Source organism: Homo sapiens, chromosome 2 (assembly GCF_000001405.40).
Source record: "Homo sapiens chromosome 2, GRCh38.p14 Primary Assembly".
Lineage (NCBI taxonomy): Eukaryota > Metazoa > Chordata > Mammalia > Primates > Hominidae > Homo > Homo sapiens.
The window spans coordinates 234344472-234488326 of NC_000002.12; the positions used below are offsets into that span (position 1 = coordinate 234344472).

Genomic DNA, 143855 nt, shown 5'->3' on the forward strand with positions numbered 1-143855 from the left:
GCAAAGTACCCCAAACAGGGTGGCTTAAGGTAACACATTGATAGTCTCACAGTTATGGAGTTCACAAGTCCAAAACAGAGGTGTGGGCAGGACCACGCTGTCTTCGAAGGCTCTACAGAGGATCCTTCCGGGCCTCTTCCAGCTTCTCATATTCATCGGCCATCCTTGGCATTCCTTGCTTGGTGACAGTGTCACTCCAGTCTCTTCCTCCATCATCACAGGCATTCTCCCATGTCTCGTCACATCATCTCCCCTCTGTACATGTCTCTGTGTCTCTTATCCTCTTCTTAGGGGACGCCAATCATATTGGATTAGAGCCCACCCTAATGAACTCATCTTAACCACATCTGCCAAGACCCTATTTCCAAATAAAGTCACATTCACAAGTAGTGGGGCTTAAGACTTCAACAAATCTTTTGGGGGGACCCATTTCAAACCATAACAGGGATGGATGGTGTGTCAGAAAATTTCCTGGCCAGGCACGGTGGCTCATGCCTGTAATCCCAGCACTTTGGGAGGCTGAGGTGGGATGATCACGAGGTCAAGAGACCGAGACCATCCTGGCTAACATGGTAAAACTCCGTCTCTACTAAAAATACAAAAATTAGCTGGGCGTGGTGGCGCATGCCTGTAGTCCCAGCTACTCAGGAGGCTGAGGCAGGAGAATCGCTTGAACCCAGGAGGTGGAGGTTGCAGTGAGCCCAGATGGTGCCACTGCACTCCAGCCTGGGTGACAGAGTGAGACTCCATCTCAAGAAAGAAAGAGAAAGAGAGAGGAAGGAAGGAAGGAAGGAAGGAAGGAAGGAAGGAAGGAAGGAAGGAAGGAAGAAAATTTCCCCTGTTTTTCACTTTGAAGGGTTATATTACCAGTTAGTATTTGGTATTAGAGAAACATGGATTGAGAACCTAGATCTGCCCTAATATGGAGCAACTTAATCTCTCTGAGTTAGTTTTCTAATCCATAAAATAGGTATAATATAAAATACTAAATTCTAAAAGTGTTTTGAATTCTGTATGAGCCAGTGTGTGCCACATGGTACTCAGTAAGTGGTGTCTATGTAAAGAACATTTTCTGGGATGCAGGCACTCCTAAACTTGGCTTCCCTTCTTTCTCCATGAACTCAAAATCCATCTCCCTTGTTTCATTGTTTTATTGTTTGGTTTTTTTCTATTTTAATCATTTTAATCATAATCCTTGGCTCATGATACAGCACTATTAATTCATTATATCTTTTACTTTGTTTTTTTATTTGCATGTATGCTCTAAATGAACACATATGAACTCATCATCCAATCCAAGAACTAGATCATCAGTTGTGAATTTCACCTAGCAACAGGCTTCACCCATAGCTCACCCTCCCACAAGTTCCATCCAGAACTTCATATTGATCATACTTTTTCTTTGGCACCCTAGATAACATGTGAGTCCTTTGGATGGACTTCTCATTCACCTCCCTTCTACAGACCCTGTTCCTACAGACCCTTCTGAGTGGGTCACAGACTTTGTGACCCATCCACCGGCACCATTGCTAAGAACCAACAGCAATTCCTAATCAAAGTCCCAGTCTGATTTCTTCTCCTGGGAGTTTAGAATTTGTCTCCTGGGGCTCTGAGTAATCACTGCAGGGCATGTGAACTGACAGGCCGTGAAAAGCTGCACCTGGGTGGTCACATTTCTGCTGTGCACAAGCGGGGAAGAAAGATCTATTCCTTGTGGAGAATGAGAAACAAAGAAGATGGGGACGCAGCAAAATCGGGGAAGAGGGAGCAGATGGCTCCCCAGACAGAGCTGGAGAGAATGGCCTCTTGGTCCCTGGTTGCTTCCTAAATCTGGATTCTAGGTTGTCCCGTGGCTGGGCCATCTGTCCTTCCACTGAGTTCTGGAGGTGCTGGTGTTGTTTGCTGAAGCTTCCCTGAGTGGGCTGCTCTATCTGACAATCAAATGGTCAGAGAACACAACCACACTCGCATGGCACAAAGCCATATCTGTATCTCATATTCAAGCACTGGTTGACCAATGAATCTTTGGCTTTTCTGAATCTTATGTCTCTATGCATCTTGTGTCTCTGAGCTAAAATGATTGAGACAGAGGCAGTGTGGAGTGGAAGAGCTAGCTATCTGACCTGTCCCCTGCCATTCATGAGCTCTTTCTGTTCTAAGAATTTATCTGCTTTTTCAGCCGGGTGCGGTGGCTCACGCCTGTAATCCCAGCACTTAGGGAGACTGAGGCGGGTGGATCACGAGTTCAAGAGATCGAGACCATCCTGGCCAACATGGTGAAACCCTGTCTCTACTAAAAATACAAAAAATTAGCTGGGTGTGGTGGCGGGGACCTGTAGTCCCAGCTACTCGGGAGGCTGAAGCAGGAGAATCACTTGAACCCGGGAGGCAGAGGTTGCAGTGAGCTGAGATGGTGCCACTGCACTCCAGCCTGGTGACAGACTCTGTCTCAAAAAAAAAAAAAAAGAATTTTCTTTTTCTTTCCTTGATATTATTGCCCAAAATAGAAGTAGTGACCTTGAACTCCTTACCACTAAAAGAAGAGAAGTACTATTAAATTCAACCAGAAGGGTATTGTGTAGCAAAGACAAATAAGTATATGTCAACCCCAGGCTAAGCAGTCCCATGGCTACAACACCAGCCACCAGAGCTACATCAGGAGACCCAAATGCTAATTTCTCTTCTTGTACATCTGACGTGAGACCTTCTGACTACAACTAGCAAGACTAGCTACATAATTTGCAGGGTCCAGTGGAAAGCAAAAAGGCAAGGTCCTTTGTTCAAAAAGTATTAAGAATTTTAGAAAGGTAACAGCAGAATATTAAACCAAATGCAGGGCCCTTCTATGCTTAGGGCCCTGTGGGGCTGCACTGGTCCCACACCAGTGAAGCTGGTCATGACAACCAGAGGAGGGGTGCATGGTTCTCTGCTGGCCAGAAGACACAGCCATCTTAGTCACCTGCAAAGAAAATATTTTCTGAGCCTTGCAGTATAGTTTCTGTACCACCTGGGAGCTCCCATTCGACCTGTGTTGAATAAATGAATTGCCTGTGGCATGAGCTAACGGCTGATATGGGAATGCAAGATAATTGTTTCTCCAAACACCAACATGAAGAAAGGAGTGGTAAAGCCAGCAATTAATATTATGGGGATTCAAGACAGCATCAATAAATAGGCCAAGTCTGGAATTGGCTGCTACCTGGTCTTGGAAAAAGACAAGCAAAAATGATGCTTTAAAATGCATCAAAGACAGAGGAAGAATGGTCCTAAAGGTTGGACTTAAATGCCCATCGGGCCCTGGGGAAGTGATCATAAGTCAAGAAATAACAGGAGATAGAAAACTGTTCCGCTGCCATTGTGCTCCTTGGACTCTTTGCCTCTGATTCAGACCAACTGTTAAAACATCTCTGGGTTTACTCCAAAGCTGCTGGGTCAGAAACATGATTGACAGAGCCCTGGAATCTGCATTTTTTAACAAGGCTTCCAGGTGATTCTTGCTCACAATAAAGTGTAAGACCCACCGGTATCAGGGACTGTAAATCCCCAGCCTTATGTTTTCAGGAGACTATTTCTCCCCAACATGTTCAAAATATTATTCACTTCTGCAAAGATGAGGATTCAACTGCCCCGGTGGGCACAAAGAAGAAGAACGTTGGGCAGCGCGTGAGGCGAGGAGGATTGAGGGAGCTAAATATGGGCTGAAACAACCCTCAGGAGTGTCTCAGCTGCCTCGTGGCTTCCCAAAATCTTTTCCTGATGGCGCAGGCATGACTTGGAATACTTCTCCACTTTGCTGTGAAAGTTAGAGAAACACTTGTTGCAACCACAAGAATATTTACTGGAAGCAGGAAGTCATGTTCAGCCATCTGCTAACCAATGCTGACTTACTTCCTCTGACCCTAAGTTACTTATCCAACCCAGGGGCTTGTGTGAACCAGACACTTTCTGAGGTCCGTGTCTATCATCTGAACATGGTCAGAGCCGTGAGATCAAGTACAAAGAACACTAAGCAAGACCTTAGAAGACCTAGACTCAGTTAAGCTCCAGTTCCAGTTAGCTCTTGGATTTTGAGGAAGTTCCTTGACTCACCTGAGCTTCTTATTTATTGCTTTGGAAATTTTGAAATGGGGGATACTAAACCTATCACCAAGAGATTTTGTGAGAATTAAGTGAGAAAGTGTGAGTGAAAATACCTTGAAACATTTATATCAACAAAATGTCAGTCCTGGTTCCATGATTGTGACAATGCACGACAGGCCTCTTTGGTTGCATTCTTGAGTGTATCTTTCATAGTCCAAGAGGTGATATTCCTGGATAAAAAGTGTTATTCCCAAAAGTGGAATTTTGGGGTTGAGAGAATGTGAACATTTTTTAAGGCCCATGATACATCTTGTCAAATTACCCTCACAAAAGTTGTTCAAATTTGACTCCAACTAGCATTGTATGTGAGTACTAGTTCCCACCACACTGGTTAACGTTGAGCATTACCTTTTATTTTCATGTTTCCAAATCTGGTCTTGTTTAAGTTAGTATTTCTTAAATCTCTAATGATAGCATTAAAAATAACATCTATTTATAATGCATTTGCATCTCTCAATAAATGTGACCTGCTGCCTTACTGTTGTTTCTTTTTTCTTTTCTTTTCTTTCTTTCTTTTTTTTTTTTTTTGAGATGAAGTCTCGCTCTGTCACCCAAGCTGGAGTACGATGGCGTGATCTCGGCTCACTGCAACCTCTGCCTTCTAGGTTCAAGCAATTCTCTTGCCTCAGCCTCCTGAGTAGCTGGGATTACAGGTGTGTGCCACCAGACCCAGCTAATTTTTTGTATTTTTAGTAGAGACGGGGTTTCACCATGCTGGCCAGGCTGGTCTCGAACTCCTGACCTCATGATCCACCAGCCTCAGCCTCCCAAAGTGCTGGGATTACAGGCATGAGCCAACACTCCCGGCCTGCTTCTTTTTTCTAATTTTCTATCAGCATAGCCAGTATTTTTCTGAGTTGCTACTTCACTCATCATTCTTTATGACATTTCTTGACACATTAAAAAAAAACTTTTAATTTTATGGTAGTCAAAACATTTTAAGCATTGGATATGAGACAGCTAATATTGTTAATATAAATACATTCTTTACCACACTTACAGGATGGATTTTTCTACCCTTTCTCCAGCCCCCACACATACTTTATGTTTTATTTTTTAAGATGGGGACTTGCTCTGTTGCCCGGGCTGCAGGGCAGTGTTGTGATCATAGCTCACTGCATCCTCAAACTCCTGGGCTCAAGTGATCCTCCCACCTTAGCCTCCCAAAATGTTGAGATTACAGGTGTGAGCTACTGTACCCAGCCCACACACTTTAAAAGTGTACTTTGGAACAGTTTATATTGCACAGATATTGCAGACTTTTCAGATTTTAAAACAATAATCATAGATTGAACTACCAGGCCTTAGATTCTTATGTGGAAATAATTTAAACAAGTTTCTCATAGATGTTACTTTATAGATTTTTTTTCTTGTTAACTTCATTTTGATAAATGTTATTTTCCATCCCATAAAGGCTTTTAAATTTGAAGAAATATTTTAATTTTATCTTCTCTGCATATTATTCCCACATTTTTCTTCTTAATTTTGTATACTTATGTTTTATCTTTTTATAATATTTTCACATTGTATATCTATTCTCATTTCTTCAAAAAGAAATATTGGTAATGTTTTAGGTGTTGAGGATACCCGGGGGAAAATAGGATAGGATTCCTGCCTTCATGATGCAGATATAGCCTAGCACTGTCTATTCTGTTAAATGTTTCTCAAAGAAAGATTCACTTGTAAAAAGTTTTCCCAAATTTATTAATATGTACATTTGCCTTAATTATTTTCTTTCTACTATTTACTATTTTCCCATATTTGTTTTCTTTTCTTTCTTTTTTTTTTTTTGAGACAGGGTCTCACTCTGTTGCCCAGGCCAGAGTGCAGTGGTGCTATCATAGCTCACTGCAGCCTTTATTTCCCAGGCTCAGGTGATCCTCCCACCTCACCCTCTCGGGCATTACATCCTTCTTGGGATTACAGATGTGCACCACAACACCCAGCTAATTTTTTTTTATATTTTTAGTAGAGACAGGGTTTTGCCATGTTGCCCAGGCTGGTCTTGAACTCCTGGACTCAAGCAATCCACCTGCCTCTGTCTCCCAAAGTGCTGAAATTACAGGCATGAGCCACAGCACCCAACTGTTTTCTTGAATTTTTCCCTAACACATTTTCCTGAATGCTTAACTGTCTTTATTTTAACTTTTTCTTAGTTAATAATATAAGAATTTAAGGCCATGAATTTGATTCTAAAAGTAACATTAGTTTCAACCTAACCTAGTTTCAAAGTTTTTATTTGCAGCATTCTCATTTTTTTAAATTACACATTTAACTTTTTTGATTCTAAAAATATTAATTACTATATTTGTAAATTCTTGCATTGCTTTCGTGCCTAGAAAGTTTTTCTTAACTGAAGATAAAGACAATATTACAGTTTTTAATTTTTATTTATTTATTTATTTTTGAGACACAGTCTTGCCCTGTCACCCAGGCTGGAGTGCAGTGGCACGATCTTGGCTCACTACAACCTCCACCTCCTGGGTTCAAGCAATTCTCCTGCCTCAGCCTCTCAAGTAGCTGGGGTTACAGGCACTCGCCACCACGCCTGGCTAATTTTTATATTTTTGGTAGAGACGGGGTTTCACCATGTTGGCCAGACTGGTCTCAAACTCCTGACCTCGTGATCTGCCCACCTCGGCCTCCCAAAGTGCTGGGATTACAGGCGTGAGCCACCGTGCCCAGCCTAATTATTATTTTTTAAACTCTAAAATTAGAGGTACTCTAGTTTAGCTACTCTAAATAGACTTTTTTTGCAGACTTTTCAAATTTTAAAATAATAATCATAAGTTGAACTACCTGGTCTTAGAATCTTATGTGGAAGTTACGTGTTACTTTAATCAAAATTTATTTTAGACTACATCAAGTGAGGTTTTTTATGTAGCAAATCTTGCTTTCAATACTATTTATTAAATGAATTTTCCTTTCTCACTATTTTATGATATCACTGCTTTCAGGTTAATTTCTTATATACTTTTGGCCCATGAGGGAGCAGTGTCCATTATTTAGATATGTTTATTTATTTTTTAGTTAGTACAGGTTTATAATATTTCTTAAGGGCTTCATTATTACTTATCTTTAGTAGAAATTGTTAGCTCTTCCACTCATTTTTTTCAGATTACCTCAATACAGAAAAAGAAATTGTGGGTGAAAGAGTACCTAGGTGCCAAGGCAAGAGATTGAAAGCACAAACTGTTTCAGTATAATAAAGAAAATAAAATAGTTAGAATAAGAATAGTCATAATACAAATTAGATGCAGAGATGATCATGGACAATTATCAATCATTATTATAAACATTATTAATCATTAGCTTTTAATATTACTCTTTGTTGCATTACTAACATAACCTAGGAATAACCGGCGGGTATAGGGTCAGGTGCTGAAGGGACATTGTGAGAAGTGACCCAGAAGGCAAGAGGTGAGCCCTCTGTCACGCCCACATAAGGGCCACTTGAGGGCTCCTTGGTCAAGGGGTAACGCCAGTGTCTGGGACGGCACCCGTTACTTAGCAGACCGCGAAAGGGAGTCTCCTTTCCTTGGAGGAGTCAGGGAACACTCTGCTCCACCAGCTTCTTGTGGAAGGCTGGATATTATCCAGGCCTGCCCGCAGTCATCCGGAGGCCTAAACCCCTCCCTGTGGTGCTGTGCTTCAGTGGTCACCCTCCTTGTCCTCTTTCATGCTCCGCCCGTACTTCTGGTCCCTCTTTGAAGTTCACAGTAGATAGTGGTAGAAGAAATAGTGAAAGTCTTAAAGTCTTTGGTCTTTCTTATAAGTGCAGAGAAGAGAACGCTGATGTATGCTGCCTTCTCTCTCTGCTTCGGCTACCTAAAAGGGAAGGGCCTCCTGTCCTGTAATCACGTGACTTGCTTCACCTTGTCAGTCATTTAGAAGATTCACCCTCCTTACCCTGTCCCCTTGTCTTGTATGCAATAAATATCAGTGAGCCCATCCATTCGGGACCACTACCAGTCTTCCGCATCTTGATGGTAGTAGTCCTCCAGGCCCAGCTCTTTTCTCTTTATCTCTTTGTCTTGTGTCTTTATTTATAACAATCTCTCGTCTCCACACACGGGGAGAACACCTGCTAAGCCCCATAGGGCTGGACCCTACAAAAAATATAATAGCAAGTTATTGGACTTAAATTGAAACTGTAGTTAATTGGACATAAAAATAACATTTACAACCCTGATGCGTTTTGCTACTCAGGAATATTACGAGTTTCTCCAAGTCTTTTCAGTTATTTAACTTAGGTGCCTTTTATCATTTTATTGTTCATTTGTTCCTCAAATGAGTTCTTACATTTTGGGCTAAGTTTATTCCCAGATAGATGTGATATATAGTTGTTCATATATACATAATACACACGATTGCACATACATATGCACATATGTGCACACATGCATACATACAGTAGGGCTTTCTCCTGCTGGGTATTGTCATTAGTAAGAAGGTTAACAATTTGTTCACATTTATTTCGTTGCATCTCATAAACTACTGAGTTCTGTTTTCCGTTATAATTCTAATTTTAGTTGATTATCTTGGGATTTCTAGGTAGACAGTTAAATAATCATCTGACAATTAGCATTTCTCTCCTTTTGAAACTATTTCTGTCACATGTCTTATTGCATTGGCTGCAATTTCTAGAATGATGTTAAAGAGGCATAGTGATGAAGTTCATGCCCTTATCTTTAATGAATCTTCCTGGAGCATTTCAGCTTTGAGCATGACACTAATCATTGCTTTGAGATTAAGTATCCTTTAGAGAAAGTAGCCTTTCTGCCATACAGTAAATTATTATTGCATATTTAGGGCATGTCAGTTCTTGAATTCCCACTATGTGGTGGCATTATAATGTTAGAGAAAAGAACATGGGCTCTGCCAAATGAAGTTATTTGCCTATTTTCAAGCTAAACTAATACTCTCATCTCCTAGAAAAATGAGGTTGACACTTTTCTTTTTTCCTCCAAGTTCAAATTAAACCTGCAGCAATTCTGCCTTCAGTAAAGCTGTCTTAATTTTATTTACCAAATTTGTCATGTAATCATCCCTATTTATCTTTCATTGACCAGGATTCTGAGTTTTCCAAATCATTGCCTACATAGAGGAAAAAAGTCGAAAATAGTAAAAGAAAATGGGAGAACACAAGGTGTTCCTGTTTACTCCCATCGAGGCCTTCTCCTCTGGCCTCCTTGGACTCCCCCAAGTCTCTTCCTGTTGCGGCTGGAAGGGTCTTGTTTACCGAGTTCTGAGGAGTGGCCACTCTCCTCCCTGGGGTTTGATGGCACCTGTATCACCGCATCTGGTTTCCTGAGCCTCAATGCAGTAGAATTTGGAAGATCACAATGTTAATTTTTTCCTTCAATGAGATTTGCCATTTATTGAAAAGGAAGCTTTCTCCCCCATGGTAATACAATTTTTTTTTTTTTTGTAATTTGTAGATGACAAATACAAATCTGGACGATACACAATAGCTCGTTTCTTCATTATGTGTTCTCTGGAGAGGCAATTATTTTGTCAGTGGCATATATGAATTTTTTTAACTTTTAGTATTTTTTTATGTGCAACAGCTGCTGGCAGAGTTTTGGACAGCCATCTACCATCCTACTGCACTGACAGTGGGATCTGTGTTCTTTCCCACCTTCTCCCTTCCAGAGGCCGTCGGCCGTAAGAGCCAGAGGGGACTTTTGGAGTTATGTAATGCAACATTTCCCAGAATCTGTTCGGGACACACTAATTTTTAAAGATGAGCTTTGACAAAGGGGTCTAGTGATCTAGCCCACAGATTTGCAATCAATAAAGAGAAATCCTGCAAAAAAAGATGTGTGTTTCACTTTGTCTAACCCAGAGTTTTCCAAACATTATCACATAACATCTTCCCTTGCCTACAGTGATATCAGATCTCCAAAACACTTTAAAAACATGCTGCCCTTACCCACTTCTCAAAGAAAAGTCCCACTATTCGGGTGCCTGTAATCCCAGCTACTCAGGAGGCTGAAACAGGAGAATTGCTTGAACCTGGGAGGCGGAGTTTGCAGTGACCCAAGATCCTGCCATTGCACTCCAGCCCGGGCAACAAGAGCGAAACTCCGTCTCAAAAACAACAACAACAACAAAAAACAAATAAATTCTCTAGTACTTAAGCCTGAGAATTCTGGGCTAATATAAAATCCTTGCACAAACAAAATCATCAAATTTGGTGAAAATGTTGGGAGTGCATATAATCATTTGGTTTGTTGCATAAAATTATGTTAAGGACACAAGAAAGAAGTTAATTATAAAATTATATGTTAGCATAGAAATATAAAGAAAAATAAATTGAACATTTGGTGAGGCCTTAAAAAAAAAAGTCCCACCATTTCCCTTATGAGTGGTGAATTAAAAATGATATCAAAACATCCTGTTGATCCCTTAGTTATTTATAATTGTGACGAAGTTTATGGTGCAATCTACATGCAAATATGGCCCCATAATATCTACTTAGGTGTGTCTCTTTCCTTAGCGTGAGCTCAGCCAGTATCTGCTTTTGCTATTTTCATCAACCATGAATCTTTCCAGTGAGCTTTGAATCCTCATGCTCACGGACACCTGGCTGTGCTGTGCGCACCCCAGCTGACTCGAGACAGCCTGGGGCCGGCTGGCGGCTGTTACTGTGGAGGTTGTTCTGGCGAGGCAAGGAGGATTTCCACCTGGATGAGCTGCAGGCTCATGGGGGTTATTAGTGCACAGTGACTCTGAGGCTGACATCCCAGTCATGGACCTGTGTGGACCAATTCCATCCTCTCCTTCCCAAGCCCGAGGCTGAATGCTTGACCTCAGCTAGCTGGGCTGTCAAAGTGCTTGGAAGAACTTTTCCAGCAAGGATGAAAGGGTTGAGCATCTCTTTATCTTCCCTGGTTGCATCACTTATTCACCAGGGCAAGGTTTCCCAGAAAGCTGCAGTGGGTTAGGGGTCGAGAGCAAAGTACTCAGCCCACATAGAGTTAGCAGCTGCCTGTGGCTGGTGACAGCGGTCCCTCAGGATTCTGAACGTCTCTAACTGTATCAGGTAATCTGGTTCAGTGCCCCTGGCTGCTGCTTTCCAGGGTGCTCAGGTTAAATGCAGATTTCTACAGATTTCCTGAATGTGCAGGGGTGTGTCCTGGGAATCGCCTTCTAAACAAGCCCCCAGGTGATTTTTTTTGCCCATGGAAGTATGAGATGGTTTGTTACCAGAGGTACAAACCATCTTTTTCTTTACCAAGTCTCTAAATGCAAGTGTCAGATAACATCTGACACTTAATGTAAGACCAACTGTTCTTTTTTTCTTTCCTCCCTTCCTCCCTTTTTTTTTTTTCAACTGCTTCTTCATGAGCAGTCACTGTCTACTCACCACCTCCATCCTGTCTTGATGATTTAGGACTCTGGTCACCTCTGCTTCTGCTCCCAAGAAAAACCCTTCAGCTTTGAAGTACTAGGAACAAACAAAACAAAAAAAGTACTTAAAAGAAACTGTGACAGAGAGGCAAGCAAGCCCTCCCTTACCCATTAATAACGGCCACTGCATCCTCCAAACAAGGCCCCCAAACAGCAACCACAAAACAAAGAGTGCACCAGGCTCTGCCCCCGGCCTCTGGTAAAGGTCTGACAACCAAAGACACCAACGGAAAGTCTGACAACCAGAGTCTTGGCTCCTCTGGTTGAGTTCACGGGACAGGCAAATTCCCAATATTCTACGATGCTATGATACAGGGCTGTCGCCATGCAATGCAATCCTGAGTTATTTGGGGGGTGGCATAAAGAGCAGAATTAATCAAACAGCATCACATTAAATCCCTGCTTCCTAAGTGAAAATGTAGGAAGGATCATTTCATTCATTCATAAATTATACTTACAAAAGGACCTCCAGAAAAACAAACTTCTTTATGCATAAACTTATTGACGAACTTGGTTCATGACAGCTTTCTTAAAAAGCATGAGCGTAAATAGACTTGGAAATGCATACGAATAACAAGTATTTGTTGAGCACTTACAATATGCCATACATATAATCTATATGTACCATCTATATAATTGTTCATATTTATTAAATACTTATTATGGGCCAGGCACTATGTAAAAGAGTTTACAAGATTTATTCTACTTAATCCTTTCAACAACCAGAGGAGATACTAGTATAAAAGGATGCCCATTTTATAGTTGAGAAGATTGAGGCTTACAGTGTTTTAAGGTCATAGATTTATAAGCTTCTGTGTCAGAAATAAAAACCAAGCCTGTTTGAGTATAGGTTTCATTTGCTTAATCTCTGCACTCTACCATTTACTATAACTTAGCCAGTACTTATTTTCATAGCTGAGATATTCCGTGGTCATGGAAAGGTGAGATTAAATCACAGTTGGTGGTTCTCTACAAAGCTGACACATGCAAGCAATTCAACGTGGAGACTGTTCTCAGTGCTCAGTGAGGCTGGATGTTCTGGTCTCCAGAAGGGCTGTGGAGACACAGCATCCTTTTTGTCCATAAGAAAACTGGCTCCCACCTGAGGGTGAGGACTCCAGAAAGGAGCCCAGGAACTGGCTTCCAGTGCACAAAGCAGGTGCCCTGGGAGGGCTGCCTTTCTGAGGATTTTTTTTTTTTAAATAAAATCCATCCCCATTTTCAATTTTTTTCTTCTCATTTCAAAGAGAACCCCCAATAACAATGACTTTCAAATGCAAGTGGCACCGCCTACTGCACAATTGTCCTCTAGACCCTGCCGTCTGCCCTCTGAAGTAGGCGTGAGTGAGCTCCTCTTTCCACCACTGCAGGAACAGGTGGAAGGAGAGGGGATCTCGGCTTCCAATTGTTGTTCGTGATGCCGGTGGCCCTCAGCCTCATATTTCTGGCCATCCTGGTGTGGTCCTCATGCATCCAGTTAACCTAGGTGAAGGGTGGACTTAGAATGAGAGAGCAGGAAGAAGAGCAGCATGAGCAGAATTTCTCACCATGGTCTCCCTTCAGCGGCAAACGGAGCCTTCGTGGGGGCACTTTACCAAAGAAATGAGGTTGACACACAGCCTAGGCCACCTCCAGCCTGAGCAATGGTGTTTCTTTCTATCTAATTTGCAGGGGCTCCCCTGTGTCACGACAGAGAGAAGATGCCCCCCACACACTGGCACAACCGGCCAGACTTGGGATCAGACCCAGGTCAAGCAGAGCCTCAGGAAAGGGACCTGAGAGAGGCCAGCTCCCTGGGGGTTTGTCTAAACAATACCCAGAGGAACAGGCCATACTGGAAGTTAAGAGCCCAAAGGCTTTTTGATGCCACAGGATGATATCTCCCTTCCCTTTCCTTCCCTTCCCTTCCCTTCCCTTCCCTTCCCTTCCCTTCCTTTCCCTTCCGTTTCCTCCCCTTCCATCCCATCCCCTCCCCTCCCCTCCCTCCCTCCCTCCCCTCCCCTCCCCTCCCCTCCCCTCCCCTTCTCTTCTTCCCTTCCTTTCCCAACAGAGTCAGTCTGTCACCAAGGCTGCAGTGGAGCAGTGCAATCTTGGCTCACTGCGACCTCTAACTTCCAGGCTCAAGTAATCCTCTTGCCTCAGCCTCCTGAGTAGCTGAGACTACAGGTGTGCCACTTTTTTTTCTAACTTTTATTTTAGGTTCAGGAGTACATGCACAGGTTTGTTATGTAAGTAAACTTGCATCACAGGGGTTCGTTGTACAGATTATTTCATCACCCAGGTACTAGGCCTAGTACCCGATAGATATTTTTTCTGATCCTCTCCTTCCTCCAACCTCCCACCCTCAAGTAGGCCCTAGTGTCTGTTTTTCCCCTCTTTGTGTCCATGTGTTTTCATCATTTAGCTCCCACTTAAGTAAGAACATGAAGTATTTGGTTTTCTGTTCTTGGGTTAGTTTGTTAAGGATAATGGCCTCCAGCTCCATCCATGCTCCTGCAAAGGACATGATCTCTTTCTTTTTTATGACTGCATAGCATTCCATGGTGTGTATATGTACCATATTTTCTTTATCGAATCTGCCATTGATGGGCATTTAGGTTGATTCCATGTCTTTGCTATTGTGAATAGTGCTGCAATGAACATACATGTACATGTGTCTTTATGGTAGAATGATTTATATTCCTTTGGGTATATGCCCAGTAATGGGATTGCTGGGTTAAATGGTAGCTCTTTTTTTCACTCTTTGAGGAATTGCCACACTGCTCTCCACAATGGCTGAACTAATTTACACTCCCACCAACAGCATATAAGGGTTTCCTTTTCTCTGCAACGTCACCAGTATCTGTTATTTTTTGACTTTTTAGTAATAGCCATTCTGACTGGTGTGAGATGATATCTCATTATGGTTCTGATTTGCATTTCCCTAATGATATGTGATATGGAGCTTTTTTTCATATGCTTGTTGGCTGCAGATATGTATGTCTTCTTTTGAAAATGTCTGTTCATGTCTTTTGCCCACTTTTGAAGGGTTTTTTTTTTCTTGTAAATTTGTTTTTTTCTTACAGATGCTGGATATTAGACCTTTTTCAGGTATACAGTTTGTAAGTATTTTCTCCCATTCTGTAGGTTGTCTGTTTACTCTGCTGATAGTTTCTTTTGCTGTGCAGAAATTCTTTAATTAGGTCCCATTTGTCAATTTTTGCTTTTGTTGTGATTGCTTTCTAAGTCTTCATCATGAAATCTTTGCCAGCTCCCATGTCCAGAATAGTACTGCCTAGATTGGCGTCCAGGGTTTTTATAGTTTTGCATTTTACATTTAAGTCTTTAATCCATCTTGAGGTGATTTTTGTATATGTTGTAAGGGAGGGGTCCAGTTTCAATCTTCCATATATGGCTAGCCTGTTCTCCCAGCACCATTATTGAATACGGAGTCCTTTCCCTATTCAGGTGCTTGTTTTGTCAGCTTTGCCAAAGATCAGATGGTTGTAGCTGTGTGGCTTTATTTCTGGGCTCATTATTCCATTCCATTGGTCTATGTGTCTGTTTTTGTACCACTACCATGCTGTTTTGGTTACTGTAGCCCTGTGGTATAGTTTGAAGTCAGATAATGTGATGCCTCCAGCTTTGTTTTTTGTTTGTTTTTTGCTTAGCATTGCCTGGGCTATTCCAGCTCTTTTTTGGTTCCATATGAATTTTTAAATAGTTTTTCCTAGTTCTGTGAAGAATGTCATTGGTAGTTTGATAGGAATAGCATTGAATCTGTAATTGCTTTGGGCAGTGTGGCCATTTTAGTGATACTGGTTCTTCTTATCCATGAGCATGGAATGTTTTTCTGTTTGTTTGTACCATTTCTTGATTTATTTGAGCAGTGTTTTGTAATTCCATTGTAGAGGTCTTTCACCTCCCTGGTTAGCTGTATTCCTAGGTAATTTTTTTTTCTTTTTGTAGCAATTGTGAATGGGATTGCATTTCTGATTTGGCTCTTGGCTTGACTGTTGTGGGTATATAGGAATGCTCATGATTTTTGTACATTGATTTTGTATCCTGAGACTTTGCTGAAGTTGTTTATCAGCTGAAGGAGTTTTGGACCCACACTATGGGGTTTTCTGTATAGAATTATGTCATCTGCAAACAGGGGGTTCCTCTCTTCCTATTTGGATGTCCTTTATTTCTTTTTCTTGCCTGATTGCTCTGAACAAGACTTCCAATACTATGCTGAGTAGGAGTAGTAAGAGCAGGCATCCTTGTCTTGTGCTGGTTTTCAAGGAGAATGCTTCCAGCTTTTGCCCATTCAGTACAATGTTGGCTGTGGGTTTTTCATAAATGGCTCATTATTTTGAGGTATGTTCCTTCAAAACTTAGTTTATTGAGAGTTCTTAACAAGAAGAGATGGTGAATTTTATAAAAAGTCTTTTCTGCATCTATTGAGATGATCATGTGGTTTTTGTCTTCAGTTCTGTTTGTGTGATGAGTCACATTTATGGATTTGTGTATGTTGAACCAGGCTTGCATCCCAGGGATAAAGCCTACTTGATCACAGTGGATTAGCTTTTTGATGTGCTGCTTGGTTCAGTTTGCAAGTATTTTGTTGAGGATTTTTTCATCAATGTTCATCAAGGATATTGGCCTGAAGTTTTCTTTTTTTGTTGTATCTCTGCCAGGTTTTGGTATCAGGATGATGCTGGCCTCATGGAATGAGTTGGAGAGGAGTCCCCCCTCCTCAATTCTTTGGAATAGTTTAAGCAGGCATGGTGCCAGCTCTTCTTTGTACCTCTGGTAGAATTCAGCTGTGAATCCATCTGGTCTTGGGCTTTTTTTGGTTGGTAGGCAATTTATTACTGATTCAATTGCAGATCTCACTATTGGTCTGTTCAGGGAAAGATGATACAATTTTTTTAAGTCAGAAAACAAAAGGCAAGTCCAAGAAGGAAGGGAGTTGTATTTCACTATCTGTTATACCAGTTTCTAAATGGATTTTCCTAAAACCACAGAGGCTGTAGGAAAAGGGGCTATGCCTCACATTGCCCTTGGATCATGCTGATGCAAACCTACACAGCTTTCTTTATGGTGGGACTACTAAGAGTTGTTACCATAAACTGTCAACTGCAAAATGAAATTATATTTTGTTTGCAGGATTTTCCAAACTTCTTTGAGCAGAGAAACCTCATGTGTGAGAGATGGGTGGTGGGGGAGTATGGGAGGTGTGAGTGCTTGTGTTTCTGCATGTGTACATGAGGTGTGGGGTATGTGTGGGGGAAGTGGGCTTGTGTATGTGTGTCTGCGTGTGAGTGTAGGAGTAGGTGTGTCCATGTGGGTGTGTGTAGCATCTCCCAGGTGTCCCGCTGGGACATGCTACAATAGAGGTAGCCCATACAAGGCACTAAAGCCAACATGTCAATGACTTGTTCTCTCTGAATCAATATTTCAGCCTCTCTCTTGGCTACTGACTTCACAGTTTACATATCCGAGGTCCGGGAAATGACTCTAGTATCAGAAATAGGTCAGTTTTCATCAAGATTCTAGAAAGCCTCTGGGAAGATGGTAGCTTTGAGCAATTTGTCATGACTCCAATGGGCAGAGCTTGAGAAAGCTCAGCATCCCATGCAGATGCATGTAGTCTGCGTGTGGTGAGAACATCAAAGGGGAGGTCACAAAGAGCTTTTGACTAAGGACCTGTAAACCAAAAAGAAAATGTGAGGGCCCCCAACCATCTGAATGGACTTCCTCCTCTAGGCCAGCGTGCTCTACATTTAACCTGAAAGACTGGTCTGGGCCCTGACAGAAGTGGGGATCAGGCATGCCTCACTATACTTCTCTGGCATTAACATCAACACAGACTTGAATTCTGATAAGAAACATCTACGGTGTGGTGGCTCACGCCTGTAATCCCAGGCTGGTCAGGGGTTCGAGACCAGCCTGCCCAACATGGTGAAACCCCGTCTCTACTAAAAAAATACAAAAAAATTAGCCGGGCGTAGTGGTATGTGCCTGTAGTCCCAGCTAATCAGGAGGCTGAGGCAGGAGAATCGCTTGAATCTGGGAGGCGGAGGTTGCAGTGAGCCGAGATTACACCATAACACTCCAGCCTGGGGGACAAGAGCAAGACTTGGTCTCAAAAAATAAAAATAAAAATAAAAATATATAAATAAATAAATAAATAAATAATCTACCTATGACCTGGAAGCTCTCTCTCCCCCAACCCCTTGGAGTTGTCCTGGCTTTCTGGACCAAACCAATGTATTAATATATCTTAAATGTATTTGATTGACAGGTCACGTCTCTCTAAAATGTATAAAACCAAGCTGCTCCCCGAACACCTGGGGCACATATCCTCAGGGTCTCCTGAGGGCTGTGTCATGGGCCATTGTCGCTCATATTTGACTCAGAATGAATCTCTTCAAATATTCTACAAAGTTGGACTCTTTTCATCACCAGACCCATTGTCTGTGCTTATGTGAGGAAATGCAAGTAGAAATAACTGAATATAGGCTGGGCACGGTGGCTCACGCCTGTAATCCCAGCACTTTGGGAGGCCAAAGTGGGTGGATCACCTTAGGTCAGTTGTTCGAGACCAGCCTGGCCAGCATAGTGAAACCCCCTCTCTACTAAAAATACAAAAATTAGCCGGGTGTGGTGGCAGGTGCCTGTAATCCCAGCTACTTGGGAGGCTGAGGCAGGAGAATCGCTTGAACCCTGGAGGCGGAGGTTGCAGTGAGCTGAAATCACACCATTGCACTCCAGCCTGGGCGACAGAGCAAGACTCTTTCTCAAAAAAAGAAAAAAGAAAGAAAGGACTGAATATTGACGTAGCCAGAGTTTCTTTTCCTACTCTCTTCCTAAACTCAAAAAAAAAAAAATTGTTTTCCTTGAGAGAAGCTTTAAACAAAAATGATGGCTTTGATCCTTCTGTAAAGAATTGTCTTCTCATCCCAGCACATCACGGCCATTCTGCATCCATCCATTCTGCCCTGGGACTCCCTTCCTTTGGATCCACCAGGTGTAAAAGGCACCAAGCTGCCCTGATCTGGCCCGGCTGGTTTCGTTTATTTGTTTGGTGACAAGGTCCATTTACTGCTCTCCCCCCTGCTGACCATCCTAAATCACACTGCCATTCCAACCTGTGGGATGGGAGACTTCAAAGGGCTGGGTCTGAGCCCTGCTTAACATTTGTGAATGCTGAGTCACTAAGACACTTGAAAGGGAATCTCAGCAGGTCCCTTGAGAAATTGCCATTAATTTTGTAGCCAGAAAAGCTTTAGAAATATTTACTGCCCGTCTTCCCTTTTGCTGAGGTTTTTAGCAAACATTAGAAGCAGCACTAATGAGCTCCACAATCCAGCGTCTGAAAAGCTCTCTGCAGTGAATGTTCAACCCCAGAGGTGGGGCAGCAACTCAGAAAAGATCACCATTGAAAAGAATGAATTTGAGCTCTCACAGAGTTGCATGTGAAAAATGACTTATCAGGAAGCACTTCAGGAAACTTGGACAGGCTTAAACTATGAGATCCTCGGTGTGAAATTGTTTTGTGGACAAACAACATAAGTGACAGAGGTTTTCTGCAACACAAAGAACTATTTTTAAACTCTGCTTAAAACAACAACAACAACAAAAAACACCTGAGGGTGATTTTTCCTTTCGGAAGAAAGATACAGCTCCCCATAATTCCTCAAGTCCCAAGCCCCGAGAAGATACAGCTGAGAAGTCCATCCTGGCTGAGCAGGAACCAGCAACCCAGGGCAAAGCAGAAGAGGTATTAGCAGGGCATCTTGGATGAGGAAGGCTGGATTCCACGGGCTGACAACTGTTCTGTTCTTTGAAGTCTCTATTATTGAAAAGTTGATGCTTGAGCAACTGCAGATCACGACCACACTGAGAGTGCTCTGACATTCGCGATAAGACCTGGCTTTTGAGAAGGTCCACGTTCCTCTCACTTGGTCACTTGGGGTGAACCCAGGAGCAATCCCTGTTTATTTACCTTTGTTATATTTTGATGCAAATTCTTGTCGAACTGTGATAAACATCTAGACTAGAAGAGACCCTGACTGCTTCAGGCAAATAGAACCTGTGTCTCCAAGGACTGTGTCCAAAGAGTAGTAGAATAGCACACTAAGTTTGCAGATGACGGGCACCTCTACGGCCATCAGGGAACAGGCCCCAGGGAGGAAAGCATGCTGAGAGCCATTGATTTTTTTCCCACTGGAGGCTGCTGCCTCCTTGGACCTGGAGGCAATCAGAGTCCCTCTTGTAAAGGGAAGTAAAAACTTAAAGTGGCCAAGCATGGGGGCTCATGCCTGTAATCCCAGCACTTTGGGAGGCCAAGGTGGGTGGATCACCTGAGGTCATGAGTTCGAGACCAACCTGGCCAACATGGTGAAACCCCCGTCTCTACTAAAATAATACAAAAATTAGCCGAGTGTGATGGCAGGCGCCTGTAATCCCAGCTACTCGCAAGGCTGAGGCAGGAGAATCACTTGAACCTGGGAGGCGGAGTTTGCAGTGAGCTGAGATTGGGCCACGGCACTCCAGCCTGGGTGACAAAATGAGACTCTGTCTCAAAAACAAACAACAAAACAACAACAACAACAAAACTTAAAGCATTACAGTCAGAGGCGTTGGAATCAGCAACTCCATCTTGAGTAGGGGCTGGGTAAAATAAGGCTGAGACCAGCTGGGCTGCATTACAGGAGATTAGGCATTCTAAGTCACAGGGTGAGATAGGAGGTCAGCACAAGATGCAGGTCCTAAATACCCTGCTGATAAAACAGGTTGCATTAAAGAAGCTGGCCAAAACCTGCCAAAACCGAGATGACCTCTGGTCGTCCTCATTGCTCATTATACACGAATTGTAATGCATTAGCATGCTAAGAGACACTCCCACGGGCGCCATGACAGTTTAGAAACGTCATGGCAACTTCAGGAAGTTACCCTATAAGGTCTAAAAAGGGGAGGAATCCTCAGTTCCGGGAATTGCCCACCTCTTTCCCGGAAAACTCATAAATAATCCACTCCTTATTTAGCATATAATCAACAAATAACCATAAAAATGGCCAACCAGCCCCTCATGCTGCTACTCTGCCTGTGGAGTAGTCATTATTTTATTCCTTTACTTTCCTAATAAACTTTCTTTCAATGTATGGATTCACCTCAAATTCTTTCTTGCGTGAGATCCAAGAACCCTCCCTTGTGGTCTGGATCGGGATCCCCCTTTCCTGTAACATTACTAAAACTGAACAAGACAAGCATTTATACAGTGTTACTTTGTATTTCATTGCTTTTAATTTATTACATTAACCCCATTTCTATGTGCATCTTTAAATATACAGTTTTGTTTTCTAAGAGGCCTTTATGTTGTTAAATAAGTCCTTTAGAGAACATATAAATTATCCACCAAAACAATTCGTCATAAATTTTTGTTATTGTTGTCTTAGCACGGGACTATGGTACATTTGCCCCTGTATCCATGGGGGATTTGTTTCAGGACCCTCCTCCTCCCCGTCCAGATACCAAAATCCACAGATACTCAAGTCCCTGATATTAAATGATGTCGTATTTGCAAATAACTTGCACACATTCTCCTGTACACTCTAAATCATCTCTAGATTACTTATAACACCTAATACAATGGTAATGCTTTGTAAATAGTGGTTTGCTGTATTGTTTAGGAAATAATGACAAGATAAATTCTGTACATTTTCAGAATGGATGCAACTATTTATTGTTACTTTTTAAATATTTGACCTGCTGTTGGTTAAATCCACAGATGCAGAAGCTACAGATACAAAGAGTCAACCATATTTTACTTATTATTATAAAATATAGAAATGTATGCATCAGAAAAAGAATGTCTCCTAATTTTATTCCTCTGAGTTAACCACCTTTAATAATCAATATATGTCATGCTAAAACCATTTCTATGCATATGAAATATTTTGTCAAAATAATCTAAGCAAGGAACTTTAGAACTGACTTCAGATAAATAAAAATAATATGCACATTTGGAAAAAACAGCACAACAAATTAGATCATGCTACATATTCTCATCTGCAATTTACCTTCTTTTAATGATGACATAGTATTTCACTGAATGGATATTTCATAATTGAGCTAATTAATTCCCAACCGATCTAACTGTGGGTTGTTTCCAATTTTTTTTTTTTTGCTATTAAAAGTAATGAGCTTTCTCAAACCAATACCTTTAGATATTTAGGCTATTAATTCCATAGGATAAATTCTGAGGAGCAGAAATTTTGGACCAAATAATATGGACATCTTTCAATTTCAATCACTTTAAATGTTTGATTTTCCTATTGCCTTTTAATGTGCCACTATCCCAATGTGCACCACCAACTCCCTGATAACTTTTACTTCTCTCTCCTGCCAATGCCTTTTAGTCTTTATCACAGAGGGGGGAAAGTAACTAAATGTTGACATTGATTATCTCCTCAGGTGTCGTTATGTTTCTGTCTTACTGCTTTCTCCATAATTTAATTTCCAACATTTCCACCATGATTATGAATTATTTTAGAGTTTACTAGAATGAAGTTTAAGTGCTAAGGTTACTTTCAGAGGTGAGAGAAATTACTTTTGATTACAGATTAGGAAAGATTTAGTAAAGACTGTAACGCAGGAAAATGCCTGACTCCAAATACACGGTAGAGTTTCTGAACAGGCAGGAAGTATAGAAGAGAACAGCTGAGACCCAGAGAAAGAGGCCATGTTAATAATGATAGGGTGCATAGAGATTTCTGCCCAAGGAAGATTAGTAGGGCTGGGCTTTAGGAACACAAACCTTGCAGGAGTGTGTAGAAGAAACAGGGCTGGGGAGAGATCAGCCCTAAAACAATTTCAGGATTCCAGGCAAGAGGTAACGAAGGCTTAAACTAACATAATATAAGGAGCTAGAGAGAGAGAGGAGACAATTACACCTAAAACTGTGGGGGGAGAAATGTGTGAGCTTTGTGGGGCAACATTTTCCCTACATAAGCAAACAGAGCTGCAGGGTCCCCTTGCAGAAGCAGCTGTACTAGATGGAAGCAGGTTTTTCTAGCTCAGCTATTTGTGAAAAGTAAATCTGAGCTTGGAAGGCCTGGAAGCATTGTGCAATTTCTCATTTGAGAGAGGTCATGCTCAGGCTAGCAAAAAGAGGGTAATTTCAACCACAATGAGTGCCTTTTCCCTCCGGAACATTGGGTTTCTCCAAAACATCAAAAAATGCATGTGTGTTAACAGTTTCATTTCTAGATCAATATTTTTCAAGGAGGAAAAGAAATGACAATTTAGAGAAAAACAAAACAGAAGTTGTTGAAACTCTCACCACTGACCCTCCCATTTAATCACCAGAAATGTGGTACCCAAGAGACGGAGCAGCCCTTAAGTTCTCATTCATTTTTTTTGGGGGGGCTGAATGCATTCCCTGTTCATTTCTCAAAAGAGCCACATGAAATAGCCCCGTGAAGTGCTTCATCAGAGGGGACAGCATTTTTTTTTTATTTTTTATTTTTGAGACAGGGTCTCACTCTGTTGCCCAGGCTGGAGTGCAGTGGCATGATCATGGCTTAATGCAGCCTAAACCTCCCAGGCTTAAGTGATCCTCCCACCTCAGCCTTCTGAGTAGCTGGGACTGCAGGCACACACCACCGTGCATGGCTAATTATTGTACTTTTTGTAGATATGGTGTTTTGTCATATTGCCCAGGCTGGTCTCAAACTCTTGGACTCAAGCCATCTTCCCCCCTCAGCCTCCCAAAGGGCTGGGATTACAGGCATGAGCCACTGCACCTGGCCAGGGACAGCATTTTCAAGGTAAGTCTCTGGAAACAGGACAGCCCCCTAAATCACTGCCTTATAACCACAGAAGTTTATTTCTTGCATGCATTACAGGTTGGCAGAAAGTTGGCTGTGGCTCTGCTCCGTGTATTTCCCACAAGCAGATTCCACTGGGGCAGCTGATTTGCGGGGAGTGATGTCCTCATGTCAAAGGAGAAAGCAAGAAAGCAAAACCAAAACAAACCCCAAAATCTGACAATAGCCCTTAATAGTTCAGCTGGGAACTGGCTCCCTGTATGACTTCTGTTCACATTTCAGTGGCCAAAGCAAGTCACTTTCCCAAGCCCCAAGCCTATTCTCAGCAGGATGGTTCATTGACTCCACCCACAAAAGGTACTGTGGCTGTGCTCATGGTGTACTGCACAGGCACCTTACAGGGGGAGGGGGCCAGTAGCTGAGAACAATAATGCATTCTGTGACCAGCCTTGAGGGGCTGGAAATTGAGGCACCAATGCTTTCCCTCTGCCTATTACACCGCACTTCCTCTCAACACCCTACCCAGATCCTGGCCCGTCTGATTGGATCTCTGATTCCAGAGCTGGGACTGTGGTTCTTACCTCTGGCACTTCCTCTCAACACCCCACCCAGATCCTGGCCCATCTGATTGGACCTCTGATTTCAGAGCTGGGCCTGTGTTTCTCACCCCTGGCACTGCCTTTCAACACCCTACCCAGATCCTGGCCTGTCTGACTGGACCTCTGATTCCAGAACTGGGCCTGTGTTTCTTACCTCTAGCTGGATTTCTATTCCACCTTGCAAAGGACCACTTAGTAGCATCAGCCTTCCAGCCCAAAAACATCACCTCTGGATGTACCTCCAAGACCAGAATGACATGCTGGTACAAAAACACAACCTCAAATCCAGTTCAAGCTTAGCACCATTTTTGGATCCATTAAATTAGATGGTTAACTTTCTACTTTCCAGGACCTATGTTCAAATTAGTGTCTCCTTCTAAGATCCTCACCCTTCCCAGCTTCTTCTAATTCTCTGTTGCCCCACTGCAAGGTGCCAACATGCTTTTCAGCCAGTAGAAGAGGCAGGAAAGATCTTTGTTAGTTAGGGCACCTCTGAGTCACTGCATGAAGGGACCTGTGGCTGGGAGGCCCCACCCTCCCTCCTCCTTGCTGGGCCAGCAGGGGCCAGAGCTCATTTCCAATTCTGCCCTGTTTGTGCTTGTTCTTTTTCCATGTAGTATTATCAAGAGCCCGTTTTTATGAGCTGCAACAGTGAGGTCTGTGCAAATAAACTTTCTGAGTAATAATAACTGTCCTAAATCATTTGCTCAGGAACAAACAGTGCTTTGCAACTGGCACAATCAGCTCCTCACATCTGAGTCAGGTTTGTAGCCTGCTTGAAGTGGATGCATGAGAAGGCTGCAGTGCTTTTAAGGGAACTGGAAGTTTCATTCATTGACTTGACAACCAACAAGTAACCAGAGAGAATAAACCAACCAACCAACAACAACAAATAGGATTACTTGCAACAAGGAAAGCAACTTAGACAACCCCAAATTTAAGAAAACAGAGGAAGAAAGGCGCCCACTCCCTCGTCATCTTGGCTATCATTATTTTTTAATTTTGCTCCAATCCCTTTTCATGTAAAATCTAAGAATCGCTGTTACGTAAACTTTGGTATCCAGCTTTTTCTTTTTTTAAAATTAACATCAATAGATTTTCTTCATCATAGTTGCTTTTTGTGGCTGAATAATTTTTCACATACCAAAAGGATTGTACGCATGTTCCATAATTTACTTAGCCAACTCTCTTACTGCTGAACACTTAGGTGATTTTTACTTTATATTTCTGCCATGATAAACAATACTATTATGAACACATTTATATTTTCAAATTTGTACATAATATGAGCTTGTGATTATTTGATTTTTTGGGTTTTTTTAGGCATTAAAGCTAGAATCACAATAGTAGGGGTAGAGAATGATACTACGTATTTACAAAAAACCTAAGAAAAATGATGCTGATTTTCTTGTATCTTCTGGAATCTGTAGAAAAGGCCACCCCTTTAAGAGCTTATGACCTGCTACCTGCAGCTGACAATGGGTGTGCTATGAGAATGAAAGTTGGATGAACGTGTTGTAAGAAGAAAACACATCTTCCCCTTCTACCCACCTTAGGTTCATTGGCTGGGTCCCCTGTAACCAAATGCAGATTAATAAGAGCAAAGTCAGCCGGGCGTGGTGGCTCATGCCTGTAATCCCTGCACTTTGGGAGGCCAAGGCAGGCGGATCACCTGAGGTCAGGAGTTTGAGACCAGCCTGGCCAACATGGTGAAACCCCGTATCTACTAAAAATACAAAAATGAGCTGGGCATGGTGACTTGTGCCTGTAGTCTCAGCTACTTGGAAAGCTTGAACCCAGGAGGTGGAGTTTGCAGTGAGCCAAGATCGTGCCACTGCATTCCAGGCTAGGTGTCACAGTGAGACTCTGTCTCAAAAAAAAAGCCAACAAATTTATTTAATAAGTTTTACATGACACAGAGCCCTCAAATGACATGAAGACCAGAAGAAACAGTTAAACCTGTGTGTTTTTATGCTGTTTGATAAAAGATGAGAAAGCCATGGAAGGATGTGGTAGGTTAAAGGGGATGAGTAAACTGAGGGAAATTTAGCAAGTCCTGTGTGTTCAATTCCTCTCCGTGCCCCTGTGTCTTCAGAAGAGGGGCACCTCTCACATGAGGGTCTTGTGGCCTGCTTCAGGGGAAGGTCAGAGTGCAGGGGAAGGTCAGAGTGCAGGGGAAGGTCAGAGCGCTCTTCTTGCACTTGCCACACCTCAATATATTTTTTTTTTAAGAGACAGGGTTTCACTCTGTTGCCCAGGCTGGAGTGCAGTGGTGCAATCATGGCTCACTGCAGCCTCGAACTCCTGGGCTCAAGTGATCCTCCTGCCTCAGCCTCCCAAGCAGCTGGGACCACAGGTGCATGCCACTATACCCGGGTCATTTTTTTTTTTAACTTTTGGTTGAGACGAGGTTTTGCTATGTTGCCCAGTCTGGTCTCAAATTCCTGGCCTCAAGGGACCCTCCCACCTCTGCCTCCCAAAGTGCTGGGATTATAGGCGTGAGCCATCTCACCAGGCCTATAGTTCTTTGGCTTAAAATACTCAATGTGCTAACATGCTGTACTTTGAGGTAGTGTGCCTTGAATCCCATCAGTGTCCTTCTTATCTCTCATATGCAGGCTTATTTGTAGAATAAATGGATCCTCCCAAGAAGGGTTCATGGAGAAAATTCCCCCTTGGGTGTCAATATCTGAAAAACATGGCCCTGAAGTGCATATTGTGTTTTATTTTACAAACATTATGAATCCTGTAAACTAGTGGTGTGGATGTCTTGGCTTCAGCTAGCAGAGAGCTGGTGCATTTGTGGCTCACTTCTAGCTAATATTTAGGATCATTTGTTATACATTTTTCTGCTAATCATACCTTTAATTTATTTCCAGTATGCTGCTGCTATTTAAAATTATGTTAAAAAGGAATTCTTGGTAATGTAAAAAAAAAAAAAAAAAAAACCTCAGAACACAGTAGTGTATGCTCTATACAAAATGACATTTTTTAAAAAGACAGAAAAGGGCCAGGTGCAGTGTGTCTCACGCCTATAATCCTAGCACCTTGGGAGGCCGAGGTGGGTGAATCACCTGAGGTCAGGAGTTCAAGATCAGCCTGGCCAACAAGGTGAAACCCTGTCTCTACTAAAAATACAAAAATTAGCCAGGCGTGGTGGTGGGTGCCTATAATTCCAGCTACTTGGGAGGCTGAGGCAGGAGAATTGCTTGAACCCTGGCGGCAGAGATTGCAGTGAGCCAAGATCATGCCACTGCACTCTAGCCTGGGCGACAGAGCAAAACTGTGCCTAAAAAAGAAAAAAAGACAGAAAAGAAATACATCTGGAATTAGAAGTGAGTACTGGGGAGCAGGGGGGATTATGGATTATATTTTTCAAGCTAGCTTTTGTGAAGTTTTTAAAACATGAACATGCATTACTTTTATAAGGCTAATGGGAAAAACCATTAGCTTTGGAAACCAAAAAAAAAAAAAAAGAAAGCAAGTGAAGATCCCTCTGTGCACATGGGGCCGGCACCATTTACCTGTAATGGCATCAGGAACATTAGGAAATTGGAAACGGGAGCATCAGCACTTGCACAATTTAATAATTTGCTGATCACTGCCATGCATTAGACTTTAACTATTTTGTCTACAAAGCATGAGCATGCCTTTATGTAGTTAATGCAGCCACATTAAACATTTATATGATGTCTATTTTCCCAGGGCTTGTTTGTTTTCACTTTTTCATATCGGGAGCTGATGCAGCTGCTCTCTGTCTTCTCAGGTGAGGCTCCTGCAGGTGGAGAGGCAAGAAAGCCTCCTCTGTGGCATGCCCGAAGCTGCAGAGAGCTTCTAGGCAGAAAAGTTTGCCTTTTTTTTTTTTTTTTTCCCTCTTTCTCTCCCCTCTGCCCTCCCAGGGCATTTCCTGGGTGTCACGCTCGTGTTTCATTTTGATTGATGCTAATGGCATTTTCAAACTGCAATTTCCCAGGCTTACTTAAAAACCATACTTGGAGATTGTGATAGCAATGTTTCCAATTAACACAACACTCTTCACCCAAGTTTTCAATACTTGGTTAATTCATGGAAAATGAACTCAAAGGATTTAAGAAACTATTTCTCTCCCAAAACAGTTGTGCATTGGAAACACGATCAAGTTCTGAATCTCTAAGCATATCCTGCATGAAAATTAGCTCCATGAAATTAAGCTTCCTTTTTTATTTTTTTGAGACAGGATCTCACTCTGTCACCCAGGTTGGAGTGCAGTGGTGCAATCATGACTCACTGTAGCCTCAAACTCCTGGCCTCAAGCAGTCCTCTTGCCTCAGCCTCCCAAAATGCTAGAATTACAGGCATGAGCCACCACACTCGGCCATAATCCCTTTCTTATGCCTCCTTCTTAGGGTTGCCAGATAAAATATAGGGCATCCAGTTAAATTTAAATTTCAAGTAAACAACAAATAATTTTTTTTTAGTATAATTGTGTCCCAAATACTGTATCATTTTTCTCCCCTAAATGATGAACCTTCCCCTCTGGTTAGAACTGGCCATGTCCAGAAAGGAAAATTTGATCAGTGCCTTATTGCCATAGTGGTGTAGTTGAGATCGGATTTGGCAGTTTAGACAAAATGGCTCATTTGATGCTTTTCTTCAAGGACAAGGTGATTTTTACTCTGTCAAAAACAAATTAAAAAAAAAAAAGTTGGCCTTTGCCAATTCGATCTTTAAACTTGTTGCCATTTTGTTTTTGATTCATGAGTCATGATGTACCCAGCTATGAAACAGAAAAGGTGCTTTGCCCCGTGGGCAGAAGAGTTGGTTTTTGTAAGGCAGCTTGAGCAGGAACAAGGAAATAGCATAAGACAAACCAGAGGTGGGGTGGCATCAGGTCACCTCAGGCTGCCTTCCTCACAAGGATTGAAGCAGAGGGACTTTCTTACCACATAGCTTACAACTGGATCTCCCTTCTGATTTCTCAAATGTCAGATAAACAACGTCGTTTCAGTTTGGTGACATGGAATTTAAGTATGAGTGACTCCATTTTGGAACAACTCTGTGGGGCTGCTTGGAAGCCCCCGGAGAGAAGCCTGAGCTGCATCTCACCGTGTGTTTCATCCATGGCGTGCTCCCAGCTCTAGCGTGCGTGGAGAGAGGTCATGGAGTGTGGTTGCTTTACTTTCTACAAAAGTTCCGAAAGCAGGAGCCCACTGGGTGAGCTGGGGAAGGAACAGAATGGGAGGGGGAGAGAGGAGGAAGTCACTGCAGCTCGTGATCTCACCCCTAAACCTTCTGTTAGTCAAGTTCCTAGCCCCACAAAACGCTTGGTGTGAGTAGATACCTTATGTAACTGGTGAGGTGCCTGGGCTTTTTTATCATTGTGTCTAAGGGATGGAACAGAGGCAGCTCACACAGACTCAGAAGCATTTAGGACAGAAGAGACCACGAGGAGGAGCCCCCTGGGAACTTGCAGGAATGGTGGAAGACTGACAACGTCCCCCTGACATCTAGGTTACAGTTTTAGAGTAGACGGAGCTGTGCATTTGGCAACTAACTGCCTCTATTCAATTCTTGTATCTACTACTACTAGCTGTGTGATCTTACGCAAATAACTTAACCTCTCTGATCCTCAGATTTCACATCTTTAAAAACAGAATATTAACACCTACATCCAGGGTCTCCTTGAGACTTAAATGAGGCATGGAGGTGATGCACCCGGTAGGTAGTAGGAGTCTCCAATAAGTTAGTTGTCTTTTTCTCTTAATTCCACTATTTCTAGGAGGTGAATACACTAGAAAAAAGTTTGTACAGCTGAATAACTAATCATACACAAACAATGTGGTGAACAATTCTTTTCCTACAACTTTCAGGTTACAGAGGAGGGGCGGGGAAAGATGACGTCACAAGAGCAGGGTTAGTTGCACCAGCAAATGAGGCAGGTTTCCGTACCCCTGCAACCCCCGCCTTGCTGCACACGTGCACACACATACACACACGCACACGCTCAAGAATGGGTCCTCCATCCTCCAATGCCAACTTTTATTATAGTTCAGTCATTTGAAATTACTCGTACCAAGTCTTTTCTCCATTTTTGTGCATAATTGAATAATCCAGCTACTTAACAAAGGCCTTCGTGTATCTTTATTCTTCCTCAAACCCTTCAAAAAAATGTATAACTTTTGCCAAAACTTATCCAGAAGTACCAATGTGCTTGCGATTAGGACTTCTTTCCAGTTGAGCTCACTGCCATATCTAAATCTGTGTTAGCTACAGACTCCACACAGAGAGACCCATGAACGAAAACTCAATCTACACCATGGGCATCAGGGCTGCTTTCAAGGGTTTGATTCAACGACAGTCTTAATCGGAGTGCACAACAGCTGGTGTAAATCCAAGCCTTCGCCTTGGCAAGAGAGGAGCTGCTTTCAGAGCAGGCCTGATGGGTGAGGCTGGAGAGGCAGGCTGCCTTTCTGATAGAGCTCATCAGGGACTTCCCATGAGAGCCGCCCGCAGTGCCTCAATGCTGAGATAGAAAAGATGAGTTTAGTGAGAGCTCAGAGTGGTTGTACATAAGCAAAACTGTGATCTCCCAAGAGAAGGGCAGAGATGGCCATGCAGATGGCTGCAGGCACATGCAGATGCCTGTGGCTTTGTCCTCTCCCCTGGAAATGCAGAAGAGAATGGTTCCCTTGTCCTCTGCTCTCTCTCAACCATCCTGCAGGAACTTATAAGAAACACCTTTGTCATCGCCTAAAGGGAGTGAGGAGTGAACTGTAAATCTCAGGTCTGGTGTAACGAGATGATTTTTGCAGTAGGATAGAACATTTTATCAATCCTAAGAGCAACATTCCAGTCTTTTTTCAGATAGGACCACTCCGCTAGCATAGATTTAACCCAGAAATTAGGAACGCAGAGGACTGATTGTATCCCCAGTGGCTCTAGCCAGAAACAATTATCCACTTGGCTCATTAAAACAAGTAACAAATGGCTAATTGTCTCCACAATTTGCCAAGTGCTGGTTCAGTTACTTGTGCCTGTGAACTCAGGAATATGAAGAGAGGCTGGCAAGAATAGAAGAGGAACTAAAATTCTGCCATACATAGATGGGTCCATCATTTTATTTTTTATTCTCTTCCTTAGTGTGGGGAGAGTGGAGCAGGGGGTACAAAAAGAGAAGGATTGAACAGGATGACCCTATGTTACTTTCTGTGTTTCAAGTACTATGATTCATGGTGAAACAAAATGAATAGAATCATACCAGATCTGTGATCAGTTTCAGCAGAATATACATCATCATGAAGTCCCCAGGAGAGGTGAACAAGGAAGGAATGCTCTCCTCACGTTTCTGGAAGTTCCCTGAGGCCCTGCCCAGCTTCTCTTTGGTGATAGGTGAGACCCAGGTGCAGCAGCCCAGCCGTGCTGGGGGGGACTCGGCCTGAGCAGAAGGCAGCAAGAGGAACCTGGGTCCACCCTTCTGTCCTAGTCCATTAGTGCTGTTACAACAACATACCCGAGAATGGATAATTTATAAACAGCAGGAATTTATTTCTTATACTTCTGGAGGCTGAGAAGTCCAAGATCACTGCACCAGCAGATCGGGTGTCTGGTGGGAGGTCTCTGCATCATAGATGGGGCCTTCTACGTGTCCTCTCATGGCAGAAGGGCCAAACAGATGCACCCAAGCCTTTTTATAAGGTCATGAATTCCATTTCTGAAGGCGGAACCCTCCTGACCTAATCACCTCCTAAAGGTCTCACCTCTTAATGCTGTTGCATTGGGGGTTCAGGCTCAACATGAATTTTGGAGGGACACCAACATTCAAATCATAGCACTTTCCTTCTGAAATTATTGGTAGGATGAAGCTCTGGACTTCTGCCTAACACCTCCCTTCTTCCCTTTATTCTTCTGCATTTGCATCTAGCTTGATTTTTTATTTTTCCCAAATTTTCTGAAGATCAGAAAATTGTATCAGTAAATTTCCGGTGATAAAACACCAACAGCCCGTTCTACTCTTGCACAGTCAGGACGGGGTGTGTCTGTGCTGAGGACAACAGGCAGACTCAAGTCCTCTGTCTTCTTCAGAGACACCCTTGAGAGCAAACAAGGAAAATGAAAAGGAAGTTAATAAAAATAAATATTAGGCAAAAGATCATAAAAACTTTAAATGGGAATGAAATAAGAAAGAAAGAGACACAGGGAAGGAGAGAGATGGTGTCTGGGAGATCCTTCTACATGAAAAGTTCCCAGCAGGCAGAGATGACCCTTATTTATTAGGCTGGTGCAAAAGTAATTGTGGTTTTGCCATTAAAAGCTGCAATTACTTTTGCACCAATCTAATACCAGAAGACTCACTCTCTGCTTCTCTCTCTCTTTTTTTAGATGGAGTCTCATTCTGTCACCCAAGCTGGAGTACAGTGGCGCAATCTCAGCTCACTGCAACCTGCTTCTCCCGGGTTCAAGCGATTCTCCTGCCTCAGCCTCCCCAGTACTGGGACTACAGGCGTGCACTACCACGCCTGGCTAATTTTTTGTATTTTTTAGTAGAGACGGGGTTTCACCATGTTGGTCAGGCTGGTCTCGAAGTCCTGACCTCAGGCAATCTGCTTGCCTCACCTCCCAAAGTGCTGGGATTACAGACGTGAGCCACTGTGCCTGGCCCTCCCTGCTCTTCTTGTCCTGCACTGAGCATCTCCCACCTTCTAGCAGATCTGATCGATCAGTTTGTTCCAGTGTACAATGACTGATGAAGGCTGAAATATTAGTCATTTACATTATAAAAATGGATAATTGAAAAATGTGCTGATTATCCCCCCAAAAGCCATCGAAAGTAGCAGGCATTTTAGACAACCCCATTCTTGCTGGTTTCTCAACTTCATTAACCCACGAATGAAGAAAATAACAATATAAATGTTGAATTTGTGCATACGTGTTATTGCTGAATTTTATAAGTCATACTATTCTTTATATTCAGGAGCTATATTGAGCAAAATGCATCATGAGGAATGATTTAATTTGGATGCCTTTGTAAAACTCCATGGGCAAATTATTGCCAACCACAGTCGTCTGAACAATCTTTCTTGCTCTGTTATTTTTCACATTTTTCAAATTTCCATTGGCAACTGAGAAGCCCATTAGGATTATCAGGGCATTTTCCCCTTTTATCAGAGGACTCTTAAAGGATCCTTGAACTCAGGGGGGCATGAACCATTTAGCGTTGGGATGCCAGTGGGGTTTTTTGCTCTGGAAAGGAAATGGCAGGGGTATGGGGAAATGGGCGGTGTGTCAGGAAGCAACGTGTCTTTCAGATGCGGCATGCCTGAGTTTTAGGACAATTATTTAATGTGTTTGAATTTGTGTGTTTTGTGGATGCTGATGCTCAAAATCCACAAAGGCAGAAACCGCAACCCCTCCTAAGCTTTTCTTCCAAGCCATGCCTGACAGCACGCACATTGCCGAGAATGATTACTGAGCTCAGGGTGTGACCTTTTCAGGGGGACCCTCGGTGGGATGCTGCTTGGGAATGCAGCCCTCCCAGGCCACCAGCAAGGGTGACTAATGGGACCAGCTTTTTCAACTTCTTTCCCAAGGGCAACAGAGAAACTCCTGGGTAAGTTTTGATGGGGCAGGATGAGCACAAACCCCTTCCTAGGATCTTTCCCAGAGCTGCACATCTGCTCCTACCCACCACACCAGAATTTCACAACATTTCATTTTTAATTCCACCCATGAGGTCAGCATTCCTAAGTAACAGCTCTTTGGGACATGTGAAAGTGAGAAATCACCCATATTTTCTTAGGAAAAAAACCAAAAACCAAACGGCCATTAACCAGTGGCTCGCGCTGGGACATCTGAGACGTCTGCTTTTTTTTTGCTGAATGCAGCACCTCTCATCTTACCCGGCGCAACACCATCTGCTGCGTTGTGCCCAGAACCTAAAAAGAGCATGTCTTGGCAGAGGAGGGTGTATTTAAAGGCCATCGACAGCAGACCAGCTTCTCATTTTAAAGAAACACAGAGAAAAAGTCCTTCTATCTGAGGCATTCATGAGAGTCGTCGACGGTGAAACAAAAAGCTAGTTAAGAAATTACAAATATTTAGAGTAGGTTACTTTAACTTAAGAGACACAAATATAATTTGTTGGAGATAAAAATCCCTCTTTTGATGTGAGAACCAAGTTCTGTTCTTTGAGTGAGGTCTCCTTGCTGGAATTCTGCATCATCCTTCTTGCAATACTACCTCTTCATTGCATCATCTGATCTTTTCGGATAAGATTTCTTTAATGTAGAGCAAGAACTTAGAAATACACAATGCACTATGTGGGTAAAATCTTTCTTTTTTATTCATAATGTATAAAGTACAACTATATACCAGAACAAAGATAGTAATTTTTTTTTTTTTTTTACTTTAGGTTCTGGGATACATGTGCAGAACCTGCAGGTTTGTTACATAGGTATACATGTGCCTGGGTGGTTTGCTGCACCTATCAACCCGTCATTAAGCCCCACATGCATTAGGTATTTGTCCTAATGCTCTCCCTCCCCTTGTCCCCCACCCCCCGACAGGCCCTGGTGTGTGATGGTCCCCTCCCTGTGTCCATGTGGTCTCACTGTTCAGCTCCCATTTATGAGTGAGAACATGTGGTGTTTGGTTTTCTGTTCTTGTGTTAGTTTGCTGAGAATGATGGCTTCCAGCTTCTTCCATGTTCCCGCAAAGGACATGAACTCATTCTTTTTTATGGTTGCATAGTATTCCATGGTGTATATGTGCCACATTTTTTTTATCTAGTCTATCATTGATGGGCATGTGGGTTGGTTCTAAGTCTTTGCTATTGTAAATAGTGCTGCAGTAAACATATGTGTGCATGTGTCTTTACAGTAGAATGATTTATAATTCTTTGGATATATACCCAGTAATGGGATTGTTGGGTTCTTTTTTTTCACTTTTTTTCTTTTTTCTTTCTTTCTTTTTTTTTTTTTTTTTAGATAAGATCTTGATCTGTCACCCAGGAGGCTGGAGTGGAGTGAAGTAGAAAGATCAAGGCTCACTGCAGCCTTGACCTCCTAGGCTCAATTGATCCTCCCACCTCAGCCTCCTGAACAGCTGGGACTACAGGTGCACACCAACGTGCCCGGCTAGTTTTTGTACTTTTTATAGAGTCGGGATTTTGCCATGTTGCCCAGGCTGGGTTTGAATTCCTGGGCTCAAGCAATCCACCCACCTTGGCCTCCCAAAGTGCTGCGATTACAGGCGTGAGCCACTGCACCTGGCCCAAATCTTTCTAGATGTTTACAATCTCCACCCCACCCCCCAATGTCTTGGCCACAACTTTTTAAAAACATTTTTAAGAGACTCATTCTTAGTCTTTCCAGAGCCTTCATCTTCATTTTCATATAAACGATAGCTCTTTCCTTTTGCACTTACGCTTCATAGAGTCAGCTAGTATTTATTTAAATTACATCACTATAACAACCAATACAACTGGCATAAACGGGCTTGGTGTGGGGGCCAGAGCAACTGCATCTTGGATGCTAATCCACCACGTACTTCTCATTAACCCCAGTTCCAGGAAGGCCTCGGAGATTTCTATGTTATCTACTGTTTTTTACATAAGAACACGTACTTATGGTAAATCCTGCCCTTAAGCAGTTGTCCTACACATTCCTCTGCCTGGGTACATAAGCGGTGGGTCTGGGAGATAATGGTGCGAAGCCATCCACTATCTCATCTTGAGGCCTCCTAGGACATCATGGCTTCTGTTTATAAGTCCCTATAAAATGTTTCTTTCTAAGAAACTGGATTTGTCAGCCTCTTTCTTCGGCCTCTCAGCTTCCTTGGACTTTGGAGGTAGGTTTGCATAGACCTGCTCACTGTCACCTGGGAACCAGCCTGAGTCTTAGGAGGATTTATCAGAGAGCAACCCACTAGCCTCAAAATCTGAGACTGGGCGTGGTGGCTCACGCCTGTAATCCAAGCACTTTGGGAGGCCGAGGCGGGCAGATCACCTGAGGTCAGGAGTTTGAGAACAGCCTGGCCAACACGGTGAAAACCCCATCTCTACTAAAAATACAAAAAAAAAAAAAAAAAATGAGCCGGGCATGGTGGCGGGCACCTGTAATCCCAGCTACTCAGGAGGCTGAGGCAGGAGAATAGCTTGAACCCAGGAGGTGGAGGTTGCAGTGAGCCGAGATCGGACCATTGCACTCCAGCCTGGCCGACAAGAGCAAAACTCCCTCTCTCTGTCTCTCTCTTCCTCTCTCTCTATATATATATATATAAAATATGGCCACACTGAGTCTATTTTGCAGAAGACATGAAGAATATTGGTCAATCCAGCAATGGTGGTTAAGGGAAGGTTGGTTAAGAGGGCTTTAATACACAACAAGGACTTAGAAACACACAAAGCAATATGTGGGTAAAATCTTCCTAGATTTTTACAGTCTCCACTCCACCCTGCAATAACTTGGCAACACCTTCCACACTTGGAAGCCTGAACTGCTTGGGTTCAAATCTCATTTTGCCACTAACAAACTAAGTGAGTTTGAGCAAATTATTCAGGTCTGGTGTTTCCTTATTTTTTCCTTATTTATCACATGGGATAGTAACAGCTTCTAACTTATATGACTGGGTGTGATTAAAGGTACAACCAAACAAATATAAGACTCTCCTCTCTTCTTACCACTTATATTTATAGGATATAGAATCTTCCCAAGAATCAGAGGTGGGTACGATAATATCAATACTTCCATGTCACTACCCCTGGGCTTCACTGGCTGAACTGGGACCTTGGCCTCTCCCAGCAGAGTCTCTTCTAGTTATTGCTGCGAAAGTCCCATGTGTGTCTGAGAACATCTTGGGACTATTCCTGCTTCCCTTTGTTCCTTTTCTCTCTCAGAGGAACCAAAACATTCGGCTCTGGATCTTTGACATGTCAGAACAGCACCTCATTCTGAACAAATCTATGCTGAAAGTTCACCCAGAACCCTGATATATCTCTATTTTTCTCCTTTTCAAAAAGAAAATGAAAACATCTTATAAAATTTTGGAGCCAAATTTTTTTTAGTTAAAAGTATATGTTGGTTCTGACTGCATTAAGTATTATTTTTATCACCATTTAAAATACTTCCTTAGAATCCTAATGCATGGAAATATAGGGATGAATTAATTATTTTCTCTTTTATTCTTTTACTTTCTTTTTTTTTTTGCTATATTAACAGCCTTGCTATTATTCAACACTCTTCTGAAAATCCTAGCCAACTCAATAAGTAACATATAATTACGAAAAAGAAGCCAAAATTATCATTAGTCACAGTTGTGAGGCAATGACAACCAAAAACTATTACAACTAATGAGTACAGCAGGATTGTGTAGAATAAAAATTAAATATAAGTGTATATGTGTATATATGTACATATTTATGTGTGTGTGCATATATACACATACACATATAGTTTTCCTATGTGACAAAAATTACCACCTAAAACATAATATAAAGAGGAATAAAATTGAAACTAACTAAGGCATAACTAAAACAAAATTCTTAGGCCATATTAGAAGAACATAAAACTTTGCCAAGGGATATAAGAAGGAGACTTAGCTATTGCTATAATGAATGTTTCTTTATTATTTTTTTAGAGACAGGGTCTCACTCTGTCGCCCAGGTTGAAATGCACTGGTGCGATAATAGCTCACTACAGCCTTGAACTCCTGAACTCCCAGGTTCAAGCAATCCTTCTGTCTCAGCCTTTTGAGTAGCTGGGACTACATGCATGCACCACCACACCTGGCTAATTTTTAAAACTTTTTTTTATAGATATGGGGGTTTCACTATATTGCCCAGGCTGGTTACAAACTCCTAGGCTCAAGTGATCCTCCCATTTTGGCCTCTGAAAGTGGTTGGATTACAAGCATGAGCCACTGAGCTTAGCCTTATCAGTTTAATATGATTACACTGAAACTATCCCTTTGATTCTTTTTGGAACTTTGAACATAATTTTAAAATTCAACTAGAAAAGTCATTGGGAAAGACTGGACAGGCTGACTCTGAAACCCAAGTCCCCCTGCTGTCCCCACTGCCACTGAGCTGCACTGTGGAGGTGTGTTCTGTTGAAGTAGGTGCAATAACAGCCCAGGGACAGGTAAATAAAATACAACAGAAATCCCCCAAACAGACTCGAGTATCCATCTAGTATTTGATAAAGATGAATTCAAGAACTAAGGTAACATTGGAAGTAAACATGGGTAATTCAGCCATGTGTTCAACTTGACTAGCTGCCATCTTGATTTCTCTAGTGAGATTTTTTTTTGCTGCATTTCACCAGGGGTCTCCTGGTGGTACTCACTCAATGTTTGCAGTATACCATGGTGATTAAGAACTTGGGAGCCTGAGGCCAGGCACGGTGGCTCATGCCTGTTATCCCAACACTGTGGGAGGCCGAGGTGGGCAGATCATCTGAGGTCAGGAGTTCGAGACCAGCCTGGCCAACATGGCGAAACCCCATCTCTACTAAAAATACAAAAATTAGCTGGGCATGGTGGTGGGCACCTGTAATCCCAGCTACTCGGGAGGCTGAAGTAGCAGAATTGCTTGAACCTCAGAGGCAGAGGTTGCAGTGAGTTGAGATTGGGCCACTGCACTCCAGCCTGGATGGCAGAGAGAGACTCTGTCTCAAAAAAAAAAGAAGAAGAAGAAGAAGAACTTGAGAACCTGAAATACTTGGGTTTAAATATCAGTTTGCTGCCATCAAGCTAAGTGACTGAGCAAGTTATTAAGGTCTGGTGTTTCCTTATTTCTCACATGGGATAGTAACAGCTTCTAACTCATACAACTAGGTCTGAACTCATGAACTGTATGAAAATTTTAAAACCAATACTTGTGAAATGCATAGTACTCAATAATTACCATGTAAGAATTACTAAGTGTTTTCATGTCATGATTTCTCTTTTACAAAAATGCAGACTTTACGTAAATTCTCAGAGCGAAATCTCAGTATTCTCAGAACATCTTCTATGGCCCAGTACGTAGGTGCAACCTCTTTTCCTGGACCATACCCTCAATCACATTGCAGGTATAAATTGCCCAGGGGGCAGTTTGAGTCACTTTATTTTAAAATTAGTGCCTGTATATATTTTTTTAAATGTCGATTTCTTCATCAAGTCATTTTTTTGAAAAAGTGGCTATCTTGTGAAAATTGCTACCATAGCAAATATTAATGGTAATTATCCCTGATGTGATTATGTGAGATCCTTACTTTCTTCCTTTATTTTTCTCTAATTTCCCAATATTCTACACTAGAAATGTTTTATTTTAGAGTTAGAAAAAAATATATATTAACAGAAAAACAACAAAGACTTAGGAAGTTTCAACCTATTGGTCTTGGCTGGCTAGGAGTCACTGAGGTTAGAGGCACTTTAACTGCTAACTCAGACTAGCTGATATTTCTTTCTTTCTTATGTTTTAACAAAAATTTAAAAGAAACGGACTCACCAGATGCTCAGACTTAAACTGTGAGAGGCAAAAACACAACAGAATTCCCTAGGGAAACACTGGGTCCCTGAAACCACCATTGCCACATGGCTTACCCTGATAGAGGCAAGTCAGTGTGCAAGGATGAAAGAGCTTGGGTTACGGTTGAGGCTGAGTCCAGGCTGAGCTGGTGATGCCTCAGCGTCCCTTAAGGCAGGACTGGGGCAGGAGTCTAAGAATGAGATTTAGAGGTGTGTTGGGAACAGGCCCCCCAAAATCTGGCCATAAACTGGCCCCAAAACTGGCCATAAACAAAATCTCTGCAGCACTGTGACATGTTCATGACGGCCATGACGCCCATGCTGGAAGGTTGTGGGTTTACCAGAATGAGGGCAAGGAACACCTGGCCCACCCAGGGTGGAAAACTGCTTAAAGGCATTCTTAAGCCACAAACAACAGCATGAGCGATCTGTGCCTTAAGGACATGCCCCTCCTGCAGTTAACTAGCTCAACCTATTCCTGTAATTAGGCCCATCCCTTTGTTTCCCATAAGGGATATTTTTAGTTAATTTAATATCTATAGAAACAATGCTAATGACTGGCTTGCTGTTAATAAATACGTGGGTAAATCTCTGTTCAGGGCTCTCAGCTCTGAAGGCTGTGAGACCCCTGATTTCCCACTTCACGCCTCTATATTTCTGTGTGTGTGCCTTTAATTCCTCTAGCGCAGCTGGGTTAGGGTCTCCCTGACCGAGCTGGTCTCGGCAGAGGTGGGCATAGGAAAACCAGCTCAGATGTCCATTTTGGGATCTCTCCTCATGTCTTTGGAGCTGGCCATTGGGATAGTCCAGGGAGTCCTCCCCAGAAGAATGGCTGGCCCTTTCCTAGTCTCACTGTGCAGACCTCTTGGGAATGTCCTCAGTCTAGTCCAGCGTAACCCCCAGTCAAGAGCTTCAGAGCCTCCTTCTTATGACTTGCGGCATGAATCCTACCTCCAGGAAAGCCTTTCCTCCCTCCAGGAGCCAATTGTGCATGCCATGTTCTGTGGTTATCTCTATCCATGCCTCAGGTCCCTGACATTCAGCCAAAAAGTATCTCCAGCCATGTGCCTTACATGGTTCTGAGCCCTGACTAAGGCAGACCCTGAGAACCAATGGTTGCTGGCAAGAATGGAGATTCATCTACCTTGGCCTCTCAAAGTGCTTAAGAAGAAGGGGAGTGGTGGGTATTTTAAAGATATACTGCCTGGAACCAAGGCAGCTCTAGGGTGGAGCAGCACAAAACATTGTACAACTCAAGAGGACATGATTTCTTCTTTGGTCTGTGGGAATTACACTCCCCTTGTCTGTCAGTTCAGGTCTTCTAAAGAGCAGAAGCCAAGACTAAATTAGACAACTATGTTAGTTTGCTAGGGCTGCCCCAACAAAGTGCTACAGACTGGTTGATTTAAACAACAGCCATGTTAAACAACGTCTCACCGTTCTGGAGGCCAGAAGTCTTAAATCAGGTGTTGGCTCTTTCTGAGGGCTCTCTCCTGTTCTGTGCCTCTCTCCTGGCTTCTCATAGCCTTAGGAGTTCCTTGGCTTGGAGATGACTCTCCCTGTATCTTCACACCATCTTCCCTCTGCACGCATCTGCATCAGTGTCCAAGCATCCTCCTTCTTATTAGGACACCAGTCATACTGGACTAGGGTTCACTCTAATGACCTCATCTTTTTTTTTTTTTTTTTTGAGACAGAGTTTCGCTCTTGTTGCCCAGGCTGGAGTACAATGGCATGATCTCGGCTCACTGTAACCTCTGCCTCCCGGCAGAGTTTCTCCCGGCAAGTGATTCTCCTGTCTCAGCCTCTTGAGTAGCTGGGATTACAGGTGCCTGCCACTATGCCCGGCTAATTTTTGTATTTTTAGTAGAGATGGGGTTTCACCATGTTGGCCAGGCTGGTCTTGAACTCCTGCTCTAAGGGTATCCAAAGTGCTGGGATTACAGGCATGAGCCACCGTGCCCAGTCTGACCTCATCTTAAACTGATCATCTGCAAATGCCCGGTATTAGTCCTGTAGTACCAATTTAGTATATCGGTTTTCATGCTGCTGATAAAGACATACCCAAGACTGGGCAACTTATAAAGAAAAAGAGGTTTAATGGACTCAAAATTCCATGTGGCTGGAGAGGCCTCACAATCACGGTGGAAGGTGAAAGGCACATGGCAGCAGACAAGAGAGAATGAGAGCCAAGTGAAAGAGATTTCCCCTATAAACCCATCAGATCTTGTGAGACTTATTCACTACCATGAGAACAGTATGGGGGGATCTGCCCCCATGATTCAATTACCTCCCACTAGGTCCTTCCAGCAACATGTGGAACTTATGGGGGCTGCAATTCAAGATGAGATTTGGGTGGGGACACAGTCAAACCATATAATACCCTATTTCTAAATAAGGTCACATTCACCAATACTGGGGGTTAGGACTTTGAATTAGTCAGCTTTCTCTAGAGAAACAAAACCAATAGGATATAGGTAGAAAGATCAATCAATAGATAGACAGATAGAGATAAAATAAGGAATTGGCTCACATGATTATGGCGGCTGACAAGTCCCCATATCTGCAGTCAGAAACTTGGAGACCTAGAGGAGCCAACGGTGCAGCTCCAGTTTGAATGCTAGAAGGCTCAAGACCCAGGAGGAGCTTGATGTTGCAGTTTGGGTCTGAAGGCAAGGAAAGAACCAATGTCCCAACGCAAGGCAATCACGAGAAAAGTGTTTCAACTTACTTGAAGGAGGGTTGGCATTTTGGTTCTATTCAGGTCTTCAACTGACTGGAAGAGGCTCACCCACACTGGGGAGGGCCATCTGCTTTCCTGGGTCTCCTGAGTCAAACATGAATCTCATACAGGAACACCCATAATGATGTTTGATCAAATGTCTGGGCATCCGGTGGCCTAGTTAAGTATGAAATTAACCACCACCCTTCAACATCATTTGGGGGGACACAATTCAACCCAAAACAATGTGCTAAAGATTGATTGGGCCAACTGCCTGGGGAGGATGAAAAGAGTGGGGCAGGAGAAGGCAGGGAGAGCCTTCTGGCCTCTAAGCAGGGCTGGCATTAGTGGAAAAAAAGGAAGGAAGGAGGAATGAGTAGGAAGAGCCTGGGACCACAGCACAGCTCTGACAACACATGCCGGGCAGGCCATGGCAGCCCCAGAGCAAAAGTTGGCTCTTCAAGGGCCCTTGGCCTGGGCAGGAGTGGCCGACTGTCATACGCCTGCTGTGCTGGGACCGTGGCTACAGCCAGAGCTGCGTGGTCTCAGCAGGTGCAAGGATGCTGCTGCCAGGGGTCGCCATCCGACTACAGCCCTCATGGCAGGTTCTCTTGAAGGGAGGTCACTTTCCCGGACCTTCAGGGCTCCTGGCTGCCAGCCCCTGGTCACTCCTCCTACTTTAGAGGAGTTCCCAGACCCATGGAAGGCAGGCTTCCTGAAGATTCTGGGAGAATGATAATCTTACATACGTGGAGATTGCTGACAGGAGGAAAAGAACCTGAGTTCTGGAGTCAGACAGCCTGCATCCCAATCTTGACTCCACTGCTTATGAGCTGTGTGTGGCCTTGCTCAAGTCACCAGATTTATTTATTTATTTAAGATGGAGTCTCACTCTGTCGCCCAGACTGGAGTGCAGTGGCGCGATCTCGGCTCACTGCAACCTCCACCTCCCAGGTTCAAGCGATTCTCCTGCCACAGCTACCCAAGTAACTGGGATTACAGGCACATGCCACCATGCCTGGCTAATTTTTGTATTTTTAGTACAGACGGGGTTTTGCCATGTTGGCCAGGCTGGTCTCAAACTCCTGACCTCAGGTGATCCTCCCACCTCAGCCTCCCAGAGTGCTGGGATTACAGGCATGAGCCACTGCACCCAGTCAAGTCACTAAATTTAACAGTGCCTTGGTATCCTCATCTGTGAAAGGGCGACACTAATCAAACCTGTCTCTGAGATTTGTTGGAGAATTAAATAAGGGGAAAGACATGAAGCCCTCAGGACCTAGTGTGGCATAGCCAAACGCTCCATGATGTGGGCTCCATACACACCCTCCTAATACAGTGTTTGTGTAAGTTAGAGTTGCAGCCAAGATTCCCAACTAGAACTATCTCCCTCTCTTCCTTCTCTTAATTGCCTTATAATTTCCATTCTTCCATTTCAAATTCCAACCAGAGAGACACACTGTTTTTGGCCTGCTCCTCTTCTTCTCCTGTGCATAGGTTGTTGGGCCTCTTGGAATGATGACCCCAGTATAAGCAGCTGTGCCAGAGGAGAAAGGGGGCGAGAGGGGCCATGTCATCCACAGGGAGCTACCCCTTCATCTGAGCTGCTGTTTTATGCAGGAGGCACCGCATGCTGGTCGCACCCCTACAGTTCCCCAGATGCTGCTAAGGGATTTTGTTGGCCACCATTGGTCATTGGCCTCACTGGGGACAGACGCCAGTCATTTAACATCAAGTGTGTAGCTTCCCTTATTCCAAACCAGTCTGGCCCTTATGATAGATGCAAATGCTTCCCTGTGAGGAAGGTGGGATGCATACCTGGGGACAGACCCTTCCAGATCAGGTAATTCATCTTACGCAACAAGATCAAGGCGAAGGTTGCCCCTGATACCCTCCCTAGGCTGCCCACTAAACTGATTATGAAGCCAAAACAAACCAGATAAAAAACTCAAACTGCACACAGCCTGAAAACTAGCAATAATGATGAAACAGTTGGTAGAATTTGAAAGATGGTGTATTAGTTTTCACTTGCTATACCAGGTATAAAAAATAAACTAAGCTAAACCCTTCGATCATATGTTCACAGCCAATTAAAGGCTAAAATGTAGACAAGCCCAAGTTATGCAAATGCCAGAGAAAATATCAGAGGAAGAATCTGCTGTCTGGAAGGGAAGCAACGGAATTACGCAATGAAATCACTCAGAAAAAAAATAAGTCATAATTCTTTTGGATTTAAAAAATGGAGCATGGTGCTGGTGCCAAAACAGATATATAGACCAACGGAACAGAACAGAGACCTCAGAAATATCACTACGCTTCTACAACCATCTGATATTTGACAAACCTGACAAAACAAGCAACGGGGAAAGGATTCCCTATTTAATAAATGGTGCTGGGAAAACTGGCTAGCCATCTGCAGAAAACAGAAACCGGACCCCTTCCTTACACCTTCTACAAAAATTAACTCAAGTTGGATTAAAGGCTTAAATGTAAAACCTAAAACCATAAAAACCCTAGAAGAAAACCTAGGCTAGAAGAAAACCTAGGCTAGAAGAAAACCTAGGCTAGAAGAAAACCTAGGCTAGAAGAAAACTTAGGCTAGAAGAAAACCTAGGCTAGAAGAAAACTTAGGCTAGAAGAAAACCTAGGCTAGAAGAAAACCTAGGCTAGAAGAAAACCTAGGCTAGAAGAAAACTTAGGCTAGAAGAAAACCTAGGCTAGAAGAAAACTTAGGCTAGAAGAAAACCTAGGCTAGAAGAAAACTTAGGCTAGAAGAAAACCTAGGCTAGAAGAAAACTTAGGCAGTACCATTAAGGACATAGACATGGGCAAAGACTTCACGACTAAAACACCAAAAACAATTGCAACAGAAGCCGAGATTGACAAATGGGATCTAATTAAACTGCACAGCAAAAGAAACTATCATCAGAGTGAACAGGCAACCTACAGAGTGGGAGAAAATTTTGCAATCTGTCCATCTGACAAATGTCTAATATCCAGAATCTAGAAGTATCTTAAACAAATTTACAAGAAAAAAACAACCCAATCCAAAAGTGGCTGAAGGATATGTATAGACACTTCTCAAAAGAAGACATTGATGCGGCCAACAAACATATGAAAAAAAGCTCATCATCACTGCTCATTAGAGAAATGCAAATCAAAACCACAATGAGTTAGCATCTCACGCCAGTTAGAATGGCAATCATTAAGAAGTCTGGAAACAACAGATGCTGGCGAGGATGTGGAGAAATAGGAATGCTTTTACACTGTTGTGTAAATTAGTCCAACCATTGTGGAAGACAGTGTGGCAATTCCTCAAGGATCTAGAACCAAAATACCATTTGACCCAGCAATCCCATTACCCAAAGGATTGTAAATCATTCTACTATAAAGACACATGCACACATCTGTTTATTGCAGCACTATTTACAATAGCAAAGACTTGGAACCAAGCCAAATGCCCATCAATGATAGACTGGATAAATAAAATGTGGCACATATACACCATGGAATACTATGCAGCCACACAAAAGAATGAGTTCATGTCCTTTGCAGGGACATGGATGAAGGTGGGAGCCATCATTCTTAGCAAACTAACACAGGAACAGAAAACCAAATACCGCATGTTCTCGACTCTAAGTGGGAGTTGAACAACGAGAACACATGAACACAGGGAAGTGAACGTCACACACCGGGGCCTGTCAGGGGTTGCGGGGCAAGGGGAGGGAGAGCATTAGGACAAATACCTAATGCATGCAGGGCTTAAAATCTAGATGACTGGTTGATAGGTGCAGCAAACCACCATGGCACATGTATACCTATGTAACAAACCTGAACGTTCTGCGCGTGTATCCCGAACTTAAAGTAAAAAAAATTAATAAATAAAAATAAGTAAAATAAAATAAAATGAAAAAAATGGGACAAAAGGCAAAAAAAAGATAAGAAGCCAAAACCAAAGATCAAAACTCTTGGAAAAATGCTTACCACAAATAAATGGGGATAAAAGATTAATATTATTCATCTACACCAAGTACTTATAGAAAAACATGTTAATTATAGGCTTGTTAAATATTACAACAATGTAAAACAATTAAAATATCCAATGACAAGAAAATTAAATTTTTCTACGTGTATAAGATGACATGCTGGAGTATAAAGGCTTATGAGGAACATTTAACGACATGTTAAAATTCCCATAATATAATGGTACTACGGTTTGAATGTGTCTCGAAGTTCATGTGTTGGAAACTTAATCCCCAGTGTAATAGTGTTGAGAAGTGTGAGGCCTTTAGGAGGTGTTTAGGTCATGAGGGCTCTGCTTTTATGAATGGATTAAGGTCTTTATTGTGAGAGTGGGTTTGCTATGAAAGTGGGCTTGGCCCTTTCTTGCCCTTCTGCCTGCTGCCATGGGATGATACAGCAAGCAGGCCCTCAGCAAAGGTAGCCACCTTGACCTTGAACTTCTCAGCTCCAGAACTGTAAGAAATAAACCTCTGTTCTTTATAAGTTACCTGATCTTAGGTGTTCTATCCTAGCAGTGCAAAGCAGACTAAGACCAATGGCAACTAGAAAAGGAAGGAGGAATTTATGTACAACACACTCAACTGTGTGTGCATGTATGCCTGTGTGTGTATGTATGTGTGTTTTGTTCATGAGTGTTTGTGTATGTGGTATGTTTGCATGTATGTGGGTGGGTGTGCATGTGTGTACATGTGTATGCACCCGTGTGTGCATGTGAGTGTGTGTGTATGTGTACCTCAGAAAAGCAAAACAAAAAACATCATGAAGAAAATTATTATACCAGAATAATAACAGTGGTTAAGTCTGCGTGATGAGATTATGGAGTGATTTAGTAACTTTATTTTTTACACCTTTTACATTTTCTGCAGTGACAATGTACTAGTGTTATAATCAGAGGGGAAAACTTCATGAAAAGATGTTGATACTGGAAGATAAAAAATATTACAACTCTCAGAGACACGTGGGCAAATAATGCACAAAGAGATAGAGAAAGAACTATTGAAAATCTTCCCCAAACCAAAGAAAAGTAAATCAATACAACTTGGCATGCACGTTTTCTTCCATTGTGTTAGTAAATGTATTCATAAAAGGGGTCTCTAATGCTGCTGTGACTGTATCAAAAGTCACTTTCATTACCTGTCGTGGGCAGAACAGAATCTTTGAAAAATAATTTGGCAATATGCGTCAGGAACCTTAAACACCTTCATGACCTTTCACTTGTGGGAAGCTACCTAAAGAAATAATCTGAGAATCAAATACTGATGTATGCACCAAAATGCAAATCACATCATTATAGAGCAAAAACTTAGGAGTCATACAAATGCCCAGTAACTTTCAAAATAGTTAAATGTTTGTAAAAAAAAACTAAAGTATATTCACCTCCTGAGTATTCTGCAGCCAGTAAAGTTAGGTTGAAGGTCAGTGTTAGTGGCATGGGATATTTATGGATTCGGTTGCATTGTATGAATTTCTTTTTTTTTTCTTTTTTATCCTTTTGTTCTTAAGTAGTGTATCAGCTGGAACCCAGCCTCCCACATAGCTTTGGAAGCCTGCTTTGGGTCTAGGTTATTCTCTTCCTCATTCTCACTTGCGTTGCCCTCCCACAATATTTTGCTTCTGAAGAGTGTCTAGAAAACTGGTAGTGGTTGCACACACACAGAAATCCCAGACTTCTAATTCGGATTGAAAGAAGGAGCTTCAGTGTTTGCTGTGTGTGTTAGTTTCCTATGGATGAGCTGACAAATTACCACAAATCTGATGGCTTAAAATCACACACAGCAGGAAGTGATGGCTCACACCCAGCACTTTGGGATGCTGAGTCAGGAGGATCACTTGGGGCCAGGAGTTCAAGATCAAGCCTGGCAATATAGTGAGACCCTCATCTCTGTAAAAAATACAGGCCAGGCACAGTGACTCGTGCCTGCAATCCCAGCACTTTGTGGGGTTGAGATGGGTGGATCACCTGAGGTCAGGAGTTCGAGACCAACCTGGCCAACATGGTGAAACTCCATCTCTACTAAAAATACAAAAATCAGCCAGGCTTGGTGGCATGTGCCTGTAATCCCACCTACTCATGAGGCTGAGGCGGGAGAATTGCTTGAGCCCTGGAGGTGGAGGTTGCAGTGACCCGAGGTCGCACCAGTGCACTCCAGTCTGGGCAACAGAGCGAGAATCGGTTTCAAAAAAAAAAACAAACAAAAATTAATAGACCTGCTGGTGCACACTTGTAAACCCAGCTGCTCAGGAGACTGAGGCAGAAGGATTACTTAAGCTCAGGAAGTCAGGGCTGCAGTGAGCTATGATCACAGCACTGCACTCCAGCCTGGGAGACAGCACAAGACCCTGTCTCAAATTAATAAATAATATAACAAAATAATTTTAAAAGTTAAAAATTTTTAAAAATACACTTATTCTTCTGTAGTTCTGGAAGAGGTCAGAATCTAAAATCAGTTTCATTAGGCCAAGACCAAGGTGTCAGCGAGGCTGCACTCCCTCTGGAGGCTTTAGGGGAGAATAATTTTCTTGTCTTCTCCAGGTTCTAGAGCTGTGCCCCTCACATTCCTTGGCTCACAGCCCCTTCTTCCAGCTTCAAAGCCAGCAGGGTAACATCTTGCTTCAGCATCCTATTTCCCACTTCTTCTGTGTCAAATTTCCCTCTTCCTCCCTCTTACAAGGTCACGTGTGAATACATTTAGGACCTACCCAGATAATCTTCCCATCAAAAATTCCTGAACTTAATTAGTCACATCTGCAAAGTCTCTTTTGTCACGTAAGGTAACATTCAGAGGTTCTAGGAATAGGACATAGATATCTCTGGGGGCCATTATTCAGTCTACCCCAATGTGGCACATACAAGGGAACCTGCAGCATTTACCTTCTGCTCATGATCTGCAAAGCCTGCTCAGGAAATGTGCCACACCCCTGTGTTCCTGCTGGTATATTATGAATCTAGATAACCCCCTGTTTCAGTCTGTTTTATGATGCTGTATCAGAATAGCCGAGACTGGGTAATTTATAATGAATAGAACTTTACTGGCTCATAGTTCTGGAGGCTGGAAAGTCCAAGATCGAGGTGCCAGCATCTGGCAAGGGCCTTCTTTCTGCAACATCCCATGGTGAAAGGGCAACAGAGAGAGAAGAATTGCATGAATTTCTGTTTTGTCAGTTAAGATGGTCAAATATTGGCAAATTCATATGTTTCATCTTTATACGGTGCAGGTCTCAACAGTTTGTAATATGCATGGAAGGAAATGCATTTGAATATTGACAGTGGTCACTCCTGAGTTGTCTCTGAGTGTTAACATGATAGATGACTTTAATCTTCCTATCTGTGGTTTTTCAGTCTAATCTAACGTTTATAATAAACCGTATGATTTAGTAATCAGAGGAAGAAAAACAAGACCAATGCCTGCCCTCCTCCCAAAAATCTGCTCTTAAAACGAAGAACTGCTTTTTCCTGCCTTTCCCTGAGAATTTTTCAGATATGCAGAAAAGTAGAGAGACTAGTATACTCATCACCTGTAAGTCTTGGTTTAACAATTGTTGACATTTTGCCACTTTTAAAAATCTTTCGTTTCAGCTGAAGTATTTTAAAGTCAGGCATCATGATACTTTACACCTAAATACTTTAGCATGCCTCTTGCAAAGATGCAGACATTTTCTTACATTTCCATGATCTTACCTAACAAAATTATCACTAAAGTTTGTAGATTTAAAATCTTGAAAAATTATCTTCTTGCACTTCTGTAATTTCTAGTATGTTTAACCATCACAACATGATATCACTGCAGTTCCTTTTTTGCTTTCCCTTAATTTTGGAGGTAAAAATTTAAAGTGAAATGGAAGATGGGAGGGAGTTTATTTCTGGCATTGCTCAGTGTGAGCCAACTCTAAAATTCTATCTTAACAGTATGCAGTTCACAAGACACTGAATATGAAGGTCACATTTCTAATGTCACACCATGCAGGAACCCAGGCATCCTGCTGCTTCGTGCCTCAACATCTGCATATAAATATGTTCATTTCAAATTTTGTGGTCTTAAGGACAGAGTGGGGAGCATGAGTACAGGTAGCGGTGGCTTAGCACACAACGAGTGGTAGAGACATGATTTTGTATCCTGTGTTACATCTTGCCAGTGAGGCACAGTTTCTTTCACGGAATAAATACATCCAGTGTTTATTACAAGTAGAAGTAACTTAGAAAGACCCTTGTCTTCTCACACAGCTTAACTATGGCCCAGGAGGCATGATAGGGCTTGCGTTGGGTCAGGGTCTCCTATGTCATCCATTGATTTTTTGGGGTGGAAGAAATGCTCTTTTTTTTTTTTTTTTTGAGACAGAGTCTTGCTCTGTTGCCCAGGCTGGAGTACAATGGTGCGATCTCAGCTCACTACAACCTCCGTCTCCCAGGTTCAAGTGATTCTCATGCCTCAGCCTCCCAAGTAAGTGGGACCACAGCTGTGCACCACCATGCCTGGCTAATTTTTTTTTTTTTTTTTTAGTAGAGACCTGGGTTTCACCCTGTTGGTCAGCTGGTCTCGAACTCCTGACCTCATGTGATCCATCTGCCTCAGCCTCCCAAAGTGCTGGGATTATAGGTGTGAGCCCCCGAGCCCAGCCTTTGGGGTAGAGGGAATGCTCTTTGTGCTAACTTCTTTCTCCTTCAGTGGCCCTTCCAACATTCTATCCAGAGGCTTCTCCTTTCCAGTTAGGGAACCATCTGTCAGTGAAAGATATTTCGCTACCACAAGCTGGGAACCGCTCCCCACTTCTTCATGGAAGCTCTCCAGAAGGACTCTTGAGGAATGAAGAACTGGAACCTGGAGATGGAAGGACTGTGCCTGGTGTTCCCAGGAGCAGCCGATAACATTGCAGATTGTGCAAGTTTGGCCCCTTCGGCCCTCCAGCAGGTTGGCATCCATTGTCTGGTTCATTAGAAGTTGATGCTGGCTTTCCCATTGATGGAGCAGTCCCTACAGGGTAGTCACTCCCTCCTTGGCACGCTGATCTCTGGGGTTGAGGTGGAGGCGCTTCCTCCACTGGATCCAGTAAGTTTTGCACGTGTTTGGGATTTGGGGAAAGACAAGCCTGGTTTGGAGGATGAGGAGGCAGCTCCCTTGGTCCCAGGAGAAAGGAAGCAGCTTTTCTGACAATGCTGGGGGAAGAGGGTCACCTACCACCTCTTGCAGCATGAGCAAAGGGATCTAATCAGGCGGGAGGAGGTTTAGGAAGTAGCTGGACTCAATGAGAGACAGGTGGTAGTGTTTGGGATTCTGAGCTGGCCCCCAGCCAGGGTAAGTGGAGCAGCTGTGCTGTGAGAGATGGGCTGACGTGCACCACAGGGTGCCAGGCCTGTGCAAACCGCCTGTGTGTGCAGAGAGCCTGATTACCTTCAGGGCCTCAAAAGGGCAGAGACACAATTCTGGGCATAAGAACCCATCTGAAATGCCAGGGCAGGAGAAGGTTGCAGCCTGGTGGGCTGGCTGTCACCCAGCCTCACGCCAAGCACAGAGGGTCAGATCATGGCCTCCAGACCTGACATGTGAACTGACAGCTGGAGGAGGCGGACCCCTCTGTAGTCCCTGTCCTGCTGCTGGTGAGAAGGGCTAATGCGTTGGGCTGAGCCTGCCATTTCCAGAACATCTTAATGACCACAGCTGTGCAGCCAGGGATCGCTTTACCACACCAGGTGCTGGAAACACCCAAGACTGGTGCTTCTCAGTGTGATCTCCCTACACCCTGACAGCTCTGTCCTCTGCAGTAAGTGAGACCTTGACTCTATCAGAATAGGGACAGAATTAAACGCATAGTTTCTGGAGCCAAACTGCCTGAGTTTAAGGCCAAACTCCACTCCATACTGGCTGCATGTAAACTGTAGAAAGCTACTGTGTTCGTGATATGTGGCTGCAGAAGAAAATACCTCCTTAGTAAAACATTCAAATAAAACAGAAGAGTTGTTCAGAAGTAACTGGAAACACTGTGGAATGCTACCTCACACATGCTCATCATTTTAGCATAATTTGCTAAAATGGTTTTTAACTCCGAAATATTTACCTCGAAACACACATACACACATAACTAATGGAACATGTTATGGTGCATTGTTAACACATGCTTTCCCCACGCTCAGAATGCCACCAACACGAGCCAGCACCGTGGGCTGCTTGCACACCCTGCCACAGAGCTCCAGCTCACTGCACGGCAGAACCCCTTGGCGACAAGCTCTCAGCTCATTACATTTGTGGTGATTTGTTCCACCAGCAAATGGGAAAGTCATGTCCTCTCTGATGGCCAGGATCAGCACACTAGGTTGGAGCTGGGATGGGTACATGGACCTTCAGTATTTCATTTCCTTCATTATAACTTACTGGGCAATACAAATTTATTTTCTATTATCTAAGATATAGTTTAGTTAACTAATCCGCTCTCAGGCTGGTCTACTAGCACTTCCATTCCTAGGCATATATAGAAAAGTATCCTAAGGGAGTGTAAGGAAAATATACAAATATATAAATATATAAGGTAAATATGCAGAAATCTGTCCTAAAACTCTCTCCATCAGCACTTGCTTTTTGTTTTTTCTTTTTCAGAGATGGGGTCTCACTCTGTCGCCCAGGCTTGAGTGCGGTGGTGCGATCACAGCTCACTGCACTCTTGAACTCCTGGGCTTAAGTGATCCTCCTGCCTCAGCCTCCCAAGTAACTGGAACTACAGGCACACGCCACTATGCCAGGCTAATTTTTTTACAGACGAGGTCTTGTGATGTGGCCCAGGCTGGTCTCAAACTCACAGGTGTGAGCCACCGCACTGGGCTTGGTACTCACTTTTTGAAAAACATTGCTGTGGAGAGCAGCATTTACTCAAAAGAGGGTTTAAGCAGCATAGCACCATGAAGGAGAACATTTCAAGGCAGGAACCTTCCCAGAATCCCCAAAATAATCCCCACTGGCTGACCCCTTGCTCAAGGAAAACCTGCAGTGAGCTTTACAGGATGGATGCTCAATCTCTTAGGTGGGAGCAGAGAGCGGCAGGGCACGAAGCTCTGGTTGCCCCTGAATCGGATGAACTTTGTGAGTGGATGCAGGGTCAGAGAGGGAATGGTGAGGGCTTCGCCATCTCCAAGGGTCTGTGCTCTCCGTTACTCTCAGGGGATCTGACCATCCTGAGAGCTCCAAGGTGGCAGAGGCCCATCTTCCCCATCTCAGTCCACTGTGGGATGCAGCGTCAAGCTCACGGTCGGCAGCAGGAGATGTTGGATGACTTATATTTATTTGGCAAGCGGGGGCCCCAGGAGTTGGGAGCAGCACAGGCCTTCCCTGAGTCTTGCTATGTAAGCATACCCATCCACTGTTGATGTCTTAAAAACTCAGAGGATTTGCTAATGTTCCCTAAGAATCTGCGTGTTATTGGATATGGGTATTTCCCAATTCAGTTAGAGCAAACTCAGTGTTTTTCTAAATAAATGACAAAAGCTGCAATGCTATTTCTTGTTGTTGTTGTTGTTGAGACGGAGCCTCACTCTGTCACCAGGCTGGAGTGCAGTGGCGTGATCTCGGCTCACTTCAACCTCCGCCTCCTGGGTTCAAGTGATTCTCCTCTCTCAGCCTCCTGAGTAGCTGTGACTACAGGCGTGCACTACCATGCCCGGCCAATTTTTGTATTTTTAGTAGAGATGGGGTGGGGTTTCACCATGTTGGCCAGGATGGTCTCGATCTCTTGACCTCGTGATCCGCCCGCCTCGGCCTCCCAAAGTGCTGGGATTACAGACATGAGCCACCACGCCCGGCCAATGCTATTTCTTAATGTTAAACGTGGGTCTGGCAAATGGAGTTTGTATTCTGAAGCATCAAAACATCTGAGAGTTTTAATGGTTTAAAGGAAGAGAGGCACAATATGTTAAATCAGACCATTCCCAAGAAATCTGAGCACATTGGTTCACCACTCACTTCCGGAGTTTCTGCTCTCTCTCTATGGCTGCTCCCTGTGGAATCCGTGGCCAGACCAGCCCTGTCTCATTTCCTAAGTGTTGTCTGCTCAGTCTCCATTCCCACCCTCATCCTTCCACTCTGGGTGCTCTTACTCCTGTGGTGGGGTGCAGGCAGCTGCAGCCCAGGGAGAAGCTGCTCAACAGATTCTCTGGGTTGGCAGCTAGGAGTGCGTGGGCTGCCCCACCCACCCATCAACTGCTGGGCCAGGAGGCCAGGTCTCTAATCACAGCTTGGCCTCACCATCAAAAGGTCAAAAAAGACCCATCCTCTGTCCTTCAAAGTCCCAACTTCAAGTGTAATTACTAGGTGCTTTCCCTGTGGGGGGAAAAAAATGGAAATCCTGCTGCATATCATCAGCATCCTTAAGCAGTCCCAGGGTATAATTTCCTCTGCCTCAGTGCTCCGAGGGTATTGGCAAGGGATTCGGACAGCCAACCTCTACCACAGGCACCAACGCAAGCCTTACAGCTCAGCACCTATACGTCATTTCTTTCTTTTTCTTTTCTTTTCTTTTTTTTTTTTTTTTGAGATGGAGTTTCACTCTTGTTGCCCAGGGCTGGAGTGCAATGGTGCGATCTCGGCTCACTGCAACCTCTGCCTCCCGGGTTCAAGCGATTCTCTTGCCTCAGCCTTCCTGAGTAGCTGGGATTACAGGCATGCGCCATCATGCCCGGCTAATTTTGTATTTTTAGTAGAGACGGGGTTTCTCCATGTTGGTCAGGCTGGTCTCAAACTCCCGACCTCAGATGATCCACCCGCCTTGGCCTCCCAAAGTGCTGGGATTACAGGCATGAGCCACTGTGCCCGGCCCAATACGTCATTTCTATTGCCACTTCCCATGCAACATGCCTGCATCCCGTTAAATTGCACAGGGTGCTACAGCAAACCTGGAGAGAGTCCAGTGACCCAAGGCAGAATGTAAGGCTGGCGTTTGGAGAGCTTGGTCACAAAACATCTGAGGCTTGAATACAATGGTGGGTGGGCTGCATCCTCCTGGGAGCATGGCCACAAACATGCACCTTGGTCAGAGGAACCCCAGGACACCAGGGACCAGTGAGGGAAGAAGATGAATTTGAAAACCGTGGAGACAGTTAAGAGGCACGTGAGCACGAGGGCAGATGGGTGCAGCGGGGTTAGGATCTGCCCCAGATGCAGACTCCAAACCTGCTGTGCTCACAAGCTTGGGCCTTCTCATCTCACCCAGGGTGGGAATGATTGGAACAGCGCCCATCGGGGGTATATCATAGGGGTTGAATAAGACAGTGCGTAGAAAACCCTGCTTAAGGCAGAGCTGGCACCAGGAACCACTCAGGAATGCAACCCTCTGTGAGTCCTAATTTCTGTTTACATCTGGCCTGGCCAAGGGTGCCCCTGAGGTTTCAGTTCTTGAGGCCCAAGTTTTCAGGGGATCTCAGAATGACTGATGTGCTTGGTTAAATGCAGATTCTGGGGTCTAACCACTACCCTCGGCCAGCTAAATTGGAATCTCTGTGGTAAGACAGGAATCTGCATCCCCAAATAACCTCCTAAGAGAATCTGATGAATATTAACATGTGAGAACCTCTGGAAGAATGCAGCATTCCTCTCTCTATTCAAAGCAAAGATGGAAAAATGAATAAGGTTTTTTACATTTCCCTGACACAAAAATGGTGCAGGCATGATAGTCCCAGTGTCCCCAGATAATGTTGGGGCAGCAGAGAGGCACCGGTCAGAGAGGGAGGCAGCCAGAACCCTGGAGTTATTATTCGTATGGGACGCACGTGGTCTGCCCTGTATCAGGGCCCCCTACCTGGACAACTGTCGAGGGTCCTTGATCGTCATCCATCTCAGGGTTAAAACCAAACATTCTCTGAGATGTTTTCCTAAACCCAACTACAGATGACAATAGTAAGAATTAAACTGATAAACTAAGGTGGTTGAGTGTTTCCTGAGATTCAGGACAAGGATTTCGCCTACTTTATCCACTTGATCCTCCCAGTTTTCTTATCCTAGTCTGTAGCTGAAGAACCTGAAGTTCTAACATGCTCCAGGTCACACCAAATATCCACTGATAAATGGAAAATGGTGGTGGGGGGAACTAACCACCAGTGTTCTTGATAACCAAAGTAGCATTCTTCACAGCTTCCAAAGCACTTAGCCACTCCTGCCATGGATAGTTTTCTGTTCGTGTGTCAGTTTGCTAGGGATAACGGCTTCCAGCTCCATCTGTGTTTCTGCAAAGGACATGATCTCATTCTTTTTTATGGCTGCATAGTATTCCAGGCTGTGTATGTACCACATTTTCTTGATCCAGTCTATCATTGTTGGGTATTTAGGTTGATTCCATATCTTTGCGATTGTGAATAGTGCTGCAGTGAACATACACGTGCATGTGCACAAGTACCCCTGAACTTAAAAGTTAAAAAAACAAAAAGAGAGAGAATGGATGAATCAGTGCAGGCCTGTGAGCTATCTTAGGATCTCTCTTGTGGAAAAATAACCTTCCTGTTAGAAAGGAGTCAGGGACGCAGAGTAAAATAGGAGTTAGGGATCCAGGCTCTGAAGGAGGTGTGAATGGGTTCTAATCCCAGGTCTTCTGTTTAATGGCTTAATTGTTGTGTGGCCTTAGGCTGGTTCTAATCCTTCACTTCCTTATCTACGAAATTGGGGAAGACGGAGTAACAAAAATAAAATTATTTGATTTTCTTAGCTTTAAGTGAGATTATGTCAGTCCAGTGCCTAATATATTAGAAAGCACTCTTAAGTCTTGCCTTTCTTTCTGGAGTTAGAGTTAAGAGAAACTGAGCATAAGAAATTTTATGATGTAATTTCTTAGAATAAGTTCATAAAAATGGTCTTCCCAGTGAAAATTACAAGTATCTGTAGCATGCTCTGGCCCACATCCTCAGGCTTTCAACATTCTCAGAATTTAAGATCACTGTGAGTAATCTGATTGCTGAGTGGAAAATGCAGGTGTTTAAATGTGATGACAACCATGCACTCTGTGATCCAAGGCCATCATTAGGGACTGAGCCATCCCCAGGGTGCTTAGGCGGATATTGGGAACTCTTTAGCTTGACATTCCTTCCTTCCTTTTTATGTTTGATAAAGTCCATTTGGAACGTATGTTGAGAGGATGGCACATTTTGCATGCAGAACAATTACAACCAGAAGGCAAACATTTGGGGCCATTTTATTGTTCCAAGAAACACCTCAGTGACTGATTTCATAATGCTGGAACCGAACATTGATAATGTTAAAATTAAAACTACATGTGGAGACTACAGCCAGAGTGGCCTCCTTTTCCTGCCGTAGTTAACTGTTTTCTCATTTTGTAGTTTGCATTCATTGTTTTCTTCGCTAATTTGAAATATACGAAGAACTCACAATTTGGCTTCCAACTGTAGAAAAAAAATCCAATTGAATGCACAAGTATTTATTGGGAAACTAGGGTATGAATAGATGTTTTTCCACATTTCCAGTATGGCACGGCATCAAAGGTGCTCTTTTAAAGGAGTGACTATGGAGTAAAAGTGGTGAAACAATCCCAGGCTTCCCAAGAGGTCATTGATTAAATTTGATTTACTCATAATGAAAGACTCACCCATGGCTGGGCACAGTGGCTCACACTTGTAATCCCAGCACTTTGGGAGGCCAAGGTCAGGAGTTTGAGACCAGTCTGGCCAACATGGTGAAACCTTGTCTCTACTAAAAATACAAAAACTTAGCCGGGCGTGGTGGTGGGCGCCTGTAATCCCAGCTACTAGGGAGGCTGAGGCAGGAGAATTGCTTGAGGTTGCGGTGAGCTGAGATCGCACCATTGCACTCCAGCCTGGGCAACAAGAGCAAAACTCCATCAAAAGAAAGAAAGAGAGAAAGAGAAAGAAAGAAAGAGAAAGAAAGAGAAAGAAAGAAAGGAAGAAAGAAAGAAACAAAGAAGAAAGAAAGAAACGACTCACCCATTTACTTGTCTTCTCCCTTCTTGAGCTAAAAATCTGGGTGTGAGATATGGAGGGGGTGGGGTTACTGAGAGTGCCTAGCCAGGAAGGACAAGGACCATGGAAGACAAGTCCACTGCTGGAGGACTCACTGCAGTCCCCAGGACCTCTTTTTTTTTTTATTATTATACTTTAAGTTTTAGGGTACATGTGCACATTGTGCAGGTTAGTTACATATGTATACATGTGCCATGCTGGTGTGCTGCACCCACTAACTCGTCATCTAGGACCTCTTTAATATGTTATTCAGAGCACGATCCTGTTACTTCCCGGCACCAATCACCTCGTGGCACTCCAGGGCAATGAGAAATAATTGCACGTCCGGGTTCTGCCCACCCCTCTTTCTGTCTGCCTGTCTGTCTCTCAGTGTCTTTCTCTATCTCCCTTTCCACCTCCTTCACTATTCACACTTTCTCTGATGTTTCAAATCCCCAAACTTGCAGAGCTCCTTCCAGCTGTGGGGGCCTCTGCATCTCTCTGGGAAAGTCTGTCTCTGCCTTTTCCATCACAGTGGACCTTGGCCAGAGATGTTGCCCAAGATCTTCTTGGAAGTCCCCAAATGTGCATGCCCATCGTGTCCTTCTGCACGAGCTCCAGAGTGTGAGAGGCCGACTGGAGTCAAGAAAGTCTGAGTTGGCTGGAGGCCGCATTCCCTGTGGTCGACCCAGCTTGCTCACTGCCCAGTGACTGGACCCACGCTGCATCATCACCATATGTGATGCCAGTTAGGTCTGGCTGTCCCTGTCCCAGGGCTGCACATGAGTTCCTCCTTTTCATTCTGGCAGGTTGTCTCCCTGGAGCAGCCTTCTCAGCTGAAGTCTCCCGGCTCCCAGCGGCCATCCCATCACCCTGTCTGCCTGTCTTATAACTGGTCACTGGGTGCCTCTTGCCATCTTCAGGGGGCCAGTGCAGCATAAGGAACAGGCGAGCCAGCTGGCTCAGAGGCATCCTGTCTGAGTGCAAAGCCCAGCTTGCCCTGCTTGCTCGAGATGTGTCTTTAGACAAGCAACTTCACCCTTCCATGCCTCAGTTTCCCTACATGCAACATGGGAGTGATGAGTCACCTCATTTGGGGTTATTGTGAGGATTAGGTGGAATAATACCCAAGAAGCACTGGCCAGAGGGTGAACATCCAAGAATGGGAGTTCAGGAGAATATTCCTTTCTCCCTCCCTTGTGCTGGGGCGCACACACTTCTCTTTCTTCTCTGTTCAGTTCCCTCTCTTTGTGAAGCAATGTGGGATATTGGAATGAGTATAGCTTGGGTCTGATCTATCCAGTTTACTAATGGGTAACTTAATCCTTTCTGGACTTCAGTTTCCTACAATGGGAATAATCCTTCTCTCATAGTTGTTGGGAAAACAGAATGAGGGAACAGTTTTTGAATAGCTCCCATGGCTTTTACTGATTCTTATGTTAAAAGACATGTTCAGTTCAACAAATACCAGTCCTCACCATGGTGTTAATCATGGTAATACCTGACCATGATTAGCACCATTGCACTCCAGCCTGGGCAACAAGAGTGTACAATCAATATGCGCTGGGTAGTACAATCAATTCAGTTGCTCCAGGAAAAATAAAGCCCCACTTTTAAGGTGAAATTAAGTATAATGTTAGGCTTTTTTAAAGCTCTTAAAAACTCTAAATTCCATGTAACATCTCCACAAAAGCCTATTGCTTATTGACTTTTCTTTTTTTTTTTTTTGACATGAAGTCTCACTCTTGTCCCCCAGGCTGGAGTGCAATGGCATGATCTCAGCTCACTGCAACCTCTGCCTCCCAGGTTCAAGCAATTCTTCTTAGCTTCCTGAGTAGCTGGGATTACAGGTGCCTGCCACCATGCCCAGCTAATTTTTGTATTTTTAGTAGAGACGGGGTTTCACCATGTTGGCCAGGCTGGTCTTGAACTCCTGACCTCAGGTGATCTGCCCTCCTTGGCCTCCCAAAGTGCTGGGATTACAGGCGTGAGCCACCGTGCCCGGCCGCCTATTGACTTTTCATTGCATTCTACATTTGGACAGGTTTTATATTGAGTTTCACGGAGGTATGATTATAAAACTGCATCATTACTAGTGATGTCACTGCATTGCTTACTACCTTTCTCATTAAAATGATCTATTATTTGAGATTATATTAGACGAGCCTGTGTGGACCTACACTTCTATGGAAAAGGGGCTTTCTCATTTCCAGATAAATCGATTAACAAATGAACCTTCTGAAAACTTGCTTGTGTAAGGAATTCAAATTAAATTTATTCTGTGAATACCTGTCAATATTTCTAATCAACTGGCTGGCTTGAGGTGATTTCTTATAAGAAAAATAACCAGGGATCATCTTCATAATCACTATGGTAGATTGCAAGAGATGGCATCCGGATGGGGTCTTTGCTATCAGCCTGCGGATGCCCTTCAGCAGCACCTGTCCCATCGCAAGACTTCCGTGAGGCTCCAGGGCTCAGCTCCAAGGAGGGCGGGATCCTTCCTGATACTCAGGCTGAACAGCAATGGAGGCAAAGAAAAATTAAGAGCTTGACCGGAAATAGGGGAATCCCTACACAAAAGAAGGAAGTTTGAACACAATAAGAAATGAAATGAGTTCCACGGAAAGGAAACAGGAGCTCTGCTGTGTTGATATAGAGCCTAGAGAGAGAAAAAAAAAACTGCTCTGGATTTTCCCCCAACAGTAGGAGAAATCTGTGCAACCTCCAGCCAGCTGCAGGTGAGGCTAGTGCCTGTCGTCAGGCTGGGGAATGACCTGAAAGCATGGTCAGTCAGTTCAACGTGAAGCTGATATGCCAGAAGAGCGAGCACCTGGCAGGCCTGAACTTACAGCTCTAAGGTCCAGCTCCACCAAGGACACCTCCGTAAATGGAATGTATGACTCTCATCACAGCCAGACTGACAGTACTTGGAGCCAGACTGACAGTTGTCAGTTGTCAGTCCTGGCTTGACCACTCCCTAGCTCTGTTACCCGGACAAGGTGCTTTCCTTCAAAGCACTAGTTTCCTCTTTCATAGGGTGGGATACTAGAAGTGCCTACTTCATATAGAGTGTACAAAGGATGAATCACAAATGAATATAGCACTTAGTGCTGGGTAAATGTCAGCATGGTTATGATGAGGACTGCTGGTAATACACTCATTCCATTCAGTAATTAGCAGAGGGGCTGGGGCAGAAGGAAGAATAAATAAGGCATAACTCAAAGACCTTACAGTCTGGCCAAAACAAGAGTCCCCTTCCTATGATGAGTGATGGGGGGTGTGCACTCCTAGAGAGGCACCTAGAAGGAAGAGAGTAAACATTTCCATAAGGTGGGGTCACTCAACCTGGCAAATGAATTCAGAGTTTTTTCAGGTGGAGACGATAAGAGAAGCAGTGTATATGAACACTTAACTTATGACAAAGATGGCGTTCTAGAGCACTGGGAAAATGGTCATCTTTACAGTAAATTATTCCAAAACAATTGGATATTCATATAAGACAATATATTAAGCTAGGACATGATCGAAAACACAAACTTGGGCTATCTGAATCAAAGAGAAGGTGTGGTCACTCTACCTGCAACCACCTACCTATAATTTCCCTCTTAGGCATATACCCCACAGAAATGCTTGCACAGATGTTACAAGAGATGGACACAGGCATGCATGTAGCAGCATTATTCATGACCGCCACCAGCTGGCAACAACACAAATGTCCACCAACTCCACGATGGATGAATACATCGCAGCGTATCCCTACAATGGAAGACAGCACGCGCAGTCTTTATTGCCAAAGCTCTATGAGAAGTCTTTCTATCCAGTAACATGAAGTCCTCCAATGTTGTTCTTCAAGTTTGTTTTGTTATTCTTGGCACGTCCATTTTCGCAGTAATTTTAGAATCATTTTGTGAATTTCCCAAAAACTTAAGTGAAAGAACACACACAAAAAGATCATTCTGTGTATCTTCATTTATATAAATGGCCCCTCAAATAGGAAGAACTAGACTAATAATGTTTAGAGATACAAGTTCACAGAAATAACCACAAAGAAAGGTGAGGATGCTGTTGCCTTGAACGTGGGATCTAGAAGGGAGGGGAAGCAGTGACTGATGCTGGCTGCTGGCTGTGACTTTTCTCCTGACATGAAGAGAGGTTGCAAGTATTCGCTCTGCGATAGTTCACTAAGCTGTACATTTGGTTTCATGGGGTTTTTTTTTTCCTCTAAATGTGCTTTATTTGACAATAATGTTTTTAATCTGTGGATATAAAATTTAAAAGTTTTGTCCTAAAAGAGACATCATAAAGTGATAAGATGACATGTAAGACAGGGAAGATATTTGTAAAACATAAAACTGATAAATGATTATTGTGCAGAATAAATAATGAATGCCTATAAATCGATTAGCAATATACAGTCAGGGTCAAGGATGAACCACATATATGATGATAATCCCATAGGATTATAATGGAGCTGGAAAATTCCTATCACCTAGCAGTGACGCCATAGCCATCTTCACGTGGCATAAGACATCGTGGTGGTGCTGGTGTAAGCAACCTACCATGCTGCCTGTTGTATAAAAGAGTAGCACATACAATTACGTACAGTACATGGTACTGGCTTATATATTTATAACACCCTGCTTTTAATCATTATTTCAGAATGCACTCCTTCTACACACACACACACACACACATATGTGTATATATACATATATATATATATATACATATATATATATATACATATATATATATATATATATATATATATATATATATATATATATATTTAAAGTTAATTGTAAAACAGCCTCAGGCAGCTCCCTCAGGAGGTATTCCAGAAGAAGGCACTGTCATCATAGGAGATGACAGCTCTATGCATGTAATTGCCCCTGAAAACCTTCCAGTGGGACAGTTATGTGGAGGTGGAAGACAGTGATATAGATGATTCTGACCCTGTGTAGGCCTAGGCTAATGTGTGTGTTTATGTCTTAGTTTTTAATAAAAAAGTTTAAAAAGTTAAAAAAATTGAAAATTTTAAAATAGAAAAAAGCATATAGAATGAGAATATAAAGACAAAAATATTTGGTACAGCTGTACAATGTGTTTGTGTTCTAAGTTAAGTATTATTACAAGAGTCAACTTTTTAAAAATTAAAATGTTTATAAAGTAAAAAAGTTAAAGTAAGATAAATTTATTATTGAAAAAAGGTGTTTTTGTTTGTTTGTTTTTGTTTTTTCGAGACAGAGTCTCATTCTGTTGCCCAGGCTGGAGTGCAGTGGTGCAATCTCTGCTCACTACAACCTCTGCCTCTCGGGTTCAAGCAATTCTCATGCCTCAGCCACCCGAGTAGCTGGGATTACAGGCATGCGCCACCACACTCAGCTAATTTTTTTTTTTAATTTTTTCTATTTTTAGTAGAGATGGGGATTCACCATGTTGGCTAGGCTGGTCTCGAACTCCTGGCCTCAAGTGATCTGCCCGCCTCGGTCTTCCAAAGTGCTGGGATTACAGGTGTGAGCCACTGCACCCAGCCAGGAAAATGTTTTTATAAATGTAGTATAGTCTCAGTCTCAGTGTCCAATGTTTATAAACTCTTCACAGTACAGTACTGTCCTAGGCCTTCACACTCACCCACCAGTCACTCATTCACCCACTCAGAGCAACTTCCAGTCGCTCAGGCTCCATTCATGGTAAGTACCGTATCTTTTTTTTTTTTTTTTTTTTTTTTGAGACAGAGTCTTGCTCTGTCAACAGGCTGGAGTACAGTGGCATGATCTCAGCTTACTGCAAGCTCCACCTCCCAGGTTCAAGCTATTCTCCTGCCTCAGCCTCCTGAGTAGCTGGGACTACAGGGGCTCGCCACCATGCCCAGCTAATTTTTGTATTTTTATGGGGTTTCACCATGTTGGTCGGGACGGTCTCGATCTCTTGACTTCGTGATCTGCCCACCTCAGCCTCCCAAAGTGCTGGGATTACTGGTGTGAGCCACCGCACCCAGCCACCATTTTTATCTTTTATACCCTATTTCTACTGTACCTTTTCTACATACTAACCATTGCATTATAATTGCTTACAGTATTCAGTACACTAGTACAGTCACATTCTGTGCAGGTTTGAAGCCTAGGAATAATAGGCTATCCCATATAGCCTAGGTGTGGAGTATGCTAGGCCATCTAGGTTTGTGTGAGCACATGCTATGATGTTCACACAATGACAAAGTCGCCTAACAACGCATTTCTCAGAATGCATCTTGGACATTAAGCAACACATGACTGTGTATACACATACATACATACACACATGTATGTACATGGATGTACATACTGACATGAATATATACATTTGTGTACATGCATATATGCACATACCTATATATACATTCATATATATAAATTAGACAAAATCCTGGGCAGTCATCACAGAACAGGAAAGATACCTACCAAATAAATATATGAAACCATGTACAGTATTATTAAAAGTCCAAGAAATACAAATTATAATTGAGGGGAGATGCCATTTTACTCTTCCTAGACTGGCCAAATTCAAAGTTCTGGTGACAAAGGAAAACAGAGCAGCCTGGAGAAGTGGCTGATCCAGGCAGGTGAATGAGCCTGGGTATCTTGTACCAAAGGGCAAGGCGGTTAGTAAAGACCACAGTACTGGGCACAGTAGCTCATGCCTGTAATCCCCGCACTTTGGGAGGCCAAGACAGGCAGATCACTTGAGGTTAGGAGTTCGAGACCAGCCTGGCCAACATAGTGAAACCCCGTCTCTACCGAAAATACAAAAATTAGCCAGGCGTGGTCGTGGGCGCCTGTAATCTCAGCTACTTGGGAGGCTGAGGTAGGAGAATCTCTTCAACCTGGGAGGCAGAGGTTGCAGTGAGCCAAGATTGCACCACTACACTCCAGCCTGGGTGACAAAGCAAGACTCCATCTCAAAATAAAATAAAATAACACAAAATAAAAAGTAAGATAAAATAAAAACCACAGTAGAGCCTTAAGGACTCAGCCATCAACTTGTAGGGGCTCCTACCTGCCTGCAATGCAACCATCTGTGCTTTAATAAAAACAATACCACGATAGATTAAAAACTCAGCAAACATTTCAATCCATGACTTCCTCGTGATGCCCAAAAAACATAATTGATCCCCATCAAAAACCTAATTGATCCACATTAGAGGAGGATGTAGTGAATATTACGTAATAATTTTTAAGTAAATAAATATATGTGAAATTAATTGGATGGATTAAACTTAGACGGCAGGGAGTAGAAAGAGGCACAAACAACATGGCCGGGGTACCCGAGAGTCACCGGGTCTGCTAACGGAGCTGGCTTTTGAGCTGGGCACTAAAGGATGGGGTCAAATTCCTCATGAGGGCTTGGGGCAGAGTCCATGGGTCCAGGGCAGAGCATTCAAATGTCAGAGGCAGGAGAACTTGTAATGGCCCCAGCACAGAGTCCGGTTCTCTAGAATTCAGTGGACCTGCAGGGAATTTTAGGGCAAACAGCGGAACCCACAGCATGAAGAGCCCGGGATGGTGGTGTGAGGTGGCGGGGCTCAGTGCAGTCCCCAGAGATCCCTCAGCCCTAGGCCTGGAGAAGTGATCCGCAGGGCTGCAGCGAGAGCTTCTCCCTGCCTCAGCCTTTGATTTGTTCCCACAGGAGACACTCAGCACGAACAGATCTTCCAAGATTTCAGTCACTTTTAGATTTCAGTTGCTTTAAGATTTCAGTCACTTTTAGATTTCAGTTGCTTTAAGATTTCAAGATGGCGGAGTTCAGACTCCTCTGGCGTATTTCCTGGTAGAGTGGGAAGTCCGTCCTGCCAGGGCTGGGCTCCTGCTCAGCCACCCACTCTGCATCCTTGGGCAGGTAATTCCCCTTCTAAGCATCTCTTTCCACTGTTGTGAAAACCTGAGCAAGTGAGTGAGAAGCACAGGAAAGGTGCTCAGTATGTGAGTCCCCTCCACCACCCTCAGAGTCCACCAGCCCTGCAGGGCTCTCCAGCTGCTCAGCCTAACAATCCTGGTCTCCTGGACCCTGGCCCTTGCTCTCTTTTAAGTTCTCTGATATCCATCATGTTTATCTTCTGCTTTCAAAGCTCCAGTTCCAGGGATGTCTTTTTCTGACCCATGGGTTGAGGCTAAGAGGTGAACACATTCCTCATTCGCTTCTCTGCATAGCTCACATTCTTTCTCTGAAGCCCCTGTCCTAGAAAGGATATAATCACTATTGTCAGAGACTTAGCCTGGCGAGAGCGCCCAGGAAAACTCGATCTTAAAAATTGACTCTGTCGCTTTCATCACTCTGGCTGATGGATAAACGTAAGGGTTTAACTCACACATTCTCAGATGTGTTCTAAATATTAGTAACCTTCTACTTTCCAATGAAGACTGATGATAAGCTTTCTCATAGCTGGCTCAACTCTTATATTTGTGTGTAGCTCACACTGACTCCAAGAAGAATTAAGAATCTAATGTAAGCAATGTGAGAAATCCACTCATCCCAAATCATGGTTAAAACTATTGTCTCAAAACAGTAAAATGCATTTCAAAAAAAGATTACATGTCAACTATAATAAACAGGTAGGGTTTCAATCACACAGCAGAATAGAAACAAAGAAGAGGTCACTCTTTCCCCTCTTATTTAAATGACTTTCCAGCTAGTCTAAAAGCAAACAAGTGCTCCGGGTGCTGTGGCTCACGCCTGTAATCCCAGCACTTCGGGAGGCCGAAGTGGGCGGATCACAAGGTCAGGAGTTCAAGACCAGCCTGACCAACATGGTGAAACCCCGTCTCTACTAAAAATACAAAAATTAGCCGGGCGTCATGGCGGGCACCTGTAGTCCCAGCTACTCGGGAGGCTGAGGCAAGAGAATTGCCTGAACTCAGGAGGTGGAGGTTGCAGTGGGCCGAGATCGTACCACTGCACTCCAGCCTGGGCATCAGTGCAAGACTCTATCTCAAAAAATCAAACAAAAACCATACAACAAGTGTCTAATGTGTGTAGAAGCTCTAACTAGGATAACTCGTTTAGTAAGTCATTTTTTTCTAAGACTTCATGTTGTATTTCAAACAGATTTCACTGCCCACTGCTCACCCCTAAGTTGGGCTTCTAAATTGAAATTCTGGACCACAATGCAAATAATTATGTTGCAATATATTGGGGCAGCAAAGTAACTGACTTAAATATCCCATCTACTTTTCAGGGAAACCTGGGCTCCTTGGAGTCCCCAAGAAGCCATCATTTGTTGAGCTTCATTTTCATGGTGGGAAAGGGTTTTTCTCTTGCAGCACAGTTATTAGAAAACGCAAGCTGTGTTGACGCAAATTTTCATAAGCTGTAACAGAAGCGTCCCTTTCTTAAATAAGTCATCAGGACATAAAACTGAACTACTTTGCATGTGGCTTAGCAAAGCCATTGACGAGCTGTGTGGTCTCAGCCTTCTGTTTTCCCTCAGAGCCTTAAATGAACTACTCTCTATGGCCCTTACAGACCTCAGATGCTGAGATTCTCTGAGGTTCCTCCACTGGGACTGATGATTGGAAGCTTTCAAATAGGACAGATTTCTGGACCTGACATAACCCACTGAATTTGTGTCTCTGGGGGAGGGTCCAGGAGCTGCATCTGTAGGAAGTCCCCAGATGCTGCTATTAGGGAGTTCTGGAGGCAGAGGTGTGGGCCATCAGCCATTCCGCAGTGGACCCCTTGGATGATAAATCCTGAACTGATTTTGATTCTGCATGGAGAGATGGACATAAATAAAGCCAAGAAGAAATCTCTGTTAAGCTGAGAAAGTATGCAGTTGTTTCTCAAGACAGACTGAATGGGCCGTGTCTGTAGGAGGAGAAAACTGTAGTCTTCTCAAATTCATTTTCTTTGTGATGTCCCCTAAACAAATCTGGTGGGAGATTTTCCTGTTGTCATCACTTTTTTGGGGGTTGGATAGCTTCGATGTCTCATATTTTCACATTAAGAAGGAAAGGCAGAGAGAACATAGTACCATATAAAAATGATAATAACTTTAAAAGCTTCTGTTCTCTAAGGTGGGGCACATTCCAGGAAATGGTAGGAAGGGAACCAGTTCATGACCATCTGATGGGAGAGGATCTTGTCCCGGAGGGGAGGCGTACCTCAAAATCCTAGACATTAGCCAGAGCAGTCGCTGGGTGTGAACTCCGTCTAAATTGCTAGCTTCCTGTCGTGTACTTAGATCCAGTGCCAAGTTTGAGGATGACTCCTACACCATCTCTCTGGCATCATGCACGGATATGCACAGTGTGGAGAGAGAAACATGCGATGGGGCCACAGAGTGTAATACTGACCCATAGAGTACTATCCCAGCTTATCCTCAGGCTGCCGGAGACACACCCAAATCTGCAGGGCCAAAAGTCCATGTGTCAGAGTAGACAGAGAAGGATGTAACCTAACCCTTTGGCAGAGTCTTCTGGCTCAGAGAGACAATGCCAGTAAAGGAGGCAGATGGAAAGTGGTCAGCATCATCTATGGATTAATTAGTGCCATCCACTAGAGCCCAGTCAAATGGAAGGTTGCCCAGGTATCCCAATGGTATTGTGCAGCTAATGTGATACATGATTTAGACGGCACGCCAAGCATGCTAACATAGACATAAATGGCCAGCGTGTTTTATCCCTGTCCAGTTATCCCTGGAATTATGTAATTTAAGATCAGGATAAAAGAAAAAAGAAACACAATCAAAGAATCACCAAGCTCTAGCTTTACAAGAATGACACATTTGAAATCAAAATACAATTTGATTTTGCAATGGATTGAAAATTGTTCATCCTACCAAGTAGTCCTTTGTTGAAATAGTCTCAGGTGTGCAAGGTCTCAAGTAACAAACCTATGGATAACTTCCTGAATGAACTATTAAAGATGACACAAAGATAAAAATGAGAGATTGGTAGAGCTGTTGTTAAAAGACTGACAGTGTGCGTTGAGATTAAGTAAACAAGTGTAATCACTGTACTTTGATTACAAAATGTACTAAACTAGAAACAGTCTTTGTCGTAGCTTATCTGTATTATTAAAAAAAAGAACAAAACTTGAAACAAGCAAACGACAAATAAAAACAATTTTTTTTTTTTTAGGCGGAGTCTCGCTCTGTCGCTCAGGCTGGAGTGCAATTGCGCGATCTCAGCTCACTGCAACCTCTGCCTCCTGGGTTCAGGCAATTCTCTTACCTCAGCCTTCTAAGTAGCTGGGACTACAGGCATATGCCACCACACCCGGCTAATTTTGTATTTTTAGTAGAGACAGGGTTTCACTGTGTTAGCCAGGATGGTCTTGAACTCCTGACCTCGTGATCCGCCTGCCTCAGCCTCCCAAAGTGCTGGGATTACAGGCGTGGGACACTGCACCCAGCCATAAAAACAATTTTTAAAAACAGGCTATAGGCCGGGCTCAGTGGCTCACGTCTACAATCCCAGCAATTTGGGAGGCCGAGTGGAGCAGATCATCTGAGGTCAGGAGTTTGAAACCAGCCTGGCCAACATGGTGAAACCCCATCTCTACTAAAATTACAAAAATTAGCCTGGCATGGTAGCTCGTGCCTGTAGTCCCAGCTACTTGGGAGGCTGAGGCATGAGAATTGCTTGAACCTAGGAGGCAGAGGTTGCAGTGAGCTGAGATCGTGCCACCGCACTCCAGCCTGGGTGACAGAGTGAGACTCTATCTCAAAAAAAAAAAAGCAGGCTATAATCCCAATAACAATAATGGGGTGAAGTTGTCACCTAATTTCTTATATTCTGTAAAACAGTTCAATTTATTATTTTACAGCATAAATAGAAATGTATGGGCTTAAGAATGGCTTTGAAAGGTTTTGTTCCCTCTGATAGAATTTAAAGGAATGTATGACTTTCCATTGTACTATAGAGTGTAATGGCTAAGAAAATCCAGCATGTATGGTGACCGTGGCAAAAGGCCTCTTAAAATGTAGAGGAACAGACAAAATGGTGGTGCATGTGAAACACCCAGTAACATGAGCTCTGACATTATAAATGAGGAGTGTTATAATTAAGATGTTTTCTAAGCCAGCATAGATTTATGCTTACGCTTCTGATAAGAGCTCCGCCTGGCATTTGGAGCTACAGCTAGCATGCCGTGCTGAAGCTGACCGCACCCTCACCCATCTTATCTATGCTAATGCCCACAGGAAGTGAAAGATACCATGCTTCTGTAATCTCACCCATGGATACATCTTTTGATGAGGAAGAAGGCAAGGGCTGATGCATGCAATACAAGTTATGAACATTTCTGTAAGCAGGGAAATAGCATCCACAGATACCACGTCATTTCTTTATTTCACCATTACTTTTGAGCAATGACATTGGGTTTTCGAGAGAAAGACCCTTGCTCCATTTGAACCAGCATTGTTTGCCATAAGACAACCAATAAACAAGCAACCAACCTAACAATAAAAACATCCATTGGTGACAGGAGCTATAAAGAGAACTGCAATGAGGTGATGTAATAGAGTGCTATCCTAGCTGGGTGGTGAAGGTGACACTCTAAGAGATGGCAACTGGCAGAATTCCAAAGAACAAGTGCCAGCCAGGTAGAAATGCAAGGAAGAGCATTCCAGGCAGAGGGAAGAGCTGACACAAAGGTAACAGGCAAGGAAATATCCTGCCATCAAAGAAGAACCATGGAAAGTGTGGAGGGCCAGAGACAACACAGAGCATGGCTGGAGAGGAGAACAGAATGTGTTCAGTGATGGAAGCTGAAGTCAGGCTTACCTTGGTGAGCCAGGATGGGACTTTAGATTGTGTTTGTGTTTTGTAGGTCCATCAGTAAGGTTTATGCAGAGACTGCCATGATCTCATTCCAATGTTGTAAAAAATCATGAAAACGTGGAGACCACACTTTAGTGGGCTCTGGGAGACAGTAGCAGAATCCAGAAGGCCGGGTAGGAAGCCACTTCAGTAGTTGAGGTGTGAAAGATTGTGCCTTACACCAGGATGGTAGGGGTGGAGATAGAAGTAGATGAATTGGGAGCATGTTTTGGAGGCAAAGATAATAAGACTTGTTGAAGAACCAGACACAGGGAGTGAGAAAAGAAAGGTGATAGAATCTGCAGAAGGAGCAGGTTTGTGGGATCGGAATTGTTTTGGCCATGTTGAGCTAGAGAGGGCAATCAGGCATCCATGGGAGATGCCAATTATATAGTAGACACAGTGTCGGGAGTTGTGGGGAGGTGGAGACAAACGATGTGGAAGTCATTTGCCAATAGATGCTTTTAAAAGTCCTGGCACTAGTCAAGGATTACAGTGTGGTCAGAGAAGAGAGATGAGTCCAGGACAGAGAACCACATCAAGGGGAACAGTCAGGGGAGAGCCAGGAGGTGGCACCCAGGGCAGAAACCAAGAAGGAACAGCAGGGAGGAGAGAGGGAGACCAGGAGAACATGGTAATGAAGATGCCAAGACAGGGAGGCGTTTCCAGAAGGGAAGGCATCTGTCTGTGGTGTGCTAAGAAGCTGAAGTGATGATACCAGTAAAATGGACAGTATCACCACTCATTTGAATGAGATAAAAACATGCAAAGTTGACATTTGATTGCAACGTGAGGTTGATATCCACTTAGTCTTCGAAGGAAAATATACTTGGTTCCTTTATGAATTGTATAAGGGGATTTAGAAAAAGTAGGCAAGTGCTCCAAGTTGAAAGAAAAATACTTCATTTAAAAGTTCACATTAAAAAGTTGGAAAAGCCAAATCTTTCCCCCTTATAATTAAAACACACACACACACACACACACACACACACACACACACAGACATACACACGTGCACAGAGATTTTTAAATTGGGGTTTTAATACTCACATATTTATAAGGCACTTCATATCTTGATAACATCTGCATGGTGTGATTTACCTGCATGCAAATTTGGAAAGGATGTTATAAGAATCTGACCAGATGCATGAGGGTGTGTCCCCGTGTCCCACATGTGGCTGTCATCCCTCAGTGTACTGCGGCAGCAGAGACTGAGACAGCCACTCTGGGGTGGTGTCCAGGTGTGGCCCTGGAGCCCTCTGTGTCCTGGCCAGCCACTCTGTGCTGTGAGCTGAGTGGAGTCTCAAGTGGGAGGCCAGCCTCACCTCTGGAGCTGACGGTTTTACCATGATTTTTTTTTTCTTACCAGTTTGACCAGTTTTCGCTTTTAGACAACAGGTAAGCTCCGTGAGGAATTTCTCTAGTTTCTGCATCAAGCACATCATCATCACGATATTAACATCAGACGGAGAGTGATAGTAGTATGGCCAACCACCCCTGTGGGCTGCCAATGGGCTGGCAGCGCCATAACTTCTGCCCCAGCCTGCCCTCTCGTCCACCATCATTCACCACACAGCATGGGCAGAAAGATGCATCCTGTCAGTAGAACATTTGAGTTCATTTATTTATATCAGATGTACCAAAATGACAAAATTGTTTCTTCATAAATGAAATAATAACCTGAGAAGGAGAGAAATGGCATCATTAAGAGCTAGGGAAATAGAAGTGAAGACAGTTATAAGTAAACCTCAGGCATTCCTCTTCTGTGGAAAATGTTAATGTCTTTTGCCAGCATTAGAAAATATGTTTGTGATGTTTACAGCATCCACAAAGTAATTAAGCTCCTGGCCATATAAAAATTGCCCACATTGACTTAGCTCCAGCCGTGTGCATTTGGCTGCAGGAATGAGATTTGAGGTCTAAACCTGAAGCCAGTCAAGTTATTAAGGGCTACTTAGTGGCATATCTAATTATGCATAGAAAAATGTGTTTCCAGAATTGCATCTAGCGGAGCTAACGGTGACCATAATGGCATTAATATAGATAGAAAAGCTTTACATGCGAGAAGGCCCATCATTATGTCATCTATAATGGCAAAAACAAAAGAAAACAATAAAAACAGGGGAAATAATAAATTATGGCATAGTATTGGAATATTATGCAGACAGAGGGTTTTTGTGGACTATTTCAGGTTATGGGAAAATATTCATTGTATAATCATACTTTTCTTTTTGAGATGGAGTCTCACTCTTTTGTCCAGGCTGGAGTGCAGTGGCACAATCTTGGCTCACTGAATCCTCTGCCCTACTGGGTTCAAGCTATTCTCCTGCCTCAGCCTCCCAAGTAGCTGGGATTACAGGCACCCACCACCATGCCTGGCTAATTTCTGTATTTTTAGTACAGACAGGGTTTCTCCATGGTGGCCAGGCTGGTCTCAAACTCCTGACCGCAGGTGATCCGCCCATCTCAGTCTCCCAAAGTGCCAGGATTACAGGCATGAGCAACCGCACCTGGAGGATAATAGATTTTTTTTTTTTAAAGCAAGAAACAACAGCATAAAAGATGGCAGGAAATATACCAACAGGTTAACAAATATTATTGCAAAATGAAGGGAACATGGATGATGGTTTTTTACTCTTTTCTGTATTTCCTAAAGTGTCAAGAATGAATGTATGTTTTATAAATCAGATGATGCCATCTTAGGATGGTGATATGGTTTGGCTATGTCCCCACCCAAATCTCATCTTGAAATGTAGTTCCCGTAATCCCCATGTGTTGTGGGAGGGACCTGGTGGGAGGTAATTGAATCATGGAGGTGGGTTTTTTCCCATACTGTTCTCATGGTAGTGAATAAGTCTCATGAGATCTGATGGTTTTATAAATGGGAGTTCCTCTGCACACGCTCTCTTGCCTGCTGCCATGTAAGATGTGCCTTTGCTTCTCTTTCACCTTCTGCCATGATTGTGAGGCCTCTCCAGCCATGTGGAACTACGAGTTCATTAAACCTCTTTCCTTTATAAATTACCCACTCTCAGGTATGTCTTTATTAGCAGCGTGAGAACAGACTAATACAGATGGCTTCTTGTTGTAGGGGAAAAACATCCCAAGCTCGGAACGGGATCTGCATACCCACCCCTGCCTGCTTCTTTCTTCATCTCATTCCGCCCTCCCCTTCCCACAAGTCTGGGCCTCCTTTCCATTTCTCCCCATGAGGGAAGCTCTGTACCAAGAAGGCCACACACCTGCTGTTATCTCTGCCCAGACCAGTGTCCCTAAGCTCCTCTGCCCTGCTCCTCATCTTTGGCTGGTGGCTCCCTCTCATCATTAAATTCCTTGGAGGATCTTTTCTCTGCCTCCTCATCTGAAAGAACACCTGTCCTTTGCCCCACGTCTTCCGCAGCACAAGCCCAGCTCCGCCTGTGTGCTCCCTTGGTCCTTGTCTCTTGCTGACTTGTAGGCTCTTTGCTCATTTTTCCCACCACTATGGTAGCAGGCAGCAAACAGCAAGTGTTCAACACACATTTGTTGAACAAATTACACGTATGACAAGGAAAGCAATATACTTTAAAATCAACTATATTTTCGAACAGTTTTTGATTTACAGAAAAATTGCAGAGAAAATACAGAGTTCTCATATACTCACATCTGTTTTTTCTCTATCATTAACATTTTACATTAATATGATTTATCACAACTAATGAACTAATATTGATACATTATTACTCACTAAAGACCATACTTTATTGATGCTTCCTTAGTTTTTCCCCTGCCTTTTTTGTACCAGGATCCCATCTAGGATCCCACATGACATTCAATTGTCCTAGCTCTGCAGGGTTCTCTGGGCTGTGACAGTTGCTCCAACTTTTCTTTTCTTTTCTTTTCTTTTCTTTTGAGACATAGTCTTGCTCTGTCGCCCAAGCTGGAGTGCAGTAGCATGACCTCGGCTTACCGCAGCCTCCGCTTCCCAGGTTCAAGCGATACTCCTGCCCGAGTAGCTGGGACTACAGGCACATGTTACCAGACCCAGCTAATTTTTGTAATTTTAGTAGAGATGGGTTTCACCATATTGGCCAGGCTGGTCTCGAACTCCTGACGTCAAGTAATCTGCCCACCTTGGCCTCCCAAAGTGCTGGGATTAGAGGCATGAGCCACTGCACCCGGCCTTTTCTTGTTTTTGATGACCTTGACTCCTTTGAGGAGTGTTGGTTAGGAGTTTTATAGGATGTCCGTCAGTTTTGGTTTGTTTGGGGTTTTCCTCACAGACTTGGGTTAAATATAGTTTTAATATAAAACTCAATGTCCTTGAATGGTGTATTAGTATTCTTCAGAGAAACAGAACCAACAGGATCTATGTACATCTATATCTCTATATCTATGTCTATCTATAGACAGAGGTGGGGGAGAGAGAGAGCGAGCTTTATTTTAAGGGATTGGCTCCCTCAATTGTGGGGGCTGACAAGTCTGAAATCTGCAGGGTAGGCTGGCAGGCTGGGGCCTCAGAGAGTGGATGCTGCAGCTCACGTCCAATGGCAGGGTCTGGAGGCAGAACTGGCTTTTCAGGTCTTCAGGAGGATCTCAGCCTTTTTCTCCTTTTTTTTTTTCTTCTACGGAGTTTCACTCTTTCACCCAGGCTGGAGTGCAGTGGCGTTATCTTGGCTCACTGCAACCTCTGCCTCCTGTGTTCAAAAGCGATTCTCCTACCTCAGCCTCCCATGTAGCTGGGATTAGAGGCATGCATCACCACTCCTGGCTAATTTTTGTATTTTTGGTAGAGATGGGTTTTCACCATGTTGGCCAGGCTGGTCTCGAACTCCTGACCTCAGATGATCCACCCGCCTCGGCCTCCCAAAGTGCTGGGATTACAGGCGTGAGCCACCATGCCAGGCCCTCAGGCTTTTTCTCTTAAGACCTTTGGATTGGATGAGGCTCAGCCACATTATGGAGGATCATTGGCTGTACTCAAAGTCAGAAGATTTAAATGTTAATCACACCTAAAAAGTACCTTCCCAGCAGCATCCAGATTGGTCTCTGACCAAACATCTGGGCACCATAGCCCAGCCAAGTGGAGACTTCAAATTAACCTCTGTCAAGGGTGGCCCCCAGAAGTGTGGTTCTAAACAAGGCAGCAAGGGGGAGAGCGGGGGTTGTGGGTGGGAAGGAAGGTCTGTCAATAGCAGCACCACCCAGTTCAGGAACAAAAAGCTGCTGCCTGGTTGTTAACCTCTGAACTCCATGGCTGCAGCCCCCAAGTTAAACTGCTCCTTACTAACTGCAAACCAAACATGACGTCAGCCTGCTTGCAGTGCAGAGGCTGCAAGGAGATAATATTTATAGAGAATTCTTTGATTTCCTGGAGAAAGGTCAGAATCTGAATTGATGGGAATATAACTTCAGAATATGTAGACTCTTGCCGGGCGTACTGGCTCACGCCTGTAAGCCCAGCACTTTAGGAGGTTGAAGTGGGTGGATTGCTTGAGCTCAGCAGTTCAAGAACAGCCTGGGAAACACGGTGAAACCTCCTCAATACAAAAAAAAATAGCCAGGTGTGGTGGCACACTCCTGTAGTTCCAGCTACAGGTTCTGGGACTGTTCTGCCCACCTCAGCCTCCCAAAGTGCTAGAATTACAGGCATGAGCCACTGCACCCGGCCTGTTATGTGGTTTCTTAAGAAGCTACTCCTCCAGTTCCGGCAAGGCGGCTCATGCCTGTAATCCCAGCACTTTGGGAGGCCGAGGCAGGCGGATCACCTGAGGTCAGGAGTTCGAGACCAGCCTGGCCAACATGGCAAAACCCCGTCTCAACTAAAAATACAAAAATTAGCCAGGCGTGGTGGCATGTGCCTATCATCCCAGCTACTCGGGAGGCTGAGGCAGGAGAATTGCTTGAATCTGGGAGGCGGATGTTGCAGTGAGCCGAGATCACTTCACGCCACTGCACTCCATCCTGGGCAACAGAATGAGACTCTGTCTTGAAAAAAAAAAAAAGCTACTCCTCCAGCATTTCTTAATTATTTCCTGAGTGGTCCCTGGAGGTTCCCTTTGTCCCTCTGGGGATGCTTGAGTAGTAATAATTGCCCTGCCTTGCGTTAATATTGAACGTTCAGATGGCTTCCATGAGCATGATTCCATTCTACTTTTTACATGATCGCCCCAGGACTATCACATTCAGGTGGTCCTAAATAGGGACGGTTTAACCGTTAAAAAAAAAAAAAAAATAGAAGTGTACCAGCAGAATGAGTATGATTGCAAATAACAGCAAATATCCGCTTGACATGGCTTGAGCAATAATGTATTTGTATTTAGTGGGTAGTGGCACATGCAGAAGTGAAGATAGGGGATTGCCAAGTCATTTTTTTTTTTTTGAGATGGAATCTCACTCTGTCGCCCAGGCTGGAGTGCAGTGGTGTGATCTCCGTGCTCACTGCACCCTCTGCCTCCCAGGTTCAAGGGATTCTCCTGCCTCAACCTCCTGAGTAGCTGGGATTACAGGTGAGCGCCACCACACCTGGCTAATTTTTGTATTTTTAGTAGAGACAGGGTTTCACCATGTTGGTCAGGCTGGTCTCGAACTCCTGACCCCGTGATCCACCTGCCTCAGCCTCCCAAAGTGCTGGGGTTACAGGCATGAGCCACCGCACCCGGCGAGTACCAACTCATCTAAATGGAAGTGTGCTCAGATAGCAAGCAGGAGACATGGACTTCTGTGGCTTCCCATGATAACTGGGTTATGAGGACCAACTTTAAGCCTATATGTCAATCAGTTTATATGAGGTTGGACTGATTTCTACTGTGTGCAGCCTCTACAGGAGCATTTATACTGGTTTCCTTTTTTTTTTTCTTTCTACCTGTAGATATCTTTAAGATAAACAAGCTGAACACCATTAACTATGGTAACCTCTGCCATGCTGTCTCTGTTCCTTGAGATCAGATAGAGCCCGGACAGCAAAGAAGCACGTGGCCCTGATATTAAGATACAAGCATGCCAACAGCTTGCATTAGTATTTGTGGAATGGATGAGTGAGTCATGATATATTTCCCCAAGCTTCAGCTGGGTGTGTTTTTCATGTAACCATTACTCATAAAGTGTAAAGGTCAATTATGTTAGGAAGGAAGGAATGATTTTTGTCATCCATGCATAGGACACTCAGGTATGCTTCCCTGAGCTTCATGGAGCATGGTTCCCTGAGCTCACTCCTGCAAAGGCCACGCCTATTCATGAATGTTGACATTAACCAGAAGGTAGGGACTGTATATGTGAATTGAGCTTAAATCTGAGCTGAGGAATTCTATGACAAGTAACTTCAAACACGTCACTGAGTTTGAGTTTACCATAATGCATAAGACTATTTCTAAAACTTGTAATTGCTTCTGTTTATTTACAGAGTTTGATGCATATTTGAGCATTTATTTACTTATTCAAAATTCAAAAAGTTCCAAGAAGTATAAAAATGGCTGAACAGTGGCAAGAATTTTAGAAACCATAGAAAAAAACCCGACATTATTAGGGAACAAAACAAATAGACTAGGAGATAAAAATGAAGTTTTGTGTTGCAGAAGCTGGCAGGGATCCCCAGTGAGAGAAAAGAGGTATCAGGATGAGGAGAATGATAACCACAGCCTCATCACATAGGAGAGCGGCTGCTTCCGTCAACAGGGTGTGTGCTCACAGCTTCAGGTCTGCACCGCACAGCATGATGCTGAGACAGGAGGTCAGCACGTCACATAATTACAACTATATTCTTGTAGATGGCAGGATAATGGCATCCCCCCACCCTGCCCCCAAAAGATGTCCATGTCCTAATTTCAGGAACCTATGAATGTGTTATATGACATGGTAAAGAATTAAGTTTGTAGCTGGAATTAGGGTTGTCAATCAGTTGACCTTAAAATAGGGAAATCACCTGGGTTATGCAGGTGTACCATCACTAGGGCCCTTAAATGCGGAAGGAGGCAGAAGAGACAGGTGGGCGGGCGCGGTGACTCACACCTGTAATCCCAGCACTTTGGGAGGCTGAGGTGGAGGATTGTTTGAGTCCAGCAGTTTGAGACCAGCCTGGGCAAGATAGTAAGACTTTGACTCTACAAAAATAAAAAACTAACCAGGCATGGTGGTGCATGTCTGGGGTCCCAGCTACTCAGAAGGCCGAAGTAGGAGGATCACTTGGGCCCAGGGGGGTTGAGGTTGCAGTGAGCCATGCCACAATTTTGTCTGCACTGCAGCCTGTAGTGCAGAGCGAGACCCTGTCCCCATCCCCCACCAAAAAATAATAATAATAATAGACAGGTCGATGAGATGTGACAAAATATCAACCCTCTGTTAAGGCCACCAAAAATAAAAAATATTAAAAGGACACACAGCCCTGCCAACACCTTGATTTTAGCTCATGCCAGACTTCTGACCTTCAGAACTCTAAGATAATAAATTTGGTTTGTTTTAAGCACCACATTTGTGGTAATTTGCTACAGCAGCAATAGAAAACTGATACAATTATATTAATAATTTTAAAGACGGCATATTTTGCCAGGTAGAGTGAATCATCATTTTGAATGACTTTGAATCCAGAAGAAAATTTATGTAAGGAAAGGGCTTAATTGAAAACTAAAACATGAAAGTTCTTGGTGGCTGTGAAGGTTTTTCCTAGGACTGGAAATCCCCTGGGCTCCCCTCACACTTTGAAGTCAACCTAATTGGAGGGCCATGCCTCGATCCTTTCGGGAGATAGGTGTCCCTGTTAGAGTCTTCAGGTGTATGTTATACTTCAGGTGTCTGCAATTACCTTACCCAGGCCTATAAGCTCCTTGAGAACAGGGAACGTATTTGTCTAATTTTCAGGACCAAATGCAACATCCAGCCTCTAATTGGGGCTTAATAGGTATTTGTTGAATAAATATTTCCAGTGTCATTGATGCAATATTCTGACAAGTAGAAAGATCAAAGCTGGGAAGACGGGGGCTGGGGTGGAAGGAAAATAAATGACGTTTTGATTTTTTAAAGGAACAAAACTTTAGATAAGGCCAGTTTCAAATCATCTTGGCTTTGTTGTGTTTTCATCTCTCCAGAATTGGACTTCTGTGCTCAATTCAATGAAAACACTCAGAGCACAGATTGGGATCACGGACTTATTTTCAAAGCATGTTCCCACACATATTAACAATTGCTCAAAATTAACTGTAGCATCTGTTTAAAGTTGAATCAAATTGAATTCTCTATTTATAAAAATGGAGTTTACATAAGAGAATGGAAACCATGTACAGACATTTAGCATGACACTTCTGCTTACACCATTTCAACAAATAAAAAGAAATTATTGTTCTGGGAGAAATACACATTCCAAATCTTTGTAAAATGAAACCCTTCAAAATTAGGAAATGGAACAACTCTTTTTTTTTTTTTTTTTGAGACAGTCTTGCTTAGTCATGTTGCTCAGTGCAATGGCGCGATCTCGGCTCACTGCAACCTCTGCCTCCCGGGTTCAAGCGATTCTCCTGCCTCAGCCTCCTGAGTAGCTGGGATTACAGGCACCTGCCATCATGCCCAGCTAATTTTTGTATTTTTGTAGAGATGGGTTTCACCATGTTGGCCAGGCTCATCTTGACCTCAGGTGATCTGCCTGCCTCGGCTTCCCAAAGTGCTGGGATGACAGGCGTGAACCACCGCACCCCACCAGAAATGGAACAACTCTTAATGAGTGACATGAGCTACCAGATAAAGGAACACTATATAAATTTCAGGGTCCAGGGTCCTAGAAGTGCCTGGAGCTGAGCCCCTGCTCCCCAAGTCTGTACACATGCACCCTGGGTGCTCAAGCCACAGGCCCTGTTGTAATGGGAAGAGAGAATTCCCTCTTGCAGGAAAGCGGGCTACAAAGATGAAGGGTGGTGGGTGGCAAGAGAGGCCCGGACACACCCTGGGCCCAAGCCTCACTGGTAATGGTTGGAGGGTGGTGGGAAAAGCCATAGGAGATTCTGGGGGAGGTCACAGGGATGGGGGTGAGAGCGAGCTAAGTGGTAGCCAGTGGCGGGGCCCCTGGTGGTTGGGTTTTATTGGGAATGAGGCCGGGCAGGGAGTGACTATAAGACCCAGCTGGTCGTGGCAGAGGTGGGAAGGGAATTTAGGGAACTTGCTCTCTTGGCTTCATGTCTGGGGACACAGCACGGGTGAGGCTGGTGGGTGGGTTGACCTGCTGGTGGTCCCTTCAGACCCCTGTCCCAGTTAGTCCCTGGGGACCCGTCCCTTTGGACCTGACTCCTTGGGGTTGAGTTTCCCCTTTCACCTGGCCAGGATTTAGCATCTTCTTCTGGAGGAATGAGGAGGTTTGGGTGACCTGCCTCTTCCTCTTTCACCTGGCCAGGCTTTAGCATCTTCATCTGGAGGAACAAGGAGGTTTGGGTGACCTGCCTAGTGCCAGGGCAGGACGACTGCCACCCTGAGTCATGTTCTGCTGGTGTCTTTCAATTAGGCAGGAAAGCTCACTTCACAAGGAGCTTCTGTGTCACTGGAGTTATATGGAAATGAGGACATCAACGCAGCCCTCAGGGGCATGCGGGAAGAAGCAGAGGATGGGCCAGAGAGGGTCCTCCCTACCCTCCTCCCAGGTTTGGCCCTCTAGGCCACTCTACCCACTGCATACAGGGATGGGTGTGGTGCCCAGTTCCTCACCCTCTGGGACATAGAACTCCACCTACCCACAAAACCCACTTCCTCAGAAGCGTTAGGGCTGCCTCGGTGCCCTAACTGCAGGTGTGCAGGGCGGGGCTGAGGAAGAGGCAGTTAGGGCTGAACCCAGCAGGAGGGAAGCAAGCTCGCCCAGCTCTAGGTTTCTTGTGAACCCTCAGGACCTGCCTTTGGAGGCAGGTCCTGAGACTGCTGGAAGAAATGAAAATGATGACGATTACAAAGATGAAGGGAGAGAGTGTTAATGAATCACAGATCTTCCTTCCCCTATCAGGTCACCTTGTGTCAGTTTAACAATGACCACCCCCCCCCCAAAAAAAAAAAGCCACACACACACACACTGAGAAGGGAAACACTTTGTTTTTCTGCACTGTCTGAGCTCCATCAGATAATGGAACTGCTGAGCTCTCTGTTCTGCCACTCCACATTGATGGATTTCATGGCAGAGTAACACTTTGGAAATGAAAGTTTCTCTTCTACTTCCTAAGTGAGGGAGACCCAGAATCCAAGAAAGGATCCTTGGCTCAGGAAATCATCTGCCATCGGTGGCCAGGGGCAGCTGGAGCGTCAACATCTAACCTGTGGGAAGATGTACCCTCTGCAATAGGCCCCTCTGCCCCATCCCCAGAAGTCCCCAAAAGTTTCCAGGAGTGTCAACAGATGGGGGAGGGATCAGCCACTCTCACCCTCTGAACTGTGAGGGTTTCTCTTCCCATTTCTCTAGGAAGCAGTGGCCATGTTGTTGCCCAAAGCAGATGTCAAAAGAGAAACTTAGAAGAGGCTTCTGAGACTAGCAACCCTCCCACTCAGGATGGAACCAAATTCAGGGAGCACGTCTCCCCACACAGCTGAAATTAATGCAGAGGTGAACGCCTTCTCCCTCGGAAGCAGAGCAAGAATGATTCTTGATTACACTGAGCCTATGGAACAGCCCCCACTGTTCAAGAGCCAAGATTAGTGTGAAGCACCTCTCAATCATTTAAGATTTGATTGTTTAACATGAGGCTGGGTGGGTTCGTCTCAGTGCTGATGTCAACAATCGACCCCATCGTCCACATGGCTCCCTGGGTTGCACCATGAGCCAGCCACTGCTGCTTCTGGGTGCCAGGCTGTCCGGCAAATCCTCTGACCCCCGTCTCTCCCTTCTAGATTTTTCTGAGCTGCCACTTCCTCTCACCCTCCAGGCAGGCAGAGCCTGAAACCCCCTCTCTCAGAAAGGGTTGCATCAAACTCATTTGATGCACACAAATTCACCGAGGGAGAATCCTTTGACAAGCAGGCTCTGGGGCCCTGGGGCTGGGGCTTGAGAGCCTGGGTCTCTAACACACCCAGCAGTTGCTGATGGCGGGGCCAGAGCTGGAGTGGCCAAGGTTTTAGAGCAGTACTTATGGTGGGTCTCTCTCTAGCTGGGCCATCCTTGAGGCCATCCTCTTCATTTCAGATCAGTTTGCCCCCTCCCCATTTCTCAAAGCTGCTTACTGTTTGCTGGAAGGGAAGGCTGGACTCCTCCACCCCACCTTCCACCCCCACCTTCCTTTCCCCTCCGCCCCACACCCGTTTCTCTGCTCCCTAGTCTGTTTCCTGTACAACTTTAGGACATGGCCTTCATTCATGTTACCTTTCTGTTGTTGTTTTTTTATGAGCTTTAGTTAAGATAACTAATTGCTGCAGACAAAACCAGCTCAAAACAATTTAATCCACACTTTGAGAGAGGGAGAAAGAAATGCACTCTGCAGAGGAATCTGAAGAATGTAGAGAACCATCCAATCAACGACTATTCCAAGCATTTCCCTGAGAATGCAAACTTCCACCCACCTCAAGCCCTCCAGGAACTTGCCATTTTCACCACATCACTATGCAGCGTCACACCAGGAAGTACCCAGAAAACTTCGCACGATCCTCCGGAAGCCTCACCCCTTATCGGTGACCACCCTTCTGCTATATCCAGTCTTTTTCTCAGCATAAGTGTTTTACATACTTGATATCAGAGTGTAATTTAAAATCTATTTCTTGACTTTTTTACTTAATAAGTTTTTAACTGTCACTAAAAATTCCTGAAAAAATGTTGTATAACTCTTTCCGTTATTTACTTAATCATTTCCCTATTGTTGGAGACATAGAATCCAATTTAGGATTTGTTTTGTGGAAGGTTTCTTTGTTGCTGTTTTTTGAGACGGAGTCTCGCTCCGTCACCCAAGCTGGAGTGCAGTGGCGCAATCTCGGCTCACTGCAATCTCTGCCTCCCGGGTTCAAGCGATTCTCCTGCCTCAGCCTCCCAAGTAGCTGGGATTACAGGCGCCCACCACCACTCCCGGCTAATTTTTGTAATTTTAGTACAAACAGGGTTTCGCCATGTTGGCCAGGCTGGTCTTGAACTCCTGAACTCAGGTGATCCGCCCGCCTTGGCCTCCTAAAGTGCTGGGATTACAGGCGTGAGCACCGTGCCTGACCTGTTTTGTGGAACTTTTGAAAGCACAGAGAGGCATGCTCACATCTCATGGACACCACCCGAGTTAGATTAACTTCCTTTCAAACTGGAAGTAGAAGGAGACCATGTTTTCATTTGCCCACTCACTCACTCAGCAAATTTCACAGCATATTCCCCGTGTGCCAGGTATTCAGGGAAAGCCCGTTGTCCGTCTGAAGTCTATTAAGAGGTTAAATAGTCATCAGTCCACTTCAAGCTGGTCGATCGCCTTTGAGCATGGGAGGTAAGAGCTAACTTTGCAGTAAACCGCTCAACACAGAAACCAGCAAGGGCTTCCACATGCAGCCCCGTTCCTGGAGCAACAAATCACAACATCCGTCACTGTAGACTCTGGCCTGACACAGATGGTCCCCACATTCTTGAAGGCAAGGACTAAGAAAGAGTGGGTCAGGGTCCGTTTGGAAATTATTTTCAGGAAGCTGGCCCTCTGAGGCCAAATGGTGGGAGGTGGAGGGGACTAGACTTGGGCGGGAAGAAACATCCTCATCCATCCTCATCCTTATGGAAACCTGTGTCCCAGTTCCCTGTCTGCATCTTCAGGTGCCTCTGGTACAAGTCTATGTGGATGCCTGCCTCAAACTCATCACACAGAAATGCAGCACTCTCGCCCGCTGCACTGTGGCCCCTTCCAAATGTAGCCCCCTTGGAGAGACACGTATCGCCCACTAAGTGGATCCACTGCAGCCTCCACACTATCTGGGTTCCTCTCTCCCTTTCTCCTCCAAGTCAGCAGGTGACAGGCTCGCTTTGCTTGTGCCTTCCAAAGAACAGAGACTCTAGCATGTCTGCCCTTCGATGGGCCGGCTTGGCCTGGCTGTCTCCTGCTTCCTCAATGGTTTCCTGGGAATACCTGCTGGTAGGTGGGGGATGGCCTAATCCCTGCCAGAGACTCCTTGGCCTTTGATCCTGGTGAGCTGTGCTAGTCCACGTGCAAACACAAAGCCTCTGTTCTCTTTTGGAGGCCTTTTGCATAGTCTGACAGCTGAGCTGGAGATCCAGGCAGGCCTGCACTTAGCTGTGCTCTTGCCTCCAAGGACTGTTCCAACGTGGGGCCATGATTCAGCCTCTTTGAGCCTCAGATTCTTCTCTGTACACTGGAGATAAGGATGCCCACCTCACAGGGCTGTTTCAGCGATCAGATCTGTAAAGCACTTAGCGTTATGTGTAGGAAGAACTCAATACATAATATTAATGCTGAGTATAATTACTGTTATTCCTCAGTAGGCTTCCAGGCCTGCCTGCCCTGAGTCCTCTTGGTCTTCCCTGTTTTATCTCCCCAGCTACAGGAGAGAAGTGACTTGCTCTCCATCCCTCCGTCAATGAAGGGGCTAGGCCATGCACTGTGCTTTGGTGCCCACTGTTCTACTTGGTTTACATCAGAGAAGGAAGGATAATATTAGAAATTATATAGATAGGCCGGGCACGATGGCTCACACCTATAATCCCAGCACTTTGGGAGGCCGAGGCGGGCGGATCACCTGAGGTGAGGAGTTCGAGACTAGCCTGATCAACATGGTGAAACCCCATCTCTACAAAAAATACGAAATTAGCTGGGTGTGGTGGCACATGCCTGTAATCCCAGCTACTCAGGAGGCTGAGGCAGGAGAATTGCTGGAACCTGGGAGGTGGAGGCTGCAGTGAGCTGAGTTCATGCCATTGCACTCCAGCCTGGGCAATAGAGTGAGACACTGCCTCAAACAAACAAACAAAAAAAAAGTATATACATGTGGCATAGTAACCTCATTATGAAAACCATAATCTTGGTCATAATCATGCATGAATGTTAGAAAAATATCCAGTAAAATCCCACATTAATCTTTTTTCACTCTGACCATCAGAATTTTCTTGGAAGTTTTCATCACTATTAAGCAGACTCCAAAAATTAAAGTTAATAATGATCTGGATTAAAGATGCAAAATAATTATTGCTTGCATATATGTTGTAGGGGCCAAAGCGAAACCTTTGGCCCTCTGAAGTTTCACTGAAAAATCAACTCGCAAAAGACAGATTAAGGCCGGGCACTGTGGCTCAAACCTGTGATTCTAGCACTTTGAGAGGTTGGGGTGGGCAGATCAGTTGAGGTAAGGAATTCAAGACCAGCTTGGCCAACATGGCAAAACCCTGTCTCTACTAAAAATACAAAAATTAGCTGGACGTGGTGGTGTGTGCCTGTAATCTCAGCTACTCAGGAGGCTGAGGCATGAGAATCCCTTGAACCAGAGAGACAGATTCAGAGGTTGCAGTGAGCCGAGAGCAGGCCAGCGCACTCCAGCCTGGGCGACACAGCAAGACTCTGTCTGAAAAAAAAGGCAGATTAATAGGAGAAAAGGCATACAAAGTTATTCAACGTGTGTATACACAGGAGCCCTCAGAATAAAGAGCCCACCCCCAACAAAGTACAGAAGCTTAAATATACCATCTTGAGGTTACAGAATGAATGGAGGCTCAGAGCATGGCCAAAAAACAATTATGGTAGTCAATCATGTTCTATTGGCAAGACAGATGATGGGAGGAGGAGAAGAGGAGGACTGGCTGACAAAGGTGGTCTTGTTATGTAGATGAAACCTCACAGGTAGCAGCTCTCAGAGAGAATAGATGATGAATGTTTCTTTCAGATCTTTCACGGTGTCAGAATCTCCCAAATTAATCTCTCCTACATGAGGACTAGGGCAGGACTGGTTGCATTTCTGGGGATTCACTAAAGATCTCCAGATGCAAATTTTCCCCACAAAAGACCACTTTGTAGAGCCACTTCAGTCTGCCAGCCCTGTGGCAGCCATCTCGAAATATGTCAGAGCAATATATTTGGGGGTAAAATATTCTGATTTCCTTTAATGTGTAATAATATACCCAGAAAACTTCAGAGAATCCACTGAAAGTCTTATAGAATTAAGAAGAGGCAATCAATACAATACAAACATGGGAAACAACAGCTTTGCATCAGATCAGCATAGAACGGATGTGGGAGAGGAATACTGTTCTCAATAGCACCAATGTACAGAAGCTGAGAATAACATCAGTAAGATGCACATTGGAAAAAAGAAAAACTAGGAATTATAATGAGACATAAAGAATAAAACTTGAATAAATGGAGTAATGTATCGCATTTCTGATGATGCAACAAAATAAATTTTTCTCAAGTTACTTTATGAGTAACAAAATCCAAATAAAATCTCAAACCAACACTTCATCTTGATAAAATCATTCTATTATAAGCTTGACAAATAAATGACGGCTCAAGAAACAACAGATGCTGGTGAGGCTGTGGAGAGATAGGAACGCTTTGACACTGTTGGTGGGAATGTAAATTAGTTCGACCATGGTGGAAGACAGTGTGGCGATTCCTCAAAGAACTAGAACCAGAAATACCATTTGACCCAGCAATCCCATTACTGGGTATATACTCAAAGTATTATAAATCATTCTACTATAAAGACACATGCACATGTACATTTATTGCAGGACAATAGCAAAGACATGGAACCAACCCAGATGCCCATCAATGATAGACTGGATGAAGAAAATGTGGTACATATATACCATGGAATACTATGCAGCCATAAAAAAGAATGAGATCATGTCCTTTGGAGGAATATGGATGAAGCTGGAAGCCATCATCCTCAGCAAACTAACACAGGAACAGAAAACCAAACACTGCATGTTCTCACTCATAAGTGGCAGTTGAACAATGAGAACACGTGGACGACAGGAGGGGAACATCACACACCAGGGCCTGTTAGGGGGTGGGGAGGCAAGGGGAGGGAGAACATTAGGACAAATACCTAATGCGTGTGGGGCTTAAAACCTAGATGACAGGTTGATAGGTGCAGCAAACCACCATGGCACATGTATACCTATGTAACAAACCTGCACATTGTGCACAAGTATCCTGGGACTTAAAGCAAAATAAAAAAGAAGAAAAAGAAAATAAATGACTGCAAATGGTTTTTTGTTGTTGTTGTTTGTTTGTTTCTGAGACAGGGTCTCACTCTTACCCACGCTGGAGTGCAGTGGCTTGAGCATGGCTCACTGCAGCCTCGGCCTCCTGGGCTCAAATAATTCTCTTACCTCAGCCTCCCAAGTAGCTGGAACCACGGGTACACACCACCACTCCCACCTAACTTTTTAAAAAGCTTTTCATAGAGACAGGGTCTTCCCATGTTGCCCAGCCTGGTCTTGAACTCTTGGGCTCAAGGGATCCTCCAACCTCAGCCTCCCAAAGTGCTGGGAATACAGGCATGAGCCACCATGCCTGGCAAATACGTTTTTAAAAACAAAGTAAAAAATATTACTAAATTTTAAAACTTAATAAAAAGAAAAGAAAGTCATCGTGTTTCTCACAAAAGAAAAGTCAAATCAACAGAGCTAAAGACAAGCCAGACACAGGCCAACCATGTGTAAGAACTCATATCATTTTTAAAAACAGTCATCACAAACCAATGAATAAACAACAGATTATTCTATAAGTGGGGTGTGATAATTGACTGTTTGGGAGATAAAATTAGCTCTTCTCCCATGACACAGGAAAATTAAATCCCAAATGCATTTTAAAACAAGAAAATCACAGAAAATTAGGAAAAAATATTTCTAGTTTATATTTAAAAATAATAGACTTGATTATATATCTACAGTAAATAAAATTCATTAGAAAACAAAAGTGAGGGCATATTGGTAACAAATGTGAAAGACAAAGGGTTAGTTTCCCTAATAAAGGACCAATATAGGCTGGATAAGGAAAGGGCAGTGATATGAACTCAATGGGAAAGGGTGTCCACAGCTATGTTGGGAGGCTTCTGAGAGTCAGAAACTGCTGATGTGGATGTGAACCAGCCAACTTTGCTGGAAAGAAATCCAGCAATTGGTGTCAACAGCATTCAACAAGCTCATAGCTTTTGACTCAGTAATCCTGCTCTGGAAACATATCCTAAGGAAAGCTGAAATGAGGACGGGGGTTACGCACCCACCCATTGATGGCTGATATTTTTACGTAGAACACATGGCAGCCACACTAAGTGACCTTCAAGGGAATGTTTAAGTCAAGTATGAGACATCCACTAGAGGGAATAGTTTTTTAAAGCCACTTACATTTTCATACAAAAAATTGCTGCTGAAATGTGACAATGCTTATGATACAATTTTAAGTAGAACAGAAGACAACACTGTGTAACAATGGGATTTCACATAGGAACAAAGGCATAGGAGGATGTGGAGGTGGGTGATGTGTATGAATGGCTCGTGCCTGTGTGTGCTGGGCCCAGAGACAATGGTGGAAATGCATGCATCTTTTTCTCTTCCTGTATACTGCTAATTTCACATTTTTTTCAAAAATTAAGTATATACTGCTTTTATAATAATCAATAAAGTATAAAAAAGTAATCAAGTTTGGAAGATTATGGGGGCAAGAACGCAAGACAATTGCTTGAGCAAAGAATGGAGTCACAGCTGGAGTCAATTGTGGGGCATGTGAGTGCACATGTGTGTGCACGTGTGCACACGGATGCACCAGAGCACTCAATATTTTAAGATGATAGAAATCTGAGCATGCTCACTGGGAGTGAGCAAGATTCCATTGGGTAGGGAGAAGTTGAAAAAGAGTACTAGGCCGGGCGCAGTGGCTCACGCCTGTAATCCTAGCACTTTGGGGGGACGAGGCGGGCAGATCACCTGAGGTTGGGAGTTCGAGACCAGCCTGACCAACATGGAGAAACCCCATCTCTACTAAAAATACAAAATTAGCCGGGCGTGGTGGCACATGCCTGTAATCCCAGCTACTGGGGAGGCTGAGGCAGGAGAATCGCTTGAACCCAGGAGGCGGAGGTTGCGGTGAGCTAAGATCACACCATTGCACTCCGGCCTGGGCAATAAGAGTGAAACTCTGTCTCAAAAAAAAAAAAAAAAAGAGTGCTAAAGGGAGAAAGATGATGAAGGTACACCCTATAGGACATGAGAAGTGGAATCAAGGTTTCCTGTGGAGGTATTGTCAGAGTCATTGGAATCAGAGTAACTCCATCTTGAATAGGGGCTGGGTAAAATGAGACTGAGACCTACTGGGCTGCATTCAAAGATGGTTAAATCATTCTAAGTCGCAGGATGAGATGAGAGGTCGGCACAAGATACAGGTCATAAAGACCTCGTGGATAAAACAGTTTGCAGTAAAGAAGCCGGCCAAATCCCACCAAAATCAAAATGGTGACGAAAGTGACCTCTGGTTGTCCTCACTGCTACCAGCACCAGGACAGTTTACGAATGCCGTGGCAACATCAGAAAGTCACCCTATATGGCCTAAAAAGAGGAGATATGAATGAACCACCCCTTGTTTAGCATATAATCAAGAAATAGCCATAAAAATGGACAACCAGCAGCCCTTGGTGCTGCTCTGTCTGTGGAGTGGCCATTCTTTTATTCCATTACTTTCCTAATAAACTTGTTTTCACTTTACTCTGTGGACTTCCCCTGAATTATTTCTTTCTTGAGATCCAAGACTGGATCCGGACCCCTTTCCAGTAAGAGTATCAGCCATGACCCATGCAGGAGAAAGAGTGCTTATTTTCCTCCCCCGCAGAGACTAAAGAAAAACAGACATCAATTTTCACAGGCTCTCCTGTCTCTGATTTCCAAGAGCACCCTCCATGAGGGCTCCCGTCTATCCTATCCTTCACTCTGGCCCATTGCCCTTCGTAGCACTCATCCCCACCTGACTTTTTATAGACGTATTATCTGTTTTGCTCTGCTTTGTGGCCCCAGAGTGCAAAGTCCAAGAGAGGACAGCATTGTCCATCTATCCTCTGCTGTCATGTCCACCACAGCACTGGCACGCAGGAGCACTCAGTAAGAATCTGTTGAATAAAAATGCTTGTGGGCCGGGCATGGTGGCTCACGCCTGTAATCCCAGCACTTTGGGAGGCCAAGGCGGGTGGATCACGAGGTCAGGAGATCGAGACCATCCTGGCTAACACGGTGAAACCCCATCTCTACTTAAAAAAATACAAAAAATTAGCCGGGCATGGTGGCGAGTGCCTGTAGTCCCAGCTACTTGGGAGGCTGAGGCAGGAGAATGGCGTGAACCCGGGAGGTGGAGCTTGCAGTAAGCCGAGATCACGCCACTGCACTCCAGCCTGGGCGACAGAGCGAGACTGTCTCAAAAAAAAAAAAAAAAAAGCTTGTGTTTTCTTTCCTTTTCCTTCCCCTATTGGATTCAAACCAGAGGATTGCTGGCAAAGACTAGGAGAAACCGATGGTGGTAGTGGGGTGAGTGGCCACTGCTGGCCAGGCAGAAGGCTGAACCCTGTGGATTTCCTACATTGGTTTTTGGTGGAGTTGGTGTTTTCCTGGAATGGGCTGGGGGAGGCCTGCTATTCCTTGCAGGGTCTCTGCAGATCAATGGCTTGAGCCTTTGGAGGATTCGCCTCCCAGATTTCAGAGCTCTGTTATCTCTATCCCCAGCAGGGCCATTTCCACTTCCTGACACAGTGCCTCCCCACCCCTCCCTCTGACACACACCCAGAGTACAAAAATCCATTTCCTTTGCCCAACTACGGTTTTCCAGGTCTCCCCACGCTTCACTCCTTGGTCTTAAAATCCTTTTTGATTCCTTATGAATCTGCCTGTCTTTGGTTAAATACCACATAGATGGCTTTAATGTGTATTGTGAAAATCCATCTCGAGTGCTTCCAGAATATAAAAATGTGACCAGATCCAATGGAATCATTTCAGGAGAAGTAGGGCAGTGCCGAGAGGCTATTTTTAAACTCTGCATTCTGGTGGTTTGGTGACCTGCCTGTCTCCTGTTTTCCTGCCCAATGCCAACGCTGAAGGACTTGGTGCTCCAGTTTTGGGTCAGTTCATGGTGCCCGGTGGAGTCCAGCATGGCCCCAGTGAGCTTGGTGTGGGACTTTTTTTTTTATGGAGGAGCAAAGGTGGAGAAGCCTGAGAAGCTTCCAGGAGACTGGTGGGGAGGGATGCTGAGGGGAGGTACCACTGTTGCAGAGCAGAGACCTGGAAGTTGCTGCAGGGGCTGTGGGAGGGCTGAGGGGTGACGAGCTGCAGAATCAGGTTCCTCCCAGGCAGGCGGGTCTGGAGAAACCACACCAGAATGCCTGTGGCGCCGCTCCCCCCGAGTCCCTGCTCCTTCTCCCTTGCATAACAGGGCCCTGCATGTTGGCCCAGGTCAGTGCACACACTTGGGCTGCCCCACTGGAACCCTTAGGCACCACACAGTGTATGGGGGAGCCCTGGAGTCCCTGTGCTGGCTGTCCTGAGCCCCAGACCCCACACGGACACCGAGTGGGACGGTGCAGTCGCTCCACATCCCTCCACACAGAGGCCACTTTGTGGCGGGTTCCACCTGCCCTCTCTCTCCTTGACTTGCTTCTTTCTTTGTCAAGCAGTGCACTGTCTTGAACTCTAACATCAAAGTATTTCTTTGACCTGTCCTCCATCTGAGTATAAGTACCACAAAGACAAGCATTTGTTTTGTTTACTGCTTTTTCCCCGGCTCCTAGAATCACCCCTGGTATATAGTAGGTGCTCAATAAAGGTTTGCGGGGGGAAGAAAGGTAAGAAAGATGGAGGGAAGTCAAGAGAGAGGGAAAGGGAAAGAGTGGGGTTTGTTGGTTCCTCCTTGAGTGATACCACCCACCCTGGGAGAAGCTGAAAGCTCCACATGCTGTCCCTCCCCAGTGACAGGGACCATCCACGCTGTGGCCTCCAACTCAGCTGCCTCCCTTCATAGGCATCAGCCTTGGCTCTGAGCCTCACCCTGGCCTCTTCTCCCTGTGGGTGCCCCTGCTCATGGTACCCGAGGGAACACCACCAGCAGAGAGTGCAAGAAGCAGACCAAGTGAGGACCTTCAAGCATGCATAACCACAGGCACCATGGCACTGCTTCTCTTGGTGGAAGAGAGAGCAGGGGAGAGTGGTGTCCCCCGTATTTGGTTCCTATAAATTCTCCTGATCTGTCTGCATTCACAGGCTGGGAAAGACCCTCAAACGGGCTGCAGTGGCCACCCTAAGAAGTGTTCTTCTTCTGCTTCAGACCCATTTCTTTCAGGACCATAAGCAGCTCTGCTCCTCATCTCCCACGCTGTAGACAGGGATCCCTGGTTGGCACTGTTTTCTCTGTCCCTAGGATGCCCGTGTCCTTTGGCTGCAGGCTCCCACCACCCAGCCCTTGCTCCCTGCACAGGGTGGTACTCAGTGAATATGTGGTAGCTCTTCTTGGGTTGAAGAAGAGAGGGCAGAAGAAAACCTGCCCCTCCACTTGCTTTCTTGCAGTGGCTTGTCTCAGCTTGAGTGCTTCCCTTCCCAACTGACCACATCTGAGGCTTTGCTTTGTGCTCCATCCATTCAAAACCAAGCGACCAAACGATGCTTCCCTTGGGGATTTTCTTTAGAACAAAGACCATTTTCATCAGCACTCTTTTCTCCCGCTCCTGGGTTCCTTCCACCTTTCATGAACTGAGCCCCCTTCTGAAGTAAGGCGTGGGCACCCTGAATGGAAATGGCTAGATTAATGCGCATGCATGTCCACACTGGTGCAGGGCACCTGCTTTTCTGGGACAATTGCCATCTGGAATCAGACGCCTTCCTCATTGTGTGCCTATTTCTGGACAAAGAAGAGGAGAATTGGACGAGAAGCAGGCCTCCTCTCCCACATCCTCCAGCCACCTGGCAGGCCCGACTAAGACACCCGCTCCAGCTCAGGTGGTTTATGTGGCTCCAGTGAGTGGGGCAAGTGGGGCGTTTCATCCCAACCTTCTGCATAACAGCATTAGCAGATCAGACACTCAGGTCTGGGACAACATGTCCTGAAGGGCATCTCTGGGTTCCCCCTCCAGGGCCTTGGGTGCTGCCCTGCCTCCTCTGCTGAAGGCTGCCTACCCCCCACCGCCAGAGCAGCAGAGTTCCCTTCAGTAGCTTTCAGGGACTGGAAGGATAGTGGGCTGCCTCTCCCCACAGGTAAGGCTACCGTTGGTCTCCTGGCTCTCGGCGGGCTGGGGGCCCATCCCTGGATAGCAGCTACGGGGAAAGACATGGCTCTGGAGATGGAGGCGAGAGTCAGATGCTGAGACCTCCAACAATGTCCGCTTGTGGAGGCTTTACTATTTATAACACTTTTGTTTTCTACAATGAATAGATAATGCTTTTAGAACAGAAAAGTGAAACGTAAATCAACTCCGCAAGAAACAGGAAGCTCAAAATTTAGATCCGAATAAGTCTTTCCACCCAGGGCTGGTCTAGGGATAGAAGAAAGACTAATGTTTTTGGTAGGAGAGGAAATGGAGGTGAGGGGCTGTGCTGGAGAAGTCAGCCTGCGGGGGGCGGGGGCAGGCGGGGTAGAATTTCAATTCTGCTCTCAATCTTGTTTTCTTAGAATACAATAAAATATTTTCACATAAGATACTGGTCTGGAGGGCAGGCGTGGTGGCTCATGCCTGTAATCCCAGCACTTTGGGAGGTCAAGGCGGGTGGATCACCTGAGGTCAGGAGTTCAAGACCAGCTTGACCAAAATGGTGAAACCCCGCCTCTACTAAAAATGCAAAAATTAGCTGGGTGGGGTGGCGGGCGCCTGTAGTCCCAGCTGCTCAGGAGGCTGAGACAGGAGAATCGCCTGAATCCGGGAGGTGGAGGTTGCGGTGAGCCAAGATCGTGCCATTGTACTCTAGCCTGGGCAACAAGAGCAAAACTCCGTCTCGGTGAGGGGTGGAGAGAAAAGATACTGGTCTGGAGTGATTTATTTTAGAAATATCAGATTCTGTTAAGTTTTTTATAAATTGTCTTTGGGAGTGATTGAAGAAATAGTGCGATGTTTTGAATAATCCAAGATCTAAATGTAAACACAATTTAATAAAATTAGAGACAAGGAAAACTATACATGGGGAGACTATATTACTCTTGACAGGAAATCACTGTGTATGTGCAATTATATTCATGTATTTGTCATTTGTATCTATCATATATATATATATATATATATAACCTAGGGAAAGATACCATACACCTAATCAAATGAAAAGTGATAAATTGGAAAAATATTTTCAGCACATGTCAGACAAAAATATTCATATGCCTATTGTACAAGGAGATCTCACAAACTGATAAGAAAAACCGATGATCAATTAGAAGACAAGGTCAAGGGGAACAGCTCATGCTTCACTTGACTTGGTGATTCTTCAGTAACGAGGGATCCCATCCCATCCATATGAAGAGTTGGCTTCATGGGAACAGTTTGAACCCTTTTTGGTAATATGGGGAGAGGCCTGGCCCAGGGTGCTGGGGACCCCCAGTAGGATTGAAGGGAAGACTCTTGGGAGCACCCAGACAATGGCCAAAGGGGATCTGAAAGAAAAGTTTTCAGCAGCGAAGTCACAGGGGGATCAGGTGTCTACCAGGAGAATGTGGCTGGGCAGGAAGCAAGTGCACACTCTGGAGTGTAATTGAGTAGGTCAAAATCTGTGCTGTTGTTCCCTTGCCTGCAAAAATAATTCCCTTTCCCCTGTTCTCCTCCTTTTCGGAGGCTCTGTCACTGTCCCTCTGTGCCCACCTGGGCTCTCTCAGATTCTTGCTATGGGATTATCCTCGCTAGCGTCTTCCCACCATCAGCATGGACAGGAGGGATGGGTGTGCAGGCCACATGAGCCCAAGAGGAAATGGTGCTTGGGGATACAATTCTCATGAGACCAACATGTGTTTCCTATGTGAGGAGGTGGCCAGGGAACGGTGGCCATAGTCGGCAGGGAGCCTGGGTGACCACATGACACACTAGGGCTGGTAGGACTGCCCAAGGTTATAGATGGTGCTTGTCTTTACTGATGCTGGTGGGCAGCCCGTTGCTTAGTTGACCAACCAGACAAATTCCAACACCCTTAAGCCTGCAGCACTGCCCGGCTTATTTCTGAGCGAAAGTGGTTGTGACGTGACAACCTGTAGAATCATGGCATCCACCCATGCATACTATCTCAGCAATGGCACTGCTGTCTTTCCAGAGTGTAAGTCACAGGCCCACATTTATCCTCGACACCACCCTCTCCCTATGCCTCAGAGGCAGAGTGACCACAGAGTTTATTGTCCAAACTGGACACTTGGGAGAGTAAAAGGAGGATGAACCCCGTCTCTACTAAAAATACAAAAAATTAGCTGGGCGTGGTGGCAGGCACCTGTAGTCCCAGCTACTCGGGAGGCTGGGGCAGGAGAATGGAGTGAACCTGGGAGGCGAAGCTTGCAGTGAGCCGAGATCACGTCACTGCACTCCAGCCTGGGCAACAAGTGCGAGACTCCGTCTCAAAAAAAAAAAAAAAAAAAAAAAGGAGGATGATAGTCCATGGAGGCTACTATAACAAAAGCCCTCAACTGGGTGTCTCATGAGCAACAGGCATCTTCCTTTCTTCCTTCCTCCCTCCCTTCCTTCCTTCCTTCCTCCCTCCCTTCCTTCCTTTCTTTTCTTTCTTCTTTCTCCTTCCTTCCTTCCTTCATTCCTTCCTCTTTCTTTTCTTTTCTTTTCAGCATCTTGCTCTGTTGTCCAGGCTGGCATGCAGTGGCATGATTATAGCTCACTGCAGCCTCAACCTCCCAGAATCAAGTGATCCTTCCACCTCTGCCTCCTGAGTAGCTGGGACTGCAAGTGCGTGCCACTACGCCCAGCTAATTTTTTAGTTTTTGGTAGAGACGGGAGTCTCACTGTGTTGCCCAGGCTGGTCTCAAACTCCTGGTTTCAAGCGATCCTCTCACCTCAGACTCCTAAAGTGCTGGGATGACAGGTGTTAAGCCACCTTGCCCAGCTGACATTTATTTCTCCCAGTTCTGGACTCTGGGAAGACCTAGATCAAGGTACTGGCTGATATTGTTTCTGGTGAGAGCCACTCCTGGTTCATAGACAATCATCTTTTCATAGTAACCTCATATGGCAGAAGGAACAAGAGGTCTCTCTCTGGCCTCTTTTCTAAAGGCACTAATTCTTTTCATGGGGGCTCTACACTCATGACCTAATCACCTTCCAAAGGCTTCACTTCCAAACACATCTCACTGTTGATTAGGTTTCAACATATGAATTTTGTGGGGGGACACAAACATTTGGACCATAGCAGAGTAATAATAAATGGTTTTTTTTGTTGTTGTTTGTTTGTTTTTTTGAGACGGAGTCTCACTCTGTCACCCAGGCTGGAGTGCAGTGGCACCATCTCAGCTCACTGCAACCTCCCCCTCCCGGGTTCAAGTGATTCTCCTGCCTCAGCCTCCTGAGTAGCTGGGATTACAGGCATGCGCCACCACGCCCGGCTAATTTCTTTGTATCGTTTAGTAGAGAGGGGGTTTCACCATGTTGGCCAGGCTGGTCTTAAACTCCTGACCTGAAGTGATCTGCCCACCTCGACCTCCCAAAGTCCTGGGATTATAGGCGTGAGCCACTGTGCCCGGGCGAATAAATGGTTACATTGTAGCGACAGGTAACCATAGACAGTTTCAGCAAATCAAGGTTGCCCAAATCAGAGCCAAACCGTCACATGGATCTCTGAACTTTACCTTAGAAAAATCTCTCAAATCTATCCCTTTTTCTCCACTGCCACCACCTCTATCCCAATAACCATCATTTCTTTCCTGGACTGATGTCCACCTAGGCTTGCACCGGTTTCCAACCAAGTGTTCATTTCAGATGTAAATATGATCATGACAGTTTCTACTTCACCACTTTCAATACCCTCCGAGACACCTCTTTGCTCTTAGGATACAATTAGAAGAACCTGAAAGGTCTTAATATCTGTTTCCTTCACAAGGATGCCTCCCAGTGAAGACACAGACCCTATTTGCTCACCCTGTTACCTTTAGTATCTGCTCTGTACCAGTGCTCATTCAGTATCAGCTAAATCACCAAATGAGTGAACCTATGAATGAATCCATCAGGTTTCCTGGGCCTGCAGTCTCTGCTGTGATGGAGAAGGCTGCCTAATATACATGTGAACTCATGTATATTGAGTGTACATGTAATAAAAATATCCCTTATCTAAAGCTCCAATTTTGTGTCCACTGATGGCGTCCCCTGTCATGTGTCTATGCTGTTTTTGTTTCCATTGAACTTTCGGTATAAATTTAGCTATTTGTATGGTATCTTCCCCTCTCCCCCTGCCCTCAAATTTGCTATTTACTCCCATAGATTTAAGAGATTATTTGAATTCAAACAAAACGATAAACTCCTACTTTTGTTTCATTCTTTGAAAAACAAATTCTATATTTCACTGGAAAAAAATATATTTATCTTCCAGTTAGCTTTCTAAAGGGAGAGCTGGCAGGAAGTAAAGGAGCTGAAAATTACCAACATTCCATTTTTATTTAATGCATGTTACACAGACATAGTAGTGTTTCAATAGATAGGAACAAATGCTACTATTACATACAAAGGTTAACAGTACAAGGTATGATTACCATAAGTCTGCATAACACCTAGAAGAAATAAAAACTACTTTCTAACTCTGGAGCACCCATTTCAATAATAGCAGCGTTTGTTGGGGCGGCTTGAGCGTATGCCCCTGTGGTTAAGGAGCACGCATGTGTTCTTAAACACCAAATGCATTCACAGTTTTAAGGGAGAGAGAGAATGGAATTTAGCAGAAATATGTATCTAAATAATGCATAGTTACGATTCCACGGTAAAATATACAATCATCAAAACCATTTAAGAATAATAACCTAAATGCTTTTGATAGGAAAGGTTTTGGGCCATGTTTCTTGACGTATTGTATTCAAATTAGCTATGGGAATAACTACACAAGAGCTGTGGTTTTTTCCCCTATGAGGGTCAAAACCTTTTCTTGTCAAAAGTGTACGAGTTACTCTAAACCTCTAGCCATGGCTCTGCCAAGGCAACAACCCATAAGCAGCAAAAGGCGAGGAAGAACAAGCAGATGCCAGTGGCTCCAGGTTCCTGCAAACTTATTCTTGTTGTTGTTTGTCTCCTGTCCAGATGTCATAGCCATTAGTACCTGCAGGTCCCACCATATTGAGACAGTGAGCCTTGTAAGCGTCATCATCAAAAAACACAGCAAATATAGGCTGTAAAAGCAAACTCCATAACTGACAACTATAGTAGGCTGAATAACGACCTCCAGAGATACCAGGTACTAACTCCTGTGTCCCATAAATGTTACCTTATATGGAAAATGGGTCTTTGCAGGTGTGATTAGGTTAAGGATTTTGAGATGGGGAGATTATCCTGAGTTAGCCTGGTACTCCCTAAATGTAATCACAGAGGGCCTTATAAAAGAGTGACAGAAGGAGAGTCAACACATACTGGAGAGGAGAAGGTGACGTGACCACACAGGCAGAGATTGGAGTGATGTTGTCACAAGCCAAGGGATGCAGCAGCCCCCGGGACCTGAAGGAAGCAAGGGATGCATTCTCCCCTAGATCATCAGGAGGGAGCCCTGCCCAACCCACACCTTAATTTTGGCCCAGTGAAACTGATTTTGGATATTTGGCCTCCAGACTGTGAGAGAAGAAAGTTTTGTTGCTTTTTAGCTGCCAAGTTGATGGTGATTTGTTACAGCAGCCACAGGGAGCAAATACAGCAACTGACCAAGGCAAGACTCTTAGGTTGCAAGCAAGGGAAATCATCTTGGGCTAACTTTAGCAGGAAAGCAACTCATGGGACATTGATTGGAGGGTGCAAAGAATCTAGGATGTTCAGAAGGACAGGGCCGGGCATCTGGACAGATGGTCCCACTGGTGCTGCTGTTAGGGAAGCTGCACTAGAATGGTAAGCTCCAACAACATGTTCTTTCCTATCAGAGACACTTTCTGTGTACAGGCACCCTGCAAAGACCTTTCCATCCTCACAAAAGCTTGTAGTGGCAGTTAGTGACAGAGAGAATCTTAGGGCTCTGAGTCTTACTGCATCAGATCTTTTTCCATTGCATCAACATGCCTCCTTTTAGAAGTGCAAGTAAGATCTGCTTCACATTGAGCTTTGAGACACAGAACACAGTAAGTCAAGATTTCACGGAATGTCCTCAAGCCCAGTCCTCTATATTAAGATGACTCAAAACTGGGGAAGAGAACCTTGGGCTTCAGGAGCTTTTCACATTGCTTGACTCCTTCATTCTTGCCACGGTCTTACGCCTTTTTGTAGGCTCAGGGCTTTCTCAAGCATCCTTAAGCATGTTAGGGCAGTGCTTCTCTAGGTGGTTTCACCTGTAATTTAAACATTTACTTGCACGTGCTTTATGTTTTTCCACCTCCTCCTGTTAACAAACATGGATATACTTTATTATAGAAAAAAACTGCTGAATTAAAGACTGATATTGAGAGTTTACATTCTGATATATTGCCTTTTTATTACATCTCATTACGATGAAAACATGCAAGCAAGCTCCCCCAGCTAACATTCCCTGTCCCTGCCCCATGCAAGTCAGCAGCCCGGGGTATGTGAATCACCCCACAGAAGGTTCATGCCACAGCACCACTGCAAACTAAACAAATTCTTTCCACGTTAGACTTAGGGTTAAAAAAAGAAGTTGTGTTCTAAAGGAGAGAGATATGATTTTGAAAGGAGCACTGGAAAGAAAATGAAAAGGAAATGAGACCTCAGTCGACCACGTGCTGAACCAGCCAGCCAGGCTTCCTTCCTCCATTGCTTCTGCTGTGGCGACCTACGAGTGGGGGCTTTCCACAGAAGGCTGCGGGTCCGGGAACGGGGGCAGGACTTACAGACCTCACCAGAGTGTGGCCAAGGACAGAAGTTCTCTATACGGAAGAGAAGGCTTGTCTAGTATGGAGTTCTAAGTTCTGTACTTAAATGTTCCCTGACAGGGGGTGGGGCTGGGGAGGGTGTAAAACAAAAAATTATTCTGATACTTTTATTTTTTATTTTTTATTTTTTCAAGACGGAGTTTTGCCCTTGTTGCCCAGGCTGGAGTGCAATGGCATGATCCTGGCTCACTGCAACCTCCACCTCCCAGGTTCAAGCAATTCTCCTGCCTCCTCAGCCTCCCAAGTAGCTGAGATTACAGGTGCGCACCACCACGCCCGGCTAATTTTTTGTATTTTTAGTAGAGATGGGGTTTCACCATGGCCAGGCTGGTCTTGAACTTCTGACCTCAGGTGATCCGCCCACCTTGGCCTTCCAGAGTGCTGGGATTACAGGCATGAGCCACCGCGCCCGGTCGATACTTTCTAAAATGGTAAGACTTTATTCAGGACAATTGCAATTGGTGTCCACAGTGTCACAACAGGGCAGAGAGATCAGGCTCAACTCCCAATACAAGAACAAGGCACCAGACATGGTGGCTGAAACCTGTAATCCCAGCACTTTGGGAGGCTGAGGCGGGCGGATCACTTGAGGTCAGGAGTTCAAGACCAGCCTGGCCAACATGGCAAAACACCGTCTCTACCAAAAATACAAAATTAGCCAGGGGTGGTGGCAGGTGCTTGTAGTAGTCCCAGCTACTAGGGAGGCTGAGGCAGAAGAATCACTTGAACCTAAGAAGTGGAAGTTGCAGTGAGCCAAGATTGGACCATTGCACTCCAGCCTAGTCACAGAGTGAGACTCCTTACCAAAAAAATTATAAAATTAAAATTAAGAAAAAAAAAGAACAAGGGGATATTTACAGCAGGTTGAGGGGTTTCACCAGATGAAGATGATTTCAGGGTCGGGCTTCTTGCTAAACTGATCCAGGTTTCAACAAGGATTCTTGTTGAAGGTAGGCCAGGGTGATCTGATATCGAGGATCAAGGGTTCTCAATAAACTGACAGCAGGATCCCTGTTGAAACTGAGCTTTGCAGGCCCAGCAAGGACAGGGACCAAGGTTGAGGGCTTGGAGGAGTCTGACTAAAGTTTGGTCAAGGAGAGAGTCTTTGTCAGGGGTTATGTGGGCTCTTCCTTCATGTTCCTTTAAAGAGCATGCCCATCTTCCGGGACTTCCTCTTTCTGTTTAAGTTACCATTTACTGTGGCTTCTCACGCTCTTTACGCAGCTGCAAAGGCAGAGCAAGACACACTGCTGGCCCAGAAGGGCTGATGATCCGGCAGCCTCAAGCTACGGGTCAGGAGTGAGGAAGTGAGGCTGGCCTTGTGGGTGTGGAGTGGCTCTGAAGCTTCCTGTCTCCACCCAGCCCTCTGCCCCTGCACTAAACCAAAGCCCTGCAGAGCAGAGTCTAGTGACGCTCCTGGGAAGGTGACGCTCCTGGCGGCACATGGCCTTGAGAGCTTCCACGTAGTTTGCCCTTGGTCTTGTCTCTGAGACGCCTTCTGGTTGCCTCGGTCTCCTCACACCCCCCAGGATCCAAGTCCAGGCCTACCTGGCTCCCGGGCACTCCCTGTGTGCCTCCCACCTCCTCCTTCCACCGAAGGCAGGCGAGGTCAGCTCTCCCTTCCCTCCTGTCTCTGGAGCCCTCGCTCCATGCCCAGGCCTGTCCCGTGGACGTGTCATGCAGCTGCTTGCTTCATGTTCTTCTAGCTTTCTCCCTGAGCCACAGGCAATGCTTTTCAAAAGCAGTGAAAAGTTTAGCGGAGTTTTTTTTGTTTTTTTTTTGTCAAGGTAATAAAATCTGCAGTGATAAAAATAGCTATTAGAAGTTTAGGAAAATTTCATCTTGGAGTAGAAGAATGAGGATGGACTAGGCTAAATAGTGTCCTAACAAATACCTGTCCACCCAGAACCTCAGAATGTGAACTTATTTGGAAATAGGCTCTTTGTGTATGCCATTCTCATAGATGAAGTCCTCCTGGATTTAGGGTGGGTCCTAAATCCAGTGACTGGTGTCCTTATAAGAAGACCACATGAAGCCGCAGGGAGGCACGGAGAGGATACCATGTGACCACGGAGACAGAGACTGGAGTGCAGCATCTAGGAACCAAAGACAGCCAAGGAATCCTGGCACTGCCAGAAGCCAGGAGAGAGCCGGAACATTCTCCCAGAGCTTTTGGAAGGAACCTAGCCTGCCCACACCTTGATTTTGGACTTCTGGCCTTCAGAACTCCAGGAGAAGAGCTTCTGTTGTTTGAAGACACCCAGTTTGCGGTCATTTGTTAAAGCAGCCCCCGGACACTAAGCCACAGTGTAGCCATATGCTTGGGCTGGGTCCCAGGGCAGCACTGACTCCTCACTTTACCTTGTGTCACAGCAAAGCCCACAGCCAGGGAGAGGGGGTCAAACTGCAGCAGCTCTCACTTCTGAGCATCATAACGAAAGCCAAAGACAGCGCCATTTACCTAAATCGGACAGCCTACAGAATCTTCCAGTCTGAAATAAGAAATGTCAAGCGTTTTAGCCATGGGAATTATAGGGTAGGGGAGATCCTTCCCCTTAACTAGTCAGTGGTTGAAATTTCTTTTGCAGCAGAAAATTTAAGTGGTAGCTTGACTGTTTAATGTTTGCAACATTAGAATGCCCTAGTCTCCACTTACTGATTTAAAGAGCAACAGAAATCCTTACAGGAAGAGCAGTAGGATGGCTGATTCCTGAAAGCGGCTTCCTGACACCCTCGCCCCAGCACCCCTGGGTCCAGTCACCATTCAGATACATCTTTTGATGGGTTGCAAGGAAAAGAACAGTGTCAGGGGACAAGGCCTGTTTACCTACAACTAACTGAAGCCCTTTGATGAGCTCTCCTCCCATCTCCAATCTGCCCCCAACCGCTGGCCGTTCCTAACCCATCTCTTTGCAAATAAAAGTTATCACCATCAGATCTGGGTGTGCCATTCTTCCAGTTGTGTGCACAAGAGGGTGGGAGTTCAGGGGGTTGGAATTCTTCTTTTCAAAAACCTGTTAAGTTTTTCTGAAACAGCAGCCTTCCCGAAGCTTCTGCTTAGTGCCTGTTCATCTATTGAGAGCTGATAATAGGATGTATTTTGCTTTTTTTTCTTTAAATGGATAAAAGGATAATGCTTTTTCTTTTCTTTCTTTTTTTTTTTTTCTTTTCTTGGCCTCCAGTGTCTATGCAAGTTATTTTTCAGTCCATTAAAATGAATCATTGTTTATCATGTTAGTTTTCACATTTCACAAAATGATGAACAATGGACTTTTCTTTGTTAAAAGATGGGGGCTTCTGTCCTCGGGCACTCGTGTTCAGAAGATAAGACTTTCTCCGAGTTCCACACACTTCTTTCTTTTCACACATGCGTTACGTTTATTTTCTGACTGAAGTCTCCAAAACAAACGCTATGGCTGCTGCTGAAATAGATCACATGTTACTACGGTACAAGTGAGACCAATCACAGTGGCTGCTTTTGTTTTTAATTGCGACCACCTCGGATGGGTCCTGAGTGCTGAGCCAAAGCTCTGTTTTCCTTTCTTTCTTTTTTTTTTTTTTTAATCTTTTCAAAATTCCTTTGAGGCAGGTAGGGGTAAACCCTCAACTCACTGTGGAAATTCATGTTGTTGAAGAGGATTAATAGAGAAGGGGTGGGAAAAGGAAAGTCTCAGGGGTGTTTTTGTGCCTCATTAAAAGGTCACAAAGCCCTCTGTGTTCTCTCCCTCCAAGGGTCTAAACCTGAGTGTCTTTTATCCGCTTCATCAAGCTCTGCACGTCCAATCGAGCTGCGAGGGAGCTCCATGGAGCTCCTGAGCACTTGAAATGGGGCTAGTGGGAATTGAGGAGTTCTGTAAGTAGAAATAGGTTTAGTACAAATAAATAAACTGATTAAAAATGTCATCAATAATATTTTAAAATTGATGATAACTTGACATGCAACATATTTGTGTACTTTCTTGTTGATTGATTACTTGACTTGCCCTTCTGGGACCCAGACTGCTAGAAAACATGTCTCCCTAAGTACCGCCAGGAATGCTAATCCCATGACATTCCACAGGAAACAAAAGGCGCTGAGGTCAAACTGAGAAAAACCGCAGCAGAGTTCCACTGGGGATTTGAAAAGACCTGAGCGTAGAAAAGGCTCCCGAGCTCTGCAATAAAGACAGGCATCTAACTTTGTTAATATGTTAATATGGCTTTTCAGAAATCCATGACCACAGGACTCCTGCCCCCTCTGACTTTTTTAATGCTGGCCTACTACCAATTAACCTCTCAAGAAACTGCCATTCAGGATTTGAATAGTAGCAATGGAAAGAGAAAAATGGGGCAAAGCTTTGGACCCACAGTCCAAAGGGAAGGACTCTTTTTAATCCAATGGGTTATAGCAAGAGCATGTTGCGGACTCATATCTGGGAACTGCAACATCATCATTTTTTTTTTTTTTTTTTGAGACAGAGTCTTGCTCTGTGGCCCAGGCTGGAGTGTAGTGGTGCGATCCCGGCTCACTGCAACCTCCGTCTCCTGGTTCAAGCGATTCTCCTGTCTCAGCCTCTCAAGTAGCTGGGATTACGGGCACCTGCCACCATGCCCAGCTAATTATTGTATTTTAGTAGAGGTGGGGTTTCACCATGTTGGCCAGGCTGGTCTTGAACTCCTGACCTCAAGCGATCCATTTGTCTCAGCCTCCCAAAGTGCTGTGATTTCAGGCATGAGCCACCATGCCTGGCCTTGCAATGGTCTTTTTAATCTTACAAACATGTGTCCATGCCTGGAGGACCCAGCTGCAGGGACAGACACTCCAACCCGGTCCAATCTCCTTACCTGCATATTCACTCCTTTTAAAGCAGCTTGAAACCAGTGAAATAAGTGCTTTAGCAATAAAGAGTGAAGAGGAGAGTAGAATTTTGTGTTGCAGATCATTTTGTTGGCTCAACATCTTTCTCCACACACAAGCCGTAGGCTGTGTAAGTGGAGATGAACATCTCATCCATCTGATAATGAATCTTCAGCCGGAAACTTCGCGAGCTGGACCGACAGGGGCTTGAAGGTTGGGTACATTTCCATCTTCAGGGCAGTGGGAGGGAGAGTGGCTGACAATGGAGCTGGGGAGGACAGGTTGAATTTGGTGAGGGCACGCAGGTGCCGGGTGCCATGACTGATTTCTGAGCCCAGGGTGCTCTGCTGCCATTTCCCATATCCCCAGAGAAGACCTGAAGGCAGAGTTCTTGTCTTTTCAGTGCCTGGCTAAGAGAGAGGTGAGTCTTGGGGGAGAAAGTTGGTGCACTGTGGGTGAAGGAATGGAAACTAACTCTGTTTGAATTCCTTTTTCATAGTCTGATGTTTGCTTGGGTTTTGAGAACAAAAACCAAAAAGATACAACCCACACCCCCCTGCCCAAAACTTGTTTTTATATGTGGTAAGTTTAATTCTTGAAAGAGAGAGAATAAAAAGTACATTTTATAGGATTTATTTTTACCTTTCTAATGCATATGTACACGTATATTTAAGAAAAAAAATTCTAGTTGACTTTTTACTTGCCCAAGATCTGAATAGGATTGAAAGATGAAAGACCACCATGATCCTCTTTGACAAACATGTACACATGTGAGCTCACTGTTCCTGCACGTCTGATTTATTATGCTAATTGGCTTTGGGCAGCCTCTCACAAACATGTCTATAGGAGGTCCCTAGTGTAATTCTCAGTCTCTTAATTACATAGACTCGTCTTTGGAGTCTGAATAAAATAGGTGAATGGATTTTCTTCCTGTAAACACTGCACTCAGGCACCTGCTGTTGGCTGCATGATGTCTTAAAGCTTCACTACGCCACCCAAGAGGCTGACTAGTTTACTTTGATGGCGCCATCATCTGCAACCCCATGTTCATGCCTTCACATTATCTAAGACTTGGGCACCTAATGGCCTTCGGATTTCTAGCTTTTCTTTCCTCAGAAAGGTTCTCCACATGGCCTTTCTTAGGGATGGCCCAGCAGCACCCAGTCTCACAGGGCTGCCTCGGCCTCCAGGTCCTAGCTTTTTGCATCTGCATGCCATTTCAGCCACCATTGTTCATGGCCAAACTGTGGAACTCATAATGGATTGAATGGCACTAGCGCCAATGTTCTGCTCATTCTTTACAGATAACACCAACCACAGAGGAAGCAGAATCTAATTAGCTCTTACATGGTGCAGTCAACAGCAAGAGGGCAGAGCTCTGGTGGTCCCTATATTGGGTTTCCCTGTTAAGGGCTTGCAGGGAAGGCCAGTTGAAATTCTTGAATCACTTCATGCTATTGTCTTGATATTTGCTGTGACCTGCTAATGGCCTGTAGAGCAGGGTCCCTGTCTTGTTCTGGTTTTCCTTGAGCATAATTGGCTTCCTTGCATGGATTTGGGTGTCCTTGGTTTCTAGAACATTTCTGGGACCTGATAAAAATCCTGGAAGAAAGGTCTTTGGCTGCCGCCTCCTCCTGGGCTCTGTTGTTCTTCAGGTAAACACAACTGGGAGGAGAGTGAAGGTGGGGATTGAGAACCAAACAGCCTGTTAAGTGATGTTGAGTTTTGTGCTATGCTTTTCAGCTTCCAGGGGACCCAAGTGTTCATTCCAAAGGGATCGCTTGAAAAATATAATCTCAGGATTTACAAATCAAACCCAAAATACAAGGATAAGCAGGCCCTGAGAAAGCTAGCTCCTCAAATCCTAACTCATAAGAAAACTATTTGCACCAGGATGAGGGTGAACTTATCTCTTATGATTCATAGTATTTGCCTGAGAACTGAACCACCCTTCAGCTGGAGCTCACTCAAAGGTTGAACTACAGATGGAAGCTTGGGGGATGATTATAAAATCACGACATATAGTGCTTAATGTTCCCAAGAGGGCATTTAATCCCCCATAATGGATCAATCGCTCTTATTCTTCTTGAAGAATTTTTCTACTCCTAGAACCAGGTCTGATCCATCACCTAGAATCAGAATGTTCTCTACCTTTGGCAAAGCTAGTTGCAAAGTCTTACTGTTACTTTTTTTTCTTTTTTTGGCTGTAGACTCAATGTCAACTGCTGCTTATTTCAATTCATGAATCAGCAAATATCTTTGTGTGTGTGTGTGAGAGAGAGAGAGAGAGAGAGTGTGTGTGTGTGTGTAGGCTTTATTGATGCACCTGTAACTGGAACTCTCTTCTTACCTCTTAGACCTCAGCTCTCTGCAGAGACCCCTTAAGTAACTGACCAAAAATAACCAGCCCTGTTACTCACTACCACACCTGTTTTTTTTTTCTTATCGTGAGCCATGATAAGCTTGTTTGCCTGCTCCTTTTCTACCTCAACCTTCATGAAGACAGAGATTTGTTTTCTTTTTTTTTTTTTTCTTTTTGAGACGGAGTCTTGCTCTGTCGCCCAGGCTGGAGTGCAGTGGCACGATCTTGGCTCACTGCAACCCCTGCCTTCTGGGTTTCAAGCAATTCTCCTGCCTCATCCTCCCGAGTAGCTGAGACTACAGTCACCCACCACCATGCCTGGCTAATTTTTTTGTATTTTTAGTAGAGGCTGGGTTTCACCATGTTGACCAGGCTGGTCTGGAACTCCTGACCTTAGGTGATACACCTGCTAGGATTACAGGCATGTGCCATTGTGTCTGGCCGAGATCTGCTTTCTTTATTTTATGTTTAATCCATGTCCAATACAGTGCCTGGCCTAACTCAAAAGCTATTTATTGAATGCACAAAATGTGCATATGGGACATTTCACAAGAAAAGTGGCTTGGTAGGAGTTGGTAAATGAAGAGGCTAGATCTATGAAAGTTCTCACCAAGCAAGGTGGTATCCTCAGAGACAGGACACTAGGGAAAGACTGGGAGGGTTTCTTCAGGAATGTGAGGAATTTTGTAGATATTTGGAATCTCTTGCCCTCATGGTGAGTAGTCAGAAAGAAACAGACCCATAGGATACAGGGAACAAGAACATAAAGAAGACAGCCAGGATTGAGAAAGTGGCCAGTGAAGCCACGAGAGCAGGTGTATTTTCACAGGGGCAGAGAGTAAAAAATAACAACCAAGAGCGTGGGTGAATGCCAAGGCAGCCTCAAGAGAAACAGGCAAGAACCAAGCCCTGGGAAAGTAGCACGTCAGGACTTGGCTGCAGGGACAGGGGTAAGCCCGTCAGAGCCCCTGCATGGCTTTCAGATTACACAGACTTTAACCGCCCAGTTTACCCTCACCCCAAACCTTTATAAATCACCTAAGAGCTAGAAGGAGCCTATAAGGTATTTTGTCCAACACTCTTATTTTACAATTGAAAAACAATGAGTTAAAACTGGGCCTGGTTATTGACAGAGGTGGGTCTACCATCTAACTGTGCCTTCTTGTCCAGCATTTCCTCCACTTCCCATGTATCCAGAACCTAGAATTAAAACAACTGGCCGGGCACAGTGGCTCATGCCTGTAATCCCAGCACTTTGGGAGGCCAAGATGGGAAGATCATGAGGTCAAAAGATCAAGACTGTCTTGGCCAACACAGTGAAACTCTGTCTCTACTAAAAATACAAAAAATTAGCCAGGCATGGTGGCACGTGTCTGTAGTCCCAGCTACTCGGGAGGCTGAGGCAGGAGAATTGCTGAAACCTGGGAGGTGGAGGTTGTGGCGACCCAAGATCGTACCACTGCACTCCAGCCTGGGCAACAGAGCAATACTCCATTTCAGAACAAAAACAAAAAGAAAAACAAACCATGTTCTAAGTATTTCAAACATTTGTCTATTGTCTGTAGGATTTACTCCCTCCAGTTTCCTAGCAGAGAGAGAAAAGAGTAAAATTAGAATGATATGCATTTATTTCAATATTGAAACCACATTTTGAAGAGTTCACTGAACTAAATGAAGAACCTAAGCTGGTCTATTAACTATAAGCAGACTTCGCACATGAAAAACGGGACATTTTCTGGATGATTGACACTAAATTCAACTTGGACAGTGAGCTAGCATCCAGGAGAGCCAGTTACTTTGGTTTTAACAAACCCCAGAGAATGGATTTCCAGTCCTGTCTACTCAGTAGAATCAACTAAAGTTAGTTTTCCCCAGCTACAAATATCTACAAGTGTTAGCTAAAATATGAAGTTTATTTAAAAATACATAGTTGAATTAACAAAGACAGAGATTCTCAAATGCTAGAAACAAAGAGAAAATTAAAAGCCATACCAATATAGTGTGTGTCAAAGGTGTAGTCATCAGGGCTGAGAGCAGGGAGTTATCTGACCCAGAAATAAGAGTTTTAAGTTAGCATCCACATGAAGACAGGAGAGGAAGTTTGGGGTAGGGTTGGAACGGAGAGCTTTATATAAAGCTGATATCTTTGAAACTCACCACCTTCAATGAAGAGGAAACAAAACCAACCCATCGACGTGCTGCTACCCAGGTCTCAGAAAAGAAAAAAAAAAAAAAGTCTGAATTTAAATTACTTGCGTGGGGCAGGAAACTCTAAGTTAAGCTTGTAACATATGAATTGGCCCTGGGTTGATAATACCCCTGTAGCAATTCAAGATATTGAGGTAACAAAATTATCTTAAAAGATTAAAAAATAAGTATGTTTGAAGTTATGAAAGCGATTTCAAAGAAGAAATAGAAAATGTAAGGAAGAACAACACGTAATGAAAACAGGACAGATTGACAAAAGGAACAACTAGAAGCACGAGGGATAGTTTGAATTGAGGATGGACTGAATAGATTTAGCTACGCTCTCTACTTTTTGTCATTAGTTATCATTAGTTTATTAAAAAAGACAGATCTGGAAATTATTTACATGATGAAAGATTTCAGAACTTCAGTGGAATGGGCAGCTTCAAGTTGATGTCATTTCAATAGTAACTTATTTCAGTCTACATACTTCCCAAGAATGCACCATCTCTTTTTTATGTATTTATTATTTTGAGAAAGAGTCTCACTCTGTCGCCCAGGCTGGAGTGCAATGGCATGATCTTGGCTCACTGTAACCTCCGTCTCCTGGGTTCAAGCCATTCTCCTGTCTCAGCCTCCCGGGTAGTGGGGTTATAGGCACACACCACCACGCCCGGCTAATTTTTGTATTTTTAGTAAAGATGGGGTTTCACCATGTTGGCCAGGCTGGGCTCAAACTCTTGACTTCAGGTGATCCGCCCACCTTGGCCTCCCAAAGTGCTGGGATGACAGGCGTGAGCCACAGTGCCCAGTCAGAATGTCACCGTCTCTAAATAAGAAATAATCCTTGTCATCTAGAACTACTCTGGTGCCTCCATATTCTAGGAGAAGAAATTTATCTCCAACTCTCATGCTAACTGGTTGAATCTCTCCACCCTTTCCTTTAGAACCTGATCCAACAGCTACTCCTTTTGCTTGCAATACTTTTCCTTGAGATTTTTCTGGAAGCATAATGCCTCCTTTGGTTACAGTTGTGGTGGCAATCCTTTCAACAAATACTCTGTCAAAGAGTAGAAGAAACTTTCTAAATGCTTGTCCTGCCATGACTTCCTCAACCGCAGACTCATACTCCGCTCTCGTGCAGCACCACAAGGAGAGATCCCTCTATTCTTAATTTATAATGACATCCTCCTTTGGTTTTTTGGTTCCATAAAAGCTCTTATTAAAAAAAAACAAAACAAAAAGAAAAAAACAGTGAAATGTTGAACTTTTTTTTAAAAAAATTTTACTTTAGGTTCTAGGATACCTGTGCAGAATGTGCAGGTTTGTTACATAGGTATACATGTGCCATTGTGGTTTGCTGTGCCTATCAACCTGTCATCTAGGTTTTAAGCCCCACATGCATTAGGTATTTGTCCTAATGCTCTCCCACCCTTTGCCCCCCACCCCCCGACAGGCCCCGGGGTGTGATGTTCCCCTCTCTGTGTTCATGTGTTCTCATTGTTCAACTCCCACTTATGAGAGTGTCGAACATTTTACGAGGTTGAATAATGTTCCTTCAAAATTTATGTCCACCTGGGACCTCGAAATTGGCCTTTGCACACAGGGTCTTTGCAGATGTAATCAAGCAAAGATGAGGTCATACTGGATTGGGGTGGATCCCCATCTAAATGACTGGTGTCCTTCTAAGGAGGCCATGTGAAGACACACATAGAAACGCAGAAACACAGAAATATGGAACAGAAAGCCATGTGATGACAGAGGCAGAGAGGGGAGCAATACAGCTGCAAGCCAAGAAATGCCAAGGACTGCTGGTATAGGGGTCAAGGGAACTCTCCTTCCACTCTCTGAAGGTGTGATGATTTGAGTCTCTGAAATAAACATTACAGTAGACAGATTAACAGGAGAAAAGGCACACAAATTTATTACATGCATAAAGCAAAGGGGTTCCACAAAATATGAGACTCAAAGAAGGGCCAGGTGGTTGAAGCTTAGGTAGCATTTTAAGCTACAGAAAGAAATGGGGGCTTGGGGCTTCTGGCAGGGGGCAGTTGGCAACAGGTTATGGAAGGTGAGGAGAGGAAATATTTAATATATTGTAAATGAAAGGTTGTCTTGTTAGGCAGGTTGTCTCTCAGGTGGCAGCCCTGAAAAAAAAAGGGGACACTCTCTTTCAATCTCTGGACTCTGTCTGGGTTGCTAATATGATCTTTCCTAGACCTGTCTTTAGGCTGATAAGAAGGCCTCAGAGAAAGCTTCGGCTTGCATCTGCCATTTGGTTTACTGATGTAGATAGATGTAAATTTCTTTTACAAAAGGACAGCTTTTTAGAGCTATTTCTGTGTCTGCAGCTTCTCTGAATAGCTATCTCGATATATGCCAAAAAAGTATATTTTGGGGTAGCATATTTTGGTCTCCCACACTGGCAACCACCAAAAGCTCGGATTCTTCCTTAGAGATTCAGAGGCAGCATGATCCTGCAGACACCTTGAGTTTAGACGTTCAGCCTTCAAAAATGAGAGAAGTAACTGTCTGTTGCTATAAGCAAATCAGTTTGTGGTACTCTGTTATGGCAGTTCCAGAAAACTAATACAAACATATATTCAATAAAAATTCAGAAGGAGGAAACAGAGGTTTCAAGCAAGGCAATATTTGAAGAACATATAACTGAGAATTTTCCAGATTAGACAAAAGACAAGAATCATCAAATTTCAAGTCATCAAATTCAGCAAATAAAAATATAGAATTTCCAGTCACATTTGAATTTTAGATAAGCACAAAATAATTTTTAACACAAGTATGTTCTATGCAATATTTGAGTCATAATTACCTAATTCAAATTTAACTCAGCTGCCTATAATTTGTCTGGCAACCCTACTCAAATTGGACAATCAGAGAGTCCTGAACAGGACACATGAAAATAAACAAATGCCTAAATGAATCACCATGAAACTGCTGAGCAATAATAACAAAGAGAAAAACCTTTAAAACCGCCTTTAAACCCTTTAAAAACTACCACAGAAGCCAAAACAATGGATAACAGCAGATTTATCTTTAATGATAATAGAAACCAAAGAGAAATGGAATTAGAAACTCGAAGGGCCAAGGAAGAGCTGTCAAATGCATTCAGATACATTATCATTCAAGAGTAAGGACAAACTAAAATGTTTTATTACATGGCTGGACACAGTGGCTCATGCCTGTAATCCCAGCACTTTGGGAGGCCAAGGCAGGGGGATCGCTTGAGGTCAAGAGTTCAAGACTAGCCTGGCCACCATGGTGAAACCCCATCTCTACCTAAAATACAAAAATTAGTCGGGCGTGGTGGTGCACACCAGTAGTCCCAGCTACTTGGGAGGCTGAGGCAGGAGAATCGCTTGAACTTGGGAGGCAGAGGTTGCAGTGAGCCGAGATCGCGCCACTGCACTCTAGCCTGGGTGACAGAGAGAGACTCTGTCTCAAAAAAAAAAAAATATTATGACAAAGGCAGAATATTTTCCATTCACAGACCTTGATTGGAAGGATTATTGATTCATATACTAGGAAGTAATGCAAGGAGAGAAATTGCTGAGCATGTGGTCAAGTTTAAATATCGTTGCAGGTGGTCTTATAGCAGGCTCCCCAGTGCGGTCAGCCCCTTGATATTCATGCCTGTGTACAATCTCTCCTTGAGTGTGGACTTGCTTCTAACATATATAATGCAGCAGAAGTAATGGGAGGTCACTTCTAAGGTTAGGTTATAAAAAGGCTATGGCTTCCATCTTGGCTGCTTGCTCTCTTTCTTCTCCCTCTCCCCTCTCTCTCCTTCCCCCCGCCGGTCCCCAACACTCAAATCACTCATGCTGGGGAAAGTTAGCTGCCATGTTGTGATCAGCCCTGTGGTGAGGCCTACATGACATGAGCAGGAGCTGTGCCCTCAGTCCAACTGCTCACGAGGAACTGGATTTTGCCAAACCACATGAACGAGCTTGGAATCAGGTTCCTCAGCTCCACTTGAGCCTTGAGATGGCTGCAACCCTGGCCAACAGCTTGACCACAGTCTCATGTGAGGCTCTAAGCCAGAAACACCCAGATAAGCAGCTCCCAAGTTTCTGATCCACAGAAACTGACATAATAAATGACATGACAAATAAACTGACTTGTTTGTTGTTATAAGCTGCTAAGTTTTGGGGTAATCATTATGCAGCAATAACTAACTGATACAAATACTCGTAAACAATAACAATAGCAATGACTAACACTGGATCATATAACATGAGAGATACTGCAAGTGACTAGAGTCAGTGTGTTCTAAATTCCTTGTATTATTGATGAAGGTAGAGATATCAATTTATTTTAAAATTTGTTAAGTCAAGAGGTATATATAAGCTTTAAGAATAACCAGTGAAGGAATAAAAATATTACTTCCAAACCAGTGGAGAGGAGGAAAAAAGAGATAAGGAAAACCAGCAATTCAAGATAAGGCAAAAAAGGGAGAAAAATAGAAGCACAGAAAAAGTGTAGTGAAAAGGGCAAATAAGCTGTTAAAAATTAAAAGACATATCTCATATTCCATACATTCTAGAGCTTGTCAATTTCTCCTTTACACCACTCAGAGAAACTTCTAAAATACAATCTGCTCATAAATTGTATTCTTTTGAGGAAAGAGCATGCTGATAACAATCAGAACTGACCACGTAATGAAACTTGCTATGGCCAATTTGAAGCTTGGAGTAGAGGAGAATGAATTGTGGATAAAGTCAAGAATTGGCTGCAATACTCTCTAGCTTTGTGAACCTGGACAAGCATCTTAGTTTCTCATTTGTAAAACAGAGGGTAATTCTTGCCTTAACCTCTTTGCTGGATATTTGTGACACTCATAAAAGAACAAATATGGAAAAGTAGACTATAGTTTGGATATAATTTGTTTGGCCCCACCAAGTGTCATGCTGAAATCTGATCCCTGAAGGCACCTCACGGGAGGAAGGTGGGGCCTAACGGGTGGTGCTCGGGTCTTAAGGCGGGTCCCTCACAATGGCTTGGTGCCCTCTTGTAGGTAATGAGGGAGGCCCTGCTCTATCAGTTCTCACAAGAGTTCTCCCAAGAGCTGGTTGTTAAAAACAGCCTGGCACCTTCCCTTCCTCTCTCTTGCTTTCACTCTCCCTGTGTGACCTCTGCACACCAACTCCCCTTCGGCTTCTGCCGTGGTAGGAAGCAGCCTGAAGCCCTCAACAGAAGCCCTCAACAGAAGAAGATGCTGGTACCACATTTCCTGTAGAGCCTGCAGAACCATGAGCCAGATAAACCTCCATTCTTTATAATTACCCAGCCTCAGGTATTCCTCTATAGCAATACAAAAATAGACTAAAACAAGGCACATAGTAAAGTTCCATACAGGCCAGGTGTGGTGGCTCACTCCTGCAATCCCAGCAACTTGGGAGGCTGAGGCAGGAGGATTGCTTGAACCCAGGAGTTCAAGATCAGCCTAGGCAACATAGTCAGACCCCATTTTTACTAAAAATTTAAAAATTAGCTGGGCATGGTGGTGCACACCTCTGGTCCCAGCTACTTGGGAGGCTGTGGTGGGAGGATTGCTTGAGCCCAGGAGTTACAGGCTGCAGTGAGCAACAGTTGTGCCACTGCAGTCCACTCCAGCCTGGGCAGCAGAGTGCGACCCTGTCTAAAAAAAGAATTAAATAAAATAAATAAAAAAATAAAAAGGAGAAGAAGAAGAAAACAAGAAAAGTTTCATTAACATATTTATCTATAATACAATCTAGTGTTTATTGCTAGGAGCTGAAGAGTAATCTATATTTTTCAGTTTCAGTTTTACTGGCAGTGAAATACCATCCTGGCTATATCAGGCTACCTTAGACCCAGTTTTAAATCGTATGTCATTTTCATCTCTTTGTATCTCAGATTCCCAGGAATTTGCAGTACAAGACTGTGGTTTACTAATTCTTGGATCATTCATTCATCATTTAATAATCTATCTGCAGAGCATGCTAAATCCATGGGAAAGAGAGGAGGAGGTAAGTGTGAGAAGGGTTCAATTCCCTGCACGTGCACACCACTTCTACCAGACCCCTCCTGTCACTGAGGAGGGCCAGGGTGGGGACTGTGGGGATCTTCTCCCTCACACATCTTAGAGTTCCTCCTCCCAAGTCTACGTGTTCCAGGCTGTATAAAAGATCATCAAAGACGCTGGAAACTTGATTTGCTTGTTTATCCACAAGTGCCAGCCTCAGTACACCCTACATTTTCTTAGGCTCTCTTCTTCCCATTAATTGGCTAAATTCCCCTGAGAGTTTATAAGATGGACTTGTTTGGCAGCTTGTGTCCGCACACAGCCCGAAGCAGCCGGTACCTCCGCCTCAACATCCCAGGTCCCATCATAAATAAGTCAAACCTGCCTTCTGAATTGCGTTGGTGAGCATAGTTGGCCAGTGCCTGCCTGTGCGGTGGAGCCCTTTCTGCGACTGAACGGGCCTCCTAGAAGGAGCTGAAGCGGGCAGGGGAACCTCAAGGAATCCAGACGTTCAGTTAGGGTTGGTGTTCCCAAAGTTCACGTCCTATCATCTTGATTCAAAAATTTTTAATGGGCAAAATTGGCTGGAACTACCACCAAAACTCATATATAAGAAACGAATGGTCCAGAAACTCTTCAGTTATAAAATACGAAGAAAAAAATACTTAGAAATTTCGACTTCAAAAAAGTTCATTCTTATAAGGGGGCTAAGTTCCTCTGAAGATTATAAATGAGGTCATATATGCAAAATGCATCAAACAATGCCTGACTCATTGTTAACACACAAATATAAGCTTTTGGTATTATCAACTTGCTGCTTGCAAATTTTTCTGGACTCACCATATAAAACACATACCCGAGTTTTGTTTTTCTTTGTTTCTAATCAAATTTGCAACTTGTTTATAAACACCAAATTCCTATTCGATTTTTAAGGAAATTCTATATCTCTTAGACAATGTAAGACTTAAGCTTTTTGTTTATTTAAAATAAATAAATTTAAACCAGCTTATTATGGGGTATAAACTTAGTCTTGATTTTAAACTTGTAATAGCAGAAATAGGAGAAATACAGGACTCACAAATTCATATATGAGTGTATGTGTAGGAGTTAATAACCAAAGGTTGAGTTTCTTTACAGTAGGATTTCTCTAGAACTTAAAAATCTAATTTCCCTGTTGTAGAGTTAACCCTTAAAATCAACCTGATGGAGAGCAGAAACATAACCACCACGATGGATGAACCAGTAAGAAGTGGCTATAACTTCTAAAGGGCTGAGCACAGCCCAGGACTGCGTCTGGGAGAGCACCAGTTGAATTGTTCACCCCCGAAACAACACAGGAGGACATTCATTGGTCAGGCTCATGCAAGTTTCCAATCTGCTTGACTGGTATGGCTCTTCCTACAAACCAGCTCATCGGCATTATAGTCTTGATCAGTTCTTGTCCCTAAAACGACAGAGTTCCTGAGCCTTCAGGGAAGAGGGTCACATTCTTGACCCCAATTGCTTCCCCAGGTAGGGCCCAGCCTGGCTACCAGCCGGCTTCTCCAGGCAGCACATTGCACACTCTGGAGCAAGTCGGCCCCCAAACTCAACCAGTCATCTTCATGGATATGCCGTTGGCCGACAAACCCACGTCCCCACCTCATCTCCAAAGTTCTGATGATTGCAACATTCACACTTTCACTCAACCTTACCACTTTGGGCTGTGATCCTCTTAGGGCCACAGTAGGTGAAATCTTAGCCAGATGGGTGTGGCCTCACAGCAAGACTTGGCTACAGCCCCTGTGGCTGCATCCGTCCTTATGAGTGAACTCTTTCCACAGATCATAGGAGCATGTTTCTCCCACTTCAGTCAGCAGCTTTCCCCTGGACAGCCTTCCAGGCTTCCACTACTGCCCCCCTACCCCACTGCCCAGGGTTCAATAGTTGCCATTTCCAACTGGTCCTTCTGGTGTGCCCTGGAGAGCATTCCCTGGGCCTACGCAATCTTCCAACTTAAGAATGCTCTGCAGACATCACTCTGGTTGCTCAAGGTGGGGCAGTAAACTTTTATTTACAGGTCATCTGATAACCCTGAACTCTAGCCCAATGACCTGGAGAAGATGAAAGGCAGCTGCATTGCTCAAGGTGAAAAAGAGACACAGGCTAGCAGAAAGACACACAGTGAATAACACCATCAAAGGAACGGATGCATGGGAAGAGGAGAGATGGTGATGCCAGCCAGATGTGGCCGTGGGCTGGTGTTTCCTCTGGCCAGCAGTTCCAATGACACCTCCTCCTGAGGGCTTTACAGGGTGCCCAAATCGAACAATGCCATACTCTGAGCTCCTTTCATACCTCTGTCCATTTTCAGAGGCTGCACACATTACAAGGTTTTGGAATTGATTTGTTTTTCTGCCCACAGCAGCCTCCAGGCTCTCAGGGCATTGGAGCCTGTTCCTGGTACATCCTTCTACTCCAAATACCAAGTACAGTGCTTGGAACATGGTGGCAGATCTTTAAAATTGTGTTTCTTTTCTTTTTTCTTTTTTTTTTTTTTTTTGAGACTGAATCTCGCTCTGTTGCCTGGGCTGGAGTGCAGTGGCATGATCTCGGCTCACTGCAACCTCTGCCTCCTGGGTTCAAGTGATTCTCCTGCCTCAGCCTCCCGAGTAGCTGGGACTACCGGTGTGTACCACCAAGCCCAGCTAATTTTTGTATTTTTAGTAGTGACGGGGTTTCAGGCCTGATAGGGACCCTCAGAATTGTCCTGCTGCAGGGCACAGATTCCCTGTATTCCTCAACTTCCCCACCGCTCGAGGAGTTTCTCGAACTCCTGACCTCGTGGTCCGCCCGCTTTGGTCTCCCAAACTGCTGGGATTACAGGCCTGAGCCACCGCGCCTGGCCTAAAATTGTATTTCATTGAGTGAAATCTGTTCCTAAGGAATTGCTTTCCAATGAGATAGTCCGGGCAGTCCTTTCTTCAGACTCTCCCTGACCCCATCACATACGAGGCTTCCCTCTGACAATGTCTGACTTCCCCTTGCTCCTGGAAGGAGCTGAGGGAGGGACATCAATTCATTATGACACTGGCTTTTCTCAGCCTCTTGGAACCACGGGCCTACTTATGCCACCTCGGTGTTTCCCTGAGAAGATATGCTTGGGCTCAACCTGTCTGCACTCATTTCTAACTCCCTTAGGCTTCCTTGTGTTGGGTAAGGCATTCTCCATTTCGGTTGAATTTTTTAAGTTTACTACTCAAAAGTATCACTTATCAGGTCCCCAAATGGTCTAGGCAAATACGTGTTCACATTAGCCACTGTCTTCTAGGAAAAATTCTCCTAAAGTATTATTAAAAATCTGCTCCTTGATGAGTAATCACTTGCTTTCTCTTTCCCCTTCTCGTCATTGTTTACTGTGCTCCGAATGTTTGCCAAAGGCGCAGGTGGGAGCCGTTCTGCGGCACGGGAGGCTTATTATTCACGTGCATTTCCACCGTGCAGTTGAGAACTGATGATATCACAGCAGTGATATCTCTGTGGTTTCTATGAGCAGAACGGATGGAAGCGATACACCAGGCTCATCAAACCAGACCCAGGCAAATGCAGCCCTCAGGTCATCACGCGCAGCTCTCTTCTGCTGGTGTCTGCAAAGCATTCTAAGAGCCTGGCTTGAAAATGCTTAAAAGCGCAAGGTGTACGTTTTCAGAACAAAATTAATCCACCCAGTCTGCACAAACAGCTCCAAGATCTTCTGCGGTATAATTGACATATAAGTCACAATCATAAAAGTGAATCAGCCACGTCCCTGAAACACAGTCGGAGATGAGGTGCTAACTTCTTGAAGTGGCTGCATGAGTTTTCTTTGGCTGCTGTAACAAACCATCACATCAGTGGCTTAAACAACCCGAATCTATTAAAAGTCCAACGCAGGTGTCGCTGAGCTAGAATTGAGGTGTCAGCAGGCCTGTGTTCTTTCTGAAGAATGCAGGGGAGAAGCTGTTTCCTTATCTTTTCCAGCTTCTAGGAACCACCCATCTATTTTGACTCGGGGCCCCTCTTCCACCTTCAAAGCCAGCGATGGTGCCTTCCCCTGCCTTCCTTCCAGAGCCCTCTCTCCCTCTCCAGTTCTGCTGCCCTCTAATCCTTGTAGGATCCTTAAACATTGGGCCCATTTGGACAATTCAGAATAATCTCTCTGTTTTAAAGTCAATTAGTAGCTTTAATTTTATCCACAGCATCAATTTCCCTTTCCATGTAATGTAACACACACAGAGATTTTAGGGCCTGTGACAGGAACCCCTCTAGGGGGCTATTTTTCTGCAGACCAGTGGTGACCTACTTATCCAGGGATGTATCTCACTCACTGCCCAGCAGTGCTGGAGCCAGGTTGCAGGTGCCAGTTTGCCTGGAAGGTGAAGAAGGTGTTTGCATCTGGACCTGGCCTCGGCACTTGCTGGTGTGTGCCCTTGGGAAAGTCACTGTGTTAGTTTGGATTCCCAGGGTTTGGGGCACAAGGCATTTATTTTGGAAGTAATTCCAGGAAGCACTGTGAGGGTGTGGGGACATTCGTCAGGGCAGGAAGCTAAAAAGGAATAAGCTATGAGTAGGTGGCCACTGTGGGCAGTGGGGCTCAGGCCTTCTAGGGACCCTTAGAATTGTCCTGCTGCAGGGCACAAATGCCCTGTATTCCTCAACCCCCCGCCCCCCAGTCCCGCTCAATGACTGAGAGCTGCTCCTGGAACCCTGTCCTGCCCTGGTGTGGGTTGAGTCTGCTCCCAGGGCCGGAGGACATCCTGAGGCAAAAAGTGACACAGGAAACTGTCCCCAGTCAGCAGGCGGCTCTGGGCAAGCCAAGTAGATGTGGATGGGGCACGGCTAGCAACTGCCACATTCTCTGAGCCTCGGTTTCCTCAGCTGTAAACATAGGAGGATAATGATACTATGTACCTACACTGAGGTCATTGTGAGGATCAACTGGGACAATACAAGCTCATTAATTAGCACAGTACCTGGCACACACTCGGCACCCAAGGCATGCCATGGTTATTATTCTATCGACTCCCTGGCTGTGTGGCCCACGATGAGTGACCTCGTCCTCTCCTGCTCTGTTTCCTCACTTGTGACCTGACAAAACTCATTCATTCATGCCTCCCATCCCTGGGGAGTCAGGCACAGTGTGAGAAGCTAGGACACTGAGTGACACAGCAGACACCATCCTCGCTCACGTGGCCCTTCCAAGCCTGCTCTGAGAGACAGATGGCAGCCAAACAATCCTACAAGTAACAATAAGAGGAAGCTGGGAAGGCGCTGAGAGAGAGGGGTACACGATGTCGGGGGACATGCCAGGGTGGGAATGGTGGGGAGGGTTGGGGGGCTTCTGTTAGCAAGTTGAGGCTGCTTGAGAGCCTGAGAGAGGGATCCCTGAGGACAAAAGAGGAAGGAGAGCTCTTTGGGCAGCAGCAACACGTGCAGAGGACCTGGGGCTGGAAGGAGCCAGGTGAATTCAATAAACTGCACCAAGGAAGGGGTGGTGTGGCTTGAGCAAGAAGGGCAGGGAGGGGCGGGCACAGGGTGGGTCGAGGAGCAGTCAAGGGCCTGGCATCTCAGGTCAAGTTCAGTCTTATCCAAGGAACCATGAGAAGTCACTGAAGTTGGACTTACGTTCTGGAAGGTTCCTTCCAGCTCCAAACTGTAGTGGGTAACATAACATCTAAACACCTGCCTATAATGCAAGACAGAAGGAAGGGATGCTTTGCTTCATTTTGTAATTAACCTTAGATTATTTTGCCAGCTATTCTAATCATTTCTTGCCTAGCTCAAAGCCCTGGAATGATCTGAAATCAATCAGCCAATCAATCTTTTCTTTTTAAAAGATACAAGAAAGCAGACAGCAGAGTCTCCATTCAACGTTTAGCTCACCCTTTGGTGGGCAGCAACTCACGTGTGGACATTCATAACTTCACCATGGGTTGGAGAGGCTCCGCTGATGGGGGAGGGTGGCCCCACGGGCACGGACTGTCTTCGTGCCATCTTATTTCTGACCCTGTGCTACAGCCGGGGCGCCTGTGTGTTGTGTTTGGTCAGGCAGGTCCATTGTCTTTGTCCCAGTTCAATTCAACTTCAATCAAGTCCATAACCTTTAACTGAGCAGCCTACTATTGTAGGGTCACAGTGCCTTTCCACAGGGCCTGGGAACTCAGACCAAACCACAGCTTTCCCTTACATCCTGGTGGATTCTCAAGAATGTTCTGGCCGGATGGTAAGGAGAGCTGTTTACTCATTATAATGCCCCATCACCATCAGGTGAACAATCTGGAAAGACCCCTGCAGGCCAGAAGGAAGGGGAGCTCCTCAGGGATCAATGTGTGCAGCCAACATGGCAGTCCACAGCTCCAAGCTGGACCTCTGAGTCCTCCGGTGTGCTTTGTGGACATACCGAGAAGGCACTGGTGCTACGGATGAAATGGACAACATAGTGTTAGGGGCTGCCTGTTTGTGCCCCAACACCACATTCACATGTTAGAGCTCTCATGAATCTCCAGTGTCATGCTAGATAGAGATGGGGACTTTGGGAGGTGATTGGGTTTAGATGAGGTCATGAGAGTGGGGTCCCTATGATGATATTAATATCCTTATAAGAAGAGGAAGAGGGACCAGAACTGTCCTGCTCTCTCTTCTGTGTGAGGACACAGCCAGAAGCCAGGAAGAGAGCCCTCGCCAGGAACCCGATCTGCTGGTGCCTTGATCCTGGACTTCCAGCCTCCAGGACTGTGAGCAATAAAGGTCTGCTCTTAAGTCACCCAGTCTATGGCATTTTGTTATAGCAGCCTGAGCTGACTCATACATGTGGCTACACACATCTGCTGGGATTCTTCTGCTAGATGGGATTACGTTTTACTAGAGAGGCTGATTCAGCTATGGCTCAACTTCGTGATCTTTCTTCTGTGGCTGCCTGTTATCCCTGTGAGCTGGAGGTAACAGGATCTGTGAGACAAATGCAGAATCAGGCTTGTTAGGGCAGTCAGTGTTCTCAGTCCCCCAACACTAGGGCTGCCTCTCCATCAGCGCCTTCAAGGGAATACAGTTTGGGATACAATCATGGCCAGCCTGCCCTGCCAGGCTTTGGATGCTGACCTCGACCTTCCACTGCTGTCTTCCAGGATGCCTCTCTGAAAAGGAGCAACGGCTGAGGTTGCCAGTGAGTGGCATGTGCCATGCAGGGGACAGTGGAATTCCTTGGGTATTGTGGGAGTTTCTCAGGGCACCCTTCCCGTTCTGCACTATTGCTGGTGACCTCCCGTGGCCTGAGGTGTTCATACGTGGAGTGGTGGACACCGCAGCCATGAAAGGGACTGAGTGTGACAGAGCCATCACTTTCTGAACCAGAGCTCCATCTTCCAGAGATTCCAGAGGATGAGGCTCACTGGGAAATCTCTCTAAGTCAAAATGCTTCCTGTCCCCAGGCCCCAATCCAGACCAACTGTAAAACCTGATAATGTGCACGTTTAACCATGTTTAACAAGCATCCAGGAGACACACAGAAGCAGGGCCGTTTTGGAAACACCGACTGGGCATCCCTTCACACCAACCTTTCCACATTTGCAGCTACACGTCTTTTATACAACTCGTTTATTTCTATCCAAAGCAGCCCAGAGCTCCACAGGCCTGAAGTCAGGTCCGGATTTTCCAGCTGTCACCCACGCAAGCCTCTCTAAGCCTTACTGAAGGGGATACTGGTGTGTCCTCCTGGAGGAACTCATTCCCTGATGTCTGTGCTCCCACAGTTTAGGGGACCCTGACTCTGCCCGTGGCCCCTCAGGTCCCCATCCTGCCCTATGATAGAGGGTTCTGCTTCTTCTCACCACCGCCCTTCCCCACTCCCCTGCACCCCATCCACCACTCACTTTCTCCCTGTAGCTTTGCTCCACCACTGACTCAGCTATTAAGTGGCCTACACTGAAAATAAGTGCATGTTCTGGGCACAGGGCGTACCAGGAGGATGCATGCCAACCGCAGAGCTCCTGCTGCTCCAGGGAAAACAGGCACATAGCAACAGGCCGGGACTCTGCAGGACAGACCAGGCAGGCCCAGGGGCACGTGGCAACTACTCATCCTATTTGGGAAGGAAAGGGATGGGGAAGATCCAGAGGCCTGACATTGAATTTGTTTGGGGGACATAGTTACTAGTAATGTTCAATGATTCTAAACTTTACTTGATTGCAACCATATGTAGTAAGTGCCTATGCTTTGCCAAGCCATGAGATAAGGAGACAGAGATAAACGAGATACTATCCTGGAGGGACTTACAGGCTAGAGAGGGAGAGAGACTCAGACAGAGAGCATCTCTGTGAGATGTGCTTAGGGCCCTGAAGGGCGTGTGAGCAGGTGCCTGGACACCTGAGGGGCTGTGCTGAGGTCTGCCCTGACTCCTCCCTGAGAGGACGTTCATTCTCAGGGAAGGCAGCTCATCATGCATTGTCTTGGTTCCCTCTCAGTATCCTGAGACAATTACTATGCCCAAAGGAAAGGCAGGAGAAACTCATATTAAATATGGCACTCACCTAAAAGATTTATAAATGAACATTTGGGAAGGAATAGATATCTTTTGATGTAAATTTTTTATTCCTAGCTTCTAAGTATCCTCAGAATTATTAAAACATAGATTCTACAAGTTGTACTCAAAATGAATTAGCTTTAGATTTGAGCTGCTGACAGAGTAATGACAGAGAATAGTTAAAACAGGTTTGTCTGGTCATAAATATTTTACTTGCTAGGCTCAGCAAGCTGCGGGCAGACACTTGCCCTCATAAGTAAGTATCGATTAAATTCTAGTCTGGAATCAGGACGCATAATTGATGGTTTGATGATTTGAGAAATCACACTCTGCAAATGAAAACAGACATTACTTGAGTCACATTGAAGGAGGTACTTATTTTATACCAAAACTCAAGGGGAAGCAGGGTTGTCATATGAGTCAGTTAGACGCAAAGGTCACGTTGCAGAGTCTGGCAGAATGGGTCTTCATGACTGCACAGAGGCATAGAATTCTTCCCGAGAAGTATAGAATTTGAGCTGGAAGGTTCCTTGGGCTCATCCAGTCTAGCTTCATGCTAAGACATGCATCATTCTCTAATACCCAACTGATGACCGTCCATTTGTGAACACTTCTGTTCTTAAGATTTTTATTTCTGGATGGGACAGCAGAAGGCAAACCCTGAACAAGCACATATCAAACTTAGACTTTTTAGTCTACATATTCACACATCCCTTCACTCATCAAATAACGATAGCACAAAGAAAGTCTATTGCCAGCACTCCATAGTGACTTAGCTGAAAGAATTTTTCTGTTGGCGCTCAATAGGTTACAAATTCAGGATATTTCAAGACTAATAATGAAGTCGTAGATCCAGTGGAACACATTCTGTCTTTCAGCTCTCCTTTTTTGGTTTCACAAGAATATAGTTTTGGGGAGGAAACCTGGTATGGAGTCTACACAGACTCAGAAGCCAGGGACGAGACACTGTGATGGTCTGAGCTTGAGCAAGACTTGTGGGTCAAGAGGAAACTAGCCTGGTGTCAGTGCATTGACACCCACAGGGAATTAGGTGACCAAACAAGGTCTGTCTGAGTTTGGCTAGGTACCGCCTGCCTGTGGCCTCCTAGGTAATCTGGGGCCTGTGTCTTAGCCACACACTAATAATATTTTTGTTCTCTCTCTCTCTCTCCCTTTTTTTTTTTTTTTTTCTGACAGAGTTTCACTCTTGTTGCCTGGGCTGGAGTGCAATGGCACGACCTTGGCTCACCCCCATCTCCGCCTCCCAGGTTCAAGCAATTCTCCTGCCTCAGCCTCCTGAGTAGCTGGGATTACAGGTGCCCACCATCATGCCCAGCTAATTTTTTGTATTTTTAGCAGGGACAGGGTTTCACCATGTTGGTCAGGCTGGTCTTGAACTCCTGATCTCAGGTGATCCACCCACCTTGGCCTCCCAAAGTGCTGGGATTACAGGCGTGAGCCACCACACCCGGCCTTGTTCTCTTTATATCAGCAGCATCAAGAGTGATGAGGGGTCCTTCTCTTAAGGCTGTGCTAAACTCTACAGCACAACTTCACTTCAGCAACCGTAGGTAGCTGAATTGGGAAAGGATAGAGATGCCAACTGTGTAGTAACAGAGGCCACTGGTCATGGTGATTTCCAGGACAGAACTCTGGAGAAGCCACCCTACTCAGGGATCAATTTCAAGGTCCCAAGGAAACACCCAGCTCTAGAATTCTATGCTTCAGTGTAGTTGCAGACACCCATTCTGCCATATTCTCCAGTGCGACCTTTGCATCTGACTTATAGGGCAACTTTGCTTCCCCTAGAGTTTTGGTACAAAACAAGTGCATCCTTCAATGTTACGCAAGTGATTCTGTCTTCATTTGCAGAGTGTGATTTCTCAAATCATCAATCCATCAATGATGTGTCCTGATTCCAGACTAGTGCTCTCACAGAACAAACAGGGATAATTTGCACCTTTTATGTAAAAACTAACAACAAACACTATAAGAAAGTGCTCCTTGGACTTAGAAAGAACACCAGGTGCTTGTGAAAGCCTGGGTAACTCAAGACACAGGAATGGGCAGGGGAGGCTCCTGTTCCTCTGCCAGGCTGGGCACAGAGTCTTGAGTGTAGGGCAGAAAAGAGAGGCCCAGTTTCCCAGGGTGGTCTGAGCCTGCATTCAAGGTTGTAGAATCATCAGAAGCCAGGAGGGCCTTGACGACCTCCAGACAAACACTGGGCAGATGCTCAGCCTGCTTTGAGGAATTAAAAAACAAATTCTCCTGTGGATGAGGCTTCAAGCCACTTGGAAGAATGCAAAGGGGCCATTCCAGGGAGAACGTTGCGGCACCTGCGCTGTTGTCTAGAGGCCACCTTACTGCTCTCGAGAGATACTGATGAGCAGATCTGTGGGCAAAGGCAGTGTCGTTACCTGCCATGGAAACCTAAGCCTAGGGCCAGCTATGTAATTTGTGGGGCCAGGGGAAAAGTAAAAACATGAGGCCCTTGTTTGAAAGTTATTAAGAATTTTGAGAGAGCAACAGAGCAAAACACTAAACTCAGCATTTAAGCCTGCATTTGTTTCCTAGGGCTGCTGTAACCAATTACCACAAGCAGCGCCACTTCAGACAACAGAAACATACAGTCTCATGACTCTGGATCCCAGAGATCCCAAATCAAGGAGTTGGCAGTTTTGGCCTCTTCTACAGGCTCTGCAGAAGAATCCATTCCATGCTTCTCTCCTAGTGTCTGGTGGCTGCTGGCATCCTTGGTTTCCTTGGCTGGTGGCTGCATCACTCTGATATCTACCTCCTTTTTTTTCCTGTTGCCCAGGCTGGAGTGTAGTGGTGCGATCTTGGCTCGCTGCACCCTCTGCCTCCCAGGTTCAAGCAATTCTCCTGTCTCAGCCTCCTGAGTAGCTGAGATTACAAGTGCCCATCACCACGCCTGGCTAATTTTTGTATTGTTAGTAGAGATGAGGGTTTCACCAAGTTGGCCAGGCTGGTCTCAGACTCCTGACCTCAGGTGATCTGGTCCCCTTGGCCTCCCAAAGGGCTGGGATTACAGGCATGAGCCACAGTGCCTGGCCTCTACCTCCATTTTTATATTGCTTTTCTCTGTGTGTGGTTTTGGGTTTCAAATCTTTCTCTCCTGTGTTTTATGAGATCTCAGTCATTGACTTTAGAGCCCACTCTAACTCCAGGATGATCTCATCTCAAGGTCCTTAACTTAATTATGTCTGCAGAGATCCTATTTCCAAATAAGGTCACATCCAAAGGTACTGGGAGTCAGGACAGAGACATATCTTTTTGGGGGCTGCCATTCAATCCATTACATGGTCCTTCTGGGCACAACGATCTGGGCACCTGCGCAGGTTGCACACCCATGAAGTGGGCACTGCGTAAGTCCCTGGAAATCTCAGCTCCACACAGAGGATTAGAGCAGAGGCCATGCCAGGAGTCCCTTATTTCCAGCCAATGACCCTCTTGTAGAATCAATTTATTCTCTACAGCCCCAGCCTGTGGTCTTTTCAGGCAACATGGGTCTAGCAGCCATCAGGGAAGGTCTGTGGTTGCCTGGATCCCAGTGGGCCTGACAAGCCAGGACGACACAGGCTCATACCCCACCAAAGGGAGGACTCCCATCTCTCTCTGGAGGCTGCTCTTCTTGTAGGACAGAGGGTGCATTGCTGGTTTCTTCATTATGAAACATGCCCTTCCGTCCATTATGTTACTAAGGCACCCTGGCCCAGGAAACCCTAGGCTTGAAATTACCCCAAGAGTCTGGAGCGAGGCCTTTCTGGGGTAGTGCCACTCCCATCCAGAGCCTCTTTGCTCTGGGCTTCCTCTGCCTCCATATCTGGTCACCTGGACCTAACCTGAAGCTGCTGTAACAAACTGCCACAAGCTGATTGGCTTGAGACAGCACAAATTTATTATCTCACGATGCTGAAGGTCAGATGTACCCAAGTCAGTCTCACTGGGCTAAAACCAAGATGGCAGCAGGGCTGGACTCCCCCCCCAGAGCCCCTTACCCCTGAGTTCTGGGCACGCCTGCCTGATGCACCCATGCCAGGGGAAGCAGCATGGAGCTTGTTCCACTCTCAGTGCACCACCCTCCTTCCCACAGGCTCCGGCGCACCCTCTGGCAGCACGCTGCCTATCTGCCAGCCTTCATGCATGGCTGCACTCCACAGACGCCCTGGTCACCAGCCATCATCCAGCTGATCCCCAGCTGGTACTCACCGGGACCACCATGCTGCTTGTTACTGTTGAAATCCATCCATGCCAAGTTGGCCAATAGCACCTGCCTGATGCCCCCGCTCCTACTCAGGGACCTTGGTAGGACCTAGCAACTGCAGAGGTAACACCTGGCCATGTGGAGGTCTCAAGACCCTGCCCCAGTGGCACAAGTGACCTCTGCTTGGATTGGCTGACGCCTGCGGTGGGCAGAGAAATGGCTCCTGAGGATGTCTACATGTGTATTCGGCCATCCTTGTGCTGCTGTAAAGAAATTCTTGAGGCTGAATAATTTATAAAGAAAAGAAGTTTAATTGGCTTATTGTTCTGCAGACTATACAGGAAGCACAGTGCCAGCATCTGCTTGGCTTCTGGGGAGGCCCAGGAAGCTCCAATCATGGCGAAGGTGAAGGGGGAGCAGGTGTCTCACATGGCAGGAATGGGAGCGAGAGAGAGAGAGTGGGGGTGGTGCCGCACGCTTTGAACAACCAGATCTCCTGTGAACTCACTCACGACCAATGGGATGGCCCAGGCCACTCATGAGGGACTCTCCCCTGTGATCCAAACACCACCCGCCAGGCTCCACCTCCAACAATGGGGATCTCATTTCAACATGAGATTTGGGTGGAGATAAACATCCAAACTATATCAACAAACTAATCCCCAGAACCTGTGAAGATGCGGGCATACACGGCAGTGTCTTACCCTGGAGGTGATCCTGGACTCTCTGGGGGCAGGGAGCAAGGTAGTCGCCAAGGTCCTTATGAGAGGCAAGAGGGTCGGGGTCAGAGAAGCAGATGTGACAATGGAAGCAGAAGTTGGACTAGAGGAAGGAGCCAGGAGTCAAGGATGCAGGTGACCCCTAGGGCTGGAAAGGAGGTAGAATGAATGCTCCCCTGGAGCCTCCAGAAGGAACCAGCCCTGCTGCCATCTTGGTTTTAGCCCAGTGAGACTGACTTGGGGACATCTGACCTTCAGCGTCCTGAGATAATAAGTATGTGCTGTCTCAATCCAATCGGCTTGTGGCAGTTTGTTACAGCAGCAACAGGGAATGAATACAATGCCCAGCCATACCTGTTGTTAAACATTTTGAATAACACCCCCATTCTCATCCATTCATTCCCAACAGGCCCTCCCATGGGCACCCTGAGCCTGTGCCTGGAAGATTATCTGGCATTGGCCAAAGCAGCACCTGGGCAAATTAAGAGCCAAGATGCAGTGTCAAATATACTTGGGTTCAAATCCCAGGGGAAGTCACAGACCCTCTCCAAGCCTCAGCACCTCATCTGTCAAAGCAGATAATGATTCCTACCTGTGCTATGTGTTTTCTAGTACCCTCCCCTCTTCTTGTTCTAAGAGGCCCAGCTTTCACAGGGTGGGCACATGCCCTAGATGGGTCACTGTCTGGCCACAGGGATCAGCCCAGGACTGGCCCCTGCATACAGGCAGGACGTACGAGTCTTTCTCTAGAATTTTTCGAAGTGGACAATTGAAGAGCTCTCATGATAGAAGGGGAAGTTGTGTGCTTTTTCACTATATGAAGACCTTTCCACTCTGCAAAATGAGAAAAAAGGCAACATCTAGAAGGGAGCAGAGGTGGGGGTGTGTGCTGGTGACCTACTCCTGCTTCCTAGTCCGCAGGCCCCTTGGGATGCTTCGGTTTCTGTAATTCTCCTCCAGTTCTCTGAGTAACACCACCGTACTTCCAATCATTCCCTATTTTGAATTTGACCTAGTTTGGCTTTTGTAAGTGAGAAACCTGACTCATATACTGCCTCCCAGGTCTGATGCAAAGATGAAATGAAATGAAAATACAAAGCGTTTAGCAAGTTCTTGAACATAATATGGCCTCAGTAAATGATGGCTCTTCTTCTTATTACACTAAACTTCCTGGGGATTCCCTGACACCCTTGTGCCTTGGACAGTTCTGACGTCAGCAGATTTCAAAAGCTCCTTAGCGTCTACTCGTCTTTTCTTGGCCTCCTTAAGGCCAGGCCTCCAAGCCTGCTGGTCTCAGTGCTGCCCCATGGCCCAGTCCTGCTGCCAACCCCAAGTGATCCCAGAACCTTCCTTCTCATACCACCATTCTCTCCTGCTCTCACCAGCCTCTTCCTTCTTGCTAGTGACCTTGATTACAGACATGTGGCCTGCCAGGATGACCTCAGGCCAGCTGCTGAGTTAGCAGCAGGTGCTCCCAGGGTCCACAAAGAAGCCACAAGTAACCTCCCGCAGCTTCCCCACTGGGGAATACCCACTAACTTTAGGACTGACTAAGAAAGACCATTGTTAGCATCCTTTTTTTTTTGAGATGGAGTCTTGCTCAGTCGCCCAGGCTGGAGTGCAGTGGCGTGATCTCGGCTCACTGCAACCTCCGCCTCCCGAGTTCACGCCATTCTCCTGCCTCAGCCTCCTGAGTAGCTGGGACTACAGGCGCCTGCCACCATGCCCGGCTAATTTTTTTTGTATTTTTGGTAGAGACGGGATTTCACTGTGTTAGCCAGGATGGTCTCGATCTCCTGACCTCGTGATCTGGCCGTCTCGGCCTCCCAAAGTGCTGGGATTACAGCCGTGAGCCACCGTGCCTGGCCAACATCCTACTAGAACAGAGGCATCCAGGTTTCTAGGAGGGTTATATCATCAGAAATCCACAGCAGCACAGGAAGAACACTAGAGATATTTATTGATTAGGAAGGTGAATGACGAGGATCTATGCTCAATGTTCAACTATTGGGAGAGAATCAAACTGGGTCAAGTGCATATGGCATCCATCTTCACACACATTTTCCTTTTGTCAATCATCTTTCATAATTGTGTTATAACAAGTGAAATTACATTAGAAAAACTTGCAATGATATAATGAAGTCCATTCTGTTCTAATTTCAATGAGTAAACTGTGACATGGCTGTAGCCAGCACCCCCAGGAAGATCAAGTGTGGGCCCCACACACCTTCTGTTCCTGGGAGTTCAGCTACTTTGAGCAAAATGCTTCTTGACAAGGGTGTCAGGTGGGCTGCCCATTTCACACCCCCAGAGGGTCAGGGCAGCCTGCCTTGTGTCCCTCCACTTGGGGAATAAGTTCTTTGGCTTCCCATCAGATGTTGGTGCTTCGAATTGGATTCCAAAAACCACAAACACACACACTAACAAAAACAAAAAGAGGCCGGGCGTGGTGGCTCATGACTGTAATCCCAGCACTTTGGGAGGCCAAGGTGGGTGGATCACTTGAGGTCAGGAGTTCAAAATCAGCCAGGCCAACATGGTGAAACCCCGTCTGTGTTGAAAATACAAAAACTTAGCTGGGTGTGGTGGCACACACCTGTAATCCCAGCTACTTGGGAGGTTGAGGCAGGAGAATCCTTGAACCTGGGAGGCGGAGGTTGCAGTGAGCCGAGATTGTGCCATTGCACTCCAGCCTGGTCAACAAAGCCAGACTCTGTCTCAGAAAAAATAAAAGAGAGAGAGAGATAGAGAGCGACAGCCACCACAGCAGTGTGCTGCTCCTCAGGCAGAGGGCGTGTTAAGACAAGGTCCTCTCCCAAAGGCTCACAGGATGACACCTTGTCCATACTGCATCCGGATACAGTCAGCCTTCCGTATCCTCCCGCTCCATATCTGAGGACTCAACCAACTGCATATCAAAAATATTTGGGAATAAGAAACAATACAAATAACAATATAATTTTAAGGTAATGCAAATAAATAATACTGTATAACAACTTACATTGTACTCAGCATTATAAGGCATCTAGAGATGATTCCTTATAATACAGGAGGATGTACGTAGGTTATCTGAAAATACTACAACATTTTATATAAGGGACAAGGCTCTGCAGATTTTGGTATCCAAGGGGTTGTCCTGGGACCAGCTCCCTGCCGATACTGAGGGATGACTGTAATTTACAATGAGAGGTACATAGAATGGGCTTGAGCCAGATAGTGTCCTCCCAGCTTACAAAGCTCTGAGAATATTTCAATAAGTTGTTTGGGGGTACGCCTCTTCTCATTGGCTTCTGTAGGGAGTGGAGCGGTGGCCTCCTAAACGGTATGTCCACCCAGAACCTGTGGATGAGACCTTTGGAAAAAACATCTTTGAAGGTGTAATGAAGTTAAGGATCTTGACATGAGGTCATCCTGGATTTAGAACTGGCCCTGAATGCATTGACCAGTGTCCTAGTAAGAGAAGAGAAGGGGAGAGAGAGACAGAGAGAAGGTTAGGGATTGGAGGGATGCCTCTTTAAGCCAAGGAATGCTGAGGGCTGCCGGAAGCCCCCAGGAGCTGGAGAGAGGCCTGGAACAGTGTCTCCCCCAGAACCTCCAGAAGGAACCAACCGTGACCACACCTTGATTTCAGACTTCTAGTCTCTGGGAACTGTGAGTGGATACATCTCTTGTTGTGATTCTGTTGCTCTGTTGTTGTACCCAATGTGTGGTCATTGCTACGGCAGCCACAGGTAGTGAATGCACCTCCCAAGACAAGCTTTCATTGCCCAGTGACCCCCAGCACCAGCTTTAATCTTAGTCTCATTTTTGTTGGAGTATAACCATACATGACTGCCAGCGAAACTTAAGATTGAAATAAACCGGATGCTTGCCTGATGCTGACCTTTGAGAGGCATTACCCTCGATGCCAAAAGATTAAGAGGACCTGGAAGTGCCAGTGGGCAGTGCACTGTGTCACAAAAAATAAGAAATAGGCCAGATGTGAGGACTTAGGCCTGTAATCTCAGCACTTTGGGAGGTCGAAGGGAGGAGCACTTGAGCCCAGGAATTCAAGATGAGCCTGGGAAAGATGACAAAACTCTGTCTCTGCAAAAAATTAAAAAATTAGCTGGGCGTGTTGGCACATGCTTGTAGTCCCAGTTACTCAGGAGGCTGAGGTAGGAGGATGTCTTGAGCCCAGGAAGTTGAGGTGGCCATGAGCTATGATCATGCCACTTCACTCCTGCCTGGACCACAAAGAAACACCACCACCCCCAACTCTAAAGAAGAAAAAAATGTTTTTAAAGTAAGAAATAGAAGGTGGTTGAACGAGACCCCAGAGAACATATGCCCAGAAATTGGAGAAAATTTTGCATGCACAGACTCATTGTCACCAACCATCTAATAACCAGCAGCTTGCCTGGCATTGCAGGTTCTTGTGGTGGTGGGTGGAGTGTGTAGGTGTTCAACGCTAATCATGCTAAGCTTTGCTATGTCAACAGATAAACTCTGAAGTCTCAGTGGTGCAACACAGCAGAAGTTTTTGTCTAGCTCACATCACAGTTGGCTGCAGACTGAGCACAGTGACTCTAGGAAGAAGTGACTCAGGCTTCCAGGCAGTTCTCATCTTGCCCCTCAGTTATCTTATTTTTTTTTAATTTTTTATTTTTTATTGTTTTTGAGACAGAGTCTCATTCTGTCACCCAGGCTGGAGTGCAGTGGCATGATCTCGGCTCACTGCAATTTCTGCCTCCTGGGTTCAAGCGATTCTTCTGCCTCAGCCTCCTGAGTAGCTGGGACTACAGGTGCACGCCACCACGCCCAACTGATTTTTGTATTTTTAGTAGAGACGGGGTTTCGCCATGTTGGCCAGGCTGGTCTCAAACTACTGACCTCAAGTGATCCATCTGCCTCAACCTCCCAAAGTGCTGGGATTACAGGTGTGAGCCACTGCGCCCAGCCTCCTTCAGTTATCTTAGAATCCATTGCTCTCCACTCCCCTCTCCAGAGGGGAATGGAAGCAAGGAGAATGGATATTCTCTTGGAACTGTCCTTTTCCCCTCTAGTTACATTGGTAAGAACCAGTGGCATGGTCCCATCTCGATCCATGGGTCTGAGAAAGGGGAGACATGTGAGTGTGCAGGGGCGCAGGGAGATTCTGCCTCAGTGGGCGTGGAAGGGACCAGGAGGGGTTGTGATGTCGGGTGTAGGTAGTGACTGCCAGCATCTCTTGAGACTGCACATCACCTCGGGTCATGCATGCAGCTATTCCGAGGTCCAAGCATCTTAAGATTCTAAAAAAAAAAAAAAGGTTACGAAAGTCATGGATACTGAGAGATGTCCTTGAAATCTGACAAAACAAGTCTCATGAATATGTGAGGCCACACCAGCAACCAACTGGTATTGCTGTTTCCCTTCCTGCCCCATGTGCTGGCAGGGGCCGTTGCAATAGCCACGTCATGAAGGCAGAGCTGCGCATTTTCCAGGTGCTCTCCAGCTGTGGGCATGCATTTCCCTTCTGTAGCGTTCACCCTCTACACTGGGTTCGGCAAGTGTACATGCGAGGGCAGCCTATCACGCGTTGCATCTGTCTTCTGCAATACTGAAACCATGGCTTCGTTCCTTGCTACTCAGACCAGCAGGGTCAGCATCACCAGGCAGCTTGTTAGAAGTACAGAAGTTTGGGCCCCACCTGGGCCTAATAAACAAGACTTGGTGTTTTTCTAGCAAGTGCTCCAGGTGAGTCCTATGTGTATTACAGTTTGAGAAGCAAAGATCTATAGAATGTGTTCATTCCAGAGCAAGTCAGTAAGAACGGTAGATTAATGTCTAACTTGAATGGTGTTGATCATAATCCTAAAAGGGAACCGGATAGACAAGAGTTAATCTGAGTTTAAGAAGATCCAGACACAAAGACCGATCTGGAAGATCAACTTGGTCAAGGAAGAACAACTTGGAAACACAAGAACCCTTTTTACAGACTATTGAGTCCTTGGCTGAACTATAATGATGAATGAGTTCCTTATAGGAGTATAAGAGTGTAAATGTGCACACAGGTAGACATTCAAATGCTTTCATTTGGCAAAGCACCTGCAATTGGAATCAGCATCCTGACTTTACTGTAAGACAAACGGCAAAGTCACAGCCTACACCATGGAGTGCTGTTCTGGAATCAGTGCATATTTCTGGGAGTGTGAAAACCTAAGATCTGAAAGATGAAAGAAGAAATGTTAGAAATCATTGGTCAATGGCACCAGGCTGTTTTTTTCTTTTCTTTTTTTTTTTTTTTTTCTCCCAGGCCTGTTCAACCCTTGAGTCTTACCAGAGGAACCCTCTAATGTGATTTAGTACTCAAGGGCCCAACTGTAGCAGTTAAAGTGGATAACAGAAACTCAAACAAGCCCTCGTTAATAACTTAATTAAATCTGCCTGGGATATCATTTTCCTTGGCTGTTCAAATTTAGTCGTATAAGAATGGCAGTCTCTACTGGGTACAAACAAGTAAACTGTGATATCACTTATCATTCTCATCAGGCTGGCTAGAAAGGAATCCGTTCCTAAGGATCTTTCAAGATGACAAGTCTTGTCAGATAAGGTACTATGTTTGGGTGGGTTTTTTCTTTTTCAATTTTTTTATTTTTCTTTTTTCTTTTTTTTTTTTTTTTTTTTTTTTTGAGACAGAGTCTCGTTCTGTCGCCCAGGCTGGAGCACAGTGGCATGATCTCAGCTCACCGCAACCTCTGCCTCCTGGGTTCAAGTGATTCCCCTGCCTCAGCCTTCTCAGTAGCTGGGATTACAGGCATGTGCCACCATGCCCGGCTAATTTTTGTATTTTTAGTAGAGACAGAGTTTCACCATGTTGGCCAGGTTGGTCTCGAACTCCTGACCTCAGGTGATCCCCTAGCCTCGGCCTTCCAAAGTGCTGGGATTACACGCATGAGCCACCGCACCTGACCTCTTTTTCAATTTTAAAACTTGAGATAAAATTCACATACTATGAGATTCATGTTTTTAAAAAACAATGTTGTGATTTTGAGTGCATTCACAGTGCTGTATAGTCATCATCACTGCCTAGTTCTAGAACATTTTCATCACCCAGAAAAGAAACCCTGTACCCACTGCTGTCAATCTCTCCCACCCACAACCCCTCCAAGCCCCTGCCCACCACTCATCTACTTTCTGTCTCTCTGATTTGCCTATTGTGGACATTTCCTATAAATGGCACCATACAATATGTGTTCTTTTGTGTCTGGTTTCTTTCACTTAGCATAATGCTTGCTATGTTTATCCGTGTTGTAGTGTGTGTCAGTGCCTTATTCCTTTTCATGGCTGAATAATATTCTGCTGTACAGATATACCACATTTTGTTTATCCATTCATTAGTCGATGGACATTTGGGTGTTTCCACTTTGGGGCTATTATGAATAATGCTCCATGAACATAAATGTACGAGTTTTTCTGTAAACACATGCTTTCAACTCTCTTGGGTGGAGACCTAGGCGAGGGATTGATGGATCCGTTGGTAATTCTGTTTATTTTTTTGAGGAATGGCCAAATTGTTTCCACGGATGCTGCAGCATCTAACATCTCATCAGTAATGTATGAGGGTTACCAACGTTTGGTTTCCCGGTTTTTGTTTTTTATTTTAAAATTATGGCCATCCTCAGGGGTGTGAAATGATGTCTCATTGTGGTTTTATCTGCAATCCAGAAATGATTAATGATGTTGAGCCTCTTTTCCTGTGCTTATTGGCCATTTGTATATCTTCTTTGGAGACGTGTCTATTCAAATTCTTTGCCCATTTTTAAATTAGGTTGTCTTTGTTGTTGAAGATAGTATTTTTTTTGTGTCATAATTGGTTAAATTAGCTAAAGGTAAATGGTTTTTGCTTATATCACTACCTTTAGCAGAGACATTTTCACCTGGCAAAGCATATAAGAGACAACCTAATGGCTGTCTTATACACTGGGTTTCTATGGCCACATCTATAAAAGTTTCCCTTGAGATGAACAGTATCTTATTGAATTGAACAGGGAGAAATTGATGATGAGGATTAACTTGATTTGCTCACAAAATGATGTTATAGACCGGGCAAAGTGCCTCACGCCTGTAATCCCAGCACCTTGGGAGGCCGAGGAGGGCAGATCACCTGAGGTAGGGAGTTTGAGACCAGCCTGACAACATGGAGAAACTCTGTCTCTACTAAGAATACAAAATTAGCAGGGTGTGGTGGCGCATGCCTGTAACCCCAATTACTTGGGAGGCTGAGGCAGGAGAATCACTTGAACTCTGGAGGTGGAGGTTGCAGTGAGCCAAGATCGCGCCAGTGCACTCCAGCCTGGGCAACAAGAGCGAAACTCCATTTCAAAAAAAAAAAAGTTATATTCACTAACATTACTAACAAGAGAAGTGATCTCCATGTCTCAGTTTTAGTATTTCCATATAAAATAGTAGAATCTTATTTGCACTTATTTTGGAGCAGATTCTCCAATCTTGTTGAAGAATTAACATCCCACCAAGGTTTAGGGGCTGTCACAAATGTCACATACACGGTTCCTTCAGGAGCATCTGTGTCTCATGATAGGTTATTCTTAGTACTTGCAGCTCTGTGAGGTAGGTCTTATGCACCAATTTAAATATAGGGAAACAGGCTGAGTGAGTGTGTGACAATTTACTCAGGGTCACACAGCTAATAAGTGACAGGAATTGAATGAAAATATTGTTCATTTATTTAGCATCTTCTATGGATGTGGACTCTGAAAAGTTAAGAAAATTACCCAGGGTCACATGGTAGTTATGAACCTGAGCTACAGTTTGAATGTACACAGGCCTGATTCCAAAACTGCCACCTGCTCTGAGGTTACACTGTCTCTTTTGGCATTTTTGTTAATTCATACCACATTTCTCATTCTAAGTAAAAATCCATCTAAGCATGGTGACATGCATATCTCTGAGTTGTCTCCTCACTGTGGGATTTGACTTACCTCACTCCTGGCATAGCAGGCTTATTTTTCTGCATTCAAATATTTATGCCAATATGTTACATCTCAAGATAGTTTTTTTTTTTTTTTTTTTTTTTTTTTTTTTTTTTTCAGACAGAGTCTCACTCTGTCACCCAGGCTGGAGTGTAATGGCGCGATCTTGGCTCACTGCAACCTCCACCTCCCAGGTTCAAGTGATTCTCCTGCCTCAGTCTTCCGGGTAGCTGGGATTACAGGCATGCACCACCATGTCTGGCTAATTTTTGTATTTTTATTAGAGACAGGGTTTTGCCATGTTGGCCAGGCTGGTCTCAAACTCTTGACCTCTGGTGATCCACCTGCCTCGGCCTCCCAAAGTGCTGGGATTATAGGCATGAGCCACCGCTCCCAGCCAATATAGCATTTTAGCACGGATTTTTACCCTGAAACTCAGCTATAAAACTTATGTAATATTAACAAGATAAGAGCTCCCTGTGAACGTAGGAGGCTGAATGGGAAGTGGGTACAGGGCCAGGTGTAATCAGTGAATAGGCAGCTGTCCCCAGTGCCTTCTGTGAGGACTTCCCCATAGTTTGTGGTTTCCTGGTGTCTTGAAGCTAATTAAACTTGGAGATTCAGATTCACGACGTCTCAATTCACAGAAATCATGAGTTATGGTTGAATGGCATCCCCTGCAAAAGATATTGAAGTCTTAACTCCTCGTACCGTGAATGAGACCTTATTTGGAAATAGAGTATTTGCAGATGATCAAGTTTAGATGGGGTCACTAGGTGAGCCCTATTCCAACATGATCATGTCCTCACAAAAAGGTGAAATTTGGACACAGAGACCTGCACACAGGGAGAATGTCATGTGAGGGTTGGGGTGATGCTGCCGCAAACAGGAAAACCAAAGATTGCCAGCAAACCACCAGAAGCTGGGGGAGAAGCCTGGAACACACACCCTGGTGGCCTCAGAAGGAACCAACCCTGCTGACACCTCGGTCTCAGGCTTTCAGCCTCCACAACTAGATGACAACACAGTTCTGTTGCCAAAGCCCCTCTGTTTGTGGTGTGTTGCCATGGCAGCCCTGGGAAACTAACACACCAACTCACAAACCAAAATGTAAACGGGTTAATTTGCCGTTAGAGTTGTACCTGCCAAGGGGGCATTTATTTGTGTCTGCTGTCCAGGCTCTCCACCCCACGTAGGAAAACCATGGCAGCCATCAGTGGCCACACTGGCTGTTGAAAGAGTGAGGTCTCTGCTGCCAGCGTCTCTTGGGGTCTCCTGTTTTCCACGCCTTGTTGGCTGGCCTGGGCCCTGTGGGTGGACACCATCCTTATGTGGATCCACTAACTGCTTTGTCCAGATCTAACTCTGGCCAGGACAGTAGGCTGTCTCTTTAAGTTTCCTTCTTATATACCGATACTCATCCGTGACAAATCGACATTACAGTTTGACTCTTACAGGTGAGCCATATTTTCAATGGGGAGGGTGTCTTCTGTTGCTTCCAGTTTCCTGATTATTTCTTCTGAAAACCAAGGGTTATTCATCATCCAATAAACACTAAATGGTATTTAGGTATTCCTAAGTATCAGGCCCTGTGCTAGGCTCTGGGGATTTAGAAATCAACACGTTGGATAAAACTCTCTGCCTCCGTGGTGCTTTCATTCTAGGAGGGTGTGGTGGGCAGAATAATGGTCCCCCAAATGCTCATGTCCTAATTGCTGAAACCTGTGAATATGTTACCCCACACGGCATAAAGAACGCTGTGGATGTGATTAAGCTGAGGACCTTGAGGTGGGGAGTTTGTCCTGGATTATTTGGGTGGGCCCGGTGTCTTCATAAGGGTTCTTATAAGAGAAAGACCAGAGTCAGAGAGAGATTTGAAGGTGCTGTGCGGCTGGCTTTGAAGATATTAGGTTGGTGCAAAAATAATTGCATTTTTTACCATTAGTAACGGCAATTACTTTTGCACCAACCTAATAAAAGGGAGGCCATGAGTCAAGGAACATGGGCAGCCTCTAGAAGCTGGAGAAGGCGAGGAACAGACTCTCCCCTGGGGCTGCAGAAGGAGCAACCTCTGCTGACACCTGGATTTGAGGCCTTCTGATCCCTAGAACTGTAAAAGAATGCATTTGTGTTATTTGGGGCCACTAAGTTTGTGGCCATTTTTTTCAGGAGCAGTGGAAACTAACACATAGGAGAGACAGACAATGAACAAATCATTGAGGAAAATGCGTATTATGTCAGTGGAATTATGTGCCATGGAGAAAAATGATGCAGGGAGGGGAGAGACAGTGAGGGATGGGAGTTACAATTTAAAATGAGGCTGGGCAAGGCTGGACCCAGAAGGGGATGTTGGAGCAAAGACCTGAAGGAAAGGAAGGATGGAGCCAGGCAGTCCCTTGGGGGACAAGTGTCCTAGGGAGAGGGAACTGCCAGTGCAAGGACCTCTTGCAGGCTTCCTCAACCTCAGTGCTATTGACATTCTGGGCCAGATCATTGTCTGGGGAGCTGTCCCAGGCATGGTAAGATGTTCAGTGGCATCCTGGCCTCTACCCACCTGATGCCTGTAGCCCCCTCCCCTTAATGGTGACACCCAAGCATGTCTCAGGACATTGCCATTGCACCTGGAGGACAAAATCACCCATGGTTGACAGCCACTGCTTTAAAGGGACCAGAGAAACATGGCTGAGGCACGAAATTTTCTGGGGTGCTGGCATGATACAAAGCCAAGGTCCCAACAAATGAATGAATGCTCTGATGCTTGCATTCAGGGAACAGCAGCATCAGCCTCACTGGGAACTTACTAGAAAAGCAGAATCTCATGACATACCCCAGCCCCACCAAGTCAGGATGCGCGATGCAACGGAATCCCCAGGCAGGCAGTAAGTATGCCCATCAGATTTGAAAGGCGCTGGTTCAGAGATCCCTGTGCGGTCCTTCTCAGCTGCAATGGTGGTGGATGCTGCACCAATTAGGAGTCCATTCATGAGACAGATATCCTGGGGTACCTGCCATGTGCAAGTTTCCAGCTCAGGGCTGTGTAGAGCTGCCTCATGGCAGGTGCACAGGCTCTGAGGTCAGACTGCCTGGGTTCAAATCCTCACTCTGCATAGTAGCACTGTGACCCTGGCAAGGCACCCAGCACCTCCAAGCCTGTTTCTGTATTTCTGTAGTGAGGCTAATGATAAAAATAGTCCTGATTCCATGATGTTTACTGTCAGGGGTAAGAAGGACAGCCCAACTAACATGTTTGGCTCAGTGCTTGGCACTCCAAAAGTGGTCAACCTTTGTTTTTAAGAGTATCTATCTGTCTGTCTATCTGTCTGTCTGTCTATCCAAAGGAGGCAGTTGGTGGAGGCAGGAAGTACATGCCTACCTCATAGTGCTTCAGAGAGGATTAAATGAGATGACTGTCAAGTGCTCAATTCAGCATCTAATATAAAACAAACACTGCATGAATGGCAGTAATTAATATTATCAGAATAATTTCTTTTGAGAAAATGAACAGTGGTAAAGGGCTTAACAATGAATGACGTTCTCAGCTGTTTACTCTGAATTACACTCTTGTGGCCAGAATGTCCTTGGCTCCTTGGCAGTAATTGTCAAACCAGGATGGGAGCAGTCAGTCCTTCCACTCCCCCAGCCTGGGCCAAGCAAGGCAGGTTTCCATCTGCTTGTGACCTCTTGTCACACACAGAGAGGGTGGAGAGGCTTCTCTCACATGGCAGCTCTTGTGGGGAGCTCTCATTGTTTTTGCAACATCAGGGTTGGTGATGGTGTCTGAAGGATAGCTGAAATCCCAAGCCCTGAGTTCAGGCAGTCCTGGGGTTGGTTATTCCAGCAGTTGGATGACATTTTCTAAGACCTAGGTTCCTTTCATATTTCCTTTCTGCCATCCTCAGTGTCTGGGTTGGCTCTCCTCATGGGATCAGGATGGCTGCAGTCACTCCAGGCATCACATCTTCATTTGCTGAAATTCAGAGACAGCAAAGGAGAGCCATATGGTCCCTATGTCTCATTTTCCAATATAAAATTTTTTTTCCAAAGCCCACCCGCTCTCTCTTCTACAAAAAGCCTTTCCTTTCATCCTCATTGGTCAGAATGGCAACAGGACCTATCCTAAGCAAATTGCGGGCAACAGGAATGATTGATTTTATGGTTGATATTAATTTCTCTTAAAGCTGGGGATAGGGTAGCCTTTTCTGAATACAAAACCATGAGACAGAAGGTGCCATCCAAGCAAAATCAGGGTCCTGCCAGCAAGATAAGATATTGACTGTATAGGTTACCTGCAGTGTCTCCTTCTGAGGCCTTCACCCCATATCAGACCCTTTAATCTCTGATTCCAGCATCCAATTATCTATACAATCAGATTCAGGAAGAGCAGAATTAAGACACAGCCTGGATTTCAGGGGGAAGTAGTCATTCGCAATACTTCTGCAGGAAATTCTTAACTCTATGACAGCAACCGGATTGCAGGCAGACCACACATCTCCCTTTAGGTTGATGGAGCCCTGGTTTAGAACCCGGAGCTGGGCCCACACCAAGATTCCCATCCATCCCAGGATTTCTAATCAGTTAAGGCATCTCTTGGGAAGAACTCCATGGAGGGGACTAGTGGGCTGATACACCTGAGAAAGGCTCCAGGAGAGAGAGCCAGTGTCAGATAAAAGGGGGATTCTGGGATGGCACAGCATTAGACACTCAGATAATCCCTGGGCTCTTTGACTCCTGTGTTCCTTATGTGCAAGAGCAGACACTGAGGAGCCAGGCCCCCGAAATATCTGCAGGACATTGAGAATGGGGCGGACCCAGGTGGGGTCACCAGTGTTTGGGGTTAGCAGTTTGAGCCATCATGCTGATCATGATGATCAGCTTCTCCAAAACCTGCAAAACTGGCACTGCCTCCAGGAGTCAGGGAAGGAAAGGAAGTGGAGGAGGCTGAGGACATGTGGAGGAGGCTGAGGACATGTGTACAATGAACATCCCTCCCTGCCCCAGGAAATCTCTGAAAGAGTTGGAGAAGGATTTTGAGGGGGGCAGAATTCTTCACATGGCAGGTACCAGGACCACAGAGTAATATCCTTAGGGAACATACATTGCTTCTGGCTCTATCCCAAGGCTGGTGTGGCTTGCAATGGTGGGTTTGGTTAAATTTGTGACTTTCTCTTTGGTAAAATGATGGATGCTTTGCACTGGAGTCAAGCAC

General features: G+C 44.8%; 1 long non-coding RNA gene and 1 pseudogene across 1 annotated transcript, besides 10 other annotated features; both read right to left on the reverse strand.

Moving 5' to 3' along the window:
- Positions 18277–19476: an enhancer, noted in NCBI's record as "CDK7 strongly-dependent group 2 enhancer chr2:235271392-235272591 (GRCh37/hg19 assembly coordinates)". NCBI's record gives its function as "activates an origin of replication core promoter dependent on BRD2, BRD4, P300/CBP, MED14 and CDK7 cofactors, with strong dependence on CDK7, by STARR-seq in HCT116 cells {active_cell/tissue: HCT116}" and the evidence as "EXISTENCE:reporter gene assay evidence [ECO:0000049][PMID:35650434]".
- Positions 18574–19304: an enhancer, noted in NCBI's record as "OCT4-NANOG-H3K27ac hESC enhancer chr2:235271689-235272419 (GRCh37/hg19 assembly coordinates)". NCBI's record gives its function as "activates a minimal SCP1, AML or CMV promoter by ChIP-STARR-seq in naive H9 embryonic stem cells {active_cell/tissue: H9 hESC(naive)}" and the evidence as "EXISTENCE:reporter gene assay evidence [ECO:0000049][PMID:30033119]".
- Positions 23264–23765: an enhancer, noted in NCBI's record as "H3K27ac hESC enhancer chr2:235276379-235276880 (GRCh37/hg19 assembly coordinates)". NCBI's record gives its function as "activates a minimal SCP1, AML or CMV promoter by ChIP-STARR-seq in naive and primed H9 embryonic stem cells {active_cell/tissue: H9 hESC(naive and primed)}" and the evidence as "EXISTENCE:reporter gene assay evidence [ECO:0000049][PMID:30033119]".
- Positions 23766–24265: an enhancer, noted in NCBI's record as "H3K27ac hESC enhancer chr2:235276881-235277380 (GRCh37/hg19 assembly coordinates)". NCBI's record gives its function as "activates a minimal SCP1, AML or CMV promoter by ChIP-STARR-seq in naive H9 embryonic stem cells {active_cell/tissue: H9 hESC(naive)}" and the evidence as "EXISTENCE:reporter gene assay evidence [ECO:0000049][PMID:30033119]".
- Positions 58419–58919: an enhancer, noted in NCBI's record as "H3K4me1 hESC enhancer chr2:235311534-235312034 (GRCh37/hg19 assembly coordinates)". NCBI's record gives its function as "activates a minimal SCP1, AML or CMV promoter by ChIP-STARR-seq in primed H9 embryonic stem cells {active_cell/tissue: H9 hESC(primed)}" and the evidence as "EXISTENCE:reporter gene assay evidence [ECO:0000049][PMID:30033119]".
- Positions 82986–84185: an enhancer, noted in NCBI's record as "MED14-independent group 3 enhancer chr2:235336101-235337300 (GRCh37/hg19 assembly coordinates)". NCBI's record gives its function as "activates an origin of replication core promoter dependent on BRD2, BRD4, P300/CBP and CDK7 cofactors, and independent of MED14, by STARR-seq in HCT116 cells {active_cell/tissue: HCT116}" and the evidence as "EXISTENCE:reporter gene assay evidence [ECO:0000049][PMID:35650434]".
- Positions 82986–84406: a biological region, named in NCBI's record as "MED14-independent group 3 enhancer GRCh37_chr2:235336101-235337300".
- Positions 83835–84406: an enhancer, noted in NCBI's record as "H3K27ac-H3K4me1 hESC enhancer chr2:235336950-235337521 (GRCh37/hg19 assembly coordinates)". NCBI's record gives its function as "activates a minimal SCP1, AML or CMV promoter by ChIP-STARR-seq in naive H9 embryonic stem cells {active_cell/tissue: H9 hESC(naive)}" and the evidence as "EXISTENCE:reporter gene assay evidence [ECO:0000049][PMID:30033119]".
- Positions 86378–86929: an enhancer, noted in NCBI's record as "OCT4-NANOG hESC enhancer chr2:235339493-235340044 (GRCh37/hg19 assembly coordinates)". NCBI's record gives its function as "activates a minimal SCP1, AML or CMV promoter by ChIP-STARR-seq in naive H9 embryonic stem cells {active_cell/tissue: H9 hESC(naive)}" and the evidence as "EXISTENCE:reporter gene assay evidence [ECO:0000049][PMID:30033119]".
- On the reverse strand, positions 100119–110124 carry LINC01891 (long intergenic non-protein coding RNA 1891). The gene is made up of 3 exons (NR_146988.1): positions 110014–110124; positions 105647–105927; positions 100119–100264 (listed from the first exon to the last, which is right to left on the reverse strand). It is a non-coding gene; the product is annotated as a long intergenic non-protein coding RNA 1891 (long non-coding RNA).
- Positions 101906–101955: an enhancer, noted in NCBI's record as "active region_17354". NCBI's record gives its function as "activates an Ori minimal core promoter by ATAC-STARR-seq in GM12878 lymphoblastoid cells {active_cell/tissue: GM12878}" and the evidence as "EXISTENCE:reporter gene assay evidence [ECO:0000049][PMID:35858748]".
- Positions 110562–111365, reverse strand: HSPE1P9 (heat shock protein family E (Hsp10) member 1 pseudogene 9; annotated as a pseudogene).